The following is a 122,465-nucleotide window of genomic DNA, read 5'->3' as shown; positions in this document are numbered from 1 at the left end:
TGGAGTGTGTGCGTGGGGTGGGGGGTGCAGTCCTGGGAGTCTGGGTGGCAGCGGCTGCTGTGCCTGCATTGGGATACTAAGTGCCTGTCGTGCCTGCTAAGGTAGCTGGGATTGAAATATGCACTGTAAATCCAACTTTTCTTATTCATAAAGATTAATGTAAAAAGGACCTTTTTTCTCTGTTGTATCAGATTAAAATAATTGTTTATGGTTTTCCGTGTAAATATTTATGGGTGTGCTTAGGGGGAGATGTTTCTGGAGAGAAGCTCTTGCAGCATGGTGTGCTGTGTTCTCCCACGTGGGCAGCTGTGAGGCACACGCCTGGCACCGGGTGCTGCGGTTCTGACAGGAAGGCAGCTGGCTTTGGGGAGGGAAGGGTCCTCCTCAGCCCTTCCGTCTCCTTTCCTCGTGGGTTTGCATGGTTCGGCATCAGCTTCCAGTGCCTCCACCCCACCGCAGAGCTCAGGCCACTCTCCTGACCTATGGCCCTCGCACATGTATGTTTTCATAAATAAATGAGTTCCAGCTGAAGCCATCCATTGTCTTTTGCATATCTGAACTGCTTCCTGGGTGTCCTGAGTGACCAGTTGCTTGGCACAGTGTCCGTCTACACCCATTCCGTGCCTGGTGTTTCTGGTCCTTAGGCAGGTTCGACCTTCTTGACCACATACCAGTAGCAGAACGTTTTCCCTCATCTTTATTTGTATTTTGAAAGGTGTGTCCATCCCTTGGAAGTGCGTCTTCTGTGGAAGGCGGCAGCCTCTTCTCGACGGGTCAACTCCCATGGGCGCTGGATGCCCAGGGAGGTCCAGGTGCCTCTGCGCCCGTTTCCAGGTGCAGGTACTTTGGGGAGGGGCCCTGGGGCCACACGGCGCCCTCGCAGACCTTTGGCTGGCCCTCCTTGCCTTCCCCGGGGCCTGGACGTGCGGTTTCCTGCTGAGGCCGTGGGGGAGTGTTCCTGGCCGGCTCCTGCCTGCCCGGCCGGTCGTTCCCAGGCGCCTGCCTGAACAGCCAGATGGGAACAAGGGAGCCTTCTAGCCCGAGAGCTCTGCACGCCACGCTCACCATCCTCCGGGGCGGCTCCACCACCGCCATGCTCCGCCCTGGCGGCAGGAGGGTTGGCGCTCTCGCCTGGTAGGTCTGGCATCCGCCAGGGCGGCACCCAGGGGAGCCAAGCCGAACGCCACCTGAGACTTGTGATCACGAGTGACGCCGCAGAGCGCCAGTGGGACGGGACGTTCAGCCCCAGCCGGGCAGGCGCCCAGCGCCCGGGCTCTTCAGAGCCCACTGAGGGGCGCGGCGTCGTCTGCAGTCCTCCAGGGACCGCGCCTCGCCCTGGGGTCTCCCAGCCCTCCAGGGACCGCGCCTCGCCCTGGGGTCTCCACAGCCCTCCAGGGACCCCGCCTCGCCCTGGGGTCTCCCAGTCCTCCAGGGACCGCGCCTCGCCCTGGGGTCTCCCAGTCCTCCAGGGACCGCGCCTCGCCCTGGGGTCTCCCAGCCCTCCAGGGACCGCGCCTCGCCCTGGGGTCTCCCAGCCCTCCAGGGACCGCGCCTCGCCCTGGGGTCTCCACAGCCCTCCAGGGACCCCGCCTCGCCCTGGGGTCTCCCAGCCCTCCAGGGACCGCGCCTCGCCCTGGGGTCTCCACAGCCCTCCAGGGACCGCGCCTCGCCCTGGGGTCTCCCAGCCCTCCAGGCACCCCGCCTCGCCCTGGGGTCTCCCAGCCCTCCAGGGACCGCGCCTCGCCCTGGGGTCTCCCAGCCCTCCAGGGACCGCGCCTCGCCCTGGGGTCTCCCAGCCCTCCAGGGACCGCGCCTCGCCCTGGGGTCTCCACAGCCCTCCAGGGACCGCGCCTCGCCCTGGGGTCTCCACAGCCCTCCAGGGACCGCGCCTCGCCCTGGGGTCTCCACAGCCCTCCAGGCACCCCGCCTCGCCCTGGGGTCTCCCAGCCCTCCAGGCACCCCGCCTCGCCCTGGGGTCTCCCAGTCCTCCAGGGACCGTGCCTCGCTCTGGGGTCTCCCAGTCCTCCAGGGACCCCACCTCGCCCTGGGGTCTCCCAGTCCTCCAGGCACCCCGCCTCGCCCTGGGGTCTCCCAGTCCTCCAGGGACCCTGCCTCGCCCTGGGGTCTCTGCAGTCCTCCAGGGACCTCCAAGGACCGCGCCTCACCCTCGGGGTCTCCGCGGTCCTCCAGGGCCCACAGCCCAGGGGATGGGCCTTCTCCCCTGGCACTGACCACAGGGACTCGGTAGCCACCCGGGGCAGCTGGGGTGCAGCCATCTGAGAAAAATCACCTCTGGCACCCGAGCAGACACGCCTGTTCCGGGACAGAGGGCTGGCTCTGCAGCTGTGCCCCAGCTGCAAGGGCCATTGTTAGGGTCGTTGGGCGTGGATGGCAAGCAGATTGGGGTGCTTCTGGGGAGCTTGCAGGAGGCTGGGGTGGGGCTCCTGTCTCACTCAGTCGGATATTCACAAGGCAACTGAGCTCCGCTGGCAGTTTCTCCCCCAGGGCTGCCCCCACCTGTGGGGCTTGGGCAGGGGTGTTACTCTCTTTATTACGCCTATCCATTTCCAAGAGGGTGAGTATCAGCGTCCCTGCTGCACCCACAGCCCCACGAAGCCAGGGCAGCCGCACTGGGCTTGTGAGGGTGAGAAGCTAGGGGCGTGGACTCAGCAGGCCGGTGCAGACACGCGAGGGCCTCACGAGAGTGCCAGCCTCAGGCCCAGCTGTCTCGGGCTTCACATGCAGAGGCCCTGTCCTGCCCTCAGACCGCATGCAGCCTTTTGCAGTCTCACCCACGGGGCCCTGACCCTGTTCGTGGCAGGAAGTGACTGCTCAGCCTGCCTGCCTCAGACCTGGAGCCCAGAGTGGCTCACTAGAGCTGTGCACTGGTCACATGCTGGCAGGGACACCCATCTGGCAGCACTGGGGCTGTCAGGGCTCCTGCTCATGGCTCTGGGTGCGGTGTCTCTTTTTAGTGTCCACTGGGCTGCTGTTGGACCCCACAAGCATGCAGAGCGATGCAGAGTGGGCGCACGGGCCCCTCATGCCCGAGCGGGCAGGACTACCATTCCCTGTAGACTCGGTTGAACAGCAGGTGCTTTTCCTTTTGGGTGCTTGTCCTGGTTTCATTCTTCCTGTCAGGGAGGGCGGAACCCTGAGGAAAATCGCTGGCCAAGCATGTGGTCAGCACCTAGGTGTCCTGGATGGGCAGGCCTTCCTTCCCGCTGCTGCTCTGGGCCGCTGTGCCTGAGGTGGGACCAGATGGCTCAGTGAGCTCTGGAAGGAGCCTGGACATGTGGTGGGCGGTGCTTGCTGGGGAGGCTGCTTGGCAGAGGCGCACGCTCTTGGCCAGCGCTGGCCGGGGAAGCCCCCAGCCTCTGGTGAGGCTCAGCCCGGGAAGGCCCCAGCCTCTGGTGAGGCTCAGCCGGCACTTTCTTCAGGGTTGGTGGGAAGCTGCTGTGCTCATGTCCACCTCTCAGCTTCATGAGTGTCCTCAAGTCCTCTCTTCTGGTGCTAGAGGACAAGAGGCACGGAAAACAGTGATGGACAGACATGCTGGAGCAGCAGGGGCCCTGAGTTCAGTGTTCACAGTGAGGCTGTGCTGGTCACCCCAGCTCTGCTGGGCAGATCATGTCCCTGGCAGCCTGGGGTTCTGGAAGTCCCTTCCCATGGCTGGTCTTGTGCTGTCTCTGTCTGAAGATTCACATTCATGGCATTGGCAGCCCCAGCAATCTGCAGTCACTGGGGCCTGGGACCTTGGGGTTGGGGGTCTCAGGGGCCGGTGTCCCTGGAAGGTCTTTCTGAGGAGTCATGTTTTAGGGGGTAGGGCATCAGGAGGCTAAAGTATCTAGGGGACCAGAGTCTCAGGGGGCTGGGACCTCTGGGCAGTGGTCTCAAGAGGCCAGGGTCCTGGAGGGGGGCATGCTCTCAGGGGACTGGGGCCTCTGGGCTGAGATGGTGGATGGGAGGGAGTTCACCTACCGTCATGGATTCCCTGTACTCGTCTCTGCTGTGTTGATTCCTGAGAGCGAGATTTAGTGTTTACAGTAACAGCCCTTTGTCCTCCTGGGTCTGTGGCCCCAAAGCTGAGGGTCCCTACTTCTCTCAAACCCATGGGGGATGAAGCGACAGCAGACCCAGGCCACATGGTAAGTGACGTGTTTTAAGACAAAGGGAGAATGGGATGACTTTTAACTATTTTTAACCTTCCTGGAATATATTAAAAAGTAAGAAAATGGGCAGTTATTCAGCAGTGTGTTTTCAAAACTTGGGGTATTTTCCAAACATGCCATTAAGCAGTTCTGCATTCCACATGAGGACATCAAGTGGTCACCAGAAGGTGCAGGTCTGCTAGAGCCAGCCCCAGGGCCACGCTGGAGACGTGTGTGTCCTGCTGGCTCAGGTGGAGGCCTCCACCAGCACCACAGGCCTCTGCCCGGCCACGGAGCTCCGGCTCTGGAACCCTCAGCAACACGCACTTCTCTGGGCAGGCCCGGGTCCACTCTGCACAGGCTTTGGGAAGAGGGTGTGGTCCAGTGCAGTCCAGTCTGGGCTTCTCACCTGGTAGAAAGCGATATGAGATCTGGGCTCCATCTATTCCGCTCTCACCTTTGCATGTGGGGCATAGAACCAGACCCCAGACGACAGCCGGGGGCCTCCCAGAACTGCTGATCAAAGTTTAAACGCAGAGACCCTGGCAGTAGACCTTACAGGAGTGGTGGGGGGTGAAACCCGTCTTCCGTTTCAGACTGAACTAGCTTCTCACGTCCCTTGAGGGGAAGATTCCAGCACACACCGCCGGCTCTGCTGGGGACCCAGCTAGATTTTCTGTGGGACATTCCAGCTAAAAACCCAAACTGGAAATGAGCAAACCACACCAGACACTTAAGTACTATGGTTGCTGGAGTAAGACCATTTAAAAACGACCCACATGTACAAAGTGACAGTGGTGGTGGCCAGTGTGCCTGCCTTCCTCAGAGGGGGGCTGTCCCTTCCTGTCACCTCTCCACACCTGCCCTGCTGGGCACTGGGGCCCATGTGATGTGGTGCTTTCCCGTGGGGCTAGGCATGCATTTGGTGACATCGTGAACCAGGAGAACTGGCTTGCAGCAGCTGGAGGGGTCTGCTTGTCTCTAGAAGGGTAGGGTCTGCACCTCCAGGCCTTGGTGAGGCAATGCCAAGTGATCTAGGGCCTGTTGTGCAGGCTGGCAGCTGCCAGTTTGAGGGTCGGAAGGCTGGGAGGTGCTGAGGGCCAGCATCCTGGTCCCTGGGTGAGCCCTGGCAAGCTGTGCCAGAGGCATGGGGCAGCCCCTCTGGGCCAGAGCCAGGCTGCATGCTTCATCCTGAGGCAGATGTTCTCCCCACGCACATCAGTGCTACGTGTCCTTCCTGTGGTGCTGAGCCTCTGGGGCTAGCGGGGAGAGTCCTGGGCAGCAGGGCACCATGCCTCACAACACACCTGAGCAGAAAGCCTACATAAGTTAATTACGTGATGCCTTAAGTAGACCAGCCTCATGCAGAGGTTTTAAAAGGGAACTTTAGAATTCCCCTGATGCCCTGGGTGTTTGTTTCAGTCCATTGTCCTGAGGCCTGGGTGCTGGGTGAGGGTTCTCAGCCGGGTCCTCAGGAGGAAGCCACAGGGTTCCCTCCACCTCCCCTGCAACTCCTGTCTGCTCTGTTGGATTTGGTTTTCTCCCATAAAGTGTATTCCATTCCTGACCCTCAAAGGACTGGCAGGGTGTTAAGGCAAGAGGAACACATTATACCTCTACCTTGAAAAAGTTAGTTGTCATAGTTAATCTGGCATATTTCAATTTGGCTCATTTTGTTTTGGGCATAGAATATTTCATTTTTAAACTTTAAAATAATATCTATGCAAAAGCAGAATAGTGCACAGGCCACCCACACGCAGTTGTGGGTTGGGTGCACAGGGCTCTAATCCATGTTGGGCCTTTCCTGGGGAGCCAGGCCTGCACAGTGCCAGGGTGTCTGCTCCTGGGCAGGCCTGTTTTCCAGCTGTCAGAACAGAAGCTGATCAAGGACCACACTTGGCACGTGGCTGTCCTGCACCTGTAGTTTGGAAACAGGAACCCCTGGCATCCCTCTCCTTCCCAGTTCTTCCTGAATATGGTCTCATTCCTTGGTGCTATGTGGCTTGTTCTTCTACGAATTTCCCACAAATGACACGTTGGGAGGACAGTTAAAGCTGGGTTGAAGTCAGGCTGAGTCTTTGGCATGGACACTCCTGGGCATTTTCCCTGCTGCCACGTGGCGTGTGGGCTCTCTGGGTGCCACTGGCTCCTAGACTCTAGCACCTCTCCACCACTCCTGTGCACAGAGGAGGGAGGCAGGGAGAGCCCAGGAAGGAGGAGTGTCTACCCCTGGCTGAGAGCAGCCACAAGGCCACTGAGCCCTGCCCTGCCCCACCACGAGAGGTCATGGGAGAGGAGAAAGGTCACGTGTTGTCACTACACAACTAGGTCCTGGCACAGAATGGCTTTGGGAAGTTACCAGTGGCTCAGGCGGGTGCCAGTGCTGAGCTGTGGATGTGGAGACTCCAGGGGCACGCCTGTCTGGTCAAGCACAGGAAAGAAGCCACTGGGTAGTGGGAACATGGCTGTCTGGGGAGCAGCTCCTGGGCCCTCCTGGGACTTTGGAGGAGGGTAACTGACACGGTGCACAAAGGGCCTGCCTGGCCCAACTGAGGGGCACAGGGAGGACCCAGTGCATGTCACATGTGGAGAGCTGGGGTTGAGGGTGTGTGGGCTCCCCCCACAGGTCTCCGTGCCATCCCACCCTGTGCCCACATTCTGACTCAGCCCATGCCATGGTGTTGTTTCCGGTGTCTCGGCGTCTGGTTGGTCTTGTTTCTTTCAGGTGCATCTCTACCAGTTCATGACTCTTATCCAAGAGGCCATCAACTTGGAGGATAGATTTGATGTCTCAGCATGGCTCTTCAGAGTTGTGAATGCTATGTCTGCAATTTAGCAATGAAAGCTGGAGAGAGCTTAGCTTTCAAAAAGAGTGATGATAGTGATTCCTTTGGGATTACTCATTAAGTCAAAATTAGTGTTGGGAGCTTCACGGAAATATTTTTATGATTATGAAATTACAAAGTTTACATAAACTACTGTCAAGAAAACTGAATAAATCGGGATGGGGTAGAGGTGAATGTGAAATATGTTTGCTTTATTTGAGTTTTCTCTTTGAAAAGCAGTCTTTTCTTTCTTCTTTAGAGACCAGTGTTTCAGAAGTCTCTTCTCCCTGGAGACTTTACAGCTGGTGTCCTAAGTTAGGGCATGGCAGCAGCTGGCATTCTGTAAGGGGTCTTCAGAGCTCAGCACCCATTTCCGGGGGAGTCCAGCCTGGACCTGCGCAGAGGCAGTTCTCCTGGGAGCTCGCTGCACGGCAGGCATTTGGGTCTGAGCAGAAGGGAGGGGGTGCAGACTAACATGTACCTTTTTCTCTCACTTTTCACTTGGGAACCTGTCATGAATCTTCAAAGCAACATCAGAGAAAATATTGGAAAGCTATATCAAACTGTTAATGATTTTACTAAAGTAGAATTATGCGTAACATCTTAAATACTTTTGTGTTTTACCTTTTGAAAAAAAACTCTACAATGAACATATTTTTGCCATCAAAAAACAGATTAACAAGTACAAAAAGTAATGCCAGATAACTTTTTAAGTGAAAAATACAAACATACACAAAGAGTAGCCCAGTACAAGGTCAAGGCTGGCAAACCGCAGCCCGTTGGCCAGACTTGGTTTTGCACAGCCTGTGAGAGAAGCTGCATTGTTAATAGTGAGAAAAGCGAGCGACGTTCGCGTCAGTGTCTGTGCAGCGTGTGGCTGGCTGGGGGTTCCACCAGGCAGTCCCGCAGCTGTGGAGGGACCACGTGGCTGGCAGTATCTACTGTCTGCCTCTCTGCAGAAGGTGTTCTGACCCTTGGTGTGAACTGAGTGCCCACCCGTGGGCCCTGGTGGCAGCTCCTGACAGTCATGAATTATGTTGCAGTTAACACCCAGACATCTTAGGATAGTTTTGTCTTCGTGTTGTGTTGAAAGCTCACCAAGACACGAACAAATGCACCAAACACCAGAACTCCAAACACAACAAAACCAGAGGAATAAAAGGAAACCCCAGGCTGAGGGAGACCCCAGCTCCCTCAAAGGACAGACGAGAGGCAGCAAGCAGCAGGTGGCCACCATGCCATGGGGCCTGTGGTGGGCACATGGGACTGTCTCCAGGACACACGACATGTGAGGCCATGAAACTAGTCTCTATAAATTTCAAAAGACTGAAATAATAAATTTTCTGGTCAGAGTGGGATGACACTAGAAATCAACAGCAAAAAGAAAAGTGAAAAGTCCACAAAATGCAGCAATTAGACGACATGCTCTTAATCAAGCAACCAAAGAAGAAATCACAATGGAGATTAGAAAACAAATGAAAACACGTAATATACAAAAACTTGTGTATGCAGTGAAAGCAGAGGCAAGAGGGAAGGTGAGGGCTGGAAACACACGTAAACAGAAGCTCTCAAAGCAACAACCTAAAGAAGCAGGAAGATACCCCCGGCCCAAAGCCAGCAGAATGCAGGGGACAGTGAGGTGCAGGCAGAGCCCGCAATGCAGAGCGAGGAGAACAGCAGTGGTCTGGAGGCAGTGCGAAGACGTGGTAAGAGAAGCAGGGGTCGAAGGCCCTCTGAATGCTGGGTCATCCCGTGCTGCCTCGTCACTGCCCACCTGGCTGAACCTCAAGCACTCAGGAGCCCCAGTGACCCACAGTCAGTGCACGGCAGCTGCCCAGAAAGAAGTGCCTCGGGCCAGGTGGCTCCCCTGGAGAATCTGCCAGTCCTCCTCAGACATGCAGACACTGCAGAGAACGCTTGCAAAAGCGCCCTGAGGCTGGCATTGTCCTGATGCCCGTGTCAGATGAAGACCCTGCCAGAAAATCAACAGTACTGTTCCTGATGACGACCGTCCTATCAAGATCTGTTGAAATACCAGCAAACAGAATTCCACAGCACACGGAAAGGATGGCACACCACAGCCAGGGGAGAGCCACTGGGTGCAAGGACAGTTGACCTGCCCCCCAACTGTCAGTATCTACTCCACATCTGCAGAAAAGCATCTGTTACCATCTCAGTGAGGCAGTAAGAGCCCCCACACCCTTCCACAAAAAACTCCACAGACAAGGAGCAGAACAGAATGACCACACACCGCAGGGTCACAGCAAAGGCAGAGCACACATCACACTTGACGGTAAGGAGAGGGCAGGTGCCACTCTCACCATCTCTACTCCACGCAGCACCGAAGCTCTGGCCAGAGCAGAGAAAGGCAACGAGAGGTATCCAAGTTGCAAAGGAAGAAGCAAAATTATCTGTCTGCAGATAACATGATCTCAGGTAGAAAACTCAAAGATTCCATGGACAAAAAATGAATAAATGAACTTGGTATAGTTTCAGGATAAAAAAAAAAAAAAACAACATGCAAAAATTCAATAAGAAATCCAAAAGGAAATCAAGAAAATCCCATTTATAATAGTAACAAAAAGAATGAAATAGACTGAAACCAAGGAAGTGAAAGATGTGTCGAACTTCAAAAACACTGATAAAAGGCATTACCTATGACACACAAACTGGAAAGACTGTTCACGGACTGCCAGCACACTGTTAGGAGGGCCACACCATCCAGCGACCTGCAGAAACAAAGTCCACACCGAAATTCATGCAGAACCCTGAGACCCCAAATCACCAGACCGTCCTGAGAAAGAACAACACTGGAGGCTTCTCACTTCATTTTAAAACTGACTACGAAGCTCCAGTCATCAGAACACGGGTGCTGACGTAATGGGATGGCAGAGAGCCGAAACAAAGCCTTGTCTGTGGTCAGACATTTTCAACAGTGGGTTCCAAGGCATGCAGGAGCAGAGGGTGGTCCAAGTCGGGCCCTTTCCTTACACCATGTGCAAAATTTTAGATCTGAAACTGTAAAACTCCTAACAGAAAACACAGAAAATCCTAATGACACTGGATTTGGCAGTGATTTCTTGGATATGACACCAAAAGCACAGGAAAAAAAAAAAAAAAGAAAAAGAAAAAAGCCCAGAGGTCTGGACGACATCACATTTAAACATGTCCGTGCAGAGGACACTATCAGCACAGGAGGGAGGAGCTGCTGCTTACATGTGGAGGATCAACATCCATAGTAGGTGAGGGACTCACACAAAGCCTGATCAAGAGATGGGGAGGGTGCCTGAGCAGACATTTCTCCAAGGAAGACACAAGTGGCCACCAAATTCACAGCAAGATGTTCAGTATCCCTAGCCATTAGGAATTCAGATCAAAACCATAACAAGATACCACCTCACACTCACTCAGATGGTGACCTTCAAAAACATGTGGAACCCTTGTACGAACACTGTTGGTGGGTGTCAAATGGTGCAGTCACTATGGAATACAGTTGACCATTACTCAAAAAATCAAAAATACAATTACAACTGGCACAGTGGTGCACACTTGTGATTCCAGCTATTCAGGAGGCCCAGGCAGGAAGATGGAAATTTGAGGCCAGCCCAGGAAACTTACTGAGATCTGTTTTGAAAATTTCAAGAAGGGCAGGGGGTGTAGCCCAGAGGTAGAGTGTTGCTGGGATCAATCCCCACTACTGGGAAAAAAAAAATCACAACTACCTTGTGTTCTGGTTTGGATGTGAGGTGGGAGATTGAGAAGTGATGCGATGGGGAGAGCTGTAACCTAGTCCGTTCATCCTAGTTTGAATCTGGAGGGCATGGCTGGACGAGGTGGGTCCCTGGGTGTGTGTCTCCACTTCCAGGCTGCCATGAGCTGAGCAGCTCTCCTGCACTGGATGTGCTGCCTCACCTCAGGCCCAGAGCAATGGAGTCATCATCTATGGACTGACCCTCCAAAACTGAGCCCCAGACAATCTTTCCTCCTCTAAGGTGTTCTTATCAGGTATTCTGGTCTCAGTGATGTGAAAGCTGACTAGAATAGCACATGAGCCAGCAACCCCACTTCGGGTTTGTGCCCACAAGAAGCCACAGCAGGGTCTTGAAGAGAGATCCATACATCATGTTTCCAGCAGCCAACAGATGGATGTACCCAGTGTCCACTATGAATGAAGGAATAGACAGGACACAGGATGGCCACACAGGGGAATTTAACTCAGCCTTAAAAATGAAGGTAAGTTGGGCTGGGGTTGTGGCTCAGTGGTAGAGTGCTTGCCTCACATGTGTGAGGCACTGGGTTCGATTCTCAGCACCACATTAAATTATAAAAAAAAAAAAAAAAAAAAAAAAGAAGGCAAGCGGTGTGGTAGCGCACGCCTGTGATCCCAGCAGCTTGGAGGCTGAGGCAGGAGAACTGAGTTCAAAGCCAGCCTCAGCACTTAGTGAGGCCATAAGCAACTTAGTGAGAACTGGCTCTAAATAAAACATGAAATAAAAAGGGCTGGGGATGTGCCTCAGTGGTTGAGCACCCCCAGGTTCAATCCCTGGTACGTGTAAAGCACGGATGGGCCTTGAGGACACAAGCTGGCCACATGCTCCAGGCATAGAGGGCCGCCCCAGTGGGTCCCTACAGGGGAGTGTGATTTTTTCTGAGAGAAACTGCTCAATCCATGCACTTTTTTTTTTTTTGATTTTTAAGTTGTCAATGGACCTTTATTTTTACTTATTTATATGTGGTGCTGAGAACTGAACCCAGGGTGTTGCACCTGCTAGGCAAGCGCTCCACCACTGAGCTACAACCGCGGCCCCTCATGCATGTTTTAATGCAGGTACATGTGGTTCCTGGCACAGCTGAAGAGCACTGTAACAAATAACAGGTGTGACCAGCTGGGGGAAAGGACTGCAACTTCAGGTTAATATCCTTTCAAGAAAAAAAAGCAGTATGTACAAGACCACACCAAAGAGAAAACACACAGAGAACATAGTGCCCCTCATGGCATGGCACAGCACATCTCAGAACAAGGGCAACTGGAGACCTGCTGGTTGCCTTGGTCCTGCTGCTGGGTTGCCCCACACAGAGCCCAGTGCAGGGCCAGGTGCTGCCCACTGCTGACCTTTACAGAAGGTCATGCTTGCATGCTGAGAGCCAAAGCTGCTCCACCCCTGGGCTGGGTAGCCAAGGGAGCCAGGGCTTTAAGACACAGGTAGATGCTTCTGGTTACGGTAGAGAGGGTGCTAATGATTTCATGAAAAGCTCTACTCCAGGCCTATACCCAGAGGCCTGTGAGTCTGCATCTATCTGAAGGGAACCTACAAACTGACTTAAGGAACTGTTCTTGAGCTTTTGAGTCAGCTCAGCACAGAATGAAGGGCTGAAGATCCAAAATCTGTTACGCCTATTCACAAGTTTTAACATGCTTAGTTTTTTTGTTGTTCTTGTTTTTTTGTTTGTTTTTGCAGTGCTGGGGATCAAGCCTGAGGCCTCATGCATGCTAGGCAAGCACTCTACCACCGAGCTATATCCCTGGACTTCTTAACATTTTGATGTGGGCTCTTGCTAGGTTGCCCAGGCTGCCCTCGAACTTGTGATCCTCCTGCTCAGCCTCCCAAGTAGTTGGGATTGCGGGAGTGTGCCACTGTGCCCAGGGGAAAGAAGTTTTTAAAAAGCCATCTGTCAATGTCTCCCAACCATGCAGAGATGATGCACAGTGGTGCAGTTCCACAAGGCAGCTGCTGAAGGACAGTTATCTGTATTTTTAGCAAGCACAGTCATCTTTGCATGGTGGAAACATGGGTGGTTTTATTATTTTTTTTTACATACTTTTGTTTTCAATATTTTCTAAAATGGCATGCTTTATTTTAAAAATAAAACTCCTTAGATGGAAATAAGTGATGTCAACACTACCTCCCTTCTTCAGTAGGACGCACACCTAGCGAAGTCACCTCAGGATCAGAGTGCATCGCTCTGCCTGTGGGAGCCGTCTTCCCACCAGTGCTGGCTGCTCACCACCCTTCTTTGCAGAGGCTTCCTCCTGGGCTGGGTCCCCCAGCAAGGGCGCCGAGGGCACAGAGGCAGCAGTAGTTGGCTAGGGACAGTAGACACGGTCCACAGCCTGGCTGATGCCACCCCAACGGAATGTGCCGAGTGCTTCCCTGGGTTCGTCTGGTCCTGGGACTCTCCTGGCACGGCCAACGCAGTTGTCAAAGTACGTTGCACGTGATATTTATTTATTTATTTTTATAACATATTTATAAGGATCAGTGTTCTGTCCTCCTTCCCTATGGATGGAAGATGGGAAACTGTCACTGTATACCCCAGAAGTATATTCTTGGTCATGTGTATCAGTTTAGCACAGAATATAGAGTTGAAAACCAAAAATCATTTTTGATTCGATTTATAAATATACAAAATTGCAAATTTTAAGAGGCTTAGAAGAAGTTTAAAAGGAAGGACAGAAATGATTTTCTTGGGTCCCCTGACTCCTTCAGAAACAGAAACAAACGATGATGCATTCCTGCTGCACAGCCCCACAATGGCAGTTTTTCACATTCTTTCCAGTTCTTTCTGAAGTGTGGGCCTCACAGACCCTGCCAGTCGTAGACCTGGTATGGCTTTTGGTCACGGAGAACACTTACCACCAGCTGAGCACAGAACGCATGGTGTGCACATCTGACGGGACAGCAGGGTGGGCTGCCTTTAGAATTTGAAGAGATCGATGAAGTGCTGTGGGGATACAGGCGTGAAACAGCTGTCCGGGTCAGCTGCCGTGCAGGGGTGACCTGAGTCCTGCAGGAAGGGGAGCTGGGTTAGGATACCTGCCACCACCACCGTCAGTCAAGCTGCAGAGAAACCATCAGCACCTGGCAAAGGGGACCCTGACCCCACCCAGCGGTGCTGAGGATTGCCACAGCACCTGGTTGGTGGATTCCCGAGACCTTCAGGTGGAGCAGGACACCAGGGTTATTCAAGTGTGAGGAGCTCTGGTGCAGAGGCTGCTGGTCTCTCTGCCCCCTCCTGCCCCTGTCCTCCTGGTCCTTGCAGACCTTGCTGTTGGGATCCCTCCACTGGGCACAGGCCAGGGGAGTAGCTGGACTCTGCAAACCTGGACCTTCTATTCAGCAGGGATGGAGAGACCCCAGGGAGTCTGCCCAATGCTGCCCACAGCCAAGGAGACAGAACTATGGTTCAGAAGTGAAAAAAGAAAACCAAGCCTGTGGAGAAGCTGATGTCCTCTCTGCAAGGTCACATGGGGCCAGCACTGGGCTCTCCAGCCCCCAGGACCCTGAGGCATGTTTTTATGGATGAGTCCACAGTTTTCCTGACAGCAGGAACCTGAGCAAGGCCATTGCCAGGCAGGGCGAGGAGAGGGCATGAGCAGCACAGTGGAGATAGGGCAGTACCTTCAGGAGCCAAGCGAGATGGTAGTCCTTAGCACGCAGAAAGGACCGCGGGAGGCAGTGGAGGGGAGAAGGAAAGACTGGTTAGATAGAGCTGTGTGGCCGTTCAGGTCTGTGCAGCTTATTCATGAAAATGAAAACATCAGGTCAACATGAAGTATAGGAAGACAGGCACCACCAGACACCCCAAATCCCATACAAGTGAAGACAGTCTTGGGACAAAGAGAGACACTTCCATTTCCTTTCAGTCTCTCAAATTGAAAACTCATGAGGCCTCTGTGATAATCTTCAAAACTGTTCACAAAGAAGCATAAAGCAAGGCTAGTATTTCAATGTGCAAGGGTCTTTGGGAGAAAGTCCTTTATCCCTCTGTTTCCCTGAGGGTCTACTCCATACTAAATAATGTGTCCTGCAGCTGTGCATTCAGCCCCTGCAGGGAGGATCGGCAAGCCTGCTGCTGCCCACAGGTTGCGAGCACTGTGCTCCTGGACCAGCTGGTGAGTTCCCATATTCTCCCTGTCCATGAGTAGGGGTGGCTGGTCAGTCTGCTCAGGAGATGTTCCCCAGGCTCTGGGTGCTAGACAGTCGGGCCTGTCTTGCCTTAGGCTTTGACCACAGCTCTGCTCCTGGAGCCCACAGGCATCTTGCCTAGTGTCCTGTCTTAGGAAACTTAAGCAGCACCTCTCTCACTGCGTAACCACAGAGCTAAGGAGAAAGTGTGTGTTTCTTCGTTAATTACTTAGCAGACAGGGAGAGCTCCAATATTCTCACACATTCTCGTAACAGTGTTGACTGTTTTATACTGAGCTGAAAGTCTTCTATCCCACGAATAGTATTCCCCATAAAAGTACCATTACTTCCAGCATTTCTATGAAATCAAGTAATAGGCTCAGGCTGTGTCCTCATGTTCTCAGGGGTGTGAGCGATTTACAGAAGCCCCCGAGCACTGCCTGGCTCACAGCGGGATGAGAGCTGCTCCGCATGTCCTCTCCTTTCAGCCCAGGGCACTGGCATGTGCCTTCATGCCCACGAACAGGGAGCGGGAACAGAGAAACGCTCTCTCCTGGTCCCTGAGACCACCCAAGATGGAGGATGAATCTGGACACAATATATTCCCTGCTCTTGAGAGCATTCTGCAGTAAAATTGTGCTGCTTTCGATTTTGAGGACGAGAGAAGGCACACCCAACACCAGACGGTTAACCTGAACTAACAGAACCTCTACGCTGTCCTTGCTGAGCCTCGGCAACTGCAGATGGCCGGCTCATCTCTGACGGAGTGAGCAAAGCCCTGTTAAACAACATGAGAGAAAAGCCCACTTACATTCTCCACTCAGCTGTGGATCATCCTAACAGGACAGAGTGTCATCTGTAGACTTTGAAATGAAAGCAGCTGTCTCTTTCCTAACAATCTAGAGCTTGCCTGTGACCCATATGATAATGTTTAGATAAATGTAAAACAAAAGGCCAGTCAGAGCAGGGTCTGCAGCTGCCCTCAACTCAGAGAGGTCAGAAGCCAGACCCCTGTTCTGGGGAGAGGCCAATTCTCATCCAGTCCGGGGAGCAGCTGGGAGGGGCCCCCGGGCAGTAGGTGAGCAGTGGGTCAGGGCTGGCTGCACCTCAGGCATCAGCTTCCACAGTGTGAATGCCTTTTCCCCACTGAGGCCTCAAGATCAAATACCATCAGCCAGGTACACCACAGAAATGCATCCCAGGGTGAAACATTAATGCATTAAGAAAACAAATCATGCCAAAGCAGGGGCCTCCAGGACTGGTCCCTGCGTACAGAAAGCGTGTCACTGGAGAGTGGGAACTGTGTCTAAAACAACAGGAGGCAACAGGCCACGGGGTCCAGCTTTGCTCTCTGGACGCAGAAGATGCTGTAGATGTGTAGATGATGTTGCTGTTTTTCACCAAAGCCTTGCTAAGTAACGACCTTCCTGTTATGTTCTGACAAGCTAGAGAGGAAAGCAAAGGTGTATTCTGGAGCCCATGCTTCCTCTCACACTTGGCTCTCCCCAGGCCAGATGCTGAGGCACTGCCCCTGCTCTGTCCCACTCCTGTCACTGATGTCCATGGGGAGAGGACACGGCACCTCAGTCTTCAGCAGGCTGACTGGACACAAGGTGTGCATTCTCACCCACACCTGTGCCCCTCCCAGTGCTGGTGAAACACACCCAGGCAGCATTTTTCATTTTATTCTTACCTTTCCACTTAAAATTTGTTCTGCTGAATTCAGCCCTCATACTCCAGGAGATTCTTAAATGATTACCTTCCAGAAGAGGATGCTGCAGTGCCGGCAAAACTGCAGCGTGTCTCCATACTGCTCCTTGGTTGGGTAATGCTTCTGAAGCGTGAAATACATCAACTTCCATTCCACGTGTCCTTTTTCTGAAAGGATCAAATGTCTACAAAACTAAACAAATAAAATTCAGTTCAGAATTGGCAGATGACTTCCAAAACAGAATATGAAGTATGAAACTATTTGTAAAAGGCAAATAATTGTTCATTCAACAATTATTTGAATTTAAACTTACTAGGATTATACCAATAAGGGACAAGCCAATGGTGGGATACCTGCATACTGATACCATGCAGCTGTGTGATGGGTTTGAAAACCCAGCACTGGGATGATGTCCATGATGCATAAAATAAGCAACTCCTGTCATCTGCCTGATAAGAGGCTTGTATGCAGAGTACATGGAGAATACTCACACTCAGTACAAAGACAGCCCCATGGAAGATCGGGCAATGGGATGAAAAGATGTTTTTCCCAGAAGACACACGAGTGCCTGTGTCCTCTTGAAGAGGTGCCCAACCAACCAGGGACCTTGGGTGCAACCCCACTCACACATACCCCAGGACAGCAGCAAGTGTGGGAACCTCACACACTGCTGCTGGCAGTCAAGTGGTCAAGTGTGGCCACCATGGAGAGCCGCCAGGCGATTTCCCTGAAGGTCAAACACAGCATGCCTGGCCAGCAGCCCCAATCCTAGGGACGTGCCTCAGAAAAAGGGGAGCATGACCACAGACCTGGAGGTAAGCAATTACAATAGCACAGGGTGGATGCAAAGCCAGCATCCCCCACTGATGAGTGGATGAAGAACACCCCAGGTATCCACAGAGTGGACTGTCATTCAGCCTGGAGGGAAGGAAGCTCTAGTTCATAAAGCCAATGAGCTGAGGGCAAGAAGCCAGACGTCCAGGACAGGGACGTCTAGGGACAGAAAGCAGATGTGGGGGTGATGATGCTGCCCCCACACTGGTGGCAGGGACAGCCACACAAAGCAACAGCATTTCAAAGGTGGCAGGGACACTACCGAGAGATCTGAGTTGTGGGAAGAGAGGCAGCTCTGTGCCTGTAGAAACCTGGGGTGAGCCCGCGACCGCAGCTGGTCAGGCCTGCCCTCTGTGCGCACCACAGTACCCTCCGTGCGCTCTTACACATGAGAGCAATGCTTCACTGCATACTGGTGCTGGGACCTGCTCCTAGGGACTTTGCAAATTATGATGGAGTCAGTGAGGAAATCTGCTTCTCGTCACACTAACACCAGGGCAGCTTGAAAAGTAAAGGGAAGTCCTTAGAGGTTTGGCTGTAAACATCAGTTCTTTGAATAAATGCAAGCTTGGACGCCTCCTCTCCTGTCAGCGTGGGGCCTAGCCATGCCCACGGGAGCAGCAACTCGCCAGCTTTCTGACCCGAGTCCTGCACTTACCTCAGGAGGTCAAGTCAAGCACGTTGGTCACTTGAGATGATCGGTCCAAGCTCATGTCTCTCGGTTGCCACCTTGCTTCCCACCTGTGCCCTCTTCACACATTTCTAATATGCCTGTGTGTTTTTCAGGGTCTCACTGTGACTAAGCCACACCTGGCCCTGCCCTGTGCGTGCCTGTGAAAGTGCATGTTCTGTCCCACACCTGCACACACCTAGTGCTCACTCTACTTAATCGGACTCTGGTGCTATCTGCCCTCCCGGGTGCAGGGTGAGGGAGGCTGAGGCTCTGCAGAGGCTCAGAAGCAGTCCTGGTGGGGCCTGTCCACCCACAGGAAGGCCCTCTGCAGGCCATCCTGAACCACAAGTACGTGCCTGGGACTCTCCAGTGAGAGCCACGAATGGGAGCAGGAAGCTAGGCCTCATAGAGCCGTGGGCTTTTCCAGGACACACAGCTTGGTGAAAGGCAGAGCTGGAGATCATCTAGTCAAATGAGAGGGGCCCTCTTGTCACCAGCAGGTGGGACAGAGAATGGCTCTGGCTGTGATGCTTGTTTGTGGGTGATTTTCAGAATCATGGTTCTTTTTAAATATGGAGAATACCAGCTTGATCATCCTGGTGCTCAGAAGTGGAGCCTCGGCCCTCCTCTCCAGGGGTCCAGGACAGACCAGGGTGGGGAGGGGGCGCACCGGCCTCTGCAGCCAATGCATCATGCACGCACTCACCTGCTTTTCAGCAAAATGGTACTGACACAGCTTCTTCCATAGCTGCCTGTCTTCACTAAGCACGTACAAGGTGGGTGTCACCTGGCCCAGGGTGACGACGTCCCACCCATCTGAGAAGCGATGGAGGATGTTGCTCAGTGTGTGCAACGGCAGGTCGCTGAGGGTGAGGCCATCGTTCACCTGCTGGAAGGAAACACGGACAGCACCTTGTGGAGGAGCAGCAGCTGTGCTCACACAAGCACAGCTGTGCCTGGGAGACGCCCGAGAAGGTGGAGGCGCCAGCCCTCCTCGGATGGTGGGCCGCACCTGTGTGGTGAGCAGAGCCCGCACGGCGACCTGGGGCAGGGCTGGTGCCTCAGGGAATCGCTCTGCTGGGAGGCTGCACACCCCACATGTCAGCTGTGTCCACACTCAGTGAGTCTCACTGAACTTTCAGGGCCTGCCTGGGAGGTGGGGCTCCAAGCAGGGCAAGCGCTGATGCCATCAGCTTGTGCTTCAGGGGCAGTGTCTTCACAGCCCCCAGCTTTATTGTACCTATTGTTTAAAGTTTTACTTCTCCTCATTAAGGGGAAACTGACAGGCAACACTCGCCCGTGTGTGGGGGTGCAGCCTGATGTCTGAGGCACAGGTGTGTGGTGGTGAGGCCGTGTCACATCACACAGCAGGGTCCACTCAGTGGGTCTCCACTGGATGCTGCAGTTAGCCACAGCCACCTGCCATACGCTCCACTTCTAAGCTCACCCTGCAAACCCAAGGTGCCCCTTTCTGGCTGCCAGCCTGTGTGAGCTCCCCCCTCCCCACACACCTGCAAAGCCACATCCTCCCTTCAAGCAGCGTGAGCATAAGCATGTCAGGCCTGTGCTTAAGGGGATGCAGGAAGGCAGAGGCAGGGACAGTGTGAGGCCTGTGCGCTGGGCTGGCTCAGCTCCCCTGAGGCTGAGCAGGCGCCTGGTGGGGTTTGGGCTCAGCTGTCGTAGGCTCTTGGGGCCTTGGTCCAGCCGTTCCCACCCCCTCCCCGGAAGCACCTCTTCCCAATGCCAGGTCCCAGCTGCTGTCCTGCCTGAGGTGGTGCCTGGGTCCGTGGCACACTGGTTGTGCTTCCTGCTTCTCCCCCCCACTGGTCACAGCCCTCTACTGTGAAGACAGCTGGCACTCTTCCCATAGTCCTGCATACGTGGACTCTGAGCATCTGGTTTTACAGAATGAATTAGCTTCAGGCTTGGTTCAGGAAGTCACTGGATCTCTGGGAGTGCAGTGAAGGGGGAGGTGCCAATGCCCCATTCTTGCCATCGTCATCCTGTTCTTGCAGAGGGACACCGTGACCTGAGGTTCTGGACAGGATCATGAGGTTTGTTTCTGTCTTCTCTGCTGACGGGACCAGGAGGTGGCCAGGGCAGAAGCTCCACCCTGGCTGTGGTCCCCCCTCATGGTGCCCGCAGGCTCCCAGCAAACATTCTTTAGACACAAGAATGGGTGAGCCACACTTGCTACTGGTGAGCCAAGTGCTTGTGGCTCAAGTGATAGCCAGTCCAATCCCTGTTATCCAGTATGGGCAGAGTCCCACAGGGGCAGCATGCATAAGCTGACCCGAGTAGGGGTACTTCTTGAGTTTATCCTTCTGCCCATGCCATGAAGGTGAAGGCACAAAGCAATGGACAGTCCTGGACCAGTGAAGTTCAGAGGTGAGGGGAAGTGTAGCATCCATTTCTGGGGGTCCAGCTTGAGGACCCCACTGTGCCTACAAACATGTGGGCCATTTGCAGGTGAGGCAGGAAGGCCTCCTGGACACTGCTGTGGCAGGCAGAGCCCTTTGCTGTCTAGGCCAGGCTGACTGAGGAGCAAGGCCTTTTTGGTTGTGGGACGGTTTCATGCTGCAGTGAATGCCAACAACCCACCTCTGGAAACCCTACAGTCACAGTTCCCTATATGCAGCAGAGGATTGGCACGCACAACAGTGGCCTGGATGGAGCTTGCTGCCTCAGGGTCCTGAGAGATCCTGCCCCAAACACAGGGAGGCCAGGGCACCAGCTTACTGTTTTCTCCCCTCTTGCCTGACTCGGAGCCCACAGGCCTGTTCCCCAGCACCCCATGCACCTGCACACCAGGTCCTGCATCAGCCCTCGTGCAGGTGCTACCCAGGCCTCTGGGCTTGGAGACCTTGCTGGGAAAGGCTGGGGTCCAGACGAGCTCCCGGGAGCCAGTTCTGCAACACTGAGGAGCTGTGTAAACCAGCTGACCTCCGGGTGGCCTGAAGAGAGCGGCACAGTGATAAACTAATGCTCCAGATCAGTGCCGCCCTGAGACTGCCCGCGAGCCCCAGCCAGCGCACACCACCTGGTGGCTTCTGTCATGGCCATGCTCCACACACCACCTTGCTCCTGAGATGCTGCGCTTGCTACCAACCTCGAATGCATCGCTGTTGTGACACCAGGCTGGCTGGGAGCACCCACCTGGAGCAGGCGCACAGCAGCTCCTGTGGGTGTGACCCAGTGACAGACGTGCCGTATGTGTGTGTGCCACGGAGCCAGGGCCCTGGAGATAAAAGGAGACAGCATGGAAGGTGCTGCCTCAGACATGGCTGGAGAGGCAGTGTGTGCTGGTGTGAGAATAGCAGAGAGGTCTGGTCTCCTGTGCACGCCGCTGTTCCAGCCCACGTCTTGCCCGGCCGATGGCTGTACACATTCCAGGGCGAGCTTCTGGTACCAGCTGGGCTATGGCAGCATCACTGCAGGGACAGTGACCACCCACCCCATGGTGTCACCCTGCTGGGTCCAGGGAAGCACTTGGAGGATTACAGCCATTTTTGGTTCTCTGTTTGCTTTTTTCTAGGGATAAGTCATCAAAATGAAGCTATTCATTTACAAAGGTAGACGCTACTGAGATCCTTGGCGATACAAACACAGAATTTAATTCTAGTCCTGGTGGCCCAGCTCTCTCGGTGCCACCAGGTGGTGTGTCAGGTTGGGTCTGAGGGATGACGAGCAGCTGTCTGGACACTGTGCAGTGGCATGCTCCCCTGAGGGGGAAGCGAGGCAAGCAGAGCACAGTGGCTCAGCGGTACCAAGGACACAGGCAAGCATTTGTCCTGGGGTGAGACATCACTCAGTTCCGTGGATGATGATGTCTCATGGCAGAGGACCTACTGATGACAAGGGACAGGTGTCGATTCCCACATGCACACATAAAACTAACCCAGGTTCTCCCCAGGGCTGCACACCTGTGACTCCCGGACAGGTCAAGGGGTTTCTCTAGTTCTCAGGAGCCTTTTAGCACCATACACAAGGCCACCCTTGCTTTTGGAGGTCCAGCACCAGACTTGTTGTGGAGACATCATCAGGGCATGGAGAGAAGAGGTGCCCTGGCTCTCAGGCCTCTGTGGCTCTTGGCTGTTCGTCCCGCCCTCCCCCTTAAAACTGAAACACACAAGCAGGAGGCAGCCAGCCGCCCTCCTCGGCAGCTCGCTGACCTAAGCAGTTTCAGCCCTGTTCAGCTCACATGGTGTGGTGTCTGCACCTGCAGCAAGTTTCTGACACAGGGAGAGCTTTCCCTGGTCTCAAACGACATTTCCAGAAAGGTGACAATCCTCCATCCCTTCTGACAATAGACGTCACTCACCATGAGACAGGATGGGTGCAGGGTGTGGACACCACATGCATCTTCCGCTCTGGAAGTGTTGGGGGCATAGGAGGGGCACTCGGGGAGTGTGCTGGGAACGGGAAGCTATGCCAGAGCAAGAGCTGAGGGGACAGTCATCAGCGCCTGCCCTGTGTCACTGCTCCCACTCCTCAGGGCCTCGTCCTTGGCCACGTGGCAGCACAGTAGCCCAGCTGCCACTGCCCCTCCTCCCACTGTGCCAATACAACAAGGTGAGGAAGCCCACGGTAGGGTTCAGGGTTGTCTCCCTTTCGCTCGCCACACTCCCTGCTCTCCTTGCTGTCTGCTGAACACAGCCCTGTCACTGGAGCTGCCTTCTGTTCCCACTGATCCACATTCCAAGGTCTGCACAGCAGCTAGGCCCTGCCTGCATGTGCCAGCAGGCACAGAAAGGCTGCTTCCTGGCCTTTGCCGAGTTCCTGACTGAAAACCCTGGTTCACAGCACACAGAGGAGCTAGAACCGGGCTAGAACACAGGGCTCAGGGACCGAGCCACATGTCAGGTGCAAGCCTCAGACACAACTCACCTGTGCACAGGGATGGAGATGGTGCAGAGCTTTCAACACTGGCTGTCCCACATACAAGAAAGGGAGCACAGTGCAGTGTCTGTGATCAGCGTGCTGAGCTCTCACCACCGTGGCCATCAGGTCTCTGATGGCAACCTCAGGCTCACCCCCGACACTCACTGTGGTTTCTCTAACCCCGTATGCAAGCAAATGACCACAAGTCAAGGCTTTCCAGATCACCTGAAAATAAGGCCCTTCCCGGGGACACAGGGTGCAGAGGTAGCAGATGATCATCACCCTGACAAAGGAAAATCTAGAGTACCACATTCGTGCCACCGGCCACAACTTACACCCTGAGGGTGGACATCCAGTAAATTCCTGCTCATGGTATCACTAGAGATAAGTAGATCTTTTCCTTGTTACTAGAATAAAAAGTATCAAAAACGACTAGATTTGCCTCACACATGACATGCACACATGTACACACACACACACACACAGCAAAAGGACAGCAAGAAGCAGTAACCAGATTACTTGCAATACAATTAAGCCTTAATTTACTGAATGCTATTTTAGACTGGAACAGTGTCCTTTAAAAATAAAATAATTTACCATCCAGGACTCCATAGGATCAGCCCGGTTTAATGATTATCATTCCAATAATAATAATAGTCATTATTCCATTCACTATATGCCACTGAACGGTCTTTGGGCCTTTCCTGTTTTAAAACAATTACATTAATGTTTGCATAAGGATAAGTTTCAAAAGCCTCATTTATGTTTGGAAGAGGTAATGGCTTTTGTAGTATGAAAACAGTAATAATTCTTAGGCTAAGAAATTCATATCTAAAAAGTCAAGAAAGCAAACCTATTGACAGTAGCTAAAATAAATGAATAATAAAACACCTACCAGCAAATTTAACCAAGGAAGAGGACGACCTTCATGAGGAAACTTAAGAAGTTTCTCTCATCTGATTATGAGAGAAATGGAAGTGGCATGAAAAAAATGAAAAGTTATCACATGGTCATGGGCTGGGAGAATTGAAATGTTAAAATATCCACACCATCCAAACCACCTACGGACTCGACACAGTTCCAAATGGTAAGAACCACTCCTAAAGTCACATGAAACCTCAAAAGTCCTGAACAGCAGTGATCCTGAGCAGAGAGCATGAGGCTGAGGCATCATTCCACCTGGTCTCGAGACCATGCAAAACAGCAGCAACCAAACATCGTCAGTGGAGGACCCAGAAACCAGCGCTGGAGTCCACGGCCAGCGGCTCTGACAAAGGCAGCATGAGCACACACTGAACAAGGGGTCCTCTTCAATGAACCGCGCTGGACAGACCATGCTGCACACGGAGAATGGTGTGTAGGTCCCTCAAACCTCAGACAGATTTACCACAGACGCAGCCACTCCACCACTGCCTACACAGCCAAAGGAACGTAAGCCCACGAGGGGGAATGTCCACAGCAAAAGCCACGATACGCATCAACGTTGGTGCCCTCTGATGAATGAATAAAGAAAATGTGGTGCATACACAGTAGGATACTGTTCAGCCCCAAAGAGAATGGCATCCTGCTATTTGCAGCAAAATGGATAGAACTAGAACATAATTAAGTGAAATTAGAAGGACAAGTACCACATTTTTTCATTTGCGGAAGCGAACGCTGATCCACAGAAGAGAGGAACAGTGGTTGCCAGCAAGCAGGATAGGTGGGGAGGAGGATGGAGAAGGAAGGTCACAGGTCCTGATGCTGCTGGACAGGAGGGTAACCGCTCATGCTCTGTGGCACTGGAGGATAATGATGATTGACAGTACTTAATTGAATATTTCAAAGTGGATAGCAGAGAGGATTCTGAGTGTTTCCAACCCAAAGAAATGGCACTGTTTACCCTGACATGGTTGCACTGTACACACTGAAGCACCACACTGTACAGACAAGTACATAGTTACTACATGTCAATTAAAAAATATTTAAAAGAAGAAAGACATTCATACCTTAGTCATCTGAAGATTCTGTAGCTGTTGTTGCCAGTTAAGGACAGTTTCTAAGCGGCAAATCCAAATGTTGATGTTGCCCACCAACACTGACTTCCCTACCCCTCTAATCAGGGTGCAGAGGGTGGAGCTCAGATCCTGCAGGAGGTTCTTGATTAGGCGAGGGTTCTGGTGGTCACACAGCACTGGAACAGGAAAACAAAGCTACTGGCTGATGCAATGAACCACCACTTACACTGGTCTAGCCTCATGCCCAGCTGTCCGCTGACCCATTCGCATGATGGAAGACCGAGGTGTTGCATACGCATGAACCCTGAAGACCTTGTGTGGAGTGAATGCCAGTCTCACAAGGACAAAGATGGTGCACTTCCACTTCCAGGAAGTACCAGCAATCGGAATCACAGACAGAATACAGGGTGTGGGTGTCAGGGGCTGGGGAGGAGGAAGAGGAATTAGTGTTTCATGTGATCAGAGTTCAACTGGGCAGTGAAGATGGTCTCGAGATGGATGGCAGTGATGCACACAATGCTGCTGAACAGTACACTTCACATGTTACTGTGGTAAATGTCAGGTGTATTTTACTATAATAAATAAAAACATGTGTAATCTTACTACTACAACCCAAAGTGGCTTCATTTTTGAAATATCACAAGTATAATGAGATTTTTAAGACCTTTGACATTTCATCAGCAAATCTTTGGCTGGAACTACAATTTTGCCTTTCAAATGGACAGTATGCACTTTGTTTGTACTCATCATAAAGGGGATATTTTAAAATGGCTTGTATATATTGTCATAAAGTCGATATGTACACTAAGCTAATAGTGTGAAATTTAAAGTTCCCTCTACTGACTGCTGCTAATTAAAAAAGGCAAGCTCATTCAATTAAAAAAGAAAATTATTACAGAATCATTGGCTTGTGTGATGCCCAAGTCCTGCTGCTCGAGGAGTCACTCAGCCAAGTGAATGGTGGCTGGCTGACCACATGGAGCATGGCGGCTCTAGACCTGGGGCTGGTGCTCTCCTGTGTCAAGACAGACTTCAGTAAGTGAACCAGCACCCCACGGAGCTCTGGGACCACGGGGACAGTCCACCTTCCTGTCAACGTTGTCATGGTGTCTAGATTATTGTTTTTCACTATATAAATATGGGGAAAAGATAAGAAAAAAATCCCCTCTTGCCCTAATTTCTAATTAGGATTCAGATTACTGGAAACACCAGTGATGGTCTTACCCTTTTGAACAATTTTATCCAGAATGTTGAAGTAATTCTTCTGTGCGACACCACTTAATGAAGTTAACTGGGATTTTGCAATCAGCTGCAACAGCTAAAGGAGAGAGGAAAAAGAAGCTAAGCATTCTGATCCATGCGACATGGAACACAAGCATGGTGACATGGCACAGTGCAGAAGGGAGACACCGGGACTAAGCTCTAGGCCAGGCCCTGGACAGTCTGCATCCATGGAGGAAACGGCCACTGCCTGCCCGACCCCAGGAGCACTCCAGCAGGCTGCTGTGCAGAGCACCCCCTGCTCTCCAGGCCTGTGCAGGCTCTCAACAAGGCTAGTGGTGCAGTGTGTGCCTGCCCTCATCAGACCCTCTCTGGTGCTATTTCACACCCAGATGCTGCTGTCTGCTGACCACACGGTCAGAAAGCCAACAGCACCCCCCTCTGGAAACTGAAAGGCAGAAGCTACACCACGTTCCAGCTCTTTCAGCAGCACTGGCAGAACATGAATGGCCCCAGGGTAAGGGACCACGTGGGATCTGGTAGGCGCAGTCCTCATTCTGAGGCATGGAGAGTGCACACGTCCACCCTGCCTGCTCCTGGCCTCACAGCACCCTCCCCGACACTGGCATCACGGGCTGAGCTTCCCTCTGCACGTCTCTTCCACTCCCTGTCTGTCGGTATGAGCCCACTGCCCTGCCCCAAGAGTTTCTGCATTCTGGTGCGCTGCTTCTGCGCAGCCTGGAGTCGCTTTGCTTTCTGATCCTATCTGGAAACCTCTGGCCACATCAGCCTATCTTTACTGATGCAACATGGGTTTGGCCTTAATCGTATGACACGGTTTTGTTTGGGACCTTTTAAAGAAAGTCTCTGTTTTCCTTTAGAACTTAAGGAAGTTTGCATATCCATCCCAGAGTTTTCTTTTGTAGTTTAACCCAGCATACTTCTCCCACCATCCTGAACCTCGACAGCACATCTCAGTCCCAGGGTAAAGCTGCCATTCTCTTGTCCCTCCCCCTTGTCCTCCTGCCCTCTCCCTGCCGTGTGCTGCAAGCTGCACCACCTCTTCACTGCCAGGGTCTAGGACTCCAGTCCCACACCCTAGTCCATGTGTTCTCCTTCCGGCCACAGTTCGTGCACTGGGCTGCTGCTGATGTCCATTTCTGTTGCCACTGCTTCCTGAGCCACCTCTTGATTGGCTGAAGTTAGTTTCCTCAAAAATGCTCATGGTTGCCAAGGTCTGGGCTAAAAAAGGAGCCGTGACAATTTCAGACAGATCATTCTACAGTCTTCTAGAGGAAACTCCTGACGCACACAACTTATGAAGACTGAATCACCAAGAAACAGAAAACCTGCACAGACCAACAGCAACAAGCCTGAGCAAGGAATAAAATCCCTGTCACAGAAAAGTTCAGGACTACATGGCTCCACTGCTGTCTTCTGCCAAGCATTTGAAAAACTAATTCCACTTCTTCTCAGATTACCCCAAGGAAGAGAGGAATTATTCTAAACGCATTCTATGAGGCCAGCACGACTCTGGTGCCAAAACCAGACTAGGACACAATAGACCACCACCAGCCAGCAACCTGGGGATAAAGGCCCACAGAACCCAAGGTCAGGAAGGCAGTCAATAAGCATGCACACTCACCAAAGACAAAATCCACACAGACGACAGAGCATCCAATGAAGTCAGCACCTTTCAAGATAAAAGCCCTTGACACATGAGGGACGGAAGAAACAGCACACACTCACAGCTACCAGCATCCTGGAGGGGCAGCTGAGAGCTCTTGAGCCTAGACGGGACCAGATGCCCACTGTGCACTGTCAGTTAACACCGTCCTGTATATCACACAGTCAGGGAATCCCAAATGGACCAGAGGAAGTTGAACTGTCACTGTTGGCAGATGACAAGATCTCACTTCCCAAATACTACTAGAGGCTGAGGAACTGAACAGACACTTCAAAGAAGAAGAAATACAACTGATCAACAAATATATGAAAAAATGTTCATCATCTCTAGTAATTAGAGAAATGCAAATCAATATTCCCTCTCACTCCAGTCAGAATGGCAATTATCAAGAACACAAGCAACAATAAATGTTGGCAAGTTTGTGGGGAAATAGGTACACTCATACATTGCTGGTGGGACTGCAGATTAGTGCAGACACTCTGGAAAGCAGTATGGAGATTCCTCAGAAAACTTGGAATAGAACCACCATTTTGACCCACCTATCCCACTCCTCGGTTTATACCCAAAGACTTTAAATTCAGTATGCTACAGTCACCCAGCCACATCAATGTTTATAGCAGCTCCATTCACAATAGCTATACTATGGAACCAACCTAGGTATCCTTTAACAGATAAATGGATAAAGAAAATGCAGTGTTTTTTTTTGTTTGTTTTTGTTTTTTTTTTGTGTGTGTGTGTGTATGATGGACTGTTACTCAGCTTTAAAGAAAAATGAAATGATGGCATTTGCTGGTAAATGCATGGAGTTGGAGAATATCATGAAAAGCAAAATAAGTCAATCCCCAAAAACCAAAGGCCAAATGTTTTCTCTGATATGTGGATGCTAATTCACAATAAGGGCAGGGGCGCAGGGAAGAATAGAATTACTTTAGATTAGGTAGGGGGGAGTGAAGGGAGGGGAGGGCTTATGGGGATAGGAAGGATAGTAGAATGAAACAGACATTATTACCTCGTGTACATATATGACTGCATGACCAATGTGATTCAATAACATGTACAATCAGAAAAATGAGAAATTATACCCCATTTATGTAAGATATATCAAAGTACAGTTTATTGTCATGTATAACTAATCAGAACAAATTTAAAAATTAAAAAAAAAAACCTACTAGAACTAATAATCAAATTCGGGAAGGTGAAGGATAAAAACCAGTGTACAAAAGCAGCCTTTGGTGACAACCCACATGGAAATGGAGATCTCTGTGTTATGTGACATAAGCCAGGCACAGAAAGATCAGTCCCACGCAGCCTCTCTCATGTGGAATCTCACACAGATGTTCTCACAGAAAGAGAGTACAACAGTATTAGCCAGGGCTGGGGAGGGTTAGCAGAGGCTTGACTGACATGTGCCACACTACAGCTGAACGGGAGGAGTCTTGGTGTTGACCTGCACAGCAGGGTGAATGTTGTTAACAACACCAACACGGATCTCAAAACAAGAAGGAGAGTGATCTTGAATGTACTTGCCACAAAAAAAATAATGACTGTGTGAGGAGATGGACAAGCTAGTCACAAACTATATGTGGCTGGAACACCGTACCTCACAAGTTTGTTCAATTATTAAGTGACAAGTTTTCTAAATGCACATGAGAACAGTAGTCTGTGTTCCTGGGTGATCAGTGCTGCCTCTTTGCAGCCTCCGGGAAAAAAAAAATTGCTGTTTAGACCACAATCCACGAGGATTCAGAGAGGATTTCTTCATTACCTAACGAAGGAGGAACAGTCTGAGGGCTGATTCTTCCCGCTTTGTGGGGGCCCTAGCTTCCCCTCAGGGCCCAGCGCCTGGGTGCGAGCAGCGGCCTTCTCACACACAGGCCATCCTCCTGGGTCTGCTCCGCCACGGGGAAGACTGCCGAGCCTTCCCCCATGCTGCTCTGTGAGGATGGGGTGAGGATGCCGACCACCTGTCAAGTCCTCTGCAGCTGTGCTAGGCCTCAGTCCTGATACCACAGTGCTGCTCTGTTCTTATCATCTGTGAACCTTTCGCCTCCATCACCCTCGTGTGGCCTGGGCTTCTCCAGTTCACCAGTGCCTCTGACCTCGTTCTGTAGGCTCACCTGCCTCTCCCCTTGCCTCCCTGGTTGCACTAACATCTCTCTTCAGCTTCTGTCCTGAGCCTGCCTCTGCAGAACTGCCTCATTGGCTTGGCTTCTGCTCCTCCGTCATGTTGAAATGTGGTCAGTGTCCACCCTGCTTCACGGACACATTTTTCCTGTTCACCTAACTGCTCTTCTGTATTTTCTTCAGAGACTATTCATGTGGTAAAGCTGTCTTCTCTTTCATAGCTGCTTCTGGGTAGGCACAATTCCCTGGGCCCTCTTCCAAGGAGACTCTAGGAGGAGAACCAGGGTCCTTCTGTTCCAGGCTCTCTCCTGCGTGGCTGCACACGTGGACAACCCCACAGCCCACCTCTGACACGACTGGGTTGGAGAAGCCCTTTGCAGCTAGCTTCATGCTGGCCTCTGTTCTTACCGTGGCGGGGTCCAGTACCAAGGATACCTCAATCAGGGGGTGGCGAGTCTGCCACCAGAGCCTGTTTGCTCAATCTGCCTATGGTATTTCTAGCAGTGCTGGTGATGTGGGGGGTGGGGCTTACACATCCCACAGACCATGAATTACACCTGCCTATTTCTTGGAAAATGGAGTTTTTCATCCCTTCTTTCTTCTTGGGAGATTTTATTTCCAGAGAGAGAAAAGAAAATGCTAACTCACACAGCCCACAAATAATATAAATATGACAGTCCCAAACTGTCTTCTGAACAAACATTCTGCAGCTTCCATGTGTTTCCACGGGAGAATCCTGTGCTGAAGTGACACAGAAGCAGGGTCAGGGCTTTGACCAGAAGGCAGGTCAGTATAAGCCCAGTAAAGCTGAGAACCCACTGCTGAAATTCAGTCCTCTGCCTGATCTTCACATGCATGTGCATGCATGTATGCACATATGTGTATATGGGTGAGCACACTTGCACATGGTGCTGGGGATGGAGCTCAGGGCCTACACATACTAGGTAAGTGCTGTACCACTGAGCCACCCCCCAGTCCTCCTCTCTTAGGCCAGAATAGAACTGCAAACTAGGTCTTTGTTGGTCCTTTGGCAGGTCACCACCGTAAGCCTGGCCTCAGATAAGAGTCAATTCAAAGACAGGATTCAGGCCTATAGGTTATTAGCTTTGTTGCTAATTAAGCAGGGTTGGCAGAGGGACTTAGATCCACACAACAATGGAATTCCTCATCCGAATCCTGGACTGAAGTGGAGCCTCCAACACCCAAAGGCATCCCACACAGATTCAACCATGAGGATGTGAAGGAAAAAAGACCAGAACACAAACAGCTCCTGTTCCTCAAAGGAAAGCCATCCCACCCTGTTTCTCACCGACAAGAACAATGAGGACACTGAGAGGGAGGTCCTGCAGTATGTGGGGCCCCTGAGGTCAAGATCATTCCCACCTATGCCTCAGATGCCCACCTCCTTTCCAGCCAGCTCCAGGCCACCTGGCATGTGGCAATGGAGGAGGACTCTCCTGTTACCGCAGATAGCAGAGGGTGTGCAGAGCAGCACGCGTGACATATGCAGACACAGAGACACACACTCAAACCTCCTTAATGCCTAAGCATGGCAAACGTTAGCAGATGGAACTCCATGAGCCACCCCTTTGGGGTCCTCAGTTCCCAGGTACAGTGTGAGTTACAGCTGAGCTCCAGGGGAGGGACCTGCAGGGACAGCAGCCAAGTGTCCTAGAAGATGACAACCCCCCCCATCCAACGTAGATAACACTTCCCAGTATCGGGCCTGAAACCTCCCTTAGAAAGATGCCAAATCTCTAGCACAAGGCTTAGAGTGATCACTATGGAGAACTCATACCTGGGCTCAACACCAGTATTTGCAAAATGATAATTAAGATAAAAGGGCAAAAGACACAATTTATGAATAAAATATGAACAACACTAAGCTGCAATATAGCTCTAAAGCAAAACTGTTTGGGAGTTTGAAAATCTGTTTAAAACAAAAATATTGTGGAAAATTTTTATTTCTCTCTTCAAATTTGACAATTCTAAACAAGTAAGGACACAGTAAATAATATAAGTAATATAATCACCAAAAATTGTATTTTAAATAGTAAAAGTACCATCCTTAAAATAGAGAATTTGCACTACTTCATGTGTCAGAATATTTATGAGAAACATCTATGAAAATGACCACAGAGGAAAATGTGATTGTATCGAAGAGGCCACAGCCTCTGTTGATCATGCAGCTCACATTCAGTAAGGTCAAACAAAATCATGGCTTCTGATCCCATGGGCATGAGAGGGCAGAGGAGGGTAGCCAGCCTTACTTTTAAGTTGGTCGCAAAGCAGCTGTGCTCCAACGACTTCTGGATTCACCGGTTCCAGGTGAGCATGAACTGAGTTGCAATCACAGAGGCACCACTTGAAATCCCTGATGCCCTCTGATTCTCATGATGCCTGTGAGGCAGGGTCACCATCATCCCTGCTGCACAGATGAGACGAACTGCCCAAAGCCACATCTGCGACAGGTGGAGCCAGTGCAGCAGGTCGGCTCCAGGGCCCCCCACCTCTTGGCTGGTTGCCCGTAGTGCTCCATAGCCTCCCAGGGCGTGAAGTTTGATCATCTGATCTAAAGGTCATTCCACTTAACTCAACGTGAACAGAACCTGTGCTCCTCAGGACCGCTGAGTCCCTGAGCCCGTGTGCAGTGTGTGGTCTCCAGGGTTGCCAGCCAGAGCCCCGGCAGCTCCCCGCAGACCTCTACAGGGCCCTCAGGTGCTCCAGCAGAGGGGCTGTGAAAAGACCTCTCCTCTTGCCCTGCTCTCTATTCCTCCACTTAGAATCCAGATCAGACTCTCATCTTGGCCACAGGCTAATGGCACTGGCAGAAAGACAGTGTGCTACTTCCTCCCAACCGAACTACTTTCTAACTGAAATTTCCAATTCTGGTAGCAGCACCCTTAGTTGCTGCATTCAGCATGCTCCACAGTTGTCTTGTGGAGAAGACGAAGGTGCTGAGGTAAACAAAAGCAAGAGGGCTCAGGCACTTGCAGACTACCTCAAGGCCATTCCGCTCTCCCTGTGGAAGACGAGCTCTGTCCCCTCCACCCACCCCCATCGTTGTCAGTTATGCCCAGAGTTTCTTAAAAGCACCAGAGCTGAATGGTCAGACTTTACTTCAGTTGAGGTCAAACGCCCAAATCAGAAGAAAGATGCTCCCTTCAAGTGAAGCTGACTTTCCTAGGGGGCCCCAAGGCTGGTTCCTCCCTGTCCTTCCTCTTTTAACAGACTGTCCTTAGGAGCATTAACACATTTTGCTCATGTACTTCCATTTAGCATATTTTCTTAAGGGGAAAAATTATAGAAATACCTGGAATTGATTCAATAGCCCACATTCAATTCATGAATCAACACACAATAAATATTATAGATTTATATACATATATATATATATATATATATATATATAGAATAGCTTTTCTGTATAATTCTGCTAACTTGGAAGATTGGAGGACATCCTTTTGTGAAGAATTTTCTTAAAAAGTAGACTGTGGTATATGTATACAATGGAATATTACTCAGCCATAAAGAATAATAAAATTATGGCATTTGCAGGCAAATGGATGAAATTGGAGAATATCATGCTAAGTGAGATAAGCCAATCTCAAAAAATCAAAGGACGAATGATCTCGCTGATAAGTGGATGATGACACATAATGGGGGGGAGGCGGCAAGAATGGAGGAAGGAGGGACTGTATAGAGGGAAAAGAGGGGTGGGAGGGATGGGGGGGAGGGAAAAAATAACAGAATGAATCAAATACCATTACCCTATGTACATGTATGATTACACAAATGGTATGCCTTTACTCCATGTACAGAGAATCAACATGTATCCCATTTGTTTACAATAAAAATAAATTTTAAAAAAAGGTAATTAAGGAAAAAAAAAAGTAGACATAATATGCTCTATTTCTAAGAAACAAGTATTCTTGAAAAGAGAAGGTACCTGTACCTGGCAAAAATTGATAATTTTAGAATGTCCTGCTAGACAGTTCATACTTTCAGCCAAACTTAAGGAGAATACTTAACAGTGACAAAAATCAGTGGAATACCTTACAAAAAGCCATGTGAACAGTGGCTGGTCAGCTCATCTCCCACTTGGAAATAAGAAACACCTACTGTGTGCGAGGACCTATAACACAGCAGGGCTCTGAATGCACATAACAACGACACATCAGCACTTGACCTGTCCCTGCAGCAGCCTGCTGAGCAATGTCCACACAGGTATTAAAGACGGCATCTTTCAAGGACTCACATTGATGACTAAGAAACCACTTGTCTTCTACTGGAGTTCACAGAATCAGAGGAAATTGAGTCAGAACAAAGCCTCCCAGTCGCCAGGAAAGCTGTGATTTGGTCTCTGTCCTTGTTTTCTCACCCTGCATCCTGGTGGAGAAGGACCTGCGTGCAAGTTATTGGCCCTTGCCCACAGCCATCTCAAGAGGTCATGGAAGACTAGGGGAACAGCAGCAGCCCTTGAGGTGGTTCCCAAACTCCCACACACAATGTGCGAGGAGGCTCAGTCGCCTCCTGAGGTCCCCTGGCGGAAGAGGGCAGCTGCTTCCCTGAGCAGTCCTCCACAGGTGCCCGGCCTCTGCATCCTCACTATGCACAGCCAGGAAGCCTGTGGCTACCAAGCCATCATCAGTAGAGATGTGAAAATGTCTTTAAAACCTCTCATACAGGGCTGGAGTTGTGGCTCAGTGGTAGAGCACTTGCCTGGCATGTGAGAGGCCCTGGGTTTGATTCTCAGCAGCACATATAAATAAATAAAATAAAAGATCCATTGACAACTAACGAACAAACAAAAAAAAATCCACCAAAAAACAAAAACCTCATATAACCAGAGGTTCTGGCCCACAGTGTCTTTCTAGGTTTGAATAGAGCTAAGATACTGGGAGACAGGTAGGAGTGATTCCCAGGGCTATAAAAGTGTGAATGAAGATAAGAGTGGCCAACTCTACCTACAGTAAGACCAAAGGGCAAAATACAAGCATGCATAGCACAGGGTTAGAGGCTCCATCAAAACACACCTTCTCTGAAGTGCTCGACACATGTCCTGCCTCGCGACCAATTCTGCAGGCAAGGCAGGACTTGCTCAAGAAAGCTTACTTTCCCAGTAACTAAAGCTAAGGTGTGGCCCCTGGGGAGTTCAGAGTCCAGGGTGGCAGGGCTAGCCTGTGGAAGGGAGGTCCCCACTCCTATGTTCCTTCCTGGACATGCCCCTTTCTTCCTACAGCCAATGGGGAGACCTTGCTGCAGTTGCTAGAAGCATCTTGAAAGCTTCATATTCACCATCTTCAAAACAGGTAATGAAAGAGTTATCAAAGCAGTTTTTTTCCTCTTCCTATGGTACGGGGATTGAACCCAGGGCCTAGTGCATGCTAGGCAAGTGCTCTACCACTGAGCCGCATCACAGTCTTATCAAAGCCATTTTTGGAATTAAAAACTTACTTTGACCACATATGTGAACCTCCGGATATCCTGGATTGCACTGGAGAAGTCCAGGCGGTTGAACGCCTCCCCCAGGGTGCAGTAGCCGTGCCTCTGAAAAGCAGTGAAGTGAGGTCAGCTGGTGGTCAGCAGAGTCAACAAACCTTGGCAGCTAGGCTACGTGGACATGTTTTAAAGTTGATGCAAATGATGTTTGCTTTCACACTAAAGATTATTCCAGATGTATATGAGAGTAAAATTTGTAACAATGATAGAGTTTAGCCATTTATGCATAATTGAAACATTGTGCATTAACTTGCATTTCTATACCACTGCTAATGTAATGACAAGGTATTTACAGAATCCCTCACTGGCTTCTTTTGCTGTGGACAGGTGGGGCAGACACAACTAGGCCCAAGGATGCTGGCATGGCACATGCTAGAGAAGGACTTCCCTGCAGGGAGATCTGTACTGCCCAGGGCTGGGAGTGTGCTCAACTATCAAGGTGCAAGCCTTAGAGGGCCTCCTGGCTGTGGGGAGAGGTCTGAAGGCATGTGGTGGACCTGACAATGGCAAGTTTCCAAGCTGGGAGGCATGGGTGCCTAGCACCCAATACAAAAAAGCTAATAATGAGAACACAGTCCTGCTGAAGCTGAAGCACAAATCATTTCCCTCAGCCTACCCTGAAGGCCTCCCTTAATGGAGCACACTGTACTCCCCCAGTCTGCAGATCTGCACCTAAGGCTCAGCAGTCATTTTAAACTCGACCTTCAGGGTTTCAAATACCTGCTGTCTATATGCAGGGTTTTAATTTAGAGTTGTGGGGACAGGTAAACTGAAAGACAATGACAGGAGTCACAAGAAGTGACAGATTCCAAACATGCAAGTGGGGCTGGAACGGGGGCAGCTGGAGTAGCAGAATGTCTGCTGGCCTCAGATTTGGCCTTTCAGGCATTCCTGGTTTTGTGCCTGAGCCCAAGGACAGTCCTAGTGTGTACAGGAACCAACCACTTGCTTATCTGACACAGCTAATATACATGTTCACTGAGCATCTCTTGTGCAGAATGCTTTCCTAGAGCATTTCTACTTTGTGGGGAAGTGAAATATAAACAGGTACAGATTGCAATCTGAAACACATCCCAGCTTACAGTCAATTTCTTCTTTTCTGAATGAATGAAATTCTAAATGCTGGTGCAGACACCTCTTCCAGGCAGCTGCCATCTCACAACAGGAATGGGTCTGGTTCAGAGTAGACCACACAAGTGTCCTTGCAGGCAATGTGGGTGTGCAGTGCCAGTCCTGGGCAATCCCAAGTCCATCAGATCCTAACCAAGGATCTCCAGACATCCCTGCTGCCTCAAGACAAATTCCAGTTGCAATTCATGTAGTAAAACAGAGCAGACGACATACTGAATAGTCTTTTACAAGCTCCACGAGGTTAGATTCTGTAAATCTTCCCATCGCATCTTAGAGTATATGTTAACTATTAAGACTAGAGTCTTGTTATGCCTATTTAACAATACTAACCATCACCACATAGGTCATTAGTTTTCTTTCTCAGAATCTAATCCTAAGTTTCTAGGATGCTGGGCTAGTTTAAAGACATCCATTATTAACACTTCCAGAACACTTAACTTACCCTAACTTACTATGTAATAATAATTGCTCCTTGAATTACTTTCCCCAATTGCTGTGAAAGACAGTAAATGCAAAGTTTTGCAGGGGTTCATAAGGGCTAAGCTTCGTTGGCACTGAGGAGAGAGACAGGAAACAGAGCTGGAAGCAACATGGGCTTGAGGCTGATAATAAAGCTTTCACTGACCTGGCAATCAAAGGCAGGCAAGCATTCAAACTGCTCTGCTGCTCCAACCTCGAGAGCAATTTCTATACGAGTCAGTGTACACACAAAATGAGGGGCTCAGTGGTCACCCTCACCTCAATACACATCAGAGCAAGGAGCATCCCCACCTGAAGCCACAGCTCCCACCAAAAGATCACACCTCAAAACCACACCTGAAAAAACCACTGCAGATTCAGAGATGTATAGGGATCATGCAGGGCATGTGTGCACACACACATCCTTCACAAATGCACACACAAATATGCACAGCACACACCACAAATGTCAGGCATATACACACACCACACATATCTACATACATCACACATACACACCACACATCCACACACACCAGACACATGACAAAACATACACAACACACAATGCATATATACACACACAATACACATTTGGGTAGAATATGCACCACAAACACATCCACACATGTGCACATGCACATATACACAGCCCACACTCATGCACATAACTGTGAGTCATCGCTTCAAACACTACTCACATATACACCTCTGTCAGAATGTGAATCACAGATTTGATATTCAAAAACAACAACTTCTTTAAGGTGACATTACATATTCAACAGAGGCTCTATAGGACAGGATCCTATTTATAATAAAATACTTACTTCTTTTGTGCTTTCTTTATGGACATAGATCCATTTTTCACGATAAAAACCTGGAATAAAAATTAACTTTATTTTAAAAATGTGGCAAGTCATTTCAATATGAAGATCTTAAAGGAACTTCAACAACTGGACATGCCAACAAAATTACGGGATGCATGGTATGGACAAAAGATGCTTTACGTGGGTCAAGGTAAACTGAAATGCCTTGTATCTTGATCTGCTGAGAATGCTGAGACACCGCATGGGAAAATGGCTTAAGAGGACTGCTTGTCTTAGCGGCTGAAAGAAAAACTGGTGCTAGTGATGACTACAGTAACAACATCAAGACGCAAGTGACTAGAAAGAGCAACTGAACCCTCAAACATCCTTCTGCGCCAAGAGCCTCTGGTGCTTCCGGACCTGCCTTCCTCACACCTTGAAGGTGTCAGAGACTTGAGCTACTCTGCGCCCTGTCAGGAGAGTTCCTGCCCCACCACCGTCCTGTGCCCATCTACCTGCACAGCATCCCGTGAACCAAACTCCAGCTCCTCCCACATCCAGTCCTGTCCCCAATGTCCTCTCCTTCTCGGTTGGCTTCGCTGCTAAGGAGTGAACTGAGGAGTAACCACCCTTCGGACCTGGGGCAGTGCTATGGGTTTTGCCATCTTTTGTTTGTGTGAATCTTAAAACTCAAACGATTAAAATGTACAATGCCTGATCACTAACTCAGTGGGCAACACTGGACACAGGGCTTGCTGACATACCCACAGCACTGCTTATTTTAAAAGGTAGCACAGCCAAAGCACTTGGGCATATCAACAATCTCAACAAGTAAAACATCGTAATATTGAGGAAAATGACCTTACTTTGGGTATTTGTGTCATTTCTGAAATGTTCCTTTTTCCTTTTTTTGGATGCATATTCACACTCTTCATTATTGAATATTTCTTCATCTTCACTATTTAAGATACTGAAATAAAGACAGATTTTATTAAAATATTTTCCCAGGGAGACCTTCATTTGGCTTTTCCTTTTAAGAGCATATAATAAATATCTGGTTTGCAATTCAGAGACCAAAATAAAAATCACATTAAATCAGAGATGGATCATGAGCTTCAAAGTACAAGGGTAAGTTCTACCACACCATTTTCACTTTGAAAAATTGGGGTTGTGCCCTGGTTCTTTCAAGAAAGTTATATCTGTTAGACTCTCCCAAGGGTTTTGAGATACTCAGCCAAGGCAGTTTCAGACATCAAATTGCTCTATCAAAACAGAGACCAGACACACAACCATGAATGCTGTGGCTGCGTGACGTCTGGTCTCTGACTTGCGCACCCTGACACGTCTGGTGAGTATTCAACATCCCTGGTGTCCCTTGTCTTAAAGACTTAACTAAGGCTAATCGCCTGTGGGATGTGTTTTTGATAAGCATCAACCAAACCAGAAGAAACTGACATTTTAACCACTTAAGTACACTGAAATTTTCAAATATTTCTTTTTTATGAAATAAGGAAATAAAACCATAAGGCAGTAATCAAGCATTGTGAATACCTTTTCTTTACAGAGTTTCTTTCCTGTGATGAGAAAAACCACAAACTGCAATCCACATCGCCAACACTGAAGATGCCTGAGACTTTTATTTTTGACACACTAAGCACCAAGGCTGCTCTTGGCCTGCAAGCGTGGGAGGAAGCACTGTGGGGATGAACTGGCTGGCAGAGACCTGGGACATATTCGGAACCAAGGACCCAGTGTTGCCTACTTGCCTCAGTGTTCCCTGACTGGAGAACTGCGAACAAGCCCCTCTTGCTCACCAGTGCTGGCTGTGATGCAGCAGCTGAGCTGGTCACACTAATCTGTCACTGAAAGGAGCAGACTTGGATGTCTAACGAATAAATGATAAGCCTCTAGTGGACGGCAAGCCAAAAAGACATAAGTGTAACAAGGGCGCTGCACCAAGGAGATAAGACACCATCTGGACCAAAATTGGAGACAAGCCAAGAAAAAGAGCATATAAACTCTCCTCTCAGACAGCTCCTCGGCTCAGCCCAGATCTCCTGACGAATCCACATCAGCCAGGTTCGCGAGCCCCATCAATCATCCATCCGTCAATACTCCGCTGCTTTGAGGGCTTTACGACCCGCGGAGCCCGCCGTCCTCGATTCCCAAACCATTGGCCGGAGGGAGTTCGGAGACCAGCCGTAGTCTTCTCTCCAACTAAGATAACGTCGCATTTGGGGTCATCGGAACCGACAAGGCAGAGAGGACTTTGGACTATTTGATTGAGGTGTGTTTATTTGCCATTCGATTTGATTGATGTGTGATATTAGAAAAATTAAGGTTTGTGTTATCCCGAGTGTATCAAATAAAGCCAGTTTGTTTGGATCCAAATTCTAGACACTCACCTCTCTGCCGCTTGCGACAGTCACCACTGTCAGCACAGGCGGAGCAGCCTGGCAGGGCTGCAGCCACCAAGACAAAGTGCACCTGGGCACACGCCGCCCTCCCTGGGTCTCACCTACACAAGCGTGTGTCATTGATTCAAACACAGAACAAAGACACTTTTGAACCAGAAAAGCTTTTCCAGCTAAAATCACAAACACGCCAGAGGAAAAGCAGAAATTCACTGCTCTCCAGAAATAGTGCCATGTCTTAGGATCAGACTTCCTTAACAGGACTCCCATAGCACAAGAAATAAAAGCAAGAATCAACCACTGGGATAGATTCAAACTAAAAAGCTTTCTCTCAGCAAAGGAAACCATCAGCAATGTGAAGAGAGAGCCTACAGAGTGGGAGAAAATCTTTGCCACTCTTACTTCAGATACAGCACTAATTTCCAGAATATATAAAGAACTCAAAAAACTCTACACCAAGAATAAAAATAACCCAATCAACAAATGGGCTAAGGAAATGAACAGACACTTCACAGAAGATGATCTACAAGCAATCAACAGATATATGAAAAAATGTTCAACATCTTTAGTAATAAGAGAAATGCAAATCAAAACTACCCTAAGATTCCATCTCACCTCACTTACATGAGGTGCTTACAGTCATTAAATCAGGGACAGAGGGTAGGAGGGGTGCTGGGAGCTGAAGGAAGGACAGGAGTTGGTGTTCAATGAGCACACAGTATAGTTGGGGAGATGAAGGGCTCTGGAGGACAGGTGTGATGAGAGCGTAGCAGTGTGGCTGTTCTTGTGCCATGCTCCAGAACTGCATGCCTAGACAGGCTGAGATGAACTTGAGGTGGTGTGTGCTACATTGGAGGGGGCAGCATGCTTGACTTCTCCTGCCAGATGGTCAGGGTGTATGCCGAGCAGAGGGGAGGAAGTGCCAACCCATGGGACATCACATGGTATAGCAGGCGGAGAACGCAGGGTTCACACGCTTGCAAGAATCACAGGACAGTTGCATGGTCAGCTGTGTCCCCAAGCTGGCAGCTTCCCTTCCTGCACCACAGGGGTCACTGCACACCCAGGCCCTCACCCTCTCCTCCAGAACAGACCTCGGAAGCAACAAGACTTCATCTCCCCAAACTGATACTGTGTGCTCACTGAACACCAACTCCTGTCCTTCCTTCGGCTCTGTACACCACAGGCACACAACCTCCCCAGTTTGTCTGCAAGCAAGAACAGGAGGAGTACAGAGAAGTAGCAGCAGATGGTTCCCAAAAGGAAGCACAGAGCCCAGCACTCGGGAGCTCACTGCTGTGGCCAAGTTCCAGGAGTGAGCACTGCTTCACTGCCACCCCATGTGACCTAATGCTTCCCTCAGCTACAGTGTTCCAGCGGTGACCTTTCAGGAAGTGTGCATTTTCTCAGGTGACATTTCCTGGACAGCTGGTAACAGGGTCTTTGGCTTCACAGCCATTCAGTGACTCGTGACTTGGGCCACCTCTCCAAACTGCCTTCACTCTATCTGAGTAGAAGACGACTGGAGGGGGAGCCTCCAGTTTTAAAGTGAGCAGTTAATCAAGCATAGCAGTTCTCAACTCAGAACTGTAAGATTCGTTAACAAACACCTGTGGTCCAGCAACTCAGGAGGTTGAAGCAGCAGGATTACAAGTTTGAGCCCAACCTCAGCAACTAGGCAAGGCCCTAAGCCACTTAGCAAAATAAAAAATAAAAAGGGCTGAGGATGTGGCTCAGTGTACGCCTCTAGGTTCAATCTTCAGTATCAAATTAATACGTGTGTGTGTGATAGAAGTTTTGCTGCTACTAAAATACATTATCAAAATTAGCATACTTGCAAATAATGCAAGAGTATGAAATGAAAAGAATCCCTCATCAAACCCACCTCTGAATTAGCTGAACTTTTATCATTTCTACTTTTTTCTTGAGCTGTCTAAAAAAGATAGCTTGAGGGGATATAGCTCAGTTCATAGAGTGCTTTGCCTTTCAAGCACAAGGCCCTGGGTTCAATCCCCAGCACAGCATGCATAGATAAACAAATAAATAAATAATAGATAAATGGGAGCGGGGAGAGAGAGAGAAGAGAGGAGAGAGATACTTAGTGGAACACTGGGAGCTGGGTGAAGTGGCTCACCAGTGACTCAGGAGGCTGAGGCAGAAGGATTATAAGTTTGAGGTCAGTCTTGGCAATTTAGGGAGGTCCTGTCTGAAAATAAAATTAAATAAAAGGTAGCTTGACGTGGGTGGGCAGTTCACTCTCCACAGAGACGAGCTCTTTGCCCACGCCTGCTCTGAACACCCCACTGTGTCCTAGACAGGACAGGATCTGGGTGAGTCTGGTGGCACTGACAGTCCTGTTGTGACCACTACTGGGTCCAGATGCTGCTGAACCAGCACCTTGTGCCTATACTCTGGATGTCCCAGCTCCTGGTGCCGGGCTGGCTGTGGCCATGGGGACTACTGCTTCCTGTGTCTCAGACTCTTCCAGGGAGAGTAGCCCCCACTTCTCAAGAACAGTAGATACTTCCTCCCAGAACCAGAGCCTAGAGGTCCAGAATCAAGGTGTCAGAGGGCTGCTCCCCCTGTGTCCTCTCTCCCAGGTTCTCCTGCGTCTTCACAGGGCCTTACTCTGCATGCTTCCAGTCTCTCTGCCTCTTCCTACAAGGACAGTCCTATAGGATCAGGATGCATGTTCACAACCTCATGAAGTCTTAAGCACCTCCTAAATATAGCCCATGATGGGGTGGGCTGTGACATGGGGAACATGGTTCTGTCCACAGTGCACAAGAAGGTCATCTTTTTATCCTTCCTAGGGTTTGACACAGGCGGGGAGACTTCTTGAAGTCAGAGTTTTATAAACTGAATAAATTGATTGTAATAGGTTGGATGGTGGCACCTCCAAAGATGTGTAGGTCCTAACCTGTGTGACTCTATTTAGAAATGGGCCTTTACAGTGAAGGATCTGGAGATGGGATGATCCTGGACTGACCAAGCACTGGTGCACTCTTGAGCAGAGGAGGGCTGCACAGGGGAGGCACGTGACAGACAAAGTGGAAAATGGGGTGGCATGTCCACCAGCTAAAATGCAGGAGGCATGGGCAGTGCTCCCCAGAGCCTAAGAGGAACCAGCTCTGCCCGTCCCCCGATTTTGGACTTCTGGCCCCAAACCTGAGGGCACCAAATCTGTGTTGTTTCAAGTCACTGAGTTGAGGTCATGGGCCCTGGAAAACTGAAAAAGTTACCCCTCAGGTGGACTCTGATCTTGAAAGTACACCTGTGCCAGGCATGATGCCACCTATGGAGGGAGACCAGGCAATAAGCAGTTGCCTGTTGGCTCACTTTCCAACAAAGAGTGAAGGTCATATGATACATTCTTTAAAGGCAAAGGCTCACATTATTCATTTTCCTAATATAAGCTGTTTTCACATCATTGTAATAGTAAAAAGATATTCCAAAAGAAAAAGTCCAGTCAATTTTCTGAAAGTTTAAAAAAAGGAGAGGTGTGAAACCTATTTTTAGGATTAATATGTCTTCCCTCACATGCCAGGCTTAGAAATCTAACCATACTTGTTTTGTGACAGGAGGGAGAAACAGCCAAGGTGCATGGAACACAGAGGTGAGGGGCCAGGAGCAGATTCAGGTGCCGGCACACTCACCGAGCTGCACACCAGACCATCAGCAGAGGGCAACACTGAGTTTCCAAGGGGGGTCTCTGAATTGACACCAGGGGAGGAAGCCCATTAAGGCATCGCAAACAGGGCAGGAGGCGACTGACCTTGCTCTCTGGAGCACCATCACACCCACATGAACAGAAGCGCCCCAGCTCACAATCAGTGTGTCACATTGCTGTGGGGTCTATAAACTCTTCCCCACTCAAGAATATATGTCCACAGAATTGGGAATGAGCAAACTGAACTTGTCGGCAGTTTTGAAGGTTCACAGGCCCTGGACAGAGAAGGCTCAGGTGATGTAGTTAAGACATCTAAAGAAAAAATGGGAGCCAAGGATTTGAATAGAAAACTGCCCAGGGTACAGGTCAGGCTCTCCTAAGCATGCAAACAGGCAGTACTGTGACAGGAGTCAATCAAGACCACTGAGAACACGCTTGGAGGCCAAGCCAACTGGCAAGGGCTGTGGCTTAGCTGCAGACAACAGAACCTGGTGGTGACAAAGGTGCCACAGGTCATGGCTCTGCTACGGCAAGCAGACAGGTGGACAGCCAAATGGTGTAGGGGATGTGTTAGAGGACAACAAGGCACAAAGGGGACAAGGCCGCTTCAGGAAAGATGTGGGCAGAGGGGGCCACCAGCCGACTACAATATACCATGCTCTATCAGAAGCCAAGAGGAGTTCCAAAACCAAGGAACTAAGGGCACAATATACGGGCGTCAGCACAAGGTGATGTTAGCAGGGGGAGAGCCACCCTAACTGCCAAAAGAGTAAAAGCAAACACTCAGAACACAGGGCAATAGGCAGGCTCCCTGTTACTTGTGATGGTAAAAAATATACACACAGAGAGATGCAGTTGTAAGCATGCTGCATACTGAGATGCAGACACATACATGTTACACACAGCTACACAGACGTACACACATTATGCAAAGAGATGCAACATACATACATGTTACAGGTAGAAAGATAAAGACAGATAAACCCACAGATGCAGATATAGGCAAGTTCATGCAGAGAGATGCAGATATAGGCACACATTACGTGCAGAGAGAGACATGCAGACGTGAGTGTGTGTTACACACAAAAAGCATTAACCTGAGAGACCAGAGGCCAAACAGAGCAGTGAGTTTAACAGCTCATCTTGCCTGACATAAGGAAAAGAGCTTTAGATTGACTCACAAAGAAAACTCAACAACACAAGTGAATGTAAAATTCAGCTATAACTCCGATGGGAAGCGCCTTTCCAGGCTAGCTTCTCAGAGCAGACCGCCCAGTGAGAGCCTTTCCACACAGAGCCAGTCCCCAAGCCAGCGGTAACCTCCGGCCCCCAAGGAGCCTCTGGGACCAGGGCAAGGCAGCCTGAGACCTCTCCAGGCGGACCTGCCCCCCGCCACCCCCCTCCCCGCCACAGGCTTTTTCCACGGGGCGATCCAAGATGGCGGACTAGAGGGTGACTGCATCTCCAGTCGCTCCAGAACCCAGGATTCAAGAAGGGGAGGCATTGAGAGACTCGGACTAAAATAGAGCCTCGAGGTGAGTCTCCCCCACCCGGTGAAGCAGTGAAGCGGTGAAGTGCTACCCAGATGGCAGGCCCGGATTCGGGTGGCTTATTAGAGTAAGGCAGAGCAGCAGGAGTCCTCCCCAGGTGGCCCTGCCCACTCCAGCGGTGGGTTCCTCCCACAGGGCCAGATTCTCCAGCATCTCGGAGCAGGCCCCCCAGTGAGAGCCTTTCTGCACAGAACCAAGCTTCAAGTCCCTGAACCAGGGTGGCGAGTTCCTGCCCACAGGTTGCTTCAGGGACCAGGACAGGGCAGCCAAGGACTTCCCCAAGCAGACCGCAGCCTGGCCCCCTCCGGCAGGAAGCGCCTTTCCAGGCTAGCTTCTTGGAGCAGACTCCCCAGTGAGAGCCTTTCCACACAGAGCCAGCTCCAAGTCCTGGAACCAGTAGAGGACTAGGGGCAGCTTTCCTTGGAAGCACTGCATTATCAAGTTACTCCAAGATTTCAGGCTACTGAAGGCAGGAAGGTGATACACTGGAAATCTACAGGGACAATATAAGCCAATAGAAGAACTCTGCAATATCACAAAGTCCCACTGACATCTGACCAATATGAGAAAACAAGGGAAGATAATGTCCCAAACAAACCTAGATACTATATCAATAAAACCCAACAACAGCACAGCAGAAGAAATGTCAGAAAGGGAGTTCAGAATGTACATAATTAAAACAATCAGGGAAGCAAACGAGGAGATGAAAGAGCAAATGCAGGCATTAAATGATCGCACCAATCAACAGTTAAAGGAGCAAATACGGGAAGCAAGAGATCATTTCAATAAAGAGTTAGAGATATTGAAAAAATCCAAACAGAAATCCTTGAAATGAAGGAAACAATAACCAAGTTAAAAACTCCATAGAAAGCATAACCAATAGGATAGAACACCTGGAAGACAGAACCTCAGATACTGAAGACAAATATTTAATCTTGAAAACAAAGTTGACCAAACAGAAAAGATGGTAAGAAATCATGAACAGAATCTACAAGAATTATGGGATATCATGAAAAGGCCAAATTTAAGAATTATTGGGACTGAGGAAGGCTTAGAGAAACAAATCAAAGGAATGAACAATCTATTCAATGAAATAATATCAGAAAATTTCCCAAATCTGAAGAATGAAATGGAAAACCAAGTACAAGAGGCTTATAGGACTCCAAATACACAAAATTACAACAGACCCACACCAAGGCACATTATAATGAAAATACCTAACATACAAAATAAAGACAGAATTTTAAAGGCTGTGAGAGAAAAGAATCAAATTACATTCAGGGGGAAACCAATAAGAATATCAGCAGATTTTTCAATCCAGACCCTAAAAGATAGAAGGGCCTGGAACAACATTCACCAAGCCCTGAAAGAAAACGGATGCCAACCAAGAATCTTAGACCCAGCAAAACTTACTTTCAGATTTGACGATGAAATAAGATCCTTCCATGATAAACAAAAGCTAAAGGAATTTACAAAAAGAAAGCCGGCATTGCAGAACATTCTCAGCAAAATATTCCATGAGGAAGAGATGAAAAACAACGATGCAAATCAGCAAAGGGAGGAACTAGCCTAAAGGAATAGCCAAATAAAGGGGAAATCAAATCATGTCAAAAAACAAAAATGAGTCAAATGACTGGGAATACAAATCATATCACAATAATAACCCTGAATGTTAATGGCCTGAACTCATCAATCAAAAGACATAGACTGGCACAATGGATTAAAAAGAAAAATCCAACAATTTGCTGCCTGCAAGAGACTCACCTCATAGAAAGAGATACCCATAGACTAAAGGTGAAAGGATGGGGAAAAACATACCATGCACACAGACATACCAAAAAAGCTGCAGTATCTATCCTCATTTCAGATAATGTGGACTTCAAGTCACAGTTAGTTAGTAGGGATAAAGAAGGTCAGTTCATACTGCTTAAGGGAAGCATAAATCAGCAAGACATAACAATCATAAACATCTATGCCCCGAACATTGGCTCATCCATGTACGTCAAACAAATCCTCAATTCCAGAAATCAAAGACCACAACACAATAATACTAGGCGATTTTAACACACCTCTCTCACCGCTAGATAGATCGTCCAAACAAAAATTGAATAAAGAAACCATAGATCTCAATAACACAATCAACAATTTAGACTTAACCGACTTATACAGAATATACCATCCAACAAAGAACGAATACACCTTCTTCTCAGCAGCACATGGATCCTTCTCTAAAATAGACCATGTCTTATGCCACAAAGCTACTGTTAGCAAATACAAGAAGATAGAGATACTACCTTGTACTCTATCAGATCATAATGGATTGAAATTAGAAATAAATGATAGAATAAAAAACAGAAACTTCTCCAATACCTGGAGATTAAATAATACGCTATTATATGATGAATGGATAACAGAAGACATCAGGAGAGAAATAAAAAAATTCTTAGAAGTAAACGAGAACAAAGACACATCATATCAAAATCTCTGGGACACTATGAAAGCAGTACTTAGAGGAAGATTTATTTCATGGGGTGCATTCAACAAAAGAAGTAGAAATCAACAAATAAACAACTTAACACTACAGCTCAAAGCCCTAGAAAAAGAAGAGCAGACCAACACCAAAAGTAGTAGAAGACAGGTAATAGTTAAAATCAGAGCCGAAATCAACGAAATTGAAACAAAAGAAACAATCGGAAAAATTAACAAAATAAATAGTTGGTTCTTTGAAAAAATAAACAAAATTGATAAACACTTAGCCACACTAACAAAGAGAAAGAGGGAGAAAACTCAAATTACTAAAATTCAGAATGAACAAGGAAATATCACAACAGACACGAGTGAAATACAAAACATAATTAGAAGCTATTTTGAAAATCTATACTCCAACGAAATAGAAAACCTCGAAGACATCAACAAGTTTCTAGAGACATATGAATTACCTAAACTGAACGAGGAGGACATACACAACTTAAATAAATCAATTTCAAGCAATGAAATAGAAGAGGTCATCAAAAGCCTACCAAAAAAGAAAAGTCCGGGACCAGATGGATTCTCAGCCGAGTTCTACAAAACCTTTAAAGAAGAGCTCATTCCAATACTCCTCAAAGTATTCCATAAAATAGAAGAGGAGGGAACCCTCCCAAACTCATTCTATGAAGTCAATATTTCCCTGATACCTAAACCAGACAGAGACACATCAAGGAAAGAAAATTTCAGACCAATATCCTTAATGAACATCAATGCAAAAATTCTCAACAAAATTTTAGCATATCGCATCCAAAATATATTTAAAAGATAGTGCACCACGATCAAGTGGGTTTTATCCCAGGGATGCAAGGTTGGTTCAACATCCGGAAATCAATAAATGTCATTCACCATATCAACAGACCAAAAGTTAAGAATCACATGATTATTTCCATAGATGCAGAAAAAGCATTTGATAAAATACAGCATCCCTTCATGCTCAAAATACTAGAGAAAATTGGGGTAGTGGGAACATTCCTTAACATTGTAAAGGCCATCTATTCTAAGCCCATGGCCAATATCATTCTAAATGGTGAAAAACTGAAAGCATTCCCCCTAAAAACTGGAACAAGACAGGGATGCCCTCTTTCACCACTTCTATTCAATATCGTTCTTGAGACTCTAGCCAGAGCAATTAGACAGACCAAAGAAATTAAAGGGATACGAATTGGAAAAGAGGAACTCAAACTATCCCTGTTCGCTGATGACATGATTATATATTTAGAGGAACCTGGAAATTCCACCAGAAAACTCTTAGAACTCATAAGTGAATTCAGTAAAGTAGCAGGTTACAAGATCAATGCTCATAAATCCAATGCATTTTTATACATGTGATGAATCTTCAGAAAAAGAAATTAGGAAAACTTCCCCATTCACAATAGCATCAAAAAAATAAAATACTTGGGAATCAATCTCACAAAAGAGGTGAAAAACCTCTACAATGAGAACTACAGAACACTAAAGAAAGAAATTAAAGAAAACCTTAGAAGATGGAAAGACCTCCCATGTTCTTGGATAGGCAGAATTAATATTGTCGAAATGGCCATACTACCAAAAGTGCTATACAGATTCAATGCAATTCCAATTAAAATCCCAATGATGTACCTTACAGAAATAGAGCAAGCAATTATGAAATTCATTTGGAAGAATAAGAAACCCAGAATAGCTAAAGCAATCCTCAGTAGAAAGAGCGAAGCAGGGGGTATTGCAATACCAGATCTTCAACTCTATTACAAAGCAATAGTAACAAAAATGCCATGGTATTGGTACCAAAATAGACAGGTAGATCAATGGTACAGAATAGAGGACATGGACACAAACCTAAATAAATACAATTTTCTCATACTAGACAAAGGTGCCAAAAATATGCAATGGAGAAAAGATAGCCTCTTCAACAAATGGTGCTGGGAAAACTGGAAATCCATATGCAATAGAATGAAACTAAATCCCTATCTCTCACCCTGCACAAAACTCAACTCAAAATGGATCAAGGACCTCGGAATCAGACCAGAGACCCTGCAGATTATAGAAGAAAAGGTAGGTCCAAACCTTCAACTTAGGATCAGACTTCCTTAACAGGACTCCCATAGCACAAGAAATAAAAGCTAGAATTAACCACTGGGATAGATTCAAACTAAAAAGCTTTCTCTCAGCAAAGGAAACTATCAGTAATGTGAAGAGAGAGCCTACAGAGTGGGAGAATATCTTTGCCACTCAAAAAACTAAAGGACGAATGATCTCGCTGATAAGCGGATGAGGACATATAAGGGGGTGTAGGAGTGGTTAGTGTTAGGATTAGGGTTAGGTTTAGGGTTAGGGATAAGGAGGGTGGTAAGAATGGAGGAAGGAAGGACTGTATAGAGGGAAAAGAGGGGTGGGAGGGGTGGGGAGGAGGAAAAAAATAACAGAATGAATCAAACAACATTGTCCTATGTAAATTTATGATTTTTAATTAAAATAAATTTTTAAAAATTCAGCTATAAGAGTGTGAGGAAGTGCATATGGACCTAAGGAAAACAATGACCATAGAAAACTTTACAGCATTAAATATCTATATAAAATTTAAATAATGAGAATAAATTATTTAAACATATAACTTGAAAACTCAGGAATATATGAACTACAAGAAGGGAAGGAATTATTGAAGATAAAAGGAGATTTAAAGTAACAGTAGAACTAAAAAGTAATCTAAAAACTATTTCTCTGCAGAAAACAAGAAGGAAAAAAACTAGATATGTTGGGAAAAAATAAAGTACAGATTCATGAAACCATCAATGATGAGAAGAAAATCACAAATGCTAACTAATAAACTTAGTAAAAAAGTTAGAAATAGATGAAACATTTTTTTATATATGTTTCATATATGTATATAAATTTAATACTATTCCAATAACATGGCTAACTTTTCCTGGCGCTAGACAAATTGACTGTGGAACTCGTTCACGGAGCACTCTGGCCACCTCAGATCTAAACTGCTAGGAGCTTCTCCAGGGCACCTGCCATGCAGGGAAGTGAGGGAGCAGCAGTCAGAATAGAGACCAGGCAGGACCAGCTGACAGGGAGATTTGGCAGAGAAGAGACTGGAGCCAGTGGGTGCAAGAACTGGATGACCGTGTGTCAGGACCTGGCAGGCTCTCTCCTCCTCACACTCAGGACGAAGCCCAAAGGGATCAGCTGAGCTGACACACAACTCACACATAATGGGACGAGGAGGTTTGCAGGAGGGCTCAGAGAGTCTGACCCAATCATGAACCTCATGTTTCCGCCTCCTACTCCTCAACAGCCCCTCCCCTGCCATACCCCAGGGCTCCTGGCAGTACAGTCCGCATGCCCGTGACACTGCTTCCTATGCCTGTCCTGCCTGTTTCTTCCCTTGGTGAGGACGACAAGCCATTCAGGTTTCTAGCACCAGTGGTCCTCCCATACTGTGACACATCCACGCAGCAGGACCAAAGCCAGGAAATGCCACCAACTCAGCTGCAGCTGTGTCCATGTCAACTGCTGGTCTCCCACCAGTCCCGGGCTGGAGTCCCCAGGAACCACACTGCCTCTGGCTGACCGGCCCCTGTGCCTGAGACAATGTCAGTGCGATCAGTTACTCTGCAGTTTATCGGCCTGGATTTGCTGGTGTTCTCTTCTGGGGAAGTTGAGGGCTTCCACTTCCGGGAAGAATGGCCAGATGTGCGCTGCCAGCCCTGGAGGCTGGTGAGGTGGTGTCGCCAGGCTCCACTGTAAACTGTCCACTGCCCCTTGGGATGAAAGTTGCCCTGGGGGGGTACTAGCAGACAGGCTGCTCTAGCCTTTTCACTGCTGGGCACCTGGGAGGGCTGGGTGTGAACAGCCTCATGGTGACTGTCACTTCCCTCTTCCTCTGAAGTCTTCTGTAAGAGAATGCTCCCTCATCCTTCATTTATCTACGTGAACTCACGGATATTCACTTTCCCTTTTGGCTAGGATTCAGTATCATTGTTTATTTTGTTGTTCACACTGCTCCAGTTGTGGCAACTAGGGTATTCTGGGGTGGTGTCTGCTCTGCTAAGTGAGAACCCCCATTATCAGCCCTCTACACTTGGGCAGTGTGGGCTGCTCCAGGCCTGTCTCCCCCACACCAACCCTGGAGTCAGTGTCTTCTCAGAGGAAGCCTGGTTGCTTACCAGGGCTGCTGGTGGACACAGCATGGAAGGGATGCACTCCACTCACTGTGCCCACAGATTCCTCTCTCTGAAATACCAGCAAGCTGGGTTCCTGCTGAGACCCCACCCTGTCCAGAACCACAGGTTCTGCCACAGCCTTTCCTGGCTTCCTACTCTTCCTCTAAAGTCAGCAAGTTCAGAGGCTCTCATCCTCCATGCTCATTCATGGCTGTTTGCTCCAGTGTACCTTTAAAGAGATTCCAGGTGCTCAACCCACACCTGTAGAAGCAACGTGCCAAGCAGCCTGTCTCCAGCTGCATGGCATCCTGTCACAGGGCCCAGTCCATCACCGGCCAGCTCCTTCATGTCTACCTCTAGTGTGGCCACGCAGACTCTGCCAGATGAGACCCATCATCACAGCCTGCACTGTGTGGGGTCCTCTCTACGCTCCCACACCCTGCTGATTCTGGTAAGATCTACAGGTTAACAGTAACAAATGTAACTTCAGTTCTTGCACACCAGAGCAGTCTCCTGCTATTGGTAATCAGCCCCAGACCCCATCATGTTGTCACGGTTTAGAGGTGAGGTGTCCCCCAAAGCTCACTGTGAGGAGATGCAAGGAGGTTTAGAGGTGAAGTGCTTGGGTTGTGAGAGCTTTCACTTACTCAGGCAGCTGGCCTCTGACAGGGGTTAACCAGGTGATGACTGCAGGCAGGCAGGGAGTGGTAGAGGAGGTGGGTGTTGGGGGCGTGACTTGGGAGTTTATGTTTTGCCCATGGTGCTTCCTGGTGCCATGTTCCCAGTTGCTGTCCTCCTCCACACCCTTTCTTTCTTTCTTTTTTTAAAATTTATTTTTATTGTAAACAAATGGGACACATGTTGTTTCTGTCTGTACGTGAAGTAGAGGCACACCATTTGTGTAATCATACATTCACATAGGGTAATGGTGTTTGATTCATTCCGTTATTTTTTCCTTCTCCCCCACCCCTCTTTTCCCTCTATACAGTCCCTCCTTCCTCCATTCTTGCCCCCCTCCCACCCCCCATTACGTGTCATCATCCGCTTATCAGCGAGATCATTTGTCCTTTGGTTTTTTGAGATTGGCTTATCTCACTTAGCATGATATTCTCCAATTTCATCCATTTGCCTGCAAATGCCATAATTTTACTATTCTTTATAGCTGAGTAATATTCCATCGTATATATATGCCACAGTTTCTTTATCCATTCATCAACTGAAGGACATCTAGGTTGGTTCCACAGTCTGGCTATTGTGAATTGAGCAGCTATGAACATTGATGTGGCTGTATCTCTGTAGTATGCTGATTTTAAGTCCTTTGGGTATAGGCCAAGGAGTGGGATAGCTGGGTCAAATGGCGGGTCCATTCCAAGTTTTCTAAGGAATCTCCACACTGCTTTCCAGAGTGGCTGCACTAATTTGCAGCCCCACCAGCAATGTATGAGTGTACCTTTCTCCCCACATCCTCGCCAACACCTGTTGTTGCTCGTATTCTTGATAATCGCCATTCTAATTGGGGTGAGATGGAATCTTAGGGTGGTTTTGATTTGCATTTCTCTTATTACTAGAGATGTTGAACATTTTTCCATATGTTTGTTGATTGCTTGTAGATCTTCTTCTGTGAAGTGTCTATTCATTTCCTTAGCCCATTTGTCCACTGGATTATTTGAATTCTTGGAGTAGAGTTTTTTGAGTTCTTTATAGATTCTGGAGATTAGTGCTCTATCTGAAGTATGAGAGGCAAAGATATTCTCCCACTCTGTAGGCTCTCTCTTCACATTACTGATAGTTTCCTTTGCTGAGAGAAAGCTTTTTAGTTTGAATCTATCCCAGTGGTTGATTCTAGCTTTTATTTCTTGTGCTATGGGAGTCCTGTTAAGGAAGTCTGATCCTAGACCAACAAGGTGAAGATTTGGACCTACTTTTTCTTCTATAATCTGCAGGGTCTCTGGTCTGATTCCGAGGTCCTTAATCCATTTTGAGTTTAGTTTCGTGCATGGTGAGAGATATGGGTTTAGTTTCATTCTGTTGCATATGGATTTCCAGTTTTCCCAGCACCATTTGTTGAAGAGGCTATCTTTTCTCCATTGCATATTTTTGGCACCTTTGTCTAGTATGAGAAAATTGTATTTATTTGGGTTTGTGTCCGCGTCCTCTATTCTTCCTGGCTTCTTTACAATTCGTGAATCTTCTTTGGTGAGGCACAGGTTCAGTTCTTTTGTCCCATTTTCTCCTGGGTTTTGCTTGTTCTCTTACTGTTGAGTTTTAAGGGCTTTTTGTATGTTCTGGATAATGGTCCTTTGTCAGATATGCAGTTTACAAATGTACTCTCTCAGAAAAAACATTTTTGATAAAATGTAAGTTACTCATGTTTTTTCTTTTATGGGTTGTGCTTTTGGTGTCCTATCTGAAAGCTGTGTTTCTGATATCATATCTAAACGACCATGCTTCTTGCACAGTTTTATTGCTTTACAATTTGCGATTGGCCCTATAATCCATTTTGCATGAATTCTTATATAAAGTGTGAGCTGTAGGTCAATGTCATCTTTATTGCACATGGATGTCCAGTTTTCCAGCACCATTTATTGGCATATTTTCTCCATTGAATTGCCTTTGTGCCTCTGTTTGACTGTCTCTGCATGGCCCCACTTTTCAGAACTGTTTTGGTATTCCAGTTCCCCTTCTTTGTAGTGATGACTTTAGAGAATAAGTGTTTAATACTGAATCATGGTTTTCTTGTACAGTGAGAAAACTGCTTTCCCCAGGTTATGACAACATCTTCCATGTTTTCCCCCTTGAAATTTTTCAACTTTTACAGAGTATTCTGTGAGCCACCTACATCAATGCTGTCACTAAAGTGGGATCAGCAGTGGGGGCTACCTGAGAGTCTGCCTTTCCCAACTGGACTGCACTGGTCAAAAACACTGCTTCCCTTGCTGATAAACTTGGACACCTGAGTCAAAAGCACCTTATTCTGCAGGTGCCCATTCATAGCAGAATGAGCCATGGCAGCAAGTTCCCTCAGCTACAGGATGAATCTTGCCAATAGCCACCATCCAACAGAGGCCAGACACTGTGGAATCCATCAAACGAAACCACACTATAGTGTTTAGACATACATCACTAGCTGCTCAACTGTAAAACAGCAAGAATGGGGTGGGTTTTTGGGACAGTGGGCACGTCCCTGATGATGCTGGTTACTCTGGCACATCTTCTGTGACACATCACTGAATTAGAACTCTTGCTTTGTGCACTTTCTCTATATTTTTGCTACATTTCACTAAAACAAAAAGAATGAGGAAAGGGGAGGGAGGAGAATCTAGAAATTTGGGGTATTGGAAATTTTAAGGCCTTTTAAATGTCATACCTCAAATAAGAGAGTTTAGAACTAAAATGCAGATACCTGAAATGGAAAACAAAATGAGAAAGAATGCCTTAGGATAGATGCTGATAAAATTATGGCAGCTGCCAAATGTGCCTAGCTTTAAGAATGAACTGAGGTCTGAGCCCATCTGGGCAACTCAACTTCAGATCAGGGGGCTAAGTCAGGGTTCTGTCTCCATGACCAGGGTCTGCCCATTGCTCACATTAAACAACCTGCATAAAGCAAGGGGTCAGCTTCCATCTGCAGATATTATCCTGCAGACACAAATCAGGCCTCAATACACAGCCTGGTGACCTGCACTGGAGAAGGATGCTTGCTCTCAGGCCTTACATGACCAGCAACAGCCTGTGGCCAGTAGGACACCAGTGCTAATTCAATTCAACATAAAAAAAAAAAAAAAAAAGTAACTCAGGTCCCTGCTTTTGGAAGATAAATCAGTCAGCAACCAAAACAAAACCAATTTTGATGGCTAGTCTTGGTGTCTGCTGGACTCCCACCCTATGAACATGTCTCCACACTTACCCAGATTCCAGAACCCTGAGGTCCTGCAGCTCAAGTTGTGATACAGGAGCACAGAGGCTCTCGGACCAGTCAGGAAGGGTTCTTGTTTGGTGGGATCATCGTGCTCAGATAAAGAAACAATCAAAGCATGCACAGCCTATTTTAAGAAGCAACAGAATGATGCTCGGTCCTTCAGGTAAAGAAAAGGGAGCCAGCAAAGTGGACACCCTGTGCGCATTAGAGAAGCAGCAGCCCCAGGAGTGAAGGCGCAAAGGTTGCTCGGCCTGCAGGTGAAGGAAAAGGAGCACTTCTGCAGTCCAACTGCAGCAGGTTGACGGCAGGATGGGTTTCAATCACGCCTCCACAACCCACCCCTCCTGCAGAGGGGCAACTGCTCTAACCCACACAGAATCTTGCTGTCAGTAGGTTCCCCTTTTGTGTACCCCAGTTTGGATTTGGTTTCTCTCACTCAAAGGTGAGAACCTAGGTCATCTGCCAGGTGTTCAAGCTCTGACCTAAATGTGCATGCACCCTCAATGCCATGCATATTTAAAGTTCTAGTATTGCCACATTAGCATTCAAATTTTGTACATACTATTAAAAGTATAAACTGGTACAATTCTACTAGGAATTTAGACTTCATAAATACCATACAAGAATGCAAAGTGATACAAACAGGTGACCAATGCTACCAGTCAGAAATAATTAGAAATAGAAATAACTACAATGTGATTAGCGGAAGCTTGGGTAAAAAATTCATGCGATATGCAAACAATGAAATGAGGTCATCATAAAGAATGAAGCAAACCAACGTGCTGATGTGAAATACTTCCACGAAGCGCAAAGTGGGGGCAAAGGATGTGCAGGCAAGGCTGGCGGAGACATGCGGTGAAGTGAAGGGTGTGTGACGTGCGGCCCAGCCTAGCTGCTCAGGCAGACCCTGGGCCTGTACCAGGAGTTCCTCAAGTCAGTGGGACTCATCCTCATTCTTCCAACTGTGCAGTCAAAGGCCGTCCTCCTTACTCCTTTGGATTACGCTCACACATCCTAGCTGCCCATGAGTCCTGCAAAATCCCAGAGTCTGAACCCTTCAGGAGCTCACCTCTTCCTCTCCAAGTCACCATCATTTCTCACATGGATCCTGTCAACAGCCTCCAGGAAGTGGCCTGCCTGTTCTGTCTTCCTTCCAGCAGTCTGCTTTAACCCAACGGACAAAACAGCCCATTAAACACAGACCTCAACAGCCACGCCTGCTCAAACCCTGACCACTCCTCATCCTGAGAGAAGCCCAGTCCTTACCAGGACAATGGGCTCTTCACACTGGCCTGGCTTAGACTGGCCTGTCTCTTGCTATCCCTACTGCTCCACACCAGAGTCCCTGCTGAGCTGCAGGAGGCAGCCTTGGAGCCTCTGTGAGACCCTCTTCCCTGTCTGGAGGCTGCTACAGAGGGGCCACCCTTTCCCTTCTTGAGAGGCCAGGCTCCAGATCTCCACACACCATAGCTCTCCCTCCCACAGATAGACACTGCACAGAACCAAAGTACAGAGACAGCTTTGTCCCCTGTCCATCTGTGCCACTGAAATGCCAGCTCCCTCAGGCATGGGTTTTTGTCTGTCCCGTCTATGTCTATCCTGGCACCTATGGCGAAGAGTGAATGCTTCCTAGCTATTGCAGACAGACTGGGGACAGCATCATACCTAATGAAAAAACAAGAGCCATTCCTAGGCTGGACCCTGAAACATGCATCCACACACCCAGAAGTGGAGGCAGGACTCAGGCCCATCTGCTTTCAATGAGACAGGGACAGGATCCTGCCCATCCACCAGCAGAGAAGGCACTGGCACTTGGCACCCTGGTAGGAAAGATCCCCACAGGTTCTTCTCCTGTGGTAGACCCTGGGTTGGGGCAAGAGTCATTGGTCACTGCAAGTGTTTTAATAAAGAACCTCTGACCCACAACATCTCACCTATCTGTTTTGATAAAATGTATAAAGATTCAGGATAGTCATGAGAGATGAAAATCTAAAAACTCACTGTGGTTCTAAGACCAAGTATGCCAGTATAGGATTTCCTAGAGAAATGTGCATGGAGCCAAAACTCAGAGAAGACTGAAGAAGGAAGCAGTGTTCATGAACAGCAGGGCAGAAGGCCAAGTAGGTCAGTGGAGATGTTGGACAGCATCTGGCCACAGCACATCTGATGAGTATCTGAGTACCCATTCACCAAAGAAGTGCAAAGAGCTGTGTAAATGGGGTGATCAGGAGAGCAGGGAGCTCACAGGCCCAGGATCTACTGTGCTGTCCAGTGAAGAGGTGGTCAGGGGAGCAGGAGCTCACAAGCCCAGGGTGCACTGTGCTTTTGGGCTTTTTATCTTGCATTTCTTGTCTGTTCATGCTCTTACTGATCTAGGGTAGAATCTGCTGTTGGGTGCACTAGGAAACAGACTGGGATGAGGTATAACACATGGACAAGAGTGCCTTGGAACAAGGGATCACAGGATAAAAGTTAGACAAAAAAAACGACATGAGGGCTGGGCTGTAACTCAGTGGCAGAGCATTTGCCTAGCATGTATGAAGCACTGGGTTTGATCCTCACTCAGCACCACATAAAAATAAATAAATAAAATAAAGATATTCAAACAAATGACATGAAAGAGAGGTTGATGGGGTAGAAGGGGAGGTCAGCAACTAGGGTGACCATCAGGAAAACTGGACTAGGGGTTTAAGTCTAAGATGCATGTCCAAACTCATGGCTTTGGACCTGGAGTAGGTGGCCAGGACAGCCAAGAGAAGAAAGGAAACTATGGGAACCAGGATGTCAGTACAAGGCCAGTGGCCATGAGTCCCAGGAGTGGACACTGAGACCATGAGCAGTGGCAGGGCTATGGTGAAGAAAACACCTGCTCCCTGCAGACCCTGACTACCTGTGAGCAGGTAGAGCAGGAGCTGAGGGAGGATGTGGAGGACTCTGTGCCTCCTCTTCTATGCTTTTGGGATTACATGACTTTTGTGTTGTTCATTTACAATAAGCAGATATTGCTTTATAATTGACAAAACCCACAAATCTGGGGGAGAAAATAGTAAAATGAAGCTGGGGACAAGAGTGTGCAATCAATAATTAAAAAAAGCAATGACCATGCACACTCACTACACACACACACACACACACACACACACACACACACACACCAGCAAATACTGCCTGGAATGCTATTTGCCGAGTGTGACATACAAACTTTTTACATCGTTTACTTACATTTTGCTTTCTAGTCACCAAAGAAAACAGGTAAGCAAGGTCAGGTGGGCTTTATCAAACCTGTAGCAATAGTGCAAAGACCCCTGGAGAATGGTGCTTGACAGCAGAGGCATTTACTAAAGACGCAAGCAGACACAGGATGGCATGGGGGTCCAGTTCCTATTGCCCATGAATTCCCACCCTATGAATTCCCACAAGTGCATTTATAGTACTCAGCTATCTTGGGAACTATGGCTGAAGGTAATGTGTGGAGCTCTAAATTCACAATAACCCCCATGGCTATTCCTACAGAGAACCAAGCATAACCATGATAAACCTTAACATTTGTGTTTGGATAGGAAATAGAATATCTAACAAGGTTTAAAACGAAAATGTGCTAAGAGTTAACACGCTGAGGCACAGGGCAAGACCCAGAGCACCAGGTGGCACCTGGGTGGAATGCATCAGTCTGCAGGGCAAGAGGCCTGTACACGTCCCCAGCAGTGCCCGCAGGGAGGAGACCCTGGAGATCTGCTGGGCGGGGAGGAGTTCTGAGACATGCTCCTGCAGTGCTTCCTCTACACAGATGGTGCCATCCCCACCAGCAAGGTCACCTGTGCAATGGAGGACAGGAGCCAAAACCTTGGTGTGCTCACCTGGTCGGCCTGCCACCCTCCAGCTTTGCTGACTCTGTCAGCAGCATGTACAGTCCCTGTCTGGTGAGAGCCCACCACTTCCAACAGGACTGGGCCACTGGACCAGGCTGGCTGTCTCCTTCCCCACCTGTATACCACCCGGCTGCCTAATCCTGCATCTGTGGCAAGAGGGTATGAGGTGAGCCCCTGTGCATCAAGCTGTGCGCTGCAGAAACACACTTCCTAAGTTCTAATGGACAACATCACTCAATGAGGAACCAAGCATTCAGAACAGAGCTTAACTCTGCCCCACCATCATGACCCTGGAAGCATTACAAATGTCACCTGAAAGAGCAGCTTAAGGTTTGGAGCAGCAGCTGAATGAATGCATTATTTCTTACCTATTTTCTCAGAACTTTCAACCTTAAAATGAGGTAAGAATAAGCAGGGGACAGGGAAAGGTCTATTTTTCATGCCCATTTACAAAAAAGAACATTAACAAAGTTAGAGTCTCAATTACTTATGCCATTTTTTACTATGGTGACAGTTTTAGCTTTAGAATGCTCACCCCACCTCAAAGAATTAAAAGAGCTGTTTCCCAAACACAGGTGGAGGAAAAGGGGGTGTTTTATGAAGCCACTCACACTGGGGTTATTTAGAGTTCCATGTTCTTTACAATTGAGGTTGAAAGGCAGCAGCTTTGTCCTTCTGGGGAAGCAGGAAGCACTGGACCCCTTCTGCAATCCAGGGTCACACCCGGCCCTGCAGAAGTCTGGATCCTGTTCTGGTAGGAAGACAGGGAAGAAAGGTAGAGTGGGAGGGAAAGGTCCTGAGGCTCCTGAGGCAACTGGAGGGGTGTGGGAGAGAGAGCATGAGCCCCTCCACGCTGCCCAGAGCGGGCAGTCAGGCTGCTGGGGAGCATCTCTCTTCTGCTGCAAACACACAGTCCCTTTGCCCCAAGCAGGGACACATCTTCAGTGTGCCAAGGAGTTAAACACATCTGCAAATAAGTTTGAAAGGGGTGGAAGAGTGGTAAGTGTGCTGGGAAGCAGGGAGAGGAAGGGTCCCAGAGAACTACTAACATGTCTGGGTTGAATTCTCCAATTCTATGTATACATAAGAAAATTCAATTCTCAGACACTAAAAACATGTTTGGGATGATGGGGAAAAGAACACATAAGACGAAATCATAAGAAGAAAACAAATCCTTTGATACAGAACTGGCAGAACATGGTGTTTCAGTGACAGCTTTTTTTAAACTGCATTTTGTGACCTGTTTTCCTATCCTAAAATTGTGACTTGAGGAATCTCTACACTTAACAGTGGCCATCTGGGGGAAACACGAGACATCTAACATTTCTAGATATATTTAATTAACTTTAAACTTAAATAACTTGCTATAAAAACTATAAGACAATATAAAAATCACCAGGAAATTCACAATTATCTAACATTAATTATCCAATGCCAAAAGCATAGGTAACTGTCAACCTTAATAGATTTTCCAACATCAATATTAAATAAAACACAACTGGCAGAGAAATGCCACAACATAAACTCAAAATAAGTTTTATGTATTACCTTCACTATAACTGAAGTATAAAATTAATTCCTGCTTCAAATATACAAAAACCAATCTCTGGTCTAAAAGTACTAAACTTAAACAGAGGGACCATCACACACATAGTTGATAAACTACAAATGCCAAATAAGAACACACAATAAAATTGAAGCCTAGACCCAAATGCTCCAGAGGACAAGGGTTCATGACCTTCCAAGCCTCCATATTCTCAACCAGCCCAGATCAGAGATGGTGAGGGACGACCCCAGGCCATCTACCTGCTCCCATGTCCACATCATCTCACACATTCACCGGGGCACAGGGCCTCACAGACCAGCCACAAGCCCAGCATCCCCGAAGCTCATGCTTAGTCAGTGAGGCATAGGCAGCCGCAGTCCACATGACCCAGGGCCATTTAATGAAGTGCAGGGGTGCATCTCATCTACCACCAGCTGGAATACAGATGTGGCAGGGAGCACTCCCTGTGGGACTGAGCAGATCAGACACAGTGGGTAACACACCCTCTGGGCTAGTGCAGACGGGTTGAACTCCAGGATAGCAGAGCAATGGCAGAGAACGCCACTCGGCCCCTGGTGATATCATGAGCAAAGTTACTGCATCAACTCAAGTTGCCAGAGAGAAAAACAGACTTTTTTCTCGTACAAGTCACTATTACTGTGTCCTTTACACTTGCTGCCAATCTGTATCTTTTACTTTCCTCAGACCTCAGTTATACTGTGAGGTTAATAATAATTTTTCTTCTCAGATTATTGTATTTAGTGTTTTAAATAGTAAGAAAAAAGAGCATCCAGGTGTGGAAGTCGGGTTATCTGCCAGGCTCATTCTTCAGCTAAATAAGCCATTTCCTCACATCAGTCTCCTGTGTGGACAGTTCCCAGCAAGAGTACAAGTTACCAAGCTCTGCAGTGACCTGAAAAGCAAGTCCAGCCACAAGGTCAAGAGGCAGAAGGGGCCCTGCTGCTGAGACTCACAGGTCACGGCTGAGGGTGCACTGGCCGCTCTCTCTGCCCAGCTCTGGACTGCAGGACTCGCATCTTTTCCAGCCATCTTCAGTTTTAATCCAACTCCACCCAGGAGATCTCCAGTCCTGACCCAGAAATGGCATGGTTCTCCTATAAAAAAGTCAGTGTACATTAGAAGTATAAACATATGTTAATAAGTAACCAAAGTTTCATTTAGAACATTTGTTCACTGAAGCTAAAGAACAAAACACTCAACACCTAAATGTTGCCAGTCATGTGGGATAAACTAGCCAGGACAGCATAGTACCTTGGAGGCTCTACAATGATGCAATGGGGCACAAGAGGTGGATTTTCCAGCTCAGAGGTGACACAGGCTTACACCCACAGCAGCAGCAAGTCAGGAATATCATTCCAAACCATGCACTGCAGTCAGAGGCAACACAGCCTGAAACTCTTCATGTCTACCACCTCAAGGTGGATCAGTCTGGGTGAGTTTGGCATAGGTGGGAGTGGAGAGTGGCCAGAGTGGAATAAGAAGTCACAATGGACTGATGAGGCAAAGAAGCCGGGCTTCACTGAGGGCAACGAGGAACAAGACAGGGACTGACACAATTCAAGCGATAAGATAGAACTTGAGCTGCAGAGGGCTCAGGTGTATGCTGTGGAGAACAGTGGGATGTGGGGAGGGGACAGACAGGAGGCCTCCAAGTGCTGGCCTTCAGAGGGATGGAAGAAAGAGACTGCAGCAACACTGAGAGGTCAGAGTCATAAGCACCTGAGGATGGGTGGCTGTGTGGGGAAGGAGCCAGAGATGACGTACAGATTCAGAGCTGAATGTGGCTCTGAGATAAGCTCACAGAGAGCAGCGGGCTGGGAAGGGGAGGAATGGGGCTAAGACACTGATCTCAGTTCCAGACATGCTGTTAACTAGAATATAGGAATAAAAATTATGTCTTAAAAAATGACACAACAGATATAATCCCCTCTGTGAAGCTTACAATTTGATGAGAGTGAGACCTGAAATACCAGCTCTGCCACTGACTCAAATTCCCTTTCTGTTGATCAGTGGATTTCAAATACTGCTATGCATTAACATCAGTCTGGGAAGTGCCTGGCCCTCTCTCAGACCAGTTCACTATGAGTACCTGGGGGCGATGGCTAGGAGTAAGTAGCTTTTAAAGGTCCAGGGGTGATTCTCTGCCAGATTCAGGGCTAGGCACTGCTTTAGACATTTGCGCTGGGGATCTGAAACACCGCCTCCCCACAAAGTCTTCCCTAACAATTTGGGAACATGCTCCCTTTGACTGCCTCTCCCCATCCCACCAGTCTCTGCATCACCTAGTGTCTATATCCCAACAAGGGTGTCTAAAATTACTCATGTATTCACTATATTTTCCTAAAAGAGAATACGAGGTCTTGTTCAACTCTGTATCCCAATTACCCTGAATAATGCCAGGCACAAGGCAAGAGCTCAGTAAATAGCTGTTTATTGAATGAATGAATCGATCAGAAAAAAAAAGTTAGGTTAGAGAGAAATACAAGAAAATCTCCAGCATTCAGAGCAACTGAAGTTATGGAAATAACATTGTAGAGCAGGCAGTGTAGACATCAAGACCACCAAGAAACACCAACAGGTGAGGGACAAGAGGCTGAGAGGAGTCAAGAGGTAAACTCAAGGAAGAGTCAGAGGGTATGGGAAGGGCAGGAAGTCAATAGAAGATGTATTTTTAAGAAAGACACAATTAAAAGAGAAGAAAACATTGTAAAGAAGCCAAATGTGATAGATGCTCAAAAGCAGACATTTGTCCAGTCAATCTGGAGTTTGCTGGTGATCCATAACATCAAGATATAGGCCAGAGAACACCCCGAAGAGACCGAAGGGCTCTCAAGAAGCAATGCCTACTTAACGTGACAACTTCAGTGTCATCAAATACACTCTGCAGAAGCAGCCCTGTTTGACCCTCTCTGATAAATGCCAAAGTACTTCTCAATACCACAATGGAACTGCGGATTCAGGAGAAAATCCAGTGGTGACCCTGAAAAATATTACTAGTGACCACAGAAAGGGTCACTTCATGACAAATACCTGCCACTGACTAAATGCTATAGTAATGGGTGTTCATGCCCTTAAGGTATACCATCCAAATAAGGAACTAAAAAAACAAAAACATACACACATGCACACGCATGTAATATAAAGTATATGCTTACCTGTATATACACACGTGATCTTATAACATGAAAAACAGGAATGGTAAAGAGGGAAAAAGAGGGAATAACCAAATAACTAAAACAAATTTAACTATGGAAAACAGTAGTGACTAGAGACAAGACAGGTCAGCCAGTGAGGATCCAGGGAGGACAAGGGCTCAGCCTTCAAGCCTGGTTGATTTCACATGAATGGAGAGGCAAGGAAAAAAGTGTGTCACAAGAATGGTGAGGGGAAGTGTAAGACCAGATTACACGTAACACATCTAAAGAGAAATTCCGAGGGTCCAAAGGTGTTCTCTAGGTAACTATGTTTTTGAGTAATGTGTCAAGGTGAGCAGTATTGTTTAGAGAATGATAACTTTCTAGGGTTGTAGGATAGATATAAAGGGAGAAGGCAAACAGGTAGCTCCACAAGCCATAGATTCTTGTGTCCTGTGCAGACCTGTGTCCTCAAGTTAATGAATTTAATGTGTAGACTATGCTTACTCCCCATTGAGTATGCTTATTTTCTGGCTTCAAAAACGATCATAACACTTATGTAAATAGCCAGTGTTGGCTAGGGATGTGGCACAGTGTTAAGAACCTTGACTGGCATGTGTGAAGCCCTAGGTTCTATCTCCAGCAAAACACACAAAGAGTCAATGTGCTGTTTCCAATAAAATAACATTTTTTTAAAAACAACTCTACACATATTACAATTCATTTTGACTATAACAACTTGGTAATTAATATGATTCAGTCTGAATTTTTCAGCAGCTAAGTGATGTCTCTTTATTATTTATATATTTATTTATTTGGGTTGGTCAATAGTGCGATGCAGCTAATGGACCATGGAAATAACCAGCCCATGTCCCAGATTTTTCAACAGAGGAAGAGATTTGCTCTTCAGTAGATGGGTGTATTTCATAGACTTGTAATGGTAAAATCTTTGGATTACCCTGAGTTTTATTTTAAATTTATAGTTTATGGACTAAGCAGATTAAAAAACAGTAACAGAAAAGTAAGTCACTGGGTAAATGCAAAAAAGAGAAGTTGCAAATTAAAAGGCCCATATCTCAATATACTCCCAATCTGAGCATTCAATTTTGCAAGTTAGAAAACGGCGCTGCTTAATTTTTAGAATGACACCCTACAACTTTGTACAGCTAAAACATGTGAATTGCTAGAGCGTTATAAGTTTATTGTAATTAAAATTACCTTTGAGAAATTACAAATTCAAAAATTAAAACCAGAAATTATTTCTGAAAATTAATACACATGTGAGAGCAACTACTCAGTCTACTCAGTTGTGACACCGCTTGTAAAGCATGCAATCTTTAAGCACATCCTATGCTAACTATGTCAAAGAACATATGTGGCTGGACAATTTTAAACCTCCACCTTTCTGTTTTATATGGCAAGACAAGAGGACGGAGTAAAGAGAACAGGACTTTATAAAGTTCATTTCCTAGTGGAAATTCCTTGCATGAAAAAATCTGACTAATCAAGAAATGTTTTTTCCTCTATAAGCAAAAGTTTTCCTAACTGGTAAGACTAATGATGATAACATGTACCAGAGATTAGTATGGGGTAGACATTAATTTAAACAATTACAGGCATTACCTCATTTTGTCATCATACTACCCAACAAGGTAGGAAATATTCTCACTTTACAGGTGTAATTCTCTTTTGTAGATGAGAACATTGAAGCAGAGAGTTTGGTAGAAAACAGGATCCAAATTTAGGGGCTCTAGCTCCAGAATGCATGCTCTCAGCTACTATGTTTATAAAAGCAGTCCCTGAAAACCCTAGTAAGAGATGCCATATATTTACAAGATTTTTTTTTTTACTTTATGTGACAAGTCACCAACATGATCTAAAGTAATGATTGATTTAAATAAAACTGCACTAAGACAAGGAAAACAAAAACCCAACACATTTTATCAGGTCACATGTGTTTTACTATTTAAGCTAGATGAAAATGGAATAATTAGTACTTAATGCAGCTATTAAGTTGAGCTTGAAAAACAATAAAAGCTGTTAAGCAAGAGTTCTACATAATATACACAAGAAACACAAAATAGCAAGGTAGTTGCTATTCAAATTCAGAAAAAGAAGTTAGTATAGAAATCTATTTCCCCCCTTCTTATTTTTCATTGTTCTGAAATAAGAAAGAATAACTGGTCTTCAATTTGATACGTACTTGATTTTTTCTTTATTATTTTTTCTTACAATATTTCCAAATAACTTAAGATCAAACACTTTGGGGTCAAACGTTGGTTTGTAAGTGTGAGCAAATTTGATCCAGAGAGTACATCAAAAAATTGCAAGTTAGAAGCTGAGTCAAAAGTGGGACTTATTCCAAGAAGGTCTGACAGATAATCACAGATACTTCATAGAAAAAGAAAACATGCAAAGAAGAGGGAGAAAACTGTATGAAAAAGAAGGGAAAACAGGTCTTTTCTGATTAGATAGTAAAGACTGGGAACAGGCAAAAAGATGGAATCCAGTTGAAGAAAGATCAAAATGAGCTGTGAGGGGAATACACAATTCTCAAGTATCACCTACAAGAATAAAAGCAGGCAGGTACACAGTGGCCTAGAAGAGAACGGGGTCATTCCCAGACAGATGTCACAGGGAAGGTGCACAGGAACTCACAGAGAACAAGGAGAGCCTAGGTCTGGAGAGCAGCCTCTGGGTGCTGAAGAAAGCAGACCAAGCAAGGACCTGGCAGAGAACGACTTCGAGCTAAGTGAGCATCTGTGGCAGGGCAGTTGCAGGCAGGCTCCGCAGAGCACCGCCCCAGCAGCCGGACCAAGGTTCCTGGACCACCTGGTGGTCCCCTCCCCACTGGCAACCCCCACGACCCCTACCCACCTAGTGGTCCCCTCTTGCTCCCCACGACCCCTGCTCACCTGGCGGTCCCCATGGCCCCTGTCAACCTGGCGGTCCCCTCCCCGTAGCGGTCCCCTGACCAGCTGGAAGTCCCTTCCCCTCGGGCGGGCCCCACAACCCCTGCCCACCTGGTGGTCCCCTCCCCACCTGGCTGACCCCTCCGCACTGGCCGTCCCATGCCCACCTGGCAGTCCTCTCCCCTCTGCGGCCCCTCAACCCCTGCCAACAGCGGTCCCCTCCCCACCTGGTGGACCCACCGACGCTATAGCCTCTCTACGCACCGACAGCGTCGCGTCCGAGAATATTGCCGGAAGTCGCCGGCCGCCACCGCCTCCACGGGAAGCCCCGCCCCCGGTCGCGCTGATTGGCTGTCTCGGCTCGGAGCCTTGTTGCTATGGGCTTGTGGCCCGCGCGCGCGTGCGCAGTGAGCGCCGCCTGGCCCGCGCGTGCGGGGACGCCGCAGAAGCTGCCCTTTGATCGGCAGACGGGGTGGGACACGGGCTGGGGCATGGGCCCGGGCGCCTTAGGGGTGTGCGGGGCCCTCACCGCGGGGTGCGGAACCGTGTCTCGACCTTCCGAGGTGCCACTGCCAGGAAGCGAGCGAGCTTCAGCGCCCCGTCGCTTGGCGTACGCGGGCGTGTGTGCGTGTGCGAGCGGCGAGCAAAACACCTGAAAGTGCCTCGTGCGTTACAAGCAAACGTGCGCGTTCAATTTTAGTGTCTTCCCTTTCAGAATGAGTTTTTGTATATGGAACACATTACTGGCAGGTAAGTATTCTATTTGAAAATAGTTCTGTAAGTCATTTCCGATGTGCTTATTCTAATAGTGATTTTGGTTACTTTAAAAGCAATGTAGACCTGATCATGGGCCGAAGTAGGCAGTAGTGCTGCCCTTCTCCTTTGTCCCTTGCTTCTAAACAGTGCCCATCGACTGTATTTTTTCTTGTTTGTTCGACTAGTGTAAGTGTATTTGCAAGTAAACCTCTATAGTTGGGACTGTTGGGTCAAGGTTAACTGCTGGTAGATAGCAAGCCAAGATCCTGCTACTACAATGGGGCCGTTAAACAGAGATGATCCTTAGCTTGCCACAGCTCATCCTGATAAACCCATGTAAATTTAAAATGATGTAACCCAGAAATGCATTTAATACACTTAACCCACCAAATGTCATGACAGCGCAGCCCATCTTAGATATGCTCAGAACATTTACAACAGCTCAGTCAGGCACAGCTATCACAAACCTTACTGTATAATGAAGTGTTGACTGTCTCATGTGATTTATCAACTAGTGTACTGGAAATGAGGAACAGAAGAATCAAATGGTTGCACTTTCACACCACACTGATGTCAAATGTCATGTAAGTATGATCTTGTAAGTCAGGGACCATCTATATATATGTTAACCTAATTTGCTAGCATCCACACAATTCCATATGAAGGAATTCTGCTGGCTGTATTGAGGAGCCAAAATAATTTCAGGAGCTCACAAAATAATTATAGTCTATAAAATAACACCAGAAGTACAAGAAACCCACAATGTAACAACAGAACCCACAAAGCACAAAAGCACAATAGCCTGCAGAGTAATAGCAGGAACACAGTAATATCAAGAGCCCACAGAGCAACAGCAGATACCTATAGAAAAACCCTGGGAACCCCAGAGGTGGTTCAGACAGGTTCAAATGGACTACATCCATTGAGTACTTTGCTACAATACTTGTCTGCCCTTGTGAAGATTAATGTGTTTCCCCCCCTCCCCCCCGGAATGTCACCAAAGGATAGAGAGAAAGCACTCATAGAAGCAAGAAAAAGCTCTCTAAGCTTGTGGTGCCACTGGGGTCCTGGAGAAGTGGCCCAGGTAAAAGGCTCTGCATGGGGACATGGTGAGCAGAAAGGAGATGCCCTCTTACCACAGGTTTGGGGCATTTGACTCATTTAATACATTTACATACTTGGGAAAAATACTTCTTTTTTTCTTTAAAGCAATCTAATCTAATGGTATCCAAGGAGTTGGAGAAATTTGAACTGGTGTGTGCTGCGCTTGCCACCGCAATGTCTCTTGGCAGTGAGCAGGTGGTTGCTGGGTACATGCACCTAGTGGCCCATGCCTCCCTGAGCTCGGTGTGCTGGCCTTTCCTGCGCACACAGTCTGTGCACCCCAGCCCTTGGAACTACCTGGATTTCATCCCCTACAGGTTCAGGAAATCACTCATTGGAATCACTCTGTGGAACACAGAGCATAGTATTTGTGGTGGGGTCTTTGTGCAATGTGTAAAGACCACTTCATTCCATGCAGCAATAATACCGAATAGTATGTATGAGTTACTGAATTCAGTGTTCAATTCCCAGCACCCCCGCCCCCACCAAAAAGAAAAGAAAAAAAAAAGGAAGGAAAGGAGAAAAGAACTAAATCATTACCTGTGCCAGTACAAAGCAAGAATCCTTGATCTTTGGTAGCTCCACCCTATGCAACATGGGTGGCAATACTTGGTGAGAAAGCAGGCAGTGAGCACCACGAGTGCACAGATGTGCAGGGGGCCATGCAGCCACAGCTGCTCTCTGGAAGGGCTGGAAGTGGTATAGTCTATGGGCTCAGACACCAATGGGCAGCCAGGCTGAGGCCAAAGACAGGAGACGGCTGGGGTAAGCATGCCATTGCTTATATTTTTCAGTTCTCTTGGTTAGAATCGGATTTCAGGTCTGTACACCCAGGTGCCTGGCAATTGTCCCACATGGAGTGTGTCTGATTGGAACAGAAAGTCTGATATGAAAACCCCATGGCCACCCACTGCAGTTCACTCCTACTCTGATGTCCAGACCTTAGTGTGACTCCACTTTTAGCTCCCTGTCCCCATGCACAGCATGAGCAAGGAAAACAGGTGGAACCGATATCTGCATTTCATATGTTGCACCTTCTGAGCACGTTTCCCACCTGCAGGTGTGAGAGGCACACACAGCAGCCAGGAAGAGGGTCCAGGTGGGACCAGGCTTTGTGCTTCAGGCCTGTTGGCCTGTCCTTCCTGCAAAGCACCTCACTGACCAGCTGTGACAAGTGCACCTCTTGCTCCCACCCTCCTGGGGAGTATTGTCCTTATTGCTCACTAGACCATTATGGCATCTATGATTTCCTTCAGTTATTTAAATCTTAGCTCAGCTGTGCCCTTTACTTAAAAAAAAAAAAAAAAAAAAATCTCAGTTTCCCATGAAAACTGAAAGCTTTTTGAAGGAAGGTGAAAGTCTTTCAGGAGTCATGAAAGCCTGTCTCTAACTGTGGGAGAGGCAGGAGAGAGATGCAGTAGACAGGCTGCTAATCCCAGATGGAAATGCTGGATCCACACAACTCGAGTGCTCCTGACATGCTGGATGAAGTCCAGACTTTGAAGTCACATCAAATGTGGCATCAATGTTAGTTCATTGAATTTATATTATTTCCAGGGTGACATGCTTCTCTTGCTTTAATATTGCTTTACATGAGATCCAGGCAATTAAATAAATGAGCAGTAGGTTAGGACTGAAAGGGACCTTTTCCATGGAGCCTAAGGCTCCTGGCAGACAAAGCTTGCACATTCACAGTGCCAGGCAGTGAGCAAGGGGCCAGCAGGGCCCCACCCTGAGCTAGGTCCTGACTTCACACCTGGCTTTCTTCCCAATAGGCGGATGGCATCTGACCCTGTGGCCATGGAGCCTGAAATCCTACAATCCTCTCCCTGGACCCTCAGATGCTTGGCCACTTTTGGTGTAGGTGTCCTCCTCAGTCATCTGACACAGCAGGACCTCCAGAGGCTGGGTTGGCCCTGGGACTGCCTCTGGCTCCCTGGTCTGCTGCTTCATGGGGTTGACCAACCTCCTCCTACTGAGAGGATCATGAAGCTCCAGGATCTGGAGGCAAATGGCAAACATATTGAAGGGAACTTGGGTGTGTGTGGTGGGGGAGGGCACAGGTAGCAGAGGGGCTCTGGTAGGAGACTAACCACCTACAGGAAGGGGCCACAAGTTGCTGACCATGTAGACAGAGAGTAGGTGAGGAGGCCACACCATCAGTTAGACCTGGGAGCTGTGTGGTGCAGGGAGCTAGGAGAAAAAAATCTAACACAGAATCTGGCCACCCATCTATAGATGAACTGCAGGGATGTGGCAGAGGCAAGTTGGGGTTGTCTTCATGGAGAGCAAAGGCCATGAGGCACTGTGGAGTTCTGGAAAAGCAGGGCTATCTCAGTTCATTCAGGCTGCAGTAGCAAGCACCACAGACTGGGTGGCTTATCAGCCACAGAGGTACATTGCTCACTCTCCACGGTGAAAGTCCACAGTGGACTGGGTATCTGCTAAAGTCTATTTCCTGGTTCCCATATGGCACATTTTTGCTGTGTCCTCACATGGTGAAGGTTTAATGAATGAGTCTTGGGGACACAACATTCAGTCCATGGGGATGGCCAGGTACCTGACTGTGTTGTGTCCAGTGGTGTGCTAGTGAGCCAGCCCTTTAGAAGAGGGTTAGGGTGTGCACAGTCCATATTTGTAGTGTTTCTAACTTGCATGTTGTGTATTCTCCAGCCATGAGCAATTTCCAGTGACCCAGCTGAGGATCCAGAACCACTTTGAGCAGCATACACCACAGGCCTCCTGCAACAAACTGACAACTGTTGGTGTTTCCATTTTTTCATAAGCCTTCACCCTAGGCAGTAGTGGGATTTTCCAAGCTACTGGTCAGGGACGCAGCTGTATAAATGATGACCACCTGCCACAGAGCCTGTCCCAAGGGCTTCACCTGCGAGCCTAATAAATCATAGGTGGCAGGACAGTAGGTCAAGCCATATGGGACTTCCCAGTCAGTTTTGTCAGCAGAAGTTTATTTTTGATGGAAATTTTATTTTTGATGGAATTTTGGAAGCCAGACTCAACAGGAAGGCAGCATTTTTACTGTATCTGGGTTGTAGTAATAAGCACCATGATAATCAGCTACATGACTTTGGAAAATTTAATTCTGGTTTGGTTATGAGTAATAAAATGATAACATGTTTAATGGCCACACTGAACAGCCTTCCAGTAACTTTTGGGAGAAAAGGAGTTAAGGTAGAGTCAATTAGCAGAGGTCCTTATGACATTAGAAACTGAATGGGAGAAGTTGTCCACAAATGAGTCATGGCTCTTGGGAGTAACGATGTGTAAAGCACACATGGAAAAGATACAGTCAGAACACAGAAACTTAGCTTCTACGCTTGGATGAAGCTTCAGCTCCATCTAAGGCTATGGTAGCATGACAGAGAGAATTTAAGCCAGGGGCCTGATGCTATCTTCAGAACCAAGTTGGCTGAAGCCCACAGTGTCCTGGAGAATGGGTCTATATGAGAACTTATTTCAGTGTATAAAGGACTTAAGCTGTCAGAGGCAGCCAAGCTCAGCTCCTAACTAAAGGCAGGTGAGGAGGCAGTTCCCAGCCTAGTAACTGCCTCTTCCTTTCCCTTTCTTCAGCCCACTCTTAGGTGTTGTGGTCCACCTCCATGTGTGAGTGAAAGGCACAAAGTCAATAAGTTTGCCTCTTGTTTCTCCAAATTGTCTTGTCTTTACTCCAACATAGAACCCCAGGCAATATGAGCGAACTGAGTTAGCAGTAAGCAGGGCGTTGCTGAAGGTCTCCCATTTGGCTGCTCTGTTGAAAGCATTCTTCCTGGAAGAACTTCTGTACTGTTTCCCAGTGAGATGGAGTGAAAAATGTCAAAAGTCAGAGCAAGGAACATCATCGAGTTAGGAAACCAAAGCCAGCTGCATGTTTTATAGACATCCTGGAAGAAGTTTGAGGCAAACCAACCCAAGGAAGAAACTGAGGAGGTTGACTCATCCCTGAGATCAGCGAGGTTAACTGGACAACTCAGTTGAGTAGCCACTAAGGAGACAGTATTGCCAGCAGCAGCTCCATGCAGAGTGCTGTGCTCCCTGGTGCAGACACTGTCTCCTGGAGATGCAGGTGCTTAAGGTACACGTGGAAAAGAAATCAGAATACAGAAGCTTACCACATTCAGATGACCTCAGCTCTGTCAAAGGCTATGGTAGCAAGATAGAAAGGGAATATAAGAAGTCAACCAACAAGTATGAGGAACTTTTGTAGGAGAAACAATTTGAGGAATGACCTGAAATTACCACAAATGTGTGTGTGTGTGCCTTGAAGATCAAGGCAAATCATGGTTTCCTGATGGGAGGTCCCAAAGCTCCATTGCTATCTGGGTGGTCATTTCCACACTGTATAAATAGCTATTCAGTGTCTTGAGACCCACTGGAAGCAGCCTAAACTGTTACCATTATTAGAGTCCCTGGAAAAGGACTCTGACTCTTCATAACTGGTGGTATCTTGTGTTTCATGGCAAATTTACACTAGAGAATTCCATTGCTTACATGATACATGTCTTAGGAAAATCTAAAATAATAATAGCTAATCCAGATGTTTATTTCTCTTTCACATAAAAGAAATTCAGAAAATGTAGTCTGAATATTGGTAGGCCTAAAGCATGATGGGTCCAGATACTCATCAGGCTCCCAGATCTCTGACATATGTGGTCTCCATCCTTAAGGTCAGCTCAGCCCCAAGACCATTGTTGGAGCTCCAGACATTATATCCACATTCCAGGCAAAAGGGGGAGGAGGAAGGGGAGAAGGGCATCTTTCCTCACTCTTAAATAGTGTTTCTGAAAGTGTTACACCACCATTTTATCCCCCAGTGGGATAAACTCAAGAGATTCACACCTAGACACATCATAACTAAACTGATGAAAGCCAAAACACAATCTTGGAAACAATGAAAATGGCTGCAAGGGTGAGGCTGTAGGAGGGAGCTCAGCAGGCTTGGCAGCGGGTTTCTTACCAAAAACCATGCAGGCCAGAGACACTGAGAGATGCATCCACACAGCCCATGGTAGAAGTCTGTGAAGTTGTATTTCCAGCAGAATTAGTCTTCAAACGTGAAGAGATTAGACACTCCCACATAAACAGAAAATTAGAGAATTCATTGCTAGTAAAGCTCTCCTAAAAGAATACTAGGGAGGCCTTAGGGCTGTCTTGAGAGGACACCAGATTTGGCTCAGAGACACATGGAAAATGAGCATACAATGCAGTTGGCCATATAGGTAAATATAAAAGGCAGTATGAGGGTACTTGGTGGGTATGACTCTCTTGTCCAGTTATCAAAAGACCAGAGAGACTTCCCAAACACACAATGAGGTAGGTTCTTTGGGAAAAAGGAGAATAGTAGTAATAAAGTGGTGGTTGCATCTGCTGGGTGACCACTGTGTGCTCAGGCTGCTGGAGTTGTTCACGGGCACTGTTAGTGACTAGGTTCCTCTGGCCATGTGGAAGCAGGTTTGTCAGTCCAGCTGTTGGCAGTTTAGCTATAGCTTTTTCTTTTACACCTCTCCATTTTTGGCAAATCAGACCATTTAACTCATGTTTAGGGCCTACTTAAAGAAAGGAAGCACAAAAAAATTGGCTCTGCCCAGGGTGTAGATGTTCAATCCACTTTGCATAAGTTTATTCTCCAACCTTCTAGCAGAGAGCCATGCAGAGAGAGAGCAATAAGAACATAACTTGGGGGTCTCCTAAAGGCCACCTTAAAATGGATTGATAGCAACTAAAAATCTTTGACTTATCAGTGAATAATGATGTATACTTGTGACGATGTTAAAAGACAAAGAAATGGAGGGACCATAAGATTTTTCTTCAATTAGACTCCAGATGGGCATTTACTGGTTCCAGGAGTGGGTGTCTATATCTCACCCAAGCACTGGGAGATTTCCCTTTGAATTGCCAGGTTATCAAATGCTGAAGCCTCTCTTCTGGAAGGAGACTTGATGATGGAAAGTCCAAATCTCAAGGACAGGAGAGAATAAATAATGGGCTAGGTGGCAAAAGGGACCCAGCTTATGTGCTCCAGCAACAGGGCGAAGTCTGCAGACACTGGCTAAGTGTTTGGGCATTGTTCCCTCTGCCTCCTGTTAACTTATTGCTGTTGAGAAGCAGAAGGAATAAAGCATTTGCTCTTGATTCTGCTTTTTATCCTAGCCTAAAACCTTCTCAAAGACAACCTAGGCCCTACTCATGTATCACATGGGGATCTTCAGTGTTGAGTTTTCAGGAGACACATGAAACACCGCCAGTTACAAGTACTCAGGGTGCATGTCAAGGCAGTGTGGGTGCTGGAACTGACCAGGCGCAAAAATCACATGGAAGAAAGCAGAGAGAAGAAAAGCAAGATTAGTGTCTCAAGATCCTATCTTGCCCTACGAGGAGAAAACTGCAGGGATAGAATATACTCTGCTAGCATGACCACTCCAACAAACTTGGAAGTCCGCAGGAAATGGCATGTATTCTTAAAAACCTTGAAGAAAAAATAACATACTTTCTGCAGCTGATTTTCAGAATGAAAGGTAGTTATGCTCTCCACAATTCTTATGAGAGCTATTAAATTTTTGTATTTTTTTGTTCCACCCAACCCCCAGGGGCCAGGGGCTTGAACCCTGGGCCATGCTGCACGCGACATGAGCGCTCTACAGGACAAGCCATCTGCTCACTTGAGAATCATTAAACTTTTAAAAGGACTTTTATAAGAAGGCAACAGATTAGCTGCAACTTGCACACCTGCCAGTGGAGGGCCCTCTGGCTTTGACATCCTCTGTCTCTTGCCTCCTCCCAAGAGATTTTACATACTTTTCAGTCTTATCAGATGAAGACAGAGCATCAAATGACTCAGTACAGGGTATTTATTTTGCCAAAGGGAATGGAAAGAAGTCTACTTTACATACTTGATTCTACTTTTTCAGGTGTAGTAGTATCCCAGCAGGAAAATCAAGGAGACCCTCAAATAAGGATAATTTAGGGAGGTCAAATCAAGGGACTGAGGACAAAGGCAGGCCCCAGCAGAAGCTGAGTCTGGGTTGCCCTCCACAGCAAGTTTTGGGAGGCTTCTGTAATGGGGGGACTTTGATAATCCTGGGACACTGTGGATGGTGGTACATGTCCCTGTTGGTCCTGAGTAGAATGGAGTAAGTTTGTTTGCAGTTTCTTTTCATGTGGAGTTTGGTTCCTTTTAGAGCTCTTACAGAGGTGATATGTTAAATGTGTAATTAACAATTTAATCTAGTATTAGAGGGAGATCTTTGTACTTTTAAGATGGGAAAAGTGGCTCCCCAGAGCCCTAGATCTGGCATTATCAAGGACAGTGGGCCTGGGGTGGGCATCCACAGTTCTGCAAAGGGTCAGAATATATCCCAGGCTGTGCTCTCCAGGCGTGGCTAAGTTTCACCCCCAGGTGGGACAGGAGGGCTAGAATGGGCTGGAGTTGGTATCATTGTGTTTGCATTAGCCTGTGAGTTCCATGAGGAGGGAGAGAGTGAGGAAAATAGATTTCAGCCTGGAGCACAAACAGGAAATGAAGTATTTATTAATGTTTTATCATATGCCAAAACACTGCGGTCACACAGAAAAAGTAATGAAATGAAAAGATACATGAGCACATATGCTGGGGTCCAGCCCTAGCAGGAGTCCGTGGGTTCCACACAGGTAAACAGGGCGTGGGGAGACAGCGTCGGCGATGGATGGAGAATGAAAGACACGGATTCTAGTTCAATCCCACTTTATTCTGGGGAAGGATGGATTTATATACATTTTTCTTTAGACTTTGATGACAGGCTTGTGATTAATAAAATCAAAGAAGTTTCCAAAGCATAGGCAGAAATTGTTTTTACCAAAAGATTATGAGAAAACAGTAACCTTACGGATTATCCTTACCTAATCACAATTATTTTAAGACTATTTAACTAAGTCAATGAGCTAATACAATGTTTATTTCCTTAATATTTAAACTCTATGACCTAAGACTATTCTTATTACTTTTGCAGTAAAGCAATAGACAAATAATGTCATGTGACCATCTCCATCTGGTTAATATCTAAATTGCTGAGTTAAGGGCTACAGGAGGGCAGCGGTCACAGTGGTTCTCGTGGCCAAGTTTTTTTACTGAATAGATTACATTGTCTTATGTAGCTCTTTTTCCCAGAACAGGGCATTGTGTACCAACGTTTATTATAGGGGTGACCTATTCTTTGTAGAAAGAAAGGAATGGTGTGAAACCTTATTCTTTACCTTACCACCACACATAAACAAAACCATCATCTGGATTAAACCACCCTGTAGGAGACAGGGGGAGATCTATATCTACCTTCTCTAAGGGCTTGCCTTTAGGGGGGTACCAGGGCTTGCCATTGATAAAATAAGCTAGTCCATATCTAGTAGCTACTGTGGGAGGTGCTTTGTGCTTAGAACTTGGGGAAACATTATTATATATAAATTTCTGTGCCCCAACAGGTTCTGGCTGTGCCAGTAAATGCAGTGTTTGATTTTTAACATAATAAAAACATTCTTCTGTAGTGAGGTTAACATCACAGGGTTTCAACATGTGTTTTGTCTCCATGATGTTTTTCTGGAAATTTGTAGAATTATTCCCATCACCTCTAGCAAGATCCTCAGACTGAAGTGAGTAATATATTATTAGGAAAACTCCACAGAATAACATCCAAGCTAGGGAGGCATACATCTGGCTACAGTCCTTTTAGGATGAGTCTTTGCAATCATCCTTCAGTGGAACTCTGTCAAGCACTGCAAGGAGAGCCAGGCGCCCCCGCACACATAGGAGTTAGGATTGAGAGCTGATGGGCTAGAAGAGTCAGGAAGAGCTGGACATACACATACAGGTACACACATGCTCAGACAACACACATGCACATACACACAGACACACATAAATACACTCAACACACAAATGTACATGCACACACAGATTCAGACACGTGCACACATGCAACATGCATATACACTGAAACACAGACATGTACATGCATATGCAGATATAAGCATGCACATGCATGTACATGCAGATTCGCACATGCATGTACATGCAGATTCACACATGCATACACATACACATTCAACACAAATGATACACAGTATTCAAAACACATATATGCACATATACAACACATGCACATACGCATGGAGACCCAACACATGCACACACCAACACATGCACACACATGCATACTCAACACAGACACACGTATGTACATATGTTTACACTATTACTGAAGTTAAGTCAAATTTGAATTAAAGTAAAACAGAAAATACTGAACCATGAGTTCATGATTTGCTTTGACCATTGCCTAAATGTACAACATTCTTGAGAAAACCAAAGACATTCCTGGTAAAATATATTATATATATATATATAGTATTGCCTATAATATATAATATAATATTATATATTATAGGCAATACTGAGGAATGTAATAAGCAACATCCTCACAGGTGTCCTTCAGGAATGCAGTGGTAGCTGGTATGTATGTTTTTATAGTATCTGTCAAGGTCTACTGATAGCATCATGCAAAAATACAGATAGAGAAATTATTGTTCTGAGCTGAGCTCGAACAAAAAGCCAGTGGAGGCTATCTTGTTTATGTGGCTTGTGATAATCTCACTGGAAGGGTTTGTCTTACTTGCTTTTTCTCACCATTTTAGTGCACAGCTGCCGCAAGGCCAATGATGGCTCCAAAGGGTCAAGGTATGAGCAACCATGAATCCTCCCCACGGCACTGATCTGAGACTCCCTGGAAACCAGGCTGTCTTCTGGGAGACAGTACCAAATGATGACAAGCTGCAGTTCCCAGGTGACAGACCTGATGTGGCCACTGGCCCAGATTCTGTGCTGGAGCAAGACCAAGCCTGACGGTCTGGCATCAGGACACAGGACCAGTCAGAAGAGATGAGACTGGACACCTGAGGAACTAGCAGAAAGCAGGTTTATTAGCTGCAGTGGTCCAGAGTGGCTGTCGTCTAAGAATCTCTGGATCCCAAGTTTGGAAATTCTTTAAACGTTATACTTCGTGGGGTGGTTCATGTCAGTGGCTGGGTACATAACTGTTACTCTTTGTCCCTTATTTTTAGGCTAGATAGAGGTTTCACAAGTTTTTACCACAGAAAGCAGAAGTACTAATTTATTTTGTACTTCATCAAGTTTGTGGGCAAATTTACCTTTTGCAAGAAAGAGCAACTTAGCCCTTATAGAAATAGAAGTTTCAAACCACATTAAGTTCATTGTAGAAATTTTTGCTGATATATTGTTGATAAGAAAAATTATGGTGAGTGTCTCTGGAGAAGCCCACTACAAGACAGCTTCTGAGTGCTCCCAGTAGTAAAGGCAGCAGGCCCAGCATCAGGCTGCCCAGCAAAGCCCAGCTCTACGCAGCCAGCCTGGGACCCTGGGCTGCAGTTCCCTCTCAATGGGGATGAGGTGGCACTTCCTAAGCAGTGATGCTTAGGTCACCAAAGGACACCAGCATTCCTCCTAGGCCTGGTGTGGTGATCACACACCATTTCCTGTCACCTGTTACCAGGTGAATTGGCCCCACTTTGTGGCACAAATGCCACCTGTCATTCTCGAGCTGGCTGAAACTCACTTGGAGAGGGAGGATTTTGAGTTTGAAAAAGTGTGTCAATGTGGTTTGTGGGATGCCATTTAATCTTCTAAAAATGAACATAGGTACAAAGTGAGCAAAGAGAAGTGGAATGGATGGTGGAGGCTGTGATCTGTGAGCCTCTCGCTACTACCCAGGTCAGGTGTACAGATGAGTCAGGAGCAGCGTCCCATCACATGCCTGCTCTGCTCACTAATGACCAAGGAATTTCCAGTTAGACATTCTTGACCCTAATTTAAGGCCTACTTCAATGATGGATAGCAAGGTGTCCAGAGAGAACTCTCCATGATTTTAAGAGAAGCATTGAATATGCTGAGTGGAACTGAAGTCATTCATTTGCCCCCTACTCCAGAAGGAACGAACTGGCCAGAGAGCCAGACAGTGGCTGCTGATATTTCCTCACCTGGCAGCAGATCCTGGGGAACTGTGTGGGGAGGGACCAGGCAACCTGGAACAGCATCTTCATTTTGTTGGAAAGGCATGGAAAAACACTTTTAATTTTCAAAGAGCTCAACATTGAAAGTCAAATGGGTAAGATACTGCAAGTGTTGCTACTTGGTGCCTTACAGAATGAATCAACTGTGAGTGCCATAGACAGTGAATGCCAACTCCATGATAATAATCTCTGGCTGTGACTGGAGAGCTACCCTTTGGAAGCAGAGCTCAGGGAAACACTCCTGTCTTCCTCTCTGAGAATATTAGCCCCCTCTGTTACAGCTGCTCATCTGTCAGGTGAAAGATGCAAACTCACTTGCCCTCTCATTTGCTTTTCTGAATCACATGCTCCCTGCCTGCTTGTCTTCTAACTGGGAATGTACTGCGGTCTGTTTCCCTGAGGCTGAGGCATTAATTGTTTAAACGTCCCCAGGTGGGGTTTCTCAAGGAACGGAAGATGGAAGAAGAACCTGAATTTTGTGTCCCTGGGGTCTCAGGTGCCAGGCTCAGGAGAGGGTGGGGTTGCAGCCCAGCAGGTTTCCAGCAGCCCCAGCCTCCTGCACCCACTCCCCATCACCCCACCCCTCCCCCACCTGAGGGCAAGAGCTGGTCAGGAGTCAGAGAAGAGGGGAGGCAGGGGGTAGAATCTGCTGTCCTCTGGGGGTCCAGCACAGGGCTGAGGGTTGGAGGAAACCCATCCATAACTCTGCCTGGACTAGCCTGTGCCAAGTGACCCACTCAGTGGAGGACTCATAACTGCCCTAAGCCTGGGGTGAGGTCACTGAGAAGGAGAAATTGAGCTGCTTACCCTCTCAGAGGGCAGCAGGATCAAACCAAGCTGTGGCTTGGCACCACTTTCACCATCTGTAGTTCAGCTCTGAACTAAGAGCAGCCTGGTGTGAGGGGCTGGGGAGAAGGACGGCCATCACCCAGAGCTCAGGAAGCTCAGGGCATGGAAGCCTAGGAGCCATTTCTGAGGCTGACCAGGACTGAGGCCTGGAGCATGCTGCCCTCTGGGCTCCCTCTCCAGCCCTCCTCTTGCCAGGCCAATGGTGTCACTGGCTCCACAGAGCTGCCTCCTTGTGAGGGTGAACAATGGCTAGGTAGGAAGCCGGTTGGAGTTGACACAGGCCACGTGGGGGTGGAAAGCAGCAGTCAGACAGGAAAAAGGCACCAGGCTGATGATGATCGGGAGGAAAACGATGCTGGTGAGTCTATTTGCTCCTCTGTTTAGCATTTTGTTTCTTAATAAATGTTAAGAAGGTTTGAGAAGGAAAACAGTCAAAACTTTACTAAGGGGCTGTGGGAGTCAGATTGGGAGAATGTATGAGAAGCCAACTTTTTGCAAAGGTACATTGTTCCCTACTCCATGGTGTGTAAACAGCAGTTCTCAGTGGAGTGACTCCATGGTGTGCAGAACAGCAGCTTTCAGGCTGAGCCTGCCCTAATGACTCCATGGTGTAGAATAGTGGCTCTCAGGCTCTGCCCAAATCTGTTTTACTCTGTCTTATAAAGCAGTAGTTTGCCATGAGCTACTGCATTTTGAATGTTAGTGCTGAAGTAGAATACTTCTATGCCCTTTTTATACAAGTAAACAGCCACTATTTGCCTGGCATGATCATGAGGTACCAACTAATAAGTTAACTGAACTGATAAGAATGAGCACTTATAAACTATGAAATTAATCAGAAGCAGAGGAATGCATGGTTGTGTCAAACTCATGTCAGAAAAACCAGACCCCTGAGCCACACTAGACCACATTAGATCTCCAAAGGATGCCCCCTCACTCAAGACCCATAAAAGGAGGGGAACTGCCAGACTGCACATGGCACCCTGTCACCTGGTCACTCATCATGACCCTTGCCCAGGAACATCACCATCACAATAAACTTCCAAATCTCTGTTCTTGGGCTTTCGCAAAGTGCAGTTTCTCTGCCTCTGATGTCATACGCAGCCCACTCCAAGCTGATATCTCAAGCTGACACTGTGAAACTGTGTGCTTGAAACTGTATGCTGTCTGTCTGCATCTTGGCCTAAATTAAGTTCCTGCACTCTGATACCTGTGTGCCCTGAACAGGTCCTTTGGCTGGCTCCTAATCTTATCTGACCACCTGCCTTAACCCTTCCCTAGCCTTCCTGTCTCTCTCTCTCTCTCTCTCTCTCTCTCTCTCTCTCTCTCTCTCTCTCTCTCTCTCTCTCTCTCTCCCCTAGCCTTCCTCTCTCTCTCTCTCTCTCTCTCTCTCTCTCACACACACACACACACACACACACACACATAAATGTGTGACTCAAATGTTACAGAATCTAGAAATTAACTTGTAATAAAAGAACCTTTGGTTGTCCAGCTTATGACTACCAAGTGACCCACTTGTATTCAGTGAAATGCCACTAATAACTGCTGTGGCCTGTAGATTTACTGTTGTTCTGTGGATTCTGGCACTGTGGAGAGATACACATGCTTGGTACCTGTTAATAACATGGCATGTTCGTGTCACATAGCAATGGCAGTGATGTGACATCAATGCAGGGAAAGAGAACAGAACAGTGGCACCAAATGGGGAGCTTGGAACAACACTGCATGCAGGAGGCTGGGATGCACACCCAGGGCCAAGGTCCACGTGGGGCCCACTGCCCTCCAGCTCAGAGGGGACTTTAGGTAATAAAAGCCTACATGTGAACAACCAAGCTGGTAGGATAAAATATAGATGACAGGGTGTAGTGCTAGTTTCACACACTGTGAAAAGAAGATGCAGAATACTAGATATAGCTGGTGCTGCTTTTGTAAAAATTTATATAAAGGATAAATGTAGGGTTGGTGTTGTGGCTCAGTGGCAGAGCACTTGCCTAGCATGTGTGAGGCACTGGGTTCAATCCTCAGCACCACAAAATAAAGATTCATTGACAACTAAAAAAATATTTTTTAAAAAGGATAAATGTAAAGAGGATCCAAGATGGTGAACTAGAGGGAGGATGCATTCTTTGTCGCTCCATAACTTGGGTTTCAAGCAGAAGATATCTTTCTTTGTGAGGCAGTTTTTGCTGCTTATTGATCCCCTGCTCTTTACCCCATTTGTCTACTGTGATCACTTGCAGTCTGCCAGCATATCGACTACTTTTTGATTGCTCACTGTCTGGTACCTACCATCTGCCATTTGCCTGCCTCTTGCCTGTCCATCACCTGCCTTTCACCTACCCATCACCCACCGCCCGAGGTTCACCTCCTGATCGCTCAACAGCAGTCAGCAGACTGACCTCAGACCACCAGTGGAGCTCCAACTGCCTGCTGTTGCCTGGAAGTTCACTGTCACAGTACCTGCAGGTTTGGTTACATGTGGCTGCTGCCATTTTGAGACAATAGCCAGGACCTGTAGGACCCCTGGCAGGACTGACTGAGCCCCGTCTGCAGGACCCCTCAGTCCGACCAACTACTCCCTGCCTCTGGGGCCCTCAGACCGAATGACTGCTCCCTGCCACCAGGACCCCCAGACTGACTGACTGCACCCCACCTCCAGGACCTCCAGCCAACCACGTCCACACCCTGAGCTGCAGCTCCCCATTTGCCAACACATTTGGAAGCCAGAGCACCATCTTGGATAATCCTGGAAACCGTATCTCCCATCTTTAGGTGGGGCAAATCCCATCGTGAGACGCCTGCTGGAGACTGGAAGCTCATTGTCAGGTACCTCTCATGCATCAGCCTACTGAAGCCTACTGAAGACTGGGAGGTTTGAATACTATATGACTGTTATAGTGTAGATTTTTTTCTCCTTATTGAAAAAATTTAAGTTTTTATTTCCTTACTTTTCTTGCTCAATTTTCCTTTTGTTTACCTGTTCCCTCAGAGTTTTTCTCCCTTTTCACATGCTAACAACTAACTTCTTTTGATTATACTCTTTCTACAATCTGGAACTTCTGTATACTGTTTTCATATCCCACAACAGCTACATCCTACACCCCTCCCCATCCTCTTTGTCCTCCATTAGAAACTGCAGACCTTATTGCAAATCTATTTGTTATACTGTAGATAATAATTGAACTCATTCTGTTTATTATGACAACATTGTTAACATTCTCATAGGGACTATTTGGTTTAGGGTTGCATATTGTCTGTACTGGGCACTGCTAATATTGATCTCTCCCTTAAAGAAAAGGTTTTGGAAACCTATAGGGTCACTATAAGCCTATAGGGAGGAAATCTGCAATACCCCAGATCTGCACGGCTAGAGGGGAAGATACATGAACAACATGAAAAAACAAGGGAAGAAAATGATCCAAACAAATCTAGATTCTATAGTAATAGAGTCCAGTTTTGGTACGGTAGAAGAAATGTCAGAAAAGGAGTTCAGAATATGCATAATTAAAATGATTCATGAAGCAAAGGATGAGATAAGAGAGCAAATGCAGGCTATGAACGATCACTCCAATAAGCAGTTGAAAGAGCAACTGCAGGAAGCAAAAGATCATTTCAACAAAGAGATATTCTCAAAAAAAAAAAAAAAGGAAATCCTTGAAATGAAGGAAACAATAAACCAAATAAAAAACTCAATGCAAAGCATCACCAATAGACCAGACCACTTGAAACAGAACCTCAGACAATGAAGACACAATATTTAATCTTGAAATTAAAGTTGCCCAAACAGAGAAATGATAAGAAATCATGAATAGAACCTCCAAGAACTATGGGACATCATGAAAAGAACAAATTTAAGAATTATTGGGATTGAGGAAGGCACAGAGATACAAACCAAAGGAATGAACAACCTATTCAATGAAATAATATCAGAAAATTTCCCAAACCTGAAGAATGAAATGGAAAATCAAATACAAGAGGCTTACAGAACACCAAATGCACAGAATCACAACAGACCCACACCAAGGCACATTATAATGAAAATGCCTAACATACAAAATAAAGATAGGATTTTGAAGACTGTGAGAGAAAAGCATCAGATTACATATAGGGGGAGACCAATATGGATAGCAGCCAACTTCTCAACCCAGATTCTAAAAGCTAGAAGGGTCTGGAACAACATATTTCAAACTCTGAAAGAACATGATTGCCAATCAAGAATCCTATACCCAGCAAAACTAACCTTCAGATTTGAAGATGAAATAAAATCCTTCCATGATAAACAAAAGTTAAAAGAATTTACAAATAGAAAGCCTGTGCTACAGAATGTTCTCAACAAAATATTCCATGAGGAGGAAATGAAAAACAACAATGTAAGTCAGCAAAGGGAGGAACTACCTTAGAGAAAAAGCACTCAAAGGAGAAACCAAGCCAACTTAAAAATCAAAAATAAGCCAAATGACTGGGAATACAAATCAAATCTCAATAATAACCCTGAATGTTAATGGCCTAAACCATTGATCAAAAGACATAGACTGGCAGATTGGATTAGAAAGAAAGACCCACCAATATGCTGCCTTCAAGAGACTCATCTCATAGAAAAGACACCCACAGACTAAAGGTGAAAGGATGGGAAAAAAAAAACTATCATGCACACAGACTCAGTAAAAAAAAAAGGGGGAGTTTCCATCCTTATTTCAGATAAAGTGGACTTCAAGCCAAAGTTAGTCAGAGGGATAAAGAAGGACATTTCATATTGCTTAAGGGAACCATAAATCAGGAAGACATAACGATAGTAAATATTTATGCCCCAAACAATGGTGCATCCCTGTACATCAAACAAATCCTTCTCAATTCCAGGAATCAAATAGACCACAACACAATAATTCTGGGTGACTTTAACACACCACTGTCACCACTGGATAGATCTTCCAAACAAAAACTAAACAAAGAAATCATAGAACTCAACAACACAATCAATAAATTAGACTTAACAGACATATATAGAATATCCCATCCATCAACGAGTGAATTCACTTTCTTCTTAGCAGCACATGGAACCTTCTTGAAAATAGACCACACATTATGCCACAAAGCAGTCCTTAGTAAATGCAAAAAAATAGAGATACTGTCTTGTGTTGTATCAGATCATAATGGAATGAAATTAGAAGTCAATGACAAAATAAAAAACAGAAATTACTCCAACACCCGGAGACTAAATAACATGCTATTGAATGAAGCATGGATAACAGAAAACACCAGAGAGGAGACAAAATTCTTAGAGGTCAATGAGAATGATGGTACAACATACCAAAATTTCTGGGACACTATGAAAGCGGTACTAAAAGGAAAATTCATTGCATGGAGAGCATTCAAGAAAAGAATAAAAAGTCAACAATTAAATAACCTAACATTACATCTCAAAGCCATAGAAAAAGAACAGAACAACACCAAAAGTAGTAGAAGACAGGAAATAATTAAAATCAGAGCTGAAATCAATGAAATTGAAACAAAAGAAACAATTCAGAAAATTGACAAAACGAAAAGTTGGTTCTTTGAAAAAGTAAACAAAATAGATAAACCCTTAGCCACACTAACAAAGAGAAGGAGAGAGAAAACTCAAATTACTAGAATTCATGATGAAAAAGGAAATATCATGACACCACTGAGATACAGAACATAATGAGAAGCTACTTTGAAAATCTGTATTCCAACAAAATAGAAAATACCGAAGACATCAACAAATGAGACATATGATCCTCCCAAACTGAACCAGGAGGATGTACACAATTTAAACAGATCAATATCAAGCAATGAAACAGAAGAAGTCAACAAAAGCCAACCAAACAAGAAAAGCCCAGGGCCAGACTGATTCTCAGCTGAGATCTACAAGACCTTCAAAGAAGAACTCATTCCAATACTTCTCAAAGTATTCCAGGAAATAGAAAAAGAGGGAACCCTACCAAACTCATTCTATGAAGCTAATATCACCCTCATACCCAAACCAGGCAAAGACACATCAAGGAAAGAAAATTTTAGACCAATATCTTTGATGAATATAGACGCGAAAAGTCTTAAAAAAATCCTGGCAAACCATATTCAAAAACATATTAAGATGATAGTTCACCACGATCAAGTGGGGTTCATCCCAGGAATGCAAAGTTGGTTCAACATTTGTAAATCAATAAATGTAATCCATCATATCAATAGACTTAAGGATAAGAATCATATGGTTATTTCAATTGATGCAGAAAAATGCAACACCCCTTCATGCTCAAAATACTAGAAAAAATTGTAAAGGCTATTTATACTAAGCCCATGTCCAACATCATTCTTTTTTTTTTTTTTTTCCTAGCCCAGCCAGTCTATGATGGCAGTATGCACTGGCTAGAGTCTTTTATTATGAAGTTGAGAGTCCCAAGGTATGACCCATTCCATGATGGGTCCATCTGGGCCTCCTCAGGCCCTGGATGAGGGAGGGGTAGTGCTAGGTGGGGGCCCAGAGACATCACTCCACCAACCCTCAAACAGAGCCGCAGCCACACCCTACAGCAAATGGGAGGCGGGTGCAAATCAATGCCAGAGATATGAACCCTGGACCCAGTTCCAAGGGCCTGCGAGATCCTACTTCAGCCTGGAAATGGTCCAGTTCTTAGCTGCCAGATCTCTGTCCCGTCTGGGCCTTGGACCCACCTGGAGGGTTCAAGGATGCGGAAGAGAGGAGTAAGGGGCTGGCCCCAGGTTCAGTCTGGAGAAAGGGACAGGACTGGGAGAGGAGTGGAGTGGAGGTCAAGGCAGCAGCAGCCAACCGGCATAGGGGCGTGGTTGACCCCACGGTGGATGCAGCCAGATCCCGCGTCAGGTCGCAGGGTGCGCAGCCAGGTGGCGCTCCAGCAGCGCTCGGTGCGAGAAGACCTTGCCACAGGCGGGGCAGGGTGCACGCTCAGGCCGGTGAGTGCGCATGTGCACATTGAGGGAGCTCTTCTGTGTGAAGCGCTTGGCGCAAACTGCACACTGGAAGGCGCACACACCAGTGTGTGTGACCATATGCTTGAGCAGGTAGTCGCGCAGCGAGAAGGATCGCCAACACACTGCGCACTGGTGTGGCTTCTTACCCGAGTGGATGAACATGTGCTTGGTGTAGTTTTTCCGAGAGCTGAACGTCTTACGGCAGTGACTGCAGGCGGGCTGCTCTGCTCCGGTAGCGCGCACAGGGGTGCCCGGAGGGGCCGTGGCAGGCACCCCGGGCGGGGCCAGGGCTTCCCCGAGCAGAGCGCTGGGGGCCGCCTCTGGCTGGAGTGCGGGGTAGAAGGTGGGCGGGGGTGCAGGAGCTGGCCCCGAGGGTGCGGGAGGGGTTGGCGGAGGTGGCCCCTGGGTGCCCAGGTGAAAGGGGAAAAGTGCAACAGGCATCCCTGAGGTTTTCACGCCAGGCACACGGGGTCCCGCCAGGGCGCAGTCGGGTGGGGTAGGGGTCTCAGCAGGACAGCCTTCTGCGGCAGAGCCGCCCTCCTCGTGCCAAGCAGATACATAGCTTTCTGGAAACACCTCCTCGGCCACCGCAGCCCCGCGAAGGAAGTCTCTGCCCGCGCCTTAGTCAGCCAGGCCCGCAGGCGCAGGCGGGTCCTCTCGAGCGCCGTCAGCCGCCGCAGTGAGGAAGCCAGTTGCGCAGTCAGGGAAAGAAGGGGGTGCCTGGCCCTCACCTGGGCCACCACCTTCACCGTCCTCGCCATCGGTCTCACCCTCGGTGTCCTCCTCATCTTCACCTCTGTCCTCAGGGGCCGGCAGTGCCCGGTCCGCATCAGGACCCTCTACCTTGGCCGGGAGTGCGGGCCGCTGCAGACGCGCGGGCTGGCTGTGTGCTGCACCCGGGTGCCCCAGGGGCCGTGCAGCCAGCAGGTGGCGCAGACGATGGCGCAGCTGCGCAGGTGCCAACGGTGGGGGCACCGGCGTTGGCAGGGGTGTGGGTGCAGGGGTGCCTGCGGCACGAGCGCGAGCGATGATCTGCGTGCACTCGTCTATGACTGTCTGGATGCGAAGCACCGATGCGGCTGTGAGCACCTGCAGAGCTTCGCCCTGTGCCACCACAAGGGAGCCGCTATAGAGGAACTCGACGAGTTGGCGCACAGTCTGTGCAGGCACCACTGGTGGCACACGGATCTCCGAGTGGCCGAGTAGCAGCTTGTCCTGAAAGAAGGGCGAGCCTGCAGCCAGCACGCAGCGGTGTGCACGCAATGAAGCCTCACGGATGCGCACAGTCACGTCACAGAAGTGCCCACCCAGCCTCTGCCCATTGAGGGTCTCAAGCAGTGAGCGTGAAAAGTTCTGCAGATGGATGTGGTGCACTGCCTCCGCAGCCGCCATCTCCGACTTCTGGCCCTGCAGTGGCCGCCTCCTGCTCACCAACTCGAAGGCCGCACTCCCAACATCATTCTTAATGGAGAAAAACTGAAAGCACTCTCTTTAAAAACTGGAACAAGACACTCCCCGGCTTGGCACAGCAGAAGCGCTCCAGCCAGGTTTTCCACCTATTACACAAAGCATAATGACACAAAATTAATAGTGCACTTCAGAAAGATTCATGGCTTAATGCTTGTTAAGAACTTTGAGCGAGGGGTTTTTCAAGATGGCAGACTAGAGGGTGGCTGCATTTCATGTTGCTCCAGGACTCAGGATTCAAGAGGAGGAGATATTGAGAGACTTGGGACCAACTCAAAGCCACCGGATGAGTCTCTCCCATTGGGGAGGCATCCCGGATGGGGTGGTAGTCCCAGAATGCAGGGAACTTTGTGAACTAGAGTTGCCCATTGAGACACCCCTCCCCCTGCTGGAGCAGTGAACTCAGACAACTGGGAACATTGTAGAGGAGGCCGCTCAGCACAACACTGGGACTTGGAGTGACCCACCAGGGCTCCAGGCGGCTGCCCAGTGGAGGAGCTGTGTGGCGAGCTGTTTGGACTCAGAGCGACCACTCCTGAACACCAGGGGGCTGCCCAGAGGAGGAGGAGGAGTGCGGCGGGTCGCTTGGACTTGGAGTGACTGCACAAGAGCTACAGGTGGCTGCCCAGAGGAGGAGGCGCGCAGTGAGCTGTTTGGACTCAGAGCGAGCGCTCCTGAACATCGGGGAGCTGCCTGGAGGAGGAGGAGGAGTGCGGTGGGTCACTTGGACTCAGAGTGACTGCACCAGGGCTACGGGTGGCTGTCAGGAGGAGAAGGTGTGCAGTGAGTTGCTTGGACTCCTAGCGACCACACCAGAACACCGGGTGGCTGCCTGGAGGAAGAGGTGTGTGGTGGGTCGCTGGGATTCGGAGCTGGGACTATGGGGCTCCAGGTGGCTGCTCAGAGGAGGGGCCACATAGCCAGGTGATTAGGTGCAGAGTAGGGTCCAGGATCTAGGCGGCCTCTTGGTGGAAGAGCCGCACAGAGACAAGCTGAGGGGCAGAGCGAAGGTTCCAGGCCTGCGGGCAGATTCTTTGAGGAGGGGCAGCGTAAGGAGACTCGTGTGCGAAGGGTGAAGCTCCCAGTCCCAGGAGGTAGGTCCGGGCCCTGGGAAATTGCAGAGGAAGGCAGCCCAGCCCAGGCGGTAGTTGTGGGTTGAAGGGAACCTCTAGGAGGGGAACTGACCAGCGAGACCTCCCCATTGAGTGAGTCTTCCCTGCTGGGTGAGGTTTTCCCACAAGGACGATAAAACCAGAGACACAGGCCCAAACAGGCCTTGCCTCAGCCCGCAGCCCAGTTCCCCTTTGGATGACCATTGGTCAACAAGTGCAGGCACCTCTGCCCACTAGCAGGGAATATACCCCACCTGAAGGCCACCACCCCTAGAGAGGCAGCTTCCTTGTGGAGCACCGCATTATCAACTTCCTCCAAGACTTCAGGCTACTGAAGGCTAAGAGGGGATATATAGAAATCTTCAGGGACATTATAAGTCAATAGAGGAAATCTGCAATATCTCAGTGGTCCACTGATACCTGAACAATATGAGAAAACAAGGGAAGAAAATGTCCCAAACAAATCTAGATGTTACATCAATAAAATCCAACGACAGCATGGCAGAAGAAATGACAGAAAGGGAGTTCAGAATGAACATAATTAAAATGATCAGGGAAGCAAACGATGAGATGAAAGAGCAAATGCAGGCATTGAATGATCGCACTAATTGACAGTTAAAAGAGCAAATACAGGAAGCAAAAGATCATTTCAATAAAGAATTAGAGATACTGAAAAAAAAAAAAAAAAACCAAACAGAAATCCTTGAAATGAAGGAACCAATAAACCAAATTAAGAACTCCATAGAAAGCATAACCAATAGGATAGAACACCTGGAAGACAGAACCTCAGATATTGAAGACAAAATATTTAACCTTGAAAACAAAGTTGACCAAACAGAGAAGATGGTAAGAAATCATGAACAGAATCTTCAAGAACTATGGAATATCATGAAAAGGCCAAATTTAAGAATTATTGGGATTGAGGAAGGCTTAGAGAAACAAACCAAAGGAATGAACAATCTATTCAATGAAATAATATCAGAAAATTTCCCAAATCTGAAGAATGAAATGGAAAATCAAGTTCAAGAGGCTTATAGGACTCCAAATACACAAAATTACAACAGACCCACACCGAGGCACATTATAATGAAAATACCTTAAAAATAAAGACAGAATTTTAAAGGCTGTGAGAGAAAAGAACCAAATTACATTCAGGGGGAAACCAATACGGATATCAGCAGATTTTTCAATCCAGACCCTAAAAGATAGAAGGGCCTGGAACAACATTTTTCAAGCCCTGAAAGAAAATGGATGCCAACCAAGAATCTTAGACCCAGCAAAACTTACCTTCAAACTTGACGATGAAATAAAATCCTTCCATGATAAACAAAAGCTAAAAGAATTTACAAAAAGAAAGCCAGCATTACAGAACATTCTCAGCAAAATATTCCATGAGGAAGAGATGAAAAACAAAGAAGCAAATCAGCAAAGGGAGGAATTATCGTAAAGGAATTGTCAAATAAAGGAGGAACCAAGTCATGTAAAAAATAAATAAATAAAATTTAAAAAATGAGCCAAATGACCGGGAATACAAATCATATCTCAATAATAACCCTGAATGTTAATGGCCTGAACTCATCAATCAAAAGACATAGACTGGCAGATTGGATTAAAAAGAAAGATCCAACAATATGTTGCCTGCAAGAGACTCATCTCACAGCAAGAGACACCCATAGACTAAAGGTGAAAGGATGGGGAAACACATACCATGCACATGGACTTAGCAAAAAATCCATCCTCATTTCAGACAATGTGGACTTCAAGCCAAAGTTAGTCAGAAGGGATAAAGAAGGTCATTTCATACTGCTTAAGGGAAGCATAAATCAGCAAGACATAACAATCATAAACATCTGTGCCCCAAACAGTGGCTCATCCATGTATGTCAAACAAATTCTTCTCAATTTCAGAAACCAAATAGACCATAACACAATAATACTAGGTGATTTTAACATGCCTCTCTCACCACTGGACAGATCTTCCAAACAAAAATTGAACAAAGAAACCATAGATCTCAATAACACAATCAATAATTTAGACTTAATGGACATTTATAGAATATACCATCCAACTAAGAGCAAATACACTTTCTTCTCAGCAGCACATGGATCTTTCTCTAAAATAGACCATATATTATGCCACAAAGGTAATGTTAGCAAATACAAGAAGATAGAGACACTACCTTGTATTCTATCAGATCAAAATGGGTTGAATTAGAAATAAATGAAAGAGTAAAAAACAGAAACTACTCCAACACCTGGAGATTAAACAATATGCTATTATATGATGAATGGACAACAGAAGATATTAGGAAGGAAATTAAAAAATTCTTAGAGGTAAATGAGAAAAAAGAAACATCATATCAAAATCTCTGGGACACTATGAAAGCAGTACTTAGAGGAAAATTTATTTCATGGAGCGCATTCAATAAAAGAAGTAAAACTCAACAAATAAATGACCTAACACTACAGCTCAAAGCCCTAGAAAAAGAAGAACAGACCAACACCAAAAGTAGTAGAACACAGGAAATAGTTAAACTTAGAGCTGAAATCAATGAAATTGAAACAAAAGAAACAATACAAAAAATTGACAAAATAAATAGTTGGTTCTTCGAAAAAATAAACAAAATTGATAAACCCTTAGCCACACTAACAAAAAGAAGATGAGAGAAAACCCAAATCACAAAAATTTGGAATGAACAAGGAAATATCACAACAGACAAGATTGAAATACAAAACATAATTAGAAGCTATTTTGAAAATCTATACTCCAACAAAATAGAAAATTTTGAAGACATCAACAGGTTTCTAGAGACATATGAATTACCTAAACTGAACGAGGAGGACATACACAATTAAAATAGACCAATTTCAAGTAATGAAATAGAAGAGGTCATCAAAAGCCTACCAACAAAGAAAAGTCCAGGACCAGATGGGTTCTCAGCCGAGTTCTACAAAACCTTTAAAGAAGAGCTCATTCCAATACTTCTCAAAGTATTCCATGAAATAGAAGAGGAGGGAACCCTCCCAAACTCATTCTATGAAGTCAATATTACCCTGATACATAAACCAGACAGAGACACATCGAGGAAAGAAAATTTAAGACCAATATCCTTAATGAACATCGACACAAAAATTCTCAACAAAATTTTAGCAAATCACATACAAAAACATATTTAAAAGATAGTGCACCATGATCAAGTGGGTTTCATCCTAGGGATGCAAGGTTGGTTCAACATCCGGAAATCAATAAATGTAATTCACCATATCAATAGACTTAAAGTCAAGAATCACATGATTATTTCAATAGATGCAGAAAGAGCATTGGATAAAATACAGCATCCCTTCATGCTCAAAACACTAGAAAAAATAGGGATAGTGGGAACATTCCTTAACATTGTAAAGGCCATCTATGCTAAGCCCATGGCCAATATCACTCTAAATGGTGAAAAACGGAAAGCATTCCCCCTAAAAACTGGAACAAGGCAGGGATGCCCTCTTTCACCACTTCTATTCAACATCGTCCTCAAAACTCTAGCCAGAGCAATTAGACAGACCAAAGAAATTAAAGGGATACGAATAGGAAAAGAAGAACTCAAACTATCCCTATTTGCTGATGATATGATTATATACTTAGAGGAACCAGGAAATTCCACCAGAAAACTTTCAGAACTCATAAGTGAATTCAGTAAAGTAGCAGGATATAAGATTAATGCACATAAATCTAATGCATTTTTATACATAAGTGATGAATCTTTGGAAAGAATAATTAGGAAAACTACCCCATTCACAATAGCATCAAAAAAATAAATAAATAAAATACTTGGGAATCAATCTCACAAAAGAGGTGAAAGACCTCTACAATGAGAACTACAGAACACTAAAGAAAGAAATTAAAGTAAACCTTAGAAGATGGAAAGATCTCCCATGTTCTTGGATAGGAATAATTAATATTGTCAAAGTGGCTATACTACCTAAAGTGCTATACAGATTCAATGCAATACCAATTAAAATCCCAATGACATACCTTACAGAAATAGAGCAAGCAATTATGAAATTCATCTGGAAGAATAAGAAACCCAGAATAGCTAAAGCAATCCTTAGCAGAAAGAGCGAAGCAGGGGGTATCACAATACCAGATCTTCAACTCTATTACAAAGCAATAGTAACAAAAACGGCATGGTATTGGTACCAAGATAGAAAGGTAGATCAATGGTACAGAATAGAAGACACGGACACAAACCCAAATAAATACAATTTTCTCATACTAGACAAAGGTGCCAAAAATATGCAATGGAGAAAAGATAGCCTCTTCAACAAATGGTGCTGGGAGAATTGGAAATCCATATGCAACAGAATGAAACTAAACCCATATCTCTCACCGTGCATGAAACTAAACTCAAAATGTGTTAAGGACCTCAAAATGAGACCAGAGACCCTGCAGATTATAGAAGAAAAAGTAGGTCCAGATCTTCAACATGTCGGCTTAGGACCAGACTTCCTTAACAGGACTCCCATAGCACAAGAAATAAAAGCAAGAATCAATAACTGGGATAGATTCAAACTAAAAACTTTCTCTCAGCAAAGGAAACCATCAGCAATGCAAAGAGAGAGCCTACAGAGTGGGAGAAAATCTTTGCCAATCATACTTCAGATAGAGCACAAATTTTCAGAATATATAAAGAACTCAAAAACCTGTACACCAAGAATACAAATAACCCAATTGACAAATGGGCTAAGGAAATGAACAGACACTTCACAGAAGAAGATCTACCAGCAATCAACAAACATATGAAAAAAGTGTTCACCATCTTTAGTAATAAGAGAAATGCAAATCAAAACCACCCTATGATTCCATCTCACCCCAATTAGAATGGCGATTATCAAGAATACAAGCAACAACAGGTGTTGGCGAGGATGTGGGGAGAAAGGTACACTCATACATTGCTGGTGGGGCTGCAAATTAGTGCAGCCACTCTGGAAAGCAGTGTGGAGATTCCTTAGAACACTTGGAATGGAACCACCATTTGACCCAGCTATCCCACTCCTTGGCCTATACCCAAAGGACTTAAAATCACCATACTACAGAGATACAGCCACATCAATGTTCATAGCTGCTCAATTCACTATAGCCAGATTATGGAACCAACCTAGATGTCCTTCAATTGATGAATGGATAAAGAAACTGTGGTATATATATACAATGGAATATTATTCAGCTATAAAGAATAATAAAATTATGGCATTTGCAGGCAAATGGATGAAATTGGAGAATATCATGCTAAGTGAGATAAGCCAATCTCAAAAAACCAGAAGACGAATGATCTCGCTGATAAGTGGATGATGACACATAATGGAGGGAGGGAAGGGTTAGTGTTAGGATTAGAGTTAGGGTTAGGGAGGGGGACAAGAATGGAGGAAGGAAGGACTGTATAGAGGGAAAAGAGGGGTGGGGAGGTGGGGGGAAAGGAAAAAATAAAAGAATGAATCAAACAACATTGCACTATGTAAATTTATGATTACACAAATGGTATGCCTTTACGCCATGTACAAACAGAGAAACAACATGTATCCCATTTGTTTACAATTAAACCCAAAAAAACAAAAAAAAGACAAATGTTTAGAAACTAAAAAAAAAAAGAAAAAAAAAAAAAAAGAACTTTGAGCATTTCCTGAGAGTGTTTTATACATTAATGAATAATGAGGTGGCTTGCTGTGTTGGGCAAAGGCCAGTTATATTATACTCATTTTATGGACAAGAAAAATCCATTTTGTCTGATGTTCATTGCAGGCAAGTCAGAGAGAATAATTACTTGTTGAGAATCAGGGAGTAAATTTAATGTAGTGTTCATGGAATTCTCCTTGGACTTGGTAGAACAAGTGGAATCTAAAATAGAATCTTAATGACTAAAAAAACAAACAAAAAAACTGGAACAAGACAGGGATGCCCTCTTTCATCACTTCTATTCAACATCATCCTTGAAATACTAACCAGAGCAATTAGACAGACTAAAGAATTAAAGGGATACGAACAGGAAAAGAAGAACTCAAGCTGTCATTATTTGCTGATGACATGATTCTCTATTTAGAGGATCCAAAAAACTCCTCCAGAAAACTTCTAGACCTCATCAATGAATTCAGCAAAGTAGTAGGATATAAAATCAACACACATAAATCTAAAGCATTTTTATACATAAGCAATGAAACATCTGAAAGAGAAATAAGGAAAACAACTCCGCTTGCATTAACCTCAAAAAAATAAAATAAAATACTTGGGAATCAATCTAACCAAAGGGGTGAAAGATCTCTACAATGAAAACTAAAAAACATTAAAGAAAGAAATTGAAGAAGACCTTAGAAGATGGAAAGATCCTCTATGTTCTTGGATAGGCAGAATTAACATTATCAAAATGGCCATACTTCCAAAGGTGCTATACAGATTTAATGCAATTCCAATTAAAATTCCTATGACATTTCTCATAGAAACAGAAAAAGCAATCATGAAATTCATCTGGAAGAACAAAAGACCCAGAATAGCCAAAGCAATCCTGGGCAGGAAGAGTGATGCTGGAGGTATCACAATACCAGACCTTAAATGCTACTATAGAGTAATAGTAACAAAAATGGCATGATACTGGCACCAAAATAGACAGGTAGACCAATGGTAAGGATAGAAGACACGGAGACATACCCACATAAGTACAGTTATCTCATACTAAGGCACCAAAAACTTACAATGGAAAAAAGATAGCTTCTTCAACAAATGGTGCTGGGAAAACTGGAAATCCATATGCAGTTAAATGAAATTAAACCCTTATCTCTCACCCTGCACAAAAATCAACTCAAAATGGATCACGGATCTAGGAATTAGACCTGAGACCCTTCACTGAATAGAAGAAAAAGTAGGCTCGAATTTCCATCATGATGGCTTACAACCAGACTTCCTTAACAAGACCCCCATAGCACAAGAAATAAAGCAGAATCAAAAATGGGATAAATTCAAACTAAAAAGTTTTTTCTCAGCACAGGAAACAATCAATAATGTGAAAAGAGAGCCTACAGAGTGGGAGAAAATCTTTTCCACACACACTTCAGACAGAGCACTCATCTCCAAAGTTTATAAAGAACTTAAAAAACTTTACACCCAAAATACAAAGAACCCAATCAATAAATGGGCTAAGGAACTGGGCAGACACTTCACAGAAGAGGATATACAGGTGATCAACAAATATATGAAAAAGTGCTCATCATCCCTGGTAATTAGAGAAGTGCAAATTAAAACCACCCTGGGATTTCATCTAACTCCAATGAGTCTTTAATTTGATTATTTTCTGTTGCTAGTGGGGCCAGCAGCATAAGAACAGCAGGTGGCCACCGTGGAGTAGGCAGGGCTTTGCACCAAGTGTGTGTTTCAGTATGCTGTCCCAGGCGCACTCTGTCCAGCAACAAAGCCGTGAGCAGAGCTTGTGGCAGGAGCCTGGGCCTCCTCCCACCTGTGTTTTGCAGTCACCTGCAGACAGGTGGGAGAAGGAGATATCCTCTGAACCCCTACTCTGACATCACTGTCTTTGTGAGGGAGCCTGGCTGCAGAGGCTGACCAGTGTAGTTCTGCAGCCTGGACAAGGGGCAATGCATGTCCTGGGTGGGACAGAGTGACAGGCTGCCAACTTTCATCACAGTACTTAGAAGTGTAAGCAACTTAGAACTTATCATTGTTTATTTCTGGAATTCTTCATTTATTTTCAGACTGTGGTTGGCTGAGGATGACTTTAAATGCAGAAAGGTATGTAAGTACCACACCCTTTATGTGAGAGAGTTTGGATTCCTCCTGCTCAGCACATTGAACTGTGAAGACAGAGTCCTCCCTGTTTTGTCCACTTCTGTCCTCCGGGTCCCCGACCCTGGGAGTGTCCAACAGACCTCTGTCAGTGAGTGCACATGTGCCTCAGGCCTGATTGTGAATCCTCAGGCAATCTCATCAGTGCCTGTCTTACATGAGCCTTTTCTCAGTTCTTTGAAGGGAGGAGTGGCTGCAGGGCCTCCCTGAATGGACGGTTGACTCCTTCATAGTGGGCTTAAGCCGGTGCAGCGTCCCAAGCTCCTGATCCACACAAAGCACTGCTGTCTACTCTCGCTAGAGTCCAAAAGAGAGAGGGGCAGGGTGTGGGGCTGTGATGCCTGATGCCATGATGAAGTGGAGACAGGGGGTGCCCTGCGACTGGGAAGCAAGCGCTCCAGTTTCCATGGTCCATGAAGTAGCATGCCTGCCAGGGAGCCAGCTCCCCAGGTCCCTGGGCAACTGGAACCCACAAGCGCTTCCTGGGAATGGGTTTATCTTTCACTGATAAGAATACATTTGCCCGGCCTCAGCAGTGGAGGCATCAGGATTCTGCAGAAAAACTGGGCCTCAGAAGGTCTCCCATCATCCTGCAGTCACCCCAAGTTGATCTTTAAGAGGGTTCATTGGTCCAAGTGCATGATATCTGCTTTGCTGTGAAAGTGTGGCCATGGGCAGCACTGCCTGTGTGTTGAGCTCAGGTCAGGATGTGGAGGCGCTGGTGGGGGCTTTGGTCTCCTGACATTGAGAGCAGGATGGCCAGGATCCTCATGTACAGAATAGGCCTGGAGGACATTCACTGGACCAAAGGAACAGTCTTTTCAGACTTAATCTATTGTGATGCCATTTGAAAATGTAATTTGCAGTGTGAATGAGCATCTCTGTCTGCCCTGAGGGTTCTTTTCAAAGCCATCTTCCTGCCAGGAAGCACAGATGCACCATGTTATCCCAGTGCCTTTGAACAAGTTACAAGTTGGAGGAAGCCTTGAGTCTGGTGGAAAGTGCATTGTACCCATATTTAACCAGGTGAGCTTCTTCTTGGGGTCCTCACCTGACAGATAAGAACCTCGCATTGGAGAGCAGCAGAACATACCCTGATTTTCCAGCCACTGAGGTAATCCAATACCCTGCATACTAAGCTCAATAATCCTTTTGAGGTGGCTTTCCTCCTTGGACTGCATTCTTTCTGGAACAGTTTCAGGCCTGACTCCAGGCTGAGCTGCAGGAGCCCAGGGGGAGCGGTAGCAGGGCTCAGGGAATGTACTCAGGGCCAGGAGCCCATGGCTCCCTGCTGCAACCTCATCTTCATCCCCTCCAAGGGACTCAGGTGCACCCACCTGGCGCCCCTTTCATGCCCCACCCCTGGGCTCCCTTGCTCTATGCCCTTTCTCCGGGATGACTGTGCCAGATGGTTGATACAGGTAGAGTGCGCTGCTGGCATCTAGTGGCAGAGACTGGTGGAACTGCTGAGTATCCCTCTGCACACAAGATGCCCCATAGAGGACAAGTTGCCCCAAATGACAACAGTGCAGAGGTTCTGATACACCCAGATCAGAATCAGCACTAGAGGCAGATGCAATTATAAACTCTCTAGTAGCTACAGTAAAAGCAGAAAGAAACGGATAAGTTACTTTCCCTAACCTATTTTACTTAACCCATATTCTTTCAGCATGTATGCAACATATTAATGAGATATTTACTTTTCTTTGAGTTTGACATCTAGTCTGTTTTACTTCCTTTGGTTCAGAATGGCCCCAGTCCCAGCTCAGTGGCTTCTCTGCATGCTGAACAGTGCTGGTCTGGACAGTGTGGTGTCCTTTTTTCTGGCTAGTGCAGACTGAGATTGCTCCCTACCTGCCTCAAAAATTTCCTACCATCAGGTTCCCCATGTTCCTTGTACCCTAGAATCCCAAGACCAAGGAGGTATAGCAGAGGTTGCATATATCTGAGCCCAGGCTTCACCTGGTCAGAGCCCCTTGGGGTGCACAGGTGTCTCCAGGTAACTTGCTTTGACCTCTGACGTGGATATGCAGCAGTGCTGAGAGCAGCTCTGGGAGAACATGGACTCAAGCAGGTGACTTATGTCCTCCACCCCTGGGTGGCGCTGCCTGTGGGCCCCAAGTGTGAGGACGTGGCGACCTGGGCAAGTAAGGGCCCTTGCTGTTCATGTGACACTGCGGTGGGGACAGTCTGTCCTGGCTTGTCCTGAGTGTAGAGAGCGTGTTGCTGATGCTTCCCTGAGGGGAACCCCAGGCGGGGCCGGAGGCCTTGCCTGGCCTGAGGACTCCCCAAGGAGTGCGATACATGGGGCTGGGTTGCTCTCTGACGACCAGAGTTCAGGGTCAGGCGCTATCTACTCCATTGCAGCTGCAAAGGGAAGGAGCCAAGCCTGCCTCCCAGCAGTCAGCTGCACCTAGTAGGCAAAAATAAAGTCCAGCTGGAGCAGGGATTTGGGACCTGAGGGTTGGGGAGTTTGAAGCTTCTGGATAGCTGAAGTTGCAGTCCATGGTGAGTAAAGCCACCAGAGGTAATGGGTAGAAGGCAAAGGACTCCTTAACCTGGACTGACCCCCCAGACACTTGAACTCTCAGCTCTGCAGTCTTCATGTCTCCCAGAAGCTGTGGAGCGAGCATGTGCATGAGAATCCTACTGCCTCACTGCCTCCTTACCACAGGAGACTTGAGTTGCTGCCCCAAAGATAGACTAAAGCTGCCCGATTTATAACTGAGATGAAAGAAGAAAGGTTAGCAGCACTTAGGCATGCAAAGGAGGAGACCCAAGATGGAGACTGGAAGCGCAGACCCGTGAGAGCTGCAGACTCGGGCCCAGTTTTGCCAGCTTCCTGGAAGTGGCTGGCAAAAGAGAATCTCCAGGAGCTACTTTCCTTCAGCATTTCAGAGAGAACAAGCCATTGCTGGGGAACTCGCTGCTCTTTCTGGTAGTGAAGGTGGCAGGAAGGAATTTCTCTTGGGAAGTTCTATGGAGGTCATTGCTCTATGTGGAAAAGCATGCACAGTGACATGGTGAGGACAGACGTGCACCAGCCCCATCGACCAGGGCACAGGGCTGGCCACCATCCTGCAGCACAGTTGCCCATGGTCAGAGGAGTCACCCAAGGAGACTCAAGAGGTCCAATAGAGTTCGTCCATCCTCTGCTAGACTGTGCCTTGGTCACCACTCATGGGGGCCCTTGACAGTTTTTCATATATTGAACTAGTTAAGTGCTTATCAAACCAGTACTTGCTATGTTACCATGAGGTAGATACTATGCTTAGTGATGAGTGAAAATAAATATCTGAATTGCACATTTGAAAATAGTGAAGATGGTAAATTGTATGTTACATATATTTTATCACAATAAAAAGTAATAATGAACAGGAAAACACCCTGCCCTAAGAGTGATGGGGGTCAAGGCAGAAAGATAAAGTCTGAGATGTGAGAGATCCCATAAGGGGAACAGGGTACAAGAAGGAAAAGCCTTGTTTCCACAGAGGCTTGTGGTCATGAGACCTCTAAAACCTCAGATGGCCTCCAAGTCCTGGACTCCATGGTTCTGGGTCCACCTGGGAGTTAGTCAATGTCTCTCCTGGTAACTCAACAGCCAGCATTCAACAGTCAGCCCCCATGTCACTGCTTTGCAATGAGCAGCCTGTGCTCAGAGGAAATATCATACATCACGATGACATTTCCTCTGTCCTAGCTCTAAGTGATGTAATTGATTGAGGCAGAGATCTGATATTCTATCTAGATTATAGGACATAAATTTACTGTGTGTTCTTGCTGTACCAATCTTAACATTGATATTTTGGCATGCCATTTATTCTCCTGCAGGCAATAACACAGATGTCAATCTGACAAAGTGTTCAGAACCTTTGGACTTTGAATTGTGCTTCAGGGGCAGCAATGCTGTTGGTGCTGGTGGCTGGGACATGGGAAAGCTCCGACTAAGACTCACTGAGTGCCCAGGATGCTTGTGCTTCTGAGAGTCACCCCCAGTATCAGTAGCAATTCAGCCTCTGGGTCACAGAAGCTATGCACACCACGTGTGAAGCGGCTGAACAGGCTGCTCACACTGTTCCCCCATCCTGGCATGCTCCTGCAGAGGGGCTGGAATGAAGAAAGCTGCAGACATGGAGTTACCTCTTTTTACCTGTCCTGATCTTCTTTGATAAAATGACCTGTTAGCCTCAGGTCTCTGCACCTGCAAGCCAGGGGCTGCTGTGGAGGTCCACTCTGGAATCTGTCACAGAGCGTCTGCCATTCTGGTCCTGCCACTAGTCAGCCGTGTGCCTGTGACTCCCATCCCTTCATCATTGTGGGCCTGTTTCTCTTCTGTGCATAAGGTGCTTTGCAGATCCATAGTTCTGTTATGCCACAGCTGTGATGAAAGAGAAGACAAAAGATGACTGAGAAATGGAGCAGAAAAAAAATACCTCTCTGTATCAATTCAGCACTTTCCAACCAAAGTGTCTTCTCACATTGCCGGGGTCCAGCCCTAGCAGGAGTCCATGGGTTCCACACTGGTAAACGGGGTGCAGGGAGACAGCGTCAGTGATGGATGGAGAATGAAAGACACAGACTCTAGTTCTGGTGCAATCAATCCCACTTTATTCTGGGGAAGGCTGGGTTTATATACAGTTTTCTTCAGGCTTTGATGACAGGCTTGTGATTAATAAAATCAAAGAAGTTCCCAAAGCATAGGCAGAAATTGTTTTTACTGAAAGATTATGAGAAAACAGTAACCTTACAGATTATCCTTACCTAATCACAATTGTTTTAAGAATATCTAACTAAGTCAATGAGCTAATACAATGTTTATTTCCTTAATATCTAAACTCTATGTGACCTAAGATTATTCTTATTATTTTTGCGGTAAAGCGATAGACAAATAATGTCATGTGACCATCTCTACTAGTTCCTTCTGGTTAATATCTAAATTGCTGAGTTAAGAGCTACAGGAGGGCAGTGGTCCCAATGGTTATTGTGTACCAACGTTTATTATAAGGGTGACATATTCTTTGTAGGAAGGAAGGAATGTTGTGAAACCTTATTCTTTTACCTTGCCACCACACATAAACAAAACCATCATCTGGATTAAACCACCCTGTAGGAGACAGGGGGAGATCTATATTTTCCTTCTCTAAGGGCTTGCCTTTCTGGGGTACCAGGGCTTGCCATTGATAAAATAAGCTGGTCCATATCTAGTAGCTACTGTGGGAGGTGCTTTGTGCTTAGAACTTGGGGAAACATTGTTATCTATAAGTTTCTGTGTCCCAACAGGTTCTGGCTGTGCCAGTAAATGCAGTGTTTGATTTTTAACATAATAAAAACATTCTCCTGTAGTGAGGTTAACATCACAGGGTTTCAACATGTGTTTTGTCTCCGTAATGTTTTTCTGGAAATTTGTAGAATTATTCCCATCACCTCTAGCAAGATCCTCAGACTGAAGTGAGTAATATATTATTAGGAAAACTCCACAGAATAACATCCAAGCTAGGGAGGCATACATCTGGCTACAGTCCTTTTAGGATGAGTCTTTGCAATCATCCTTCAGTGGAACTCTGTCAAGCACTGCAAGGAGAGCCAGGCGCCCCCGCATCACATCTCAGACACCACTGGTTTTTGTTGTTGTTTTTGTTATTGTTTTTGTCTTCTTGTTTCCTTGTAAGATGAGGTCTCACTATACTGCCCAAGCTAGTCTGGAACTCGTGGGCTCAAGTGATCCTCCCATGTTAACCTCTTGAGCAGCTGGGATGACAGACATGCAAAGATACCACTGTTTTTTATTAAAGATCAGGACAGGTAAAAAGAGGTAACTCCATAATCTAGTTTCTATTTCACATAATTATTGCCTGTAAAACAGGTATTACTTTTCTCTTCCTTTCTATTTGGGTGTGCTTAACCCATTGGACCAATTTAGAAAGCATAATATTCTTTTGAAAATTAAAAAACTGAACCTTGTAACTTTAAGTCATGGAAATGCCCTTGGTGCTTTATTAAAGTCTATATTTTATACATGGGATCTACAACCAGAGAACTCCAAGGCCCTGTTCCCATTTGTGTGGAGTAAATGTCTCTTGACCCTCAAGCATCTTCATATATTAAATGCTAGGGTTAAGGTCCAGACTCTGTCCTGGACCACTGCATTCAACTTCCTTTTCTTCCCACAGTCCCTAGAAAATGACCCAAAGTGGAAAAGCATCTTTAGGTGAGGTAGGAATTTTACAAGTATTGACTCACCAGATAATTTGAGAACTTACTGAAAAATACAGCAAAAGCTGCCAGTGTGGGTGCAAGGAGGGAACCCTGGCACCGGCAGGAGGGAGCCAGTACTGCTGGGCTGAAAAGGGGTGCCCAGGTTGGGCCTGCTCAGAGCCTGCAAGTGCGTGTGAATACTGGCAGGTACTAAGACTAGCACCGTGTAGAGCTAGTGAAATAGTTGTACGTGGTTGTGGAACCTAAGTTGATGTAAGCAATGCACATTCTTTGGAAAGAAAAGCTTCATAATGTTAAAAGAATTTGAATAATAATTTAACAACAAAATGCAAGGCAATTTCAAAAAACCTGGAGTGTAAGGGGAGACCAAAGATACATATAAAAAAGAAAACTGAAGAAGTGCGGGGCGTGGAACCTAACGCACCAATTCCTTTTTCGAAACTAGAAATAACAGCCTCGCCCTGCTAGAGTTAAGAAAGCAACGCCCAGCAGCCAGGCTGCGCGGGACGCTCAGCGGCAGGGGGCGCTCTGGCGCACGAGCATCTGCAAGCGCAGAAAGGAGCGCATAGGGAAGCTCTCCTCAGTCCTCCACCACGTAAGCGGGCTGCAAGCGAAGAAGGGTGATAAGGATTTGAATTCGTAAGCTATAGAAACACTCAACTTCAGGTGGAAGAGACGCTGCCTCCATTCGAGAAAGGCAGGATGAAGAGCAGATGTCGGGGCTCAGGGGGCGATGCCCCAGATGCACACTCTTCAGCGTGCTCAGCAGTCCTGTCCAAGGAGAGGTGACCTCAGAATGGAGGTCCCTGGGACCTCTGTGCTTCTCCTTCCCCTCCGGGAAGTGCTTTCCTTAAGTCCCCTTGTTGCCCCAAATCTGGACCCACCAAAGAAGCAGCCCTGCCCTCAGGCACAAGCTCCACCACCTGAACATGAGCTGCTGCAGGACCCACTGCAGCCTGTCCACCCTTCCGGACAGACCCTCGCACATCACAGTCTCCATTGGAGCCCCACAGAGAATTGTTCACAACCCATTGTTCTGCAGCCCGGCAGACTGTCCTAGGCCATCCTGTTCTCCAAGCCCATTCCTGACATCCTGTTCTCCTCCTCCCCTAGAGAAAAGATGGCATAGGAGTTTCTGGACCAATTATCACACTTCAGGTATCTCTCCCCTGCTGTGGTTTCCTCCTTTCCATTTTAATACATCTATATGTCTTTTCTCCCATTAAATCTGATTTTCAGTTCAACAAACCTTCAGAAGGTGGAGGGGAAATTTCCCTTCATCCTACACAGACATTAGTGAAAAAAAGTAATGTTAAGGAATTGACTGGATTATGTTACATGCATGTATGAATATGTAATAACAAATCCTACTATTACATATAATTATAATGCACCAATTAAAACTAATGTGCAGGGGACAGGTGCAGTTTGTTCCTTGCAGCACTGTTCACAACAGCCAAAAGTAAGTGTCCATTAGTTGATGAACAGAGAAAAAGAAGATGTGGCACATATACAAGGTGGAAGTCTACATAGCCTTAAAAAGGAAATCCTGCGTGTAATGGTTAATTTGGAATTGTCAGCTTGATTGGCTTAAGAGATGCCAATGATTAAGAGGCTTCTGGGTGTGTCCATGAGGGTGTGTCTGGGGATGATTGGCATGTGGGATAGTGAACTGAAGTGGAGACCCTCCGAAAGCGTGGGCAGCACTGCCCAATAGAATGGAATAAAAGTTGGAAGAACAAGGAAGTAGATACAGGTGCTTGGGTGGCTCTTCTTGAATGGGGTTCTTGATTGCTGCTGTGATCACCTGAGGACACCAGACTCTCTCTTCTTCACTTGTCCAAAGTGCACTCTGCCAGTAATTCTCCAGGGAGTTTCCAGAAACCTTGGTCTTGGACTAGGATAGAACCGATTATACCTCTTGAACTGTGTAGCTACTGGTTCTTCCAGCTCTCCAGCCTGCAGATGGTCATTGTGGACTATCCTGTTTCTGGTCGTGTAAGCCAATTTAATAAATCTCCTCTTTATAATCACACTTCCTGTTGATTCTGTTCCTCTAGAGAATCCTAACACACTGTGATCTGTGACAACATGTGTAAGCCTGGAGGACATCATTAAGTAAACGGAGTCAGGATTTCATGCGGAATCTAAAAAGTCGACATTATGGAACAGAGAGCAGCAGTGTCACAGGGGCTGGAGGAAGACGGTCAAAGGGTTCATGCCTGCAGCAGTGAAACTCAGTGTGCACACAGGAATGGTGTAGTGTGTAGACTATCGAGTTGTGTACTGAACATTTGCTGACAGTAAATTTTGGATGCTTTTAGCACATGCATAGAGGCAGCTGTGAAGGAGATGGACATGTTAATTTGGTTAATGGCGGTAGTAATTTCACTATGCATATGTATATCAAAACAAGTTGTATATCCTAAACATACTTGATAAACAAAACAGGAAAGAATAATCAAGGAAAACAACAGAAAAATTAACCACAAATACAACCAAGAGAAGGGACGGATTATGCAGTTATAAAAGAACACTGTGGGTTACCCTGTCCTTCAATGTAGGAAAATATTGATATTATAGAAAGACATAAGTCATCTACATCAATCCAAGAAAAGTTTAAAAGACACAATGAACTCACAACTATGGAATACATTTAAAAGCTGGTTGAAATTTGCTACCTTTCCAACCTTACCTCCATGACCATTTCAAACCTTTAACCCTTTAACAATTACCAATTTGTTTAAACTATTTCAAAATATAGAGGAAAGAATGGAATGTTTTCCAATTGATTTCATAGCATAATCCAATACTAAAATCTGACCAAAATTCTGCAAAGGAAAAGAATACTGGCTGCACCTGTGCACTGTAGCACTCCTCACCAGGTGCAGTCTGCCCAGGCAGTGCAGGGGGAGAGGACCCTCACGCTGCTAGCAGCATCCGGGCTTTCTATAACTGACACCCTAAAGTGTGATGGGGCCAGTGCCTCTTTAAGAGAAGAGACACATTGGTTCCATGCGAAGATCAGAGCACATGAAACTGAAATGTCTGCATGGTCGACATCCTAAAATGTAATGGGGCCAGTGTCCCTTTAAGAGAAGAGACACATTGGTTCCATGCGAAGATCAGAGCACATGAAACTGAAATGTCTGCGTGGTCCCCAAAACCCATGGAGAAAATTAGAAGATAGGAAAAAAAAAAAAAAAAAAAGAGAGACTGAAAGAAGACTTTCAATCCTTATGAAAAATAGTACAGAAAATAAATGGAGAATTCAAATATGAAATGTAACTTTCAAAGAAGTATATGAAATACTTTAACCTTGCAAACTTAAAGTAGCACAATAACAGGATTTATTGTCTCTCAAATTAGGAAAGACTGAAATAAACAACAGTGGCTTGATGAAGAAGGGTGGTGGATGGGCCATCTGGAGCTTGACAGCACTAAATTTTCCAGGTGGCAAGTTCCCATTATCAAGTTCAAGACCCCATAACTTTGCATGCTCTTTTATTCTAGAAATTTACTCAAAGGATATAACCATCCTTTCAATAAAGTCTCAACTACAAGGAGATGTAATGAAATGCCATTTTTTTGACAGTAAAAGTATCAGTCAGTGAAAGTGTCCAAGTATAGTTTGTGATGACATTAAAACTAGCAAGAATATATATGGACAGATTTTAATTAGACATTTTAATGGGAAAATTGTTTACAAAATAGTAATGTGCTGCTCCCATTTTAGGAGGAAAAATAATAGAAAAAAAAATCAGAAAGATTGTGCCCTAGAAGATTAATAATAGTTTTCTCCTTCCATGTTCTTAAATGGTTGTCTAAAAATGATCAGGTATCATTTTCACTAGAAGGCAAATGACATCAAAAAGGTATTTTGAAAGTAATTTCATCTTTAGATATTCTGGAGTTTTCCTTTTGGAACTTGGGAAGGGACAAACCTGAAATTCCCCTGTGGAAATGCATTACTTGTGTCTTGAGGGATGGAGGACAAGCGGGCAGCTGAGGGCTGGCCAGGAGAGCTGGCAGAGGTGTGGGGACCGTGGTCCTCAGCCCACCAGGCCCTCACTGGCCAGCAGGGCTTAGTGAGGATGCTTCATGCTTTGGAGCTCTCCTCCTGCCACCCAGGGCGATTGCTTTTTAGCAGTCTGCACAGATCTTTGTTCCTTGCTGAGTCCCTGAGTGGGATTTAGTGCACTGTGGAGAGTGTTTTATAGAGTGTTTGTCTCCTGCCTAAGGTATGGCTTTGGAGGACTGCCCCATCTTACCACCATTTACCTCTCAGTGCTGAGCTCAAGTGGCTTCAATCTTTTTTTTTTTAAATTTTCCTTTATTTTATTTATTCATGTGGTGCTGAGGATTAAACCCAGTGCCTCACACATGCTAGGTAAGCCCTCTACCACTGAGCCCCAGCCCCAGCCCCAGTCCAGGCTTCAGTCTTTTTAATTACAGGTTTGCTTCCCTGTCGCCCTAAAGTGAACTAGCCTCTGATTAACTCCTCAGGTTCGTAGCCATTCCCACCTTGAGTTACCATTTAACCCCTCCAGTCCATGGGAGGTCTGGTCCACTTCAAGCCTTTTCTTCAAGCACAGCTCTGGAGAGTCCACAGCTTTCAACCCTGTGCTGCATTTGAGCTCTTCCCCTCTCCTCTGAGAATGTGAGTCCTGCCCAGTAGACTAAATTTCAGGAGCTCACCCAGCTCCCTGGCTGCAGCAGAGTGCTGTGCTTCTGGTCTCTACATCTTCAGGGGGAGACCAGGGGAGGCCTCTGCAGCCTACTTCCTGCTTGCCCCTGCAGCACTAGGAGCTGGCCTAGTCCAGGAGTCAGGGGTCCTGCTGGCTCAGGCACTGGGCACTGGGCACTAACTCCCTTCTCTGGACCTTGACTTCACCTTTGAAAGTGATTGTTTGTGGTTGTACTTTCTCTAGAGTTCTGTGCATCTGAAAATGGAAATGTTCACACACCCTAGATGTCTCCTAAGGAAACAGCTTTGATCTTGATGGACACTTCAGTGCGATTCTTTATTCAGATTCAAGTAAAACCCAGATAGACATCTTCAGGTTTCTCAGTGCAGTCTCCCCACCTCAACCAGGCACTATAATTCACATGGTCTGTCTTTCTGCAAGGTATGTGCACCTCAGCCCTGTCAGTGTCACCCGGTGGCTGAGGAGAGCCCTGGGCCTGAGGACAAGCAGTTGAGACAATTCAGAATGCTCAGTGACACACATTTCTGTCACCGTGGGCTGCATGCAGGCTTTTGGTCCCAGGAGAGATGTTGCCTAGTGACATCGCAGTCATCTCAGTTTGTGAATACACTCTGATGTTCCCACAGTGACAAGAACCCCTAGCAACATGCTTCTTTGAATGCAGTGGCATTGCTAAGCAATCCATGACTGCTCATCAGAAGCTATTTCAAGTCCTTTGTGGAACCAGGTGGTACAGAAAGCAGTCTCCATCTTCTCACCTTCTCTGCTTCTCACAGAAGTGGGGAGTCATATGCTCATGCTACAGCTGTTGGCTCTCCAGTGGCTAGAATGAGAGAGTACCGTAGATGTGAGCCTCCTGGAGGAAGGAGGAGACTCTCCCCTCTGCCCTCCACCTGCAAACTCGAGTTCCTGTCTGGGTTCAGTGACTTGGAGGCCTTGCAACTTGGTGAAATGCCCATGTGGTCCCAGTGTCCTGAACTGTACACTGACCTGGTTAGTGAGTGGTTCAGCTCTCATGCCATCTTGTTCACACCCCAAGATGCTTTTGGTAATTACTGCAATGTCATTCTTAATTGTAAATTTCTTGGGACATTATTTAAATTTACATCTGTTAACACTTTATAAGATTATACACTTCCATTTCAAAATTGTCCCATCCAATAAGATGTGGTTCATTTGGAGTGTGAGTGGCCACAGACTGTGCAGCACAGGGACTATGGGAAAATGCTCCCGACTGCTCGCATAGGCTCCCAAGGTCGTGAGTCTTCATCAGAAGGCTCTGAGCAAAGAGACTCTCTGAATTAACATCCACAGAGAATGCAGAGTTTGTGAAAGGAGCCCTAGATAGAATGTGAGCATGCACACATATTAAAATTCAACAGTATCAGGAGCAACTGCTTAGAATTTAGACCATGAGATGCTCTGGGGAGGAGCTTTCTTCACACACAGGACCTAGAACCACAGGTGCAGAGAAAGTGAAATCATACCTCTGTTCACTTTCACTCCTGTCTAAGATTGCCTGCAGACATGTTGCTGCTGTCACTGAGCCTCGTGAGAATCAGAAAGCACCATCACCAAGATGGCTTGTCTTTTATTTTTGCCTTTATCACAGAGCCTCCACTAACAGTGTGGAAAAGCACAGCAGAGAGCAGACCAGCTTTCCTGTTGATGCAGCTGACTGACAGGCTGCATAGGATGAGCCACCCTGAGGGCAGCAGAGCCCTTGGCAGCTGCTATCCTGCAGAATCTGCCACTTGGCCAAGCCCACTGCGGCTATAAGTTCTGGGATGGAAGCCAAAGTGTTATCTCCTGGACTGCTAGGGTCCCTGTTCTTGTTCTGGCTCATCAGGATCCCTAGAGTGTGGTGACCACAAGGACACTGTAGAGCTAGGCCTGAACTGCCTGATGCTGGACAGCGAGTCCAGGTGCTGCCTGCAGAGCTGGAGTCAGACAGCACATAATGCTCCTGAGACCAAAGACAGCACATGTTTCAGAAGCACTCCTGGCGTCTGGGGCTTGGCTCTCCCACTGACATGCATGTGCTCTGGTGGCACTGCAGCAAGAGCATCTCCTCACCTGGGCCTTGCCTTGGAGCTGCTGCTGGAGAAAGCTTCTCCAGACGGACCCAAAGTGCTAAGCAAGGAAAATGAGGTCTTGTGGGCTGGGGCACCGAGTTTGGTTCTGGGGGGGAAAGGAATGTGCCAGCATCATGGGAGTGAATTATAAGCCTCAACAGCCTTAGGTTCTTTCATGTCACTAGCATGATACAGATGGTTCAATAAGTCATGACACTTCTAATGTCACACGGCAGTTTTTCTGTTATTCTGACATTGGTCCATGAGCAGCTACAGTACAGTTTACATGCTGGTAGTAAAACTGAGGTGATCCAAGGATTTTTGTTCATTCATGTAAGTCTTGGAGCACAGCCTGTGTGTGTGTGTGTGTCCTTGGATTTTGTGTGGAAAGCCCCAGTCAGTGCTGCGATGGTGTAAGTTACCCAGAAAGATCCTGTAAGTGGCCAAGGGCATCTGAAGTTTCCAAAAGTGGGTAATTATTGCTAAGTAACTCTGTATGTGAAAAAGAGATACACCTTGTCCTTTGATTTGACAGGGGTAGAGTGGGCTGGTCTTCCACATGTGAACAGAGTTTCCCCAGGAAATATGCACCGGCAGTGACCTTGAGCAAGACACTCTGCCCACCAGTTTTTTAATGAGGTCTTTCCCCCAAACCTGCAGATAGCTTCATTAGTGAAGCTATGTAATTGTCAGTTTCATTTCTCTCAAATTTCAGCTTTCATGAAGAAATTCACAATTCCTGCACCAGTTTTTTGGGATGCTTTGGCCGTCAGTCGTGAGTCTTGTGAAGACCTCTGATGGCTGTTGCCTACATCTTCAGGCCAGACCGTCTCTGTGATCCTAACCCTGGAGCTGTCTGTAGATCCCACTGCTTATGTACCCCCACTACAGGCCTGAGAAGAGACTCCAGGGTGAGGACATCACCCCCTGACCTGTAGCTCCTTCCTCTCACCCACTCCAGATCATCGGGTTTGCAGAAGACCAAGTCAGAGGAGGCCTGGCTCCCTCCTCCCCAACCCCCTCTCCTGGGCATGGTCCTTGACCATGGTGATGAACAGGAGAGAAGAGCCTCACAGGAGAGTCTATCTGCAAGCCTCGAGGAAAGTGTCTCCAGAACTCCCACAAGTCGGAGGTGGGGATCCCACCAGCATCAGGGGGCCTTGAACTCAGGAATCAGCCCCACAAAGCTGCTGATGCCAAAGCCCCTAACAAATTTGTTCTTGCACTAGGGCTCCCTGTCCATTCAGGGACGTCCACAGCTGTCCTCAGGTCATAGTTGTGAGTAATCTGAGCTTCCAGGAAGGGATGTCACTTCTTACCTCAGCTCTTTCTCACACTCTTTAGGCCTCATGAGGCCTGAAAATCACCAAGTTCCCAGCCTTCTTGTTGTATTAATTTCTCCCACTCCATGGTTCCTGCACTCGCCTGATCAATGAGTCAGTATGGGATGCTTGCCACAAACCCAGAATGCTGGCTGCTGCCCAGCAAGTCCATATGTCCATGTACCTTGGGGTTAGAACCTGCAGCAGGCTCTGCATGATGCTGATTGTAACCAAGCAAGTTGAAAACAACACTCATCTTGTGAATCTGGTTTCTGACCTATTTAAAGGAGATGAGCTGGAGAATCATCTGATTCAGGTTCATGTGGAGTCTGCTGCCAGCTGAGATTAATAAAGACAGACCCCCTGGATGTCAGCAAGGCTGGAAGGAAAAACTGCTCCATGAAACATTCTGATGCTTGCTTCTGAAGGTGAAAAGTTTCTGGTTTTGCCTTTGAAGGTAATTCAGTGCCTTGAACAACTTTAGTGCTCTCCCCATTAGCTCCTTCAGAAACACAGCCTTCCAACTACATGTGAGAATGAAAAACTGCCCAGAGCAGAGGGAACATGACAGCAGAGGTGGGAGAAGACAAGCTGACTCTACACCTGCTGCAAGCACTCCCCCAAGCTGTTAGATCAGTGGACTCCACTTGCCTGAGCAGAGGGGTCTGAATAGCAAGCTCCAACTTGTCGATGCAACAGTTTATAGGAAGGGTGGCCTATATGTTAGCCTTGAGGTTTCTGAGAAATCACAAAAGGACAAATAGCTGAATGGGCCATTTATTCTTGAGGGGGTCCTTGGAAGGATGGTTAAGGTTTGCTGCCCCTCTGTACACTACATGTCTGCGTTACTTGCCTGGATAAAGATTTGACTGTACTACCAGAATAGTGAATTCTTAGACTTTTCTCAAGTATTTTTCTTAAGTGGGGTTCTGTAATTGTACTGTTAGCCTTAATTTCTCACCCTCTTTCCCTGAAAAGACTCCTTTGGTAGACAGTTTATCAAAGCCCAAGACTGCATCATGTGGTGACATTTGGTTTGATTTCAGATGTAACACACCTCTCCCACCAGATCATGAGGTGTATTTTTTTTTTTGTACCAGGGATTGAACCCAGGGGTGCTTAACCACTGAGTTTCATCCCCAGTCCCTTTTACTTTTTTTTTTTTTTCAATTTTAAACAGTGTGTCACTGTTACCTAGAGCCTTGCTAAGTTGACAAGTCTGGCCTCACACTTGCGATCTTTCTGTCTGTCTCCAGAGCCACTGGGATTACAGGCCTGCGCCACAGCACCCCGGCCCAGAGCATGAGGTTTTGACTTAGAAACCAACACTCCTGTTCTTGCATCAGCCTTTACTTTCCATCCAAGTCTGAGGCTCTCCTGCCTCAGGCACCTGAGGTTTACCCCAGCATTATTATTTGGTCACTCGGGCCTTCTCTTACTAGACAGTTTCAAAACTAAATCTTACTATAAGGTGAAGCACACAGAAAAAAAGAGTTCCTGAGGGCATGAAATGGAAGGTGAGGTTTCCCTCCCACTCCCCTCTGGCTCCACTCCCACCTCTTCAGAAAATCTCCTGTGTCCCTGGGCAGCCGCGCGCTGGCTCCGTCCAGCCCCAGACTCTAGCTTCTGCACCTCCGCAGGCAGGGCATCAGGAGGCTCCGCACCCGTCCCGGCCCTGCACAGCCCTGCACAGCCCGGTCCTTCCTCCCGCCCGCCCTCCACCCCCACGGCCCTGCTGACGGGTGCGGCTGACCCCTGGTGGCCTGGAGGAGGAACCGCAAGTTCCTCCTGAGCCTTGTTTTGGTTTTCCATTGTTGTTTTGATCAACGTGTTTTCATTGCACATGTTGAGGGGGTTCAGTGTATTTCCACACGTGTAGAGTATCCAGATCTAATCGAGTCTTCTTTGTCTACACCATCTACCCCTGGCACCCCGAAACACAAGAAGACAAAGAGGGGAAAGTTGTTTCTTCTCCTGAGAGTGGCTGGGTCTCAGGGTCCTTTGGTGACTGCACCCCAACCTGGAGGGATGGTGATTACTGTGCCTGGTAGAGTGTAGTAAGTTACCCACCACCTGCTCTGGGTGTTTCACTAGCAAAAGTGTTCCGTTGGACCTGCTGTGGAACAAAGCATTTCCCTGACGCTTGGCTGACAAAACTCATGATCATTCCAGAACACTAGGGTACCTTCCTGGGCCCTCACAGGAACCTCAGGATCATTCTAGAGCACTGGCTACCTTCCTGAGCTCTCATCAGTACCCATGTTCTCAGAACTGTTCTGGCTTAGTTGATTAATTCTCAGAAAACTCTGTGAAGCCACTATTATCCCTCCCAGTTTGCAGGTGGGAATGCTGAAACTCGGTGAGAATGAGTGATGAGCCAGTCCCCAACGGGATGAGATGAAGCTGGGACTTGGCTATGTTGCATTTGCTTTCTATGGCTGCAGTGACACATCTCCACAACATTGGTGTCCTGAAACAGCAGAGAATTGTGCCCTCAGAGCTCTGGAGGCCAGAAACCAAACCCAGAGTCCCTCCTGGGGCTCTGAGGGAGCATCCTTCCTAAACTTCGCAGTCTCTGGTGACTGCCGGAATCCCGTGGCTGTGGTCATATCACTTTAGTCTGTGCCTCCCGGCTCCCCTCCTCTTTCAATTCTCCCTCTGCCTCCCTCTTATGAGGACACTTGTGACTTCATTTAGGGTTCACTCAGATAATCCAAGATCCTTAATCTCCTCACATCTGCAAAAAATCCTTTTCCCATAAAAAGTACATGTTCTGGGGATCAAGCCCAGTATCCCTAGTGCATTATTCAGCCTTTGCCACCTGTCTTATCCTGAAGACTTTCCACTCAGACACACCTTCTTCAGCCCTGATCAGTCTTCTCGAAGCACCAGTCTCTATTCATGAGAAGCAGGAACGAACATCACCACAAAGTTTCCCACAGCACATTGTGGTATCAGCACCATGTAGACCTGGGATCGGCCAGATTGCTGAACATGCTGTGTTGCTGAGATGCAGGAGTGGCCCTCCAAGCCATCGAGGGAGAAGAGCCCTTGCAATAAGCCCATCCAGCCCATGTGTGTACAGAGGGGGCTGGATGGGAGCAGCCTAGGAGTGTTCCTCCAGGACCCTGAGGTTCTTCCCTGACCAGCTCTTGGGAGACTCTCAAACACGTGAAGCAGCAATGTCTAAAGGCTTACATGATGGTGTAACTCACAAGAAAAAGACTGAACAGACTGAAAAGTCAGACTCTTCTTAGCCTTATCAGAGCAGAAAGATCTCTGGGCAATTTTAATTTCTATCCCCAAGATTGGTGCAACAGGCAGGTAGAGAGTCACAACTTGCTGGGCAAGGCCTGGGGGCTGTTGATTTAGGACTGAGGTGGGGATCCCTGAGATGCAGCTGATGAGTGTGGACAAGCTGTAAGCTCTAGCTCCAGGTGGGGCTGTCTTGGGGAGGCACACTTTGTGATATGGGAACATGTAGTTAGATTTAAATGTGAGCAGTACTCATTACAATCACCTTGGTGGTGTGAGGCTACCTGTGCTCCACCCTCAGTCTTCCCAGACCCATTCCCTTCACTTCAGGCCCAGGGCTCAGTCCCTGGGTGACCCTCCTGCTGAAGTTCATTCTATCTGCACCTCTGCTGTCCTCCTTGATCACCATATGTGTGTATGGGGACTGCAGGACACAGAGTGCTGTCACCATGGAAACCACACCTGCCTGGGGCTTCTGAGGTGGGGAGGAGGCCAGGTGAGTTCCCTCAGCAGGGGTGCCTGCCTCTTCTGGCCCAGGCTTACCCTGCAGCCTGCCTCTGGGCAGCATAGGTCAGAGAAAGTCCTCCTAGGCACTTTCCCCAGGGTCTAAACAGAAGGCTACATCTCTACACTACTGTTTCTGGGTGTTTAATCAGTGATGCCTCCAATTTCAGAGGCAGCTGTGGATGCACCAGGCACAGACTTGATTTTTCTCACACCAGTCTCTTCCAGTTGTTAAATGACTTTATTTCCTTTGTCAAGTAGGATGGGTGGCAATTCAAGATGGAAAGCCAGTTTTCTTCTGTAACAGAAAATTTGTTCTGTATTCCAGACTGACTGGCTGAAGAGTAGGCTCTCCCTAGCTAAAGCAGGCAGGAGGGAAAGCCAAGTCCACCCTGGCAGAGAAGGGATGGAGTCCAACCTCTGGCTCCTTAAGTACTCCTGCAACCCTGATTATTTTTGGTTTCATCAGAATAAAGTATCTACTATTGATGGTTGTGATAAAATGAACTCTGCATTGATACACTCAGAGCATCCTGAAAAATGTGTTTGCAGGTCTGCCTTCAGACCCACGTGGGCTTGGGACCCTGCCACCTCTCTGAGGTCTTCTCATCCTGCCATGGACCACAGGAGGCTGAGGACTGAGGTGCAGAGGGGCACTCCAAGGCAAGTGAGATCTGGCTCTTGTTGAAGGTTTTCTTGGCCTCTAATCACTGCTCTGCTACAGATGAAGAATTTTATTTTGGGTGTCCAAAATTCATCCATATTCTTAGTTTATCCTCACTAAGAAAACAGGTCAAGGACATGTAGTTTTATGCTAAGCAGCTACCAGGCAATAGACGACCACCTTGCCATCTGATGTGACCACCTGTTGTGAAGGGGTGTCGTTAGAATGTCAAAAATGACTGTGGATAGGGAACACGGCTTCAGCAACAGGTGTCTGTCCTGTAGTCATGCTGGTCCAGTGGGAGGATCTGCCATGGGGTGATCCAAGATCAGGAGTGATGTGGTGACCACTCTCCTGATGTTAGTTTGCACAGGTCCCCAGGGGGAACGTCAGGGTTGACCTCACCAGGTCAGTTTTAGGAAATGCAAAGGGAGGCAGGACATGAATTTGGAGCTAGGAAATGAAGAATTGCTTACATATTCCCCATGTATGAGAGGCATGACCTTATAAGGGCAGCAGGGATATGCCAGCTGGAGGATCTTCAGATGAACAGTAAAATGCTCTTGGTTGGGTCTGAGGTCCCACTAGGAGGATCACCTCTTTCACATCCACATCTCCTGACAAACATTCAGGTGGTCTTGGTATCATTTATAAAGCAACACAGCAGAGCTTCCATTGCGGGGTAGAGTGTACTCGATGTGGCTCCTGACTGAAGCCAGCCTCCTGTGCATTGGAGCTGGAACCACATGCTCAACATACCAAGAAAGTCAGTGAGGTGTTCTTTGCTTAAGCTCTGCATGTTATTTAAAATAAAAACAATTTATCGGGAGTGTAAATTCCATCTTTCAAATGTGAATAAAGATGTCTTTCATATTTGTGTATAGGTATACATACGTATGTATTCCCCACAGTAAGGGTTTTAAAATGACAGAAGGGTGAAGCAAGGCCTCCAAACAGTTCCAGATCTTCTGCAGCTCTGGCCCTTCGCCTGAGGTCCAGGTGTGTGGTTAGGTGAGGAAAGCACCTTCTGTTCCCAGAGGCACCAGGCAGACCAGACCCTGACTAGCAGTGAGCCTGGTATATGAATGAAGGAAGCACAGAGCAAGCCTAGGGAGTCTGGAGAGGGGTAGGTCTCACAGTACTCTAAGCAGAGCGCCTTTCCCCAACCCTACCTCTTCCTGGCTGCCAGTGTCCAGCTTCTGTCCTTCCTGGGACACAGTCCCGGCTAGTTTTGGTGTGGGAAGGTAGTGAAACCCTGTGAACTGTTCTGAGATTCTTTTCCCTTTCCTCAGATCTCCCCTCTGCTCTAGGCAACCTTCTGATTTCTGCATTATGGGCTTCAATCTAGGCTGCTGCTGTCTGTCTGCCTAAGCTCCACGTGCAAAGCTCCATGGTGCATCTGGCCCTTCACCCTTGGTGGTTCCTCAGGAGTAGAACGAGCTGCCGAGTTTGGGGTCCATTTCTTTCCAGTTTCCCTGTCCTGGCTTGAGGGTTGGGTGGGATGAGGAAGAAAAGGGGGAAGAAAAACAGGGCAAATGAAAGCAGATAAGGATAAGGGAGCACTGATGCTGGGGAGGGGTGTCACCCCAAAAGGTGAGATGCATCCGAGTGAATGTGAGAATGAAGAACTTATTGGAGCCCAGATGAAGATGACCACCCAGGGAGAGATGGGAATTACAGTTGCCCAGATGACGTCCAAGGGGCCTGGTTTCATTTCAGCAAACCAGAGGTGACAGTTGCCTTCTCTGACAAGGGCGACATAGCGCACTGTTTGGGGCTGGTCACCTGGCATGTCTAACACACGCCAGATGCCAGGTGAGAACTGTGATGAGAGGCTTTCACTGGGTTACTTACTATCTTCATGACATTCTAGTGAGATGGAAGGGACCCCAGATCAGGTCCCCAGGGATTTCTACTACCTTCAGGGGTAGAGCCTACATCACTTCCCAGTCTGAAGCATCTCCAGAAGATGGACCTTTGCTCTCAGCATCTCAGAAGATTGAGGGAATGAAAACTCAGAGGGGAAGGAGAGTCAGGGACTCCATGAGAAATAGGACCCTTTTAGGGTTAAGGGACAAACATTGCTCAGAAGGGAATGACAGCCAGGGTAGCTCTCAGACTTATGGGATAAGAACCAGAGCATAAAACTAGGAGTAGGAAGGTGGGCTAGTCCTCCAGGCCACGGGATGAGACAATACACCAGCTGATGGGAGACTGGGAAAGTTGGTACAGTCTTCTGGGATTAGGTGGTCAGCAGAACTGACAGCTAAAGTCAGATGGAGCAGGGTCTGTTCTGTCCTAAAAATGAAAATATCAGAGACTTCCCAGGTGACAAGGTAGGTCAAAGGCCCAGCCCAGAAAGAACAGTCCCTGAAGCAGCCCACAGTTACCTTCACTTCATTGTCCTAGTAAAACATCTCCCAGGCTGGAGACTTGAGATGGAACGGGCTGTGTGGAGCTGAAGAAGCATGACATGGAAGAGCTCAGTGCCATGAGCCACCTCTACATGTGGCAATATCCAGAGCCTGAGTTCCTGCCACCTCAGGAGCAAGCAGAGCCTGTGAAGTCAGCCTGACTCGCTCTGCAGGGCATGGCTCCCTCCAACTCCAGCAGAGGCCCTGAGTCCAGGGTTCATTTCACACAACTCTGGATCTTGGCCCAACTTCAGTGACAAGGGGTCTTCAGATATCCTCCATGGTGGGTCAGATTGTGCCAGGCAGCTGGGGTCTCCTGCCTTATCCCCTTTTCTGAGGCAGTTCCGTGACGGCACCTCTGCAGCATTTTAAATTCTCTCTCAGGGGAACCAGTATGCCGCTCTCCTGAATTGAGAGAGGTTCAGTGGCCACCCCTAGGTGGGTGGGGTCTATAGGGAACCTGAGTGAGGGATGGACACAGTGACCCAAGGTACAGCAACAGGGAGCCAGTTGTAGGGAGTGAAAACAACAGGGACTTCAGCCCAAGCAGGGATGGGAGCATCGACCTGGTGTAGGGAGGGAAGTGTGCTGCGTGGGCTGCTGCAGAGATGGAAGAGAGGATCTGAGGACAGGGAAGGACTGGGCAGGACAGGCTCTGGTGGTCACTGCCTGAGGGTATAGGACAGGATATGGAGAGGATCCAGGGACGGCCTGAGGACAGGAAATGACTGGCCAGGACAGGCTCTGGGGTGCAATAGCCTGAGGGTGGGGGACAGGACCTGGAGATATGGAAGGGAGGATCTGAGGACAGGGAAGGACTGGGCAGGATAGGCTCTGGAGGACACTGCCTGAGGATGGAGGACAGGACCTGGAGAGGAACCAGGGAAGGTCTGCAGATAGGTAAGGACTGAGCAAGATAAGCTCTAGAGGTCACTGACTGAGTGTGGAGGACACGCCTGGTTCCTCTGTCCAGGAACCCGGAAGGACTGGCATGGACTCATGCACTGAGGGAGACTCAGATCACTGAGATGAAGTCTCATTCCTACGAGGTCAGGGTGAGGGTCAGGGTTGTGGCAGTGCTAGTGAAACGCTGAAACTCATGATTCTGATTTTTCCAGGCCATGATTTTGGAAATCAAACACCAATAGAATCCATCATCCTATGTTTGATCATAAAGTATAAAGAGAGCAAAAAGCAAAGTACATGGTCAATAGGCAGAAGTCAATTGATTTCTTATATATAGCAATGTATATGAAAAATTGGGAATTTAAAGACTGGAATAAGAAAAAAAAATGAAACAATTCCAATTACAATAGCACCAACAAAATTTAAAATTTAAAATGTGTTTTAAATTACATTTCCACTGTCAGAAAACCTTGAAACACAATTGAAAGAAATAAAAAATAAATAAATAAATATAGAGATATTCCTCATTGAGGTCTCCACATAGTCAAGATGAAATTCTCTCAAACTTGATCTGCAGATTCATTGCAATCACACTCAAGTTTCCAGCAATCTGTTTCTGAACCTAGAATAGATGACACAGACTACAGAAGGACATACATCTGTATCCCAACACCTATCAGAAAGCTGAAGTAGTGAGGAAAACATGATGCAGTGAAGGAATACACAGATAGGTAAATGGAGATGAGTGGAGAGCCCAGAACACACCCACTATGTACAGGCAGCTGATTTCTCCAAAGTGAAAAAAGACCTTCAATGAAGAAAGGAGCATCTGCTGTGCAGCTAGTGATGGAGTGTTTGAAAAACATAAGGGAGAATGGACATAGAAAACTTTTACAAGGTTCACAAAACTCACTCTAAGTAGTCCATGGCTTACACTGAAAATGTGAAACTATAAAATTTGTAGTAGAATACTTATGACCATGTTTCATGATAGGCTTAAAATACAACTCCAGAACAAATGCATGAAAGAAATAATTGATAACATGGGCTTTATTAAAATTGAAATTGTCACTGGGCATGGTGGTGCACACCTGTAGTCCCAGCTACTAGGGAACCTGAGGCAACTTATCAAAGTATAAAAATTAAAAAGGTCTGGAAGTGTAACTCAGAGCTATAATGCCCCTGGGTTCAATGTTCAGTTCCAATTTTTTTTAAATGAAAATGTCTACTCTGAAAAATTCATATTAATGGAACAAAAGGATAAGCCACAGACTGGTGAAAAATATTTGGGAAATGTGTATCTAAAGTGAACTTGTATCCTAACTATGGTAAGAAACAACCCAATTAAAAAGGGTGAAAATTGAACAACTCACCAAAGAAGATACAAAAATGGAAAAGAAGCACAGACATGCTGCTCAGCATCACCTGACAAAGAGGGAAAATAAGCCACACTGCTGTGATGGCCCCACATGTGTATTAGGTGGCCACGACCTTCTCCAATGCAGCACTGATTGGAAGAGTAGAACCAGAACTCTCATTCATTGCTGGTGGAATGCATAATTCATCACTTTTTAAAGGTTTAAGTTTTTTCCAGAGTTACAATGAGCACACCATATGATCCAATA

At 46.9% G+C, this 122,465-nt stretch overlaps 2 protein-coding genes and 1 long non-coding RNA gene across 12 annotated transcripts; 1 reads left to right on the top strand and 2 right to left on the bottom strand.

The window, feature by feature from the left end:
• Positions 1 to 13,354: 13,354 nt before the first annotated feature.
• On the bottom strand, positions 13,355 to 68,013 carry FBXO25 (F-box protein 25). Of its 10 annotated transcripts, none has more exons than XM_079141805.1 (11): positions 67,883 to 68,013; positions 62,526 to 62,666; positions 38,776 to 38,879; positions 37,931 to 37,980; positions 35,469 to 35,561; positions 26,204 to 26,297; positions 24,971 to 25,155; positions 18,808 to 18,987; positions 16,643 to 16,786; positions 14,377 to 14,403; positions 13,355 to 13,762 (listed from the first exon to the last, which is right to left on the bottom strand). In XM_079141805.1, exons 2-11 carry the CDS (start codon positions 62,657 to 62,659, stop codon positions 13,673 to 13,675), a joined length of 1,101 nt encoding a protein of 366 aa, XP_078997931.1. In that variant the 5' UTR covers positions 62,660 to 62,666; positions 67,883 to 68,013; the 3' UTR covers positions 13,355 to 13,672. The 10 variants fall into 10 exon arrangements, with proteins under 10 accessions (XP_078997931.1, XP_078997936.1, XP_078997937.1 ...); XM_079141810.1 differs by having other exon boundaries at positions 18,808 to 18,990; positions 67,846 to 67,926; XM_079141811.1 differs by having other exon boundaries at positions 67,846 to 67,926.
• A 176-nt stretch (positions 68,014 to 68,189) lies between these two features.
• Positions 68,190 to 72,273, top strand: LOC306662805. The gene is made up of 4 exons (XR_013764256.1): positions 68,190 to 68,368; positions 68,890 to 68,958; positions 71,254 to 71,338; positions 72,152 to 72,273. It is a non-coding gene; the product is annotated as an uncharacterized lncRNA (long non-coding RNA).
• Positions 72,274 to 87,773: 15,500 nt separating this feature from the next.
• Positions 87,774 to 89,805, bottom strand: LOC306661398 (zinc finger and BTB domain-containing protein 45-like). The gene is given in 3 exon segments (XM_079140366.1): positions 87,774 to 88,984; positions 88,988 to 89,755; positions 89,795 to 89,805. Coding segments are annotated over 2 exon segments (1,500 nt in total). The 5' UTR covers positions 89,795 to 89,805; the 3' UTR covers positions 87,774 to 88,252.
• Positions 89,806 to 122,465: the final 32,660 nt, after the last annotated feature.

Source organism: Sciurus vulgaris, assembly GCF_902686455.1.
Source record: "Sciurus vulgaris genome assembly, chromosome: 5".
NCBI lineage: Eukaryota > Metazoa > Chordata > Mammalia > Rodentia > Sciuridae > Sciurus > Sciurus vulgaris.
Note: the sequence above shows the minus strand (reverse complement) of the source record. Positions and strands in the feature narration are given on the sequence as shown.

Bases quoted from the DNA above. Each gene is read 5' to 3' on its own strand.
- FBXO25 (XM_079141806.1), bottom strand. From the start codon at position 62,659: ATGCCATTTCTGGGTCAGGACTGGAGATCTCCTGGGTGGAGTTGGATT. The intron at 35,562-37,930 runs GTAAGTATTTTA...ACTGCTTTTCAG, and splicing joins ATAAAGAAAGCACAAAAGAA to AGGCACGGCTACTGCACCCT. The intron at 18,991-24,970 runs GTATGAATGTCT...GTTTCCTTCCAG, and splicing joins AGAATCTTCAGATGACTAAG to CAGGTGAACGATGGCCTCAC.